The 112,500-nt window shown below is 42.5% G+C and overlaps 4 protein-coding genes across 6 annotated transcripts; 2 read left to right on the forward strand and 2 right to left on the reverse strand.

The window, feature by feature from the left end:
• Window positions 1–15,393: 15,393 nt before the first annotated feature.
• On the forward strand, window positions 15,394–34,296 carry dcbld2 (discoidin, CUB and LCCL domain containing 2). Of its 2 annotated transcripts, XR_013963247.1 has the most exons (16): window positions 15,394–15,764; window positions 17,370–17,594; window positions 19,575–19,712; window positions 23,899–23,950; window positions 24,045–24,117; window positions 26,366–26,499; window positions 26,693–26,733; window positions 26,841–27,038; window positions 27,260–27,384; window positions 27,905–28,049; window positions 28,204–28,338; window positions 28,882–28,975; window positions 29,073–29,122; window positions 30,814–30,948; window positions 31,035–31,899; window positions 32,110–32,123. XR_013963247.1 is itself a non-coding variant. In XM_080753186.1 (15 exons), exons 1-15 carry the CDS (start codon window positions 15,659–15,661, stop codon window positions 31,454–31,456), a joined length of 2,073 nt encoding a protein of 690 aa, XP_080609312.1. In that variant the 5' UTR covers window positions 15,394–15,658; the 3' UTR covers window positions 31,457–34,296. The 2 variants fall into 2 exon arrangements, 1 of the variants encoding a protein (XP_080609312.1); XM_080753186.1 differs by having other exon boundaries at window positions 31,035–34,296.
• Window positions 34,297–34,382: 86 nt separating this feature from the next.
• On the reverse strand, window positions 34,383–39,799 carry tmem30c (transmembrane protein 30C). Its single transcript, XM_080753683.1, has 7 exons — window positions 39,108–39,799; window positions 38,547–38,663; window positions 37,833–37,940; window positions 37,403–37,493; window positions 37,146–37,292; window positions 35,971–36,183; window positions 34,383–35,107 (listed from the first exon to the last, which is right to left on the reverse strand). Exons 1-7 carry the CDS (start codon window positions 39,303–39,305, stop codon window positions 34,920–34,922), a joined length of 1,062 nt encoding a protein of 353 aa, XP_080609809.1. The 5' UTR covers window positions 39,306–39,799; the 3' UTR covers window positions 34,383–34,919.
• Window positions 39,800–39,900: 101 nt separating this feature from the next.
• Window positions 39,901–94,803, reverse strand: cmss1 (cms1 ribosomal small subunit homolog). Of its 2 annotated transcripts, none has more exons than XM_080753685.1 (10): window positions 94,684–94,803; window positions 45,765–45,886; window positions 45,210–45,284; window positions 44,754–44,892; window positions 44,097–44,156; window positions 43,461–43,563; window positions 41,731–41,791; window positions 41,037–41,124; window positions 40,478–40,566; window positions 39,901–40,251 (listed from the first exon to the last, which is right to left on the reverse strand). In XM_080753685.1, exons 1-10 carry the CDS (start codon window positions 94,730–94,732, stop codon window positions 40,168–40,170), a joined length of 870 nt encoding a protein of 289 aa, XP_080609811.1. In that variant the 5' UTR covers window positions 94,733–94,803; the 3' UTR covers window positions 39,901–40,167. The 2 variants fall into 2 exon arrangements, with proteins under 2 accessions (XP_080609811.1, XP_080609810.1); XM_080753684.1 differs by having other exon boundaries at window positions 44,754–44,895.
• On the forward strand, window positions 65,001–88,411 carry LOC308308064 (filamin A-interacting protein 1-like; the record flags this gene model as incomplete). The annotated part of the gene is made up of 4 exons (XM_080753434.1): window positions 65,001–65,174; window positions 65,434–65,604; window positions 66,174–66,352; window positions 85,561–88,411. 4 exons carry the CDS (start codon window positions 65,001–65,003, stop codon window positions 88,409–88,411), a joined length of 3,375 nt encoding a protein of 1,124 aa, XP_080609560.1.
• Window positions 94,804–112,500: the final 17,697 nt, after the last annotated feature.

Below are 112,500 nucleotides of genomic sequence, written 5' to 3' on the forward strand. Positions count from 1 at the left end.
GCTGTGTTGACCCAAGAAATGGCAGCTCTTAGAACTACATTTGGCACACCCTATGTGGTGGCTCGAGGTGGGTGCATTTTATTTCATGACAAAAATAATGTATTTTACAGATTGGGTGGGGTGCTGAGAGGTTTTCCACCGCAGAGAATAGACTTTCAACAACGCAAAACTACCTTTGGTTAGGTGAGTAGCGAAGTGGTTGACTGAAGTTGAGCAGTCGTAGGGGCTGAGAAATCCTGGTCTAGTCTTTGAGTCACCCGCCTGTCAGAGCGACTCTCTGGACCAGAGCTACCCTGGACCTAGTCTGGTAGGATTCACCTTGAAACATGGGCTGCATATTGTTGTAGTGTTTTTGGTTGGTTTCTTTTCTGAATGTTTTGAAGGTTTGCACAGGGCTCTACTTCCTGTATTGTCTCAGCTCAGATTCTGAGCCTGGGACAACTTCCTGCCCAGGAATATCATAGTTTTGGCCCAGAGGTTCTTCTCGCCCCCCTAGTGGCGAAAAAAAGAACCTCTGGGAACTCAGATTGCCCTGGACCCAAACTGATTAAAATAGCAGATCTACAAGCTCACAACACGTCGCTTCGTGCCGTGTTGAGAGCTTATTGATCAGCTATTTTCAATACTTCTTAACATTTTCTTTTTTTCTTTTTAATTTATGGAATTTCTTGGATTTGTCTAAGATTTCTTTGTGGAATTACTGAAAATAATTATTGAATTTTGTTTTGAATTCATGAAAAAAAATATTTTTTAATATTTGAATAATAATAATTAAAAAACTAAATGTAAGACACAAAAAACAAAGGGACAAATTCTGTCTGCGACCCACAAATGGGTCCCGACCCAGTGTTTGGGAACCAGTGCTTTAAACAGCATTGATAGCAAACACAGCAAACTGCATCAGATGGACAGAAACACAGGGCCAACGGTACTTCTACTTCCAGGGTGTGTTAGTTAGGGGTTGACTACCAAACATAAAAAATTCAACCCGAGGCCATGGGGTTGACTAACCTGGAAACTCCTGACCTCCCCGGTCAGTGTCAGAACTGTGGCTGAATTCTTCAAAGGCCACTCTCTCCTTTACAGCTCTGTGTGTTGGAATGCCAATCATCTTTTCCTGGTCTTAGCTGACCTTCTAGAACTGACTGGTCAAAGACAGTTCCATCGCTAGTAAGACTTCTAACATTTGCTGGAAATTCCAGTAATTTCCTATGGAACAATGAGATATTTTTGTTGTCATTAACAACCCATATGTGTTTCAAAGGCTACCATTTTTTCGAGAAACCTTTCAACATCTATGAAGAGCGGAAAGTTGAGCACCTATCACGTCTAAACAATATACTGTCCCATTTAGCCCTGTCAGTGGATAACACTCTCAGACTACCTTGAGTATTTACTGTCCAAAGACTAATATGTACTACATTTAACACTGTCTTTATGCTGCCATATTTTAATCTCCTAATAATAACTTGAGCCTGTTGACCAGATGGTTTAGACAAAATCAAAGAACCATTCATCTCAACTTACGACGTCTTCAAAAGGGACGCTAGACAGTCTAAACTCAGACCTGAGAGTGTGTGGTGATGACAGATGCTTAATTCTCTCTGTAGCATCATTGAAAAAAGTGCTGGAGCACTCAATTCTGGGCTCTTTCCTTCATGGCCGCCCCTTTGAAGTGCATGAAGCCCAAGAGAAGCCTGGTTCTGTATGTCATTTCCCATATTGGTTCCTGTGTTGGTTCTTGTCTAGACATGGAGCAGCATGGCCAGGGTCAGCCACATAATGACTTAAGCTCTCTCATTCTTTTTTTTTCTCCGTCTGTCTGTATGTTTACCCACTTGGCTGACACAAACCCTTCTTGACTTGTCTGACTAAACACAACTATGTGTCTTATTACATTTAACGTACAGCACAATTCCAACTATACATTAAATGTTCAATTAAATGATTACAAAGTACCCCAATGGAAACATTGCTTTCTTGGGTTTAAATCCTCTTAGCAGACGTTGTATCAAACTATACTTTTCCTGTGCTTTCTTTCTGCAAACTGCTAATAAAGTATTCAATCAATCAATCAAAAAGGGTGCCCGCGGCGATGTACAGTACATGTTGGTAAAAGAAGAATCCTAAGATTAAATACTCTATAGAGGGCTGAATTCTATTGTACTATGTACATCCAAGTCCATAAATTAACACATTTCACTTTGTAATCGTTTGCATAACTGTATATCAAATGGTAAATTCAAATTAAGACTAGAAGCAGTGCTCTTCCGAGCACAGGCCTCCGCCAGTACTGTAGGCTATTCTGGCCTCCTGGTAGCACTATAATAGGCCAATGTGAAAGGGGTGCCATGTCTTCTTCTGCCTTTCACTGCAATCAGACACTGCATTCATGATTTGAGGCATTTTGTTCGAAAAATGTGTTTTGCAAATGGCAACCTGATGGTGGCGCTATATATTTCTTCCTCCGAGAATGTACGTGCAAAAATTCACGTTCAAAACGGAGCACCCCTGCAAACTTTGGAAGTCAGTCAGGATGGAATATGAAAAATCTGAATGAACCATTTCGTTTAATGACTACAGAGATACTGTGTACCGATTTTCGTGATTTTTGGACAAAATCTTTAGGACCACAGTCCAGAAATGTGTTTTGCACAAATCTGCCTCCTGGTGACGCTATAAGAGTCCCATGTGAACATTTTGGGGCAGAGGTTCTGTTCTGGCAGGAGGAGTCAGTTTACTAGGCTACTTTTCTCTGTGGCCGGCCTGACACTCAGAGAGTGTGCGTGCACAGTTTTGTGTCCCAACGGTGCCAGAGATTAGCTGTTAACAAACGGAAAGACGGACGGACACGCACACGGACAGGAGGACGGACAGACATACAGACAGGGTGCAAAACATAGCCTCGGCCATGCCTTTCAGACAATAGTAAAAGAACATGAGAGAAGTGCTGCTGGGTCCTTGGATCAAGGCTCTGATAGTTGTGAATGCATATGTATTGAATATTGTGTAGGATTGGTGTGTGTTCATACAGTATGCATAAACATTAATCAATCAGGCTGCCTGGAGAAAAATACAGCCAGAGTATCTCATTATAACATTTAAGGAATGGCCAGCTGAAGCCAATTTGACATACAGTACCTCCTTGTGTCCACTAAGTGGCACACTTTGGTCTAAGTGCTACAATATATGCACAGTCTACAAGCAGGGGTCATCAATGTGTCCACTGTCCATGTATACTGACACCTTGGCATAGCCTTGTCTTGTCCGTGGCAAATTTTTCATTGTCACTTTGTATATATATATATATATATATATATATATTTGAAGTACCGGTATTTATGTAGTGTCAAGTACATTTACACCGTTTTCAGATGTGTCATAACAGGGCAAACACAGCTACTGCTAATATACATTGAATAGAGGGTGCATTTGTAGTTGACTAGATTGTCAGTGCTTTCCCTATTACATATCTAAATCAAACAATAAATATAATTAATTGCAGGTGCTATGACATGTCTGTGAAGGGAGGGAGTGTTTGTCCTCTGTATTTAACCCATCTAATCATTAGGAGCAGAGGGGGAGTCATTTGTTTAAATTTGGTCAATGGCGCTGCAGGAGCATTAACATAGTATGTCTTTATGGATGTATTCAGCGTTGACGAGAAAAAGTGTTATCTACAGTAGTAGACTAAAGTCTGCCCTGGAGAAATTAAGCTCAAGCGGCGCGTTATCAGCTCGTCCAGGTTTCAGTACTACTTACATACAAAAAATCACACCCGTGTGAAGTGGAGCTGTGTGTGTGTGTGTGTGTGTGTGTGTGTGTGTGTGTGTGTGTGTGTGTGTGTGTGTGTGTGTGTGTGTGTGTGTGTGTGTGTGTGGATCATGTGTACCGATTTTTGTGACATTTGAAGAAAATATGTAGGAAAAGGAGCAAAAAGTGTGTTTTGGAGAAAATTCAAGATGGCGGAAAATCTATCATGGCGCAAATGGGCGTGGCCTATATGGGGAGATGCGTCATGACCCAAGGAATCCAGGGAAAAAATATTTTTAATTTTCCGACCTACGGTTCAAGAGTTACAGGCCAAAACGTAAAGTGGGGTGTTATGGCGCCACCATGCGGCCAAATGACACAATTATTTTTTATTTAATCCTTGAAATCATTATGAACCTCCTCTCCAAGTCTTGAAACTCTAGCCCCTATGGTTTGCGAGAGACAAATAATTGAATGTGAGTTTTTGCAATTCCCATTATAAGTCAATGGGGAAAATTAATTCACTAATAAATTAATATCAATTAAACTATAGAACCTTTCTCTTAGAAAAGTAATAGCCCACGATTCCCGAGTAAGCCGGTCGATTTGACATATGGCGCGAGTGTGTGGTGGCAAAACTGTGGGACTAGTGGCGTGCCGAAGTTTAGGAAGTCCAGGCTACATACACACAGACAGACAGACACACAGACAGACAGACAGACACACACACACACACACAGACCCACATGGCCACGTATAGGGAGCCTGTGTTTCACACAGCTCCAAAAATGCACTGGTATGGCCCGGACTGCTGGCATAGCAGTCAGGGCACCTAGGCTCAATGTATCCTGACAGTGTGTTGCGGGTTTGAGTCCCGATCCCGACAGCCTTTGCTGCCTGTCACTCCCATCTCAACTGTCCTATCAAAAAAGGCATAAAAAGCCCAAAAATAAATCTTGTATACACTATGCTTAGTCGCTTACACCCAAACTATGAAAGACCTGAGACTTGATACTGCAACTGGCACTAAACATTGCAAAGCCCACTTAAAGAAATGCAAATGAACAGCTTAAATTAAGGCAAAAAATCTGCTTCAATCAATTTTAGATGGATATACTCACTGAGAAGGCCAATAAATGTAAAGTCCTAGAAGAATCGGCTTGCTCACTCCCTCCATATGGTCAATGCCTGCGATGACAATGAGAAGAAAAAGGATGAGGACAGACAGACAGACAGACAGACAGACAGACAGACAGACAGACAGACAGACAGACAGGTTTCCTTATTTTATAGTAGGATAGTAGGATATAGTTTTCTTTAGAGCAGTGGTTCTCAACCTGTGGGTCGGGACCCCTCGAGGGGTTCCCAAATTATTTTTGGGGGGTCCCCAGATGATTAATGTGCAACATTGTTTTCTCACTCAACAGTAAACAAACCAACATAAAGTTTAAGTGTATAGAGGGTTTATGCACATTTCTTTTTAATATCTCTAAAATGACAAATTAAACACTGGCAAATATTAGAGGCAGAAACGCGAGGCATTGTGTGCATGTAGATCTGCTATTTTCACAACCGTGTTATACAAAATGTAATGCCTCAACTCTTAGTGCTCGTCAGGGTGGGGGGAGGGGGGTCCCCAGTTAAAATATGATTATTTTGGGGGTCGCGGCCTGAAAAGGTTGAGAACCACTGCTTTAGAAGACTCTTTTGAAGAATACGAAAATGGTGGAAAAGATAATCTGTCAAAAATGGCTAGGTGGGTGGTGTCCCAGCTGAAGTTAGCCACGCCCACAGTGTTGGGTGTATGGTAAAAGGGGAGGGGATGATGTCATTAAATCAGTGTTTTGCGATCGGGCCTTTTGACTCAGAGGCTTTCAGCTTTCAGGAAGTAATCAAAAATAGACATGTTTATATTGTGTATATACTGTAGTGTACAGTATATTGTATGTGCATACATCTGCATATTTTGCACACGTGTATACATGTACACTTACAGTAGTATTTTATGTTTTATCATTCTAATCCTACACCCTTATTTTAAAGATGCAGTGCCAATGATTTATTTCCCCCCTTACACAGGAGGAGTTTTTCCAAGAGTTTACAGAAAGAGTTAAAATTAGGTTTGTATATGGCCACACCCACCAGTTCATTGGGTACGTATGCCTGGTTGTCAGATGGGTGGTGACCCAGCTGAAGTTAGCCACACCCACAGTGTTGGTGAATGGTAACAGGAGAGGAGATGATTATATGATGACATTAAATCTGTGTTTTTGGATTGGCACTTCTGACCCACAAGGTGTCAGCCTCCAGGAAGAAATCCAAAATTGCTCATAACAACCACACCAGGGGGTCTAATGAAATACTGTCCAGAAAAAGAACAAAAATATGGCACCACCTCTTTAAGCTTTAGTTCTTGTTGTACTGTTATTCTATTCTGCATTTTACTGTTGCTGCTGTAAGACTTTAAATGTCCCTCTGCATTAATACGGTACCCACCTACAGTACTAACAGAAATACCTCAAAGAAGAGAGATGATCACCACAGTGTTGTCTGTACTTGTACTTTGGTGCACCTGTGTCTGGTTTTACTGGCTGCAGCTGTGTTGCTTGCATTGCTGTGTGCCAGTATCTGCCTGGCATTTCTTTTGCCCCTCTGTGGTTTGTAGCCTTTGGGGCAGATGACTCATGGAGTTGGGATGGTGTTAAGTTGCACTTGAACTAAAATGTCACAGAGATGCTTTATTGTTGGAATCTTCAGATGGTTATTGATACCAGATCACATGATCATTGTAACTTAAATGGCTTCAAATGTCACTGCTGTTACCCTCATTTCAATGAGGTCTGTCTCTCTGTCTGTCTGTCTGTGTGTGTGTGTGTGTGTGTGTGTGTGTGTGTGTGTGTGTGTGTGTGTGTGTGTGTGTGTGTGTGTGTGTGTGTGTTTGTCTCTGAGTAGTTAATCACCAGCACCATTGGATCAGAGTTTGCACACACACACTCCCAGTAGGCCACGGTAGAAAAACCTCTGCCCCACATTCTTTAAATCCGCCTCATGGTGGCACTATAATAGGCCACCTCATATCTTGGCCTGTAACTCTTGTACTCTATGCCAGTGTTTCTCAAATGGGGGTACGTGTACCCCTAGGGGTACGCGGAGGTACTGCAGGGGGTACTCAAGATGATGCCCCCCAAAAAGAAAAATAGAATCATGATACTATTATTCAAAGTTAAATAATTAACTACAATTGAATTAGAAGGAGAAACAACATTTACTGTTACCTTTAATGATGATACTTGGAGAGACTTGTTGTGAGCCTGATACAGTAGTTGACAACCCAAATGACATGGTACCAGGCAACTAGTATGTGTTTGAATGTTGTTTGAATGTAACTTATTGACATGAAAACTGGACTGAAATGTTATGGCCACAGTGTTGTGGCCAACTCTCGCTACCTTTTTTAATGTTTTGTGATGTTATATTCTTGAAAAGGGGGGTTATCATATACCGCTAGTATTGTTGGTTTTAATTGCAGTTGGGAAAATATTGTTGTTGGGTAAAGGGGGTACTTGGATTCAAAAATCATCGAAAGGGGGTACTCAAGCCAAAAAAGATTGAGAACCACTGCTATGCCGTGCAATCAATAGCTTTTGTTTAGATTCCTTGAATCACGTTCAATTCAAAACTCACTTCTTGCTAAGTACTACTGCCTAAACCTCACACAAGTTGGCACACATGATCCTATGGCTATGACTGACTTCCTAAGTTTGTGGACCGCTGGGTAGTCAACTTCAACTAAGGAGCACACTAGTTGTCATTATTGTCTCCGCCAGGCCAAAAGGCATGGCCGAAACTATGTTTTCACCCCTCTCCGTCAGTCCATGTGTCAGTCCGCGTGTGTGTCCTTCCGTCTGTGGACAGCTAATCTCCGTATGCACTCTCCCTGGGTGTTAGAGCAGAACCTCTACCCCCGATTTTTCACATGGGCCTGTTAGAGCGCCACCAGGAGGCGGATTTGTGCAAAAAAAAATTGGACAGTAATCCTACACATTTTGTCCAAAAATCACGCAAATCGTTACACATTATCTCTATAGATCAATTTCCTGGGCGACACCCTGTAGAAGGCGCGGCCGCCATTAGCTGCGTTGTAAACGGTAATGTAAAGTAACTTGTAGCCTACATTTACTTAAGTTTATTTGAGTATTTCCCATTTTTGATAATTTTACTTCTACTCCACCACTGGCTGCTATTTACACTACGGCAATGGCGGCGGCGCTCTCTACAGGGGAGAGCTCAGGAAAACGGTCTATAGTCATTAAACAAAACGGGTCTTTCAGATTTTTCATATTCCATCCTGATTGGCTAGCAATTTCCGTGAAATTTTGCACGCACATTCCCTCTAGGTTGAGAACAAATGCCATCCTTTTCACATTGCCCTGTTATAGCGCCAACAGCAGGTCGACTTTTGCAACATATTTTTGGAACAAAATGCCTCAAATCTTGAATGCAGCCTCAGATTACAATGAAAGGCAGAAGAAGACATTTCACATAGGACTATTATGGCACCACCAGGAGGCCACAATAACATACCTGACCTAGCGGAGACCTGTGCTCGGAAGTTGAATATGAATTCTCTATTGTGACAATGATGACGGTGGCAATGATCATTAATGACATTATGAGTAAATAAAGTTAAATAATTCTTAATCGCATTATACACATGTTTATTGTTAGACATTTATAACCTTTTAAATGAACTTGTCAACATTATGTAAAGATCTAATGCCAAAACTCTAATGCCACTTAGAACATACAGTACACCAGAGATGTTGTCATGTGATTAATGGCACCATCTGGTGGAACAGCAACAACATCTCTGGTTAACCTCAATCCTTGAATTATATTACACTATTTAGGCAAGAAGCATGATTCAAAGCCAAACGGGAAAAAAAGTGTTGCCACTGGTAGGTTACAATCGCTGGTAAGTCAAATGTGCCACTGTAGACACATATTTGCATGTACAATTCATACACTTTGAGCGGTGCTAACCGCTCCTACCTCTGGCTGTGTGTAGGTCCATATGAGCACGAGGCTAACGTCACACAAGACTAACGTCATAGAAAGTAGGCTACACAGAGACCAACAACACCACAGCTGATTTCACGGACAGAACGTCACATACAAGGAGATAAGCACGTGTGTCGTGTTTGATACCATGCAAAGTGAGCTTACTTCGCACCGGTGTGATATCCACACACAATATTACATCATACACTATATGCTCATTCCGATTCGCGATGTTGGTGTAGTGGTTAGTGCATATGCCCTTCATGCGGAAGGCGAGTGGTTCAAACCCTGTCTAGACCGACGTCAGCAAGGGGGAGAAGACAACAGCCAGCTCCATGGCCTCCCCCAAGTAACAAGAAATCTTGTGTCACCAACCAATCATCAAGGACAATGATACATGAAAGAAGTACCCTACCTAAGGAGAATCATCTCAGAAGCACCTAGGAACAAGGACTTAAAGCAGGCATTGACACTAAGGGTTGCCCACCTGCCCCCGGCAGGTAAATAAAACCTTCGGGCAGGTGGAGTTTGCTTTCAGGTTGCCCGACCGGGCAAGTGCTCATTTGAGAGGGGACGCAACCGTCTATAAACACAACACGATATATTCTGTCTAAACACCTAAACGTGGCCAGTGCGCTCTGTCTTCTGTTCTGTGGAATGTAACAAGTGTGAAACTAGACATATTCAATCATAGCTATGTAGGTATTTGGATTGGGAATATGATACCTACAGTATCATCTTATAATGGACAATTTACTTTTCGGGCAAGTGGGCATGACTTTCGGGCAAGTAGAACATGACCTGTACTTGCCCGACGGGCAAGTGCCTCTGAGACCTTAGTGTCTGTCAACCCCTGCTTAAAGGGATATTTAAAAAAAAAAGACCTTTGGTCATTTTATCGTCTAATCAGGCTTTTGTGACCACCCTGGAGAGATTTTAAGTTGATTGATTCAGTATTTAGATATTTGATATTCATTTTATCAGACATGCCCCCTTCCCATACAAACCCATTGTAATTTCAAACTCTATTTTAACCATGATAGAGTCATGGTGACTCATTAACTTTACTTACTTAATCCTCTTCGTCCCAAGTTATGTCCATAAGGCTTTAATGATCTGCCTCCGCTCCATCGGGTCCTTGTCTTTGTGCTGCATGTTGTCAGTTTCATCTCCTTCAGCTCAGCTGTTACAATTCGTCGCCAGGTTGTTTTGGGCCGGCCTTTCTTCCTTTTCCCTGTGGGAGTCCATCCTAGAGCGATCTTTGGGATACGATCCTGGGCCATCCTGAACATATGCCCTAGTAGTCAGGGGATATCATTAGAAATAGTGTCAAATCATGGAATAAATTCCTTGCCAAAAAATGTCTTAACCAATGAGTTTGTAAAGGTGTCTAGTAACACATTTCACAAAGACAGAAATTCGGTTTCCCTAGGAGAATCCTTGACAGCTGCTGAAAGTTGGGGTCCCATTAACTTAACTACCGGTATACAGGAAAAAACACACCAAAATAAATATGCTTTAAGTAGCATGTGAGGGGTCAAACTAGGGGTTTTTCATGATTCTGAATCCATTGCAAGCATTTGTTTTGCATGAAAAACATTCCTTGGGTTTAAAATGGCCCCAAAAAACTATGGTTTAGTGATGAGTCATCATTTCACAGTTTTGTGGGAGCCAACTTTACCCCAATAGTCGGGGGCGTTACGTTACACAACAAACATTCCTTGGGCTATAAATGGCCCCAGAAAAGGATGATTTAGTGATGAAAAGTGATGAGTCATCACTTTTCACAGTTTTTTGGGCGTTTTCTGGGGCCATTTATAGCCCAAGGAATTTTTTTTTTTGCAAAACAAATGCTTGCAATGGATTCAGTATCATGACAAACCCCTAGTTAGACCCCACACATCCTACTTAAAGCAGATTTTTTCTGGGTATTTTCCTCCTGTATAGAAAGTCGATGGGAGCCCAACTTGATTTGGCCGCCGTGGCGACCCTGAAGGTCGCCGACTCGGGCGCCCTAGCTAAATCATTAGCGCATGCCCTGGGCTACATCTGTGCAAAATGTGGCACTTTTAGACTAATTAGCATGAAATATCCCTAACGCCCCCGACTACAAGGAATGTTTTTCGTGCAAAACAAATGCTTGCTCGATTGTGGAATGCATCAATCTTCTTCATGTCACTTGTTGTGACTCGCCAGCATTCCGATCCATACAGCAGCACTGACTTCACATTGCTGTTGTAGAGTGGGATTTTGTTTTTTAGCGAGTACTGCTTTGACTTCCAGATGGATTGGAGCCTGTGAGCCTTCCCCAGCTGATGTCATTTTGTGTTGCATTCTCTTTACTAACAAGACTTCCCAGGTAAGTGAACTCTTCCACATAGTCGAGCGTGTGCCTGTTCACAGTGATTGGTGCACCTGGAATGGCATTAATGCACATGACTTGTGTTAAGGTGTTGATGTTCAAACTGTTAAAGTTTCCGTAACAAAGATGGTCGTTGGCCCCACACCCAACCCCAACCTGGAGGACTAGGTGCTGATTTGTGTCTGGACTCTACCCGGAATACCTGCCTGATAGTTGCTGGAGGCTAGGCCCCCGTCGGTATAGCTACGGAGACACACAAGCTTCCCCACCACAACATTAAGGTAACAGCACAGGGGAATTGGTGACTCATTGACCTCCTAATACGTGAGCTGGCTGTGTTTTTCTATATCTTTTTTCATGTATTTGTAACAATTTTTGGGGAAAATGAAAAAAATTTAATACAATAAAAAATGATTAAGAATAAATTTAAAAAGTTAAAAACACGGCCAGCTCAAGTATTAGGAGAGAGGTATGAATCACCAGAAAAAAGATGGGTCATCCGGGTGTTTTTGATGTTACGATGGGTTTGTTTAGGAAGGGGGCTTGTCTAATAAAATGAATATCAAATATCTAAATACTGAATCGAGCAACTCACAAAAGCCTGATTAGACAATAAAATGACCAATGTTTTTTTTAAAGTGAAATATCCCTTTAAAGTTGTATACTTTTTCTGTTTTGTCTGGGTCTATGCCATAGACCCATTCTTAACTCCCTGTGTATTTTTGGTTTCTTCCTGAAAGCTGAAAGCCTCTGAGTCAAAAGGCCCAAATGAAATACGCCGCTTTAATGAGATCATAAAATCATCCCTTCCCCTTTTTTACAATACGTGGCATACATGTGACTAACTTCAACTGGGTCACCAGAGTCACCACCCACCTGAAAACCAGGTAATATAGTATACTTCGAACAGGTGGTACCAGGTAATATAGTATACTTCGAACAGGTGGGTGTGGCTACATAAAAACATAATTTTAACACTTTTTGTACACTTTTTTGAAGAAAACAAATCTTCCTCCAAGTATAGCCTAATCATAATACCTGATGATCATGTTAGTTTTCAAAAAGTAAGATAGGCATTTTCATGCCCATATATGGAGATCCCTAACAGAAATCCTTTTATGCCCATATATGGAGATCCCTGCTCTGAGTATCCGACATCACTAATCCCTTTTATGCTCATATATGGATATCCCTAACATAATCCCTTTTATGCCCAAATATGGAGATCCCTGCTCAGTATCTGATATCACTGCCTATATATGGAGATGGCTGCTCTGATTATCTGACATCACTGCAATGTCATCTGTGATGTCACAGTGATGTGTCACTGTGACATCACACCCTAACCCTAACCCTAACCAGTGTCAGGTGTTACACATATAGTGTGTGCCAACGGTGACGCAATTGTAGTCCTTAGCGGCCATATTTTGGGTCAAAACACAGGTGTTTCAATTCAGGCTTTTGCAAATCCCGCCCCATTCTGCCCTGTTACTATGTAATGGTGGTACATTTGACCCTGGGCAGATTGTTTTTATAGTGGCAGTGAATGGGGGAGAGGGTATTTTCATTGCCTCGTTATTGCAATTTAAAGTACCAAAGGAAAAACATCTAGGTGATATTAATAAAAAGGGAAGACAAAGGTACAGTAGTTACATTGCAAAACAGGGGGTTTCCCCGAAAATATATGTTTTAATTTGTTTAATCCCAGTGGGACAGAATCACCATTGCAGATTCTTTTATAGTGGAAGTGGATGGGATTTTTTTTTTCATAGCCTCATTACAGCTATATAAAGTACCAAAAAAAACACATCTACGTGATATTAATAAAAAGGGAAGAAAAAGGTACAGTAATTACATAGCAAAACAGTAGTTTTCCCCCGAAAATATATGTTTTAATTAGTTTAATCCTCTGGATCAGAGAGAGAATAGAAAGAGAAAGAGAAAGCGCAGTGCATCTTGGGTAGGAAGATGACAGCCAGATTATAGTTCTCCTCACATAATAGGCTGGCTTTTCGTAATTCTGCCCATTTAAAATATATGTACCCAATCGTAACTCTTAGTTACATTGATAAGGTCCATGTGAACTAGAGATGTTACTGATCAATCGGCAATGGATCGGATCGGGCCGATCAAAGCGTGATCGGCGATAATCGGTGGTTTAGATCAAAAGGTAAATTCACCGATCCGATCCGATCGGTGCATCCGATCAACCAGCCGTTCAGTATGCCCACTTGAGGCCATTTGGGGTATTGATTTCCACAGTGCTGAAGGAATAATTAGTTACTGCTATGATAATAAATACATAGTAATGCTGGTAAATAACTATAAGGCAAATATATAAATGAATTCATGAGTGAATTAATTAATTAAAGTTAAAACATTAACATTTAGAAAATATAAATAATATATAAATAATAACTTGATCGGATCGGTGATTGATCGGTATCGGGTGATCAAACTTTTGTGATCGGTGCTCGGTTCCAAAAAACCTGATCGGACCATCCCTAATGTGAACTAGTTTGTTGAAGCTTATTCATTATGATGAGCGAGATCGCTATCACCTCCCACGGCCGTACTGGACGAACGCCGTGCTCCGCAGAGCGGACCGTTGTTGAAAGCCTGAAGCAAGGGAAGCAACATTCTCCACTGCACAAACTCCACCCTCGATAGCAAAAAGTGAATGGTTTTTTTCTGGTTGGCCAGTCAGGGAGTCTCAGGGACCAATCAGAAGGCTGACAAACGGTGAATTGTTTGATTGCATAGAACTAATGCTCTACTCCAATCAGAACACATGTGTAAGGCTGTGTTGACCCAAGAAATGGCCGCTCTAGAAATACATATTGGCACACCCTATACATATGGACAAGCTGTGACGGTTCTCATAGTAAACTTGCTCCCTACGGTCGCAATAATTATCTCAATGATTGAAAACTTCTTCCATCAATAGGCCTATAGGTTCAAGGGGAGTAGGCCTAGTGTACACAAAGTAGCCTACTTACACCAAATAAATTAGATGGGTTGTGATTTGTGAAATACAATTATTAATACTGACTGTCCCTGCATGCTCCTCTTTCTTTATAGCCTACTGTAGGTGTTTCCACGATAATATAAATAGGCCTACTCATGCAAATTCAGGGAATAGGCCTAGAGGGGTAATATAGATGTAAGGTGGATAGGAAAAAATAAATAAAAGCAGAAATAAAATAAAATTCCATCACCAAAATAAGGTCTGTCTGTCAGTCAGATTACTGACAAAAGGATACAAATATGATGTATGGAAATAGGCTAATATGGAATGTGTGGCAGCAGAAGATGAGTAAAGGCTGGGAATGAAATTAAGTGTAGCCATAGCCTACCCTGCTGTTCCTGGCAATATTCTTTGTTGCTCGGTTCACTTCAAAATCAATTCGACTCTTTATTGTTACTTACTGTACTGTATGTTGAGAGAGGGAAAGCAAAGCTTGCTGAACACCGGCGGGACCACTTGGGGGACTCGGGGATTCCAATTGCCAGTGGTGGAAAGTAGGCTAACTAAATACATTTACTCAAGTAGACTACTGTACTTTAAGTAGGCCTACAATTTTGTGTTTTTTGTACTCTTTCCAATTTCCAGTATAGGCCTACTTTTACTTCTACTCCACTACATCTCGGATAGAAGTATTGCTTGTCTTTTACTCGAATACTCCACTACATTTATTTTGTAGACTTTAGTTACTAGGCTATACTTTGTAGATTTGTATTATTTTTTTACAAAACATACATTAACCACTTCAACCCATACATTTTCGGCCATTTGAAAATAGCTACAAGATCACAATGCGTGATGCGACATATTATGAACTTGTAGTCAGATCTGCTATTTTCACATTTTAATTTTAATACATTGAAAACTTCAAATAGGGCATTCTGCGCGTGAGTACTTTCTACTTTTGGTACCGTACTTTAAGTTCATTTTGATTTCAATATTTTTGCACTTTTACTCAAGTCAATTTTGAATTCCGGACAATACTTCTACGAATCTCGGGACGAATCTACGCTGCAGCAGCATTGATACTTTTTTACTCAAGTAAAAAACGTGAGTACCTTTTCCACCACTGCCGAGTGGGAGGAGGAGCGGAAGTGGAGGAAGTCGTTCCACAGATTGGATGTGTGTGTGTTTGTGTGTGCGTTACGTTTTGTGTGTGTGCGTGTGTGTGTGTATGCGTGTGTGTGTGTGTATGTGTGTGTGTAACGCAGCCAGCAGTTGCTGCTTCTTCGATAGTGTGAAATGTGGGGAATAGAATAGAACGTAGCACAGAATAGTTCCGCAGCAACGATCAGGGAGAGGCGAACGGCCGGGGGGAGCCACGTAGAGAGGACTCGGAACTGTCGGGATAGTTTACGGTCCGTCCGTCGGTGTGTGTTTTTTCCCTGCTTTGTGAATAAACGCGGTGCAGCCGCCCGGTGTGGAGTTCGCAGTATGCATTCGGACTGCAGGCTGCTATGGGCAGAGCGGTAATGGTGGGCAGGGGACCGACAGGGGCCGGGGTTCTCCTCCTGTCTGTTCTCATCGTTCTGCAGCACACCAGAAGCGCTCGGACGCAGAAAGGTTGGTGGTTTACACTCAACAGTCAACAGTGTTGACATGCACTTTTAACTGCTTTTAACTGTTGGCAGTGGAGGAAAAATAAAAACTCACGTTCTTTAAGTAAAAAATATCAATACTACAAATGTAGAAATACTCTTGTTAAAAAGTAGAAGTCCTGTATTCAAAAATATACTTGAGTAAAAGTAGCCTACAAAAGCATTGGCATGAAGTACTCATTTATGTAGAATGTCCCATTTCATGTTTTCAAATGTATTACTAAGAATCTATTCGCGTGGTGACGCGTTGTGAGCTTGTAGATCTGCTATTTTCAAATGGCTAAAATGTATAGCCTATTAGGACAGGTTAATATAGCTATACACCGGGTAGGTTAGTATATAAGTAGTTAATGTATGTTTTGTAATAATAATCAAAATCTACAAAGTAACTATAGTAACTAAAGTTTTCAAATAATTGTAGTGGAGTAAAAGTACAATATTTGGATCCGAGATGTAGAGGAGTATAGAAGTAAAAGTAATGGAAATTGGAAATACTCAAGTAAAGTACAAATACCTCAATTGCACTTGAGTACAGTACTTAAGTAAATGTACTTAGTTACTTTACACCACTGTTGGTTTCCAATCAACAGTGTTGACATGTACTTTAACAGTCGGGGCGTGTTTGTAATGATCGAATACATTGTGTTGTTGTATTTTGTGTTATTATCACGCACAGTGGATCAAAGTTAACAGCCTACCTTACATGGCTCTGTTTGCACGTTCCAGCCGACCCCGAATCTGTGTGGAAGAAAGAAACACGGCGCTGCCTGTAATCCAGCTTTCTTTCTTAAACTGAGCAGTCATGTTTATTTATATTCTGTTGAGACCAAAGAGTGCTCGAATGTGTTTTAACAGCATATTCAGGTAGTTCAAAGATACGTGAGGGGGAGGTGTTGCGGCGGGAGTAGTATGACAATACACAAGAGGGTGTATTCATTGGTATTGTCATGATTATCAATAACATTGTTGTAACGTCCAGTACATGATGGCTATATGGATAAGGTTAAGCCTGCTTGTAAAATGTTTTGGGCAGGGTGATGTCTTCACAAAACCCCGTGGAATGCCATGCAGTTGTTCAGTAACAGTTGTGAGTCAGGGACAGGGAAGCAGCTTTTGTTTTTGTCCAGTTCATCTGGTTAACGTCCATGTAGAGACAGTTATGTAACAGCACACAGACCAAGGATCCACTTAGCACCATGACACCACTGTTGTGTTCACTGACACTGTCGTTGACAACAACAAATATAGACAGACTCACTCTCATGCAGTTTGTTTTATCGCTTGAATTGCATTGTGATTGACATTGTGATCGTTCTTCATATCACAACTTTAAAGTGAAACAACAGGTGAAGTAATTGGATTTGGGAGTGGGTTTAGTTTGTAACTTCTATCATAAATAGCCTCTGGGCTCTAGGACTGGACTCATTTATCATAGTGCACCTCTATTCTACAGTTGCATCTCCTCCATTGCCCCCAAGGAACCCATTATTCCACTGTGTGTGTGTGTGTGTGTGTGTGTGTGTGTGTGTGTGTGTGTGTGTGTGTGTGTACGTGTAAATGCATCTTCCAGGTGATGGCTGTGGCCCCACTGTACTGGGCCCCACCAGTGGGACTCTGTCCTCTCTGGGTTACCCAGGGACGTATCCCAACCATACGGTGTGTGAGTGGGAGATTACCGTGCCACAGGGTAGCAGGATCCATTTCCACTTCGCCGAGTTGGACATAGAGGACCACAACTGTCAGGTCAACTACCTCCGCCTTTACAATGGCATCGGACCCCAGCGCAGTGAGATTGGTGAGAAAGAGCGAGAGACAGTCAATGCAGAATGCAGTTGGACTAGTCACTCACAGGTGTCAAGGTGTATAGAGCAGCACCGAAGTCTGACGTCATTTACGCATCCTACCTAGGTCATCCTACCTAGGAATTCCCATAGACTTGTTTAACCCATTCAGGCCGGGAACACATTTTGCTGTTTGGGAGGGGCTTACAGTACATGTACAGTATGTAGCAACATATTTGTTTTGTAGGCTAATTTCTGATTTAGCCCTATTCTATAGGTTAGGCCTAATATCGCATCAAATAAGATACTGTGTTACAAACATAAACAAATTATCCCGGCAGTTTGACTCATATGGATATGAAGAATCAGCTGACGGTCAGAAAGCCGAATTAGTTACATTTTCTCCAGAAATATGAGTGACTGACTATCATAAACAATACAGAGCCACCTCCCTGACAATACCGCCGGGACAGATTGTTTATTTTTGGACCACAATTCTTATATGAGATAATTTTAAGATGACACAATGTTATTCTCCATAGAGGAATTACTTCCGCAAACCCAGGGAGTGGATGAACGAGTGATGTCAGGACTTTGGTACTTATACCAAGGGTTCCTTCCACTAAATGAAGAAACTAAACAAAAAAGTTAGAGATGTTTTCTTTTGGAAAATATGGTAGATTACAAAAAAACAAAAAACACACAAAAAAAGTACCGTAGTAAGGTGTTGGGCCAGGGCCAGCCTCAGTGTACCATGGCACATATCTGTAACTATACTGGAGAGATGAAAACACACATTTGTTTAGGTCTGACGTACACCACACATGTACTTGGCCACTTGTGGAGAATATGCTGAACTATGATTCATCTGGTTCAATATACAGTATTTGATATGATATGATATGATATGATATGATATAGTACTTTATTGTCAGTTCACACTGAAATTTGTCTTACGACACAGCAGTCATGTATTCGCATACGTGACACGCTGAGTCGCGGTGCAGCCCCTGTACCAGCGCACCAAAATATATGATAGACAGTACATATTCCAAAGATTCTTTTTACAGTCAACAGAAGTCCACATGCTGCTGCCTGCTGCTGCTTCTTTTTCTTTTCAAAATTTAAATTAAAACATAACCAACCCAGACTACAGTTAAATTGCATACAACCAAAGACATAGACTAAACAACATTATTCAATATTCATATCACACCTTTTTTCCACATCTCTGTAGACCAGTGGCTATGGTTTTTGCACCACTGTTTTTTGCACCACTTAACTCTCAAATGTGCATTCATCTTTGTAATGAGGGACTTGAGTCTGACAATGTGACTGACATTCACAGTCACCTGAGAAAGAGTTGCTTTTCTATTTTTCCTTGCATATCACACAAATGCACAAGCATCATGATCATGAAATGTGTGCTTTCCACCACTATGTCTGACCATAGTTACTGAAGTCTTTCCCATAGAGCAAAATGCAGATGTCATGTCACACTTCCTATTAAAACACAAACTAGTCGGGGCACCCACTGGCCTACTGGCCCAGGCGTTTACCGTTTGGGCATTGCCGCATGGGCGTGGCGGCGTCAACGGTTCGATTCCCGACCCGGACAGCCTTTGCCGTGTGTCACTCCCCGTCTCTCCCCCCATTTCCTGTCAGTCTGCTGTCCTGTCTGTAAAGGCATAAAAGCCCCTAAAAACAAATCTTTAAAACACAGACAGTCAGTTGAGCTTGGATGATGAATGCAGTACACCTGTATGGATGCACCTGTATTTGTTAGGTTTCTCCACTCTGATATATTCAGGTTGTTCCTTTAATTTCTTCACCCATTTGTATGTACACTATATTATGTATATATGTCAGTTACAAAATATTCAATACCAAGATTGACTTCTGGTATAACTTTCACACGTATATCCTCATCTAACTCTAACCAGAAACGCCTGTCTTTCTTATGTCATCCTCCTGTGGACGGATCTGTGGAGCAGTGAAGTACTGTGGTTTGGATCTAAATGTGGGCGTGCTGATCGAGTCCACAGGGAACCAGGTCACGGTTCAGTTCATGAGTGGAACCCATCGCACTGGACGAGGCTTCTACCTGTCCTACTCCACCACAGAGCACACAGGTACCAGACCCACCATGTCCTGTTCACTCTATGGCTATACTGTATGTCAGGGGTCTTCAACGTTTTCAGGCCAAGGACCCCTTAGTTGAGAGAGAGAGAGAGATGAAGCAGTGACCCCCACAACCTTTTCATAGTTTCATTTTTTTATAGCACGATCATCAGTGTATTTTGGATTCATATCCATTTGTGTTTTCAGATATTTAACCACTTGAGACGTCACTACCTAATAAACTTGAACTTTTACTATGTACTGGGTCTGCTCTTTTCCCCCTCTACATCAAACCTCTTTGCCGAACTGCTATTTTTGGCTAAAGTTCTCAGAATAAGGACACTAGGGTTCACATGGTTAATATACAAATGGAGAAAAACGTTTCTAGCACACAAAGATTTGGAGGCCCCCTATAGTAACTCTGAGGACCCCCTAGGGGTCCCGGACCCCCTGTTGAAGACCCCTGCTGTATGTCATTCGTTGACCATCTTACTATACTACTACATATTGGTCGACATTTGGCGAGTCATCTTGGGGTTGAATTTGGTCATATTTCTATTTTGGCCAGACTGTTAAGAGTTGCCTTGGCGTGTGTGTTGTGTGAAATGCAGTAAGCAGGAGTTTCATGTGAGTCTCATTACAGTTCTGTCTATACCTCCTCCCTTTGCCCATGGCTTTTTACTGTATGGAATAATAGTATTGTTGTGGACACCATACAATCTTGTGTTCATTATTAACTCTGCAAGTGTAAAAATGGACACAAATGGACCTGTAATGTGCTGTGTTGTGTGTGTCAAAATGTCTGAATGCCTACTTAGATTTCTCTGTCACAGCTCTGTGTCCATATTCAGAAATGTGTGAGTGTGGTGAGATGAGGTAATTGTGTGTGTGTGTGTGTGTGTGTGTGTGTGTGTGTGTGTGTGTGTGTGTGTGTGTGTGTGTGTGTGTGTGTGTGTGTGTGTGTGTGTGTGTGTGTGTGTGTGTGTGTTCATTCCTATGTGTCACATGTTGATAAAGCCATATATGTCCATGTGGTAGATTATTGGCAAAAGGATAGAAAACAAGGAGTCTTTTCCCCTGTTTGTCCATTAGACCAGGGGTCTTCAACAGGGGGCCCGGACCCTTAGGTGGTCCTCAGAGTTAATACAGGGGGTCCTCCAAATCTTTGTGTGATAGAAACCTTTTCTACTCCTTTTTTATATTAACCACTTGAACCCTAACGTCCATATTCTGAGAACTTTAGCCAAAAATAGCAGATCTACAAGCTCAGCGCGAGGCGTTGTGAGCTTGTAGATTGGCTATTTTTGGCAAAGAGGTTTAGAGGGGAAAAAATAGCACACTAAGTACAGAGTGATAGGTGAAGTCTATTAAGTATTGACTTGACGGTGGTTCAATATCTGAAAACACAAATTTACATGAATCCCAAAATACACTGATGATTGTGCTGTCAAACGATGAAACTATATGGAATCTACTAAAAGGTTGTGGGGGTCCCTGCTTCATCTCTCTATCAACTAAGGGGTCCTTGGACTGAAAATTAGACTGTCTGTGGTGCCGCCGCCTAGAGGGAGTGAGTAAATATAGTGATGGCCTCATTTGACACTTTAGCGGCAATGGCGCACAGCAACATCCTCTGTGTTAAACCCTACATCCAAGACCTGTTAGGCCCACTGTTTTGTACACCCAAGCGTTAAATGAACACTGAGGAGTTTACAGTGCTCTAAAAATGAAATTGTGGGGTTGAGGTTATTGTAACATTGTAGTGTTTGCTTACCTGGTTAGTTGTAATTGTACGCACGTGCACGCGCACACACACACACACACACACACACACACACACACACACACACACACACACACACACACACAGATAAGGAGGTACTCTGTAGTGAATGGTACATCCTGAACAGCCAAATGTCTGGCATTCCAACCGCAGTGCACAGGGTCATCATGTTAGTGTGGATCATACCGTTCACTGCTTGGAGAAAGTGAAAGAAAATAACATACTCCTGGACAGTGATGTGACTGAGAAGAAGAAAGTGTGAACCACAGGATGTACTTGTACTGTAGCTGTTCAGAAGCTGCCCTGGTCCCTGTTCACCAATGTTTCCGTTTCTGTGTTTCATCAGATTCACACTCTTAAAGTCTTTTGTGTATACATGACGAGTGACTCATATAAAAGTAGGGGTGTGTGTGTGTGTGTGTGTGTGTTCATGCGTGCGTGCATGTGTGTAATTTGAATCCAGCTCCCAATATGCACATCAGAGTTCTGTCTGTGCTGTGTGTGGTTATGGAGGGAGCGTCAGACAGACCAGAAAGGGATAAGATGAGCAGGAAGGAAGATGACAAAATGATAGAAGAGAGAGAGAGAGGGGGTAGATATTGATTGAGACGTGAGGGAAATAAGAAGACAGTTGGGGGGTGGTTTAGACAGTCCAGATGTCTTTCTCCCATGAGATTGGAGCTCATTGTGACACTGAAAGTGATTATATATGACAGTGTCTCTCTACCTGACAGTGTCTCTCTACCTTTTTACTTAGGACCACCAGTTTGATGTGCAAATTGATTTCTTTGAGCGGTGCTAACCGCTCCTACTTTTGGCTTTGTCTGTTTGTCCCACGTCTGTCTAACTGCGATTGGTCAATTGGTGTCTGTTTGTACACCCAGGGTCACATTGGCCAAGCTTCGCTGGACGCCTAATGAAATTAACTGATAAATAGCAGCACTCACTTTACACTGGGTGTTTTTCTTCTTCTTTATTTTCCTTGGACCGCAGTCTACACTGTAAAATGTTTACAAAGAGTGTGTTCAAATGGAGTCCCAGGGGTCTTATTTGTACACACTTGTACAATTACGACCTGCTAGGGTCCATTTGGTCTAACTATGAATCATTTTTAGTTGGGAACACGTTCAAGGAACACCTTCAAGGACCGCTGAGGGTACCCTGAACCCAATGTTGAGGACCACTGACATATGAGCCTAGATGGAAATGGATATGTGGTGTGCTATTTCCATGAACGTGTCCTGCACTTTACTCTGAGAGTGTACAAATGTAACGACTGGACCTTTAAGGGTTACACCCTGTTGACCTCAGAGTTAAGGGGAACACACACTGGACGCGGAGGCGGCGCGGAAGCGGCGCGTCAAAACATACGGCCCCATTATTTTCAATGAACTAACCCACACCGGTGGTGTCAGACGCGCGCAGCCGCGGGTCTGCCGCCTCGCCTGCCGTGCCGATACGCCGCTGTTCTATTTTTCCAGTGGGCACTCATTTCCCAAAATAGATGCAAATTCTGTACCTTAAAGAAAATATATTTTCTAACCACTTTGAACCAACAATATTTCCCTATAACGGTTTTTAATTTTAATGTAATTTTCTTTTTCACAAACAGAAAATAGCAGAGCTTATAGATCATCTATTCTTGCTAGTATTAAAACAGGTGAGCCTTGAGCTTTTGACTTGCCCATTGATGTGCCTTGGGCACAAAACGTTTGAAAACCACTCTGGCGTAGATCAATGAGTGGGAGTGATCCGTTTTTCTATCAGAGCTGGGAGGCGTACGTGTATTTTCTTGTTGTTGCCTTCGTGAACAAGGATGAGCGTGGGCTGACAGTTTGCACAGCTAAGTAAATCACTGCCGTTACCATGGTGACTTGTGGTTCCTTGGGGGGGAGTGGGGGGGGGGGGGGGGGTCACTCGCGGTTTTGACTCATCAGTTGGCTAGCCGGGTGAGTTGGCCTGATGATGATTGTTGTAGAGACACAACAAAGGGTGACGGCCACCGTTGGTTAGAGTTTCCAACAACCCACACCATCCCGTTCATCATTGAAGGAAGCACCCTTCTCAATAGCAAACCCTCACCAATTCAGTATGGTAAGAACTGCAAGTGTGTGGGGGGGAAATTACTCTCCTAAGAAGTTACTTATAAAATAACAATGTGGGAATACGTTATGGACAATCTTGATGACACATTCTAGAATGGTGGGTTTTGGTTTACTGCACTCTAATTCGGTCTGCACTTTCAGACATTCGGAAAAAATAGGGGGAAAAATGCAGTCAAATGTTATAAGCAGAACTAAAGAAGGTTGGACACAGGAGGAGATTTCTGGTAATTGGTCGTACAGAAGTTGATAAACCAAGGTAGAGGCGGACAAAAATACTTTGCTGACACAAACTTGTTTGCTTCTTTGCAGATCTGATCACCTGCCTAGATAAAGGCATTGATTTCACAGAGGCAGAGTTCAGGTAAATGGTTTTCTGTGTGTGCATCTGCACACAGTACGTTGATGTTATTGTCCTAATAATATAACATAATGTAATGTGTTTCGTTGTCTTTCAGTAAATACTGTCCGGCGGGCTGCTTGATGTCATTCGGGGAGATTTCCGGAACCATACCCAATGGTTATAGAGAAGTGAGTACATGAAAGACGTAATGTGGCGCAATAATGCATCATGCCTGTGGTTGTCCTTGTCTTCAGCGCCACATTCCCAGGTGAATCACGTTGCCCACAGTGCCCCTCCTTATCTCGGCTCATCATGCCCAAGCCAAGCACTCTTCCGTCTCCTTCTCATTTGTCATGGGGTTGTTCCACCCCCCTCCCGCCACCAACCCCATTTCCCTCCTTTGTACCTCCTTTGCTAAGGAAACCGGCCTATACAGCCAATGGTATCTGTACCTTATATTTAACACGGAGCCCTGTGTCTCTTTTCTCTCCTTCACTCATTAAGCTCTGTGTAAACATGGCCTCTTTCCGCGGTATGCATGTCCCGGACTGATGACCTAAGAGCGCCCCCGCTGTGTGTGAGGTCATGGGCGCCGAGTCTCTCGCTGATGACCTCATGCTCAGAGCTCTGGGTCTACAGAGGGTGGATGAGGGAGAGGGGATGTGGGAGTGTGATGGGAGGAGTGGAAGGGGGGGGGGGGGGGCGTGTTTTAGGGGAGAGGTGCCCCAGAGGCGCAGGGGAGGGGCAGGGTCAGGAGGTGTGGGGGAGGTGAGCTAATTGTTTGGCCGAAGAAATGGTCCTCTCTAATCCAGTCCAGCTGCAAGAGGGTGCTGAACGGAGCAGCATGCAAGTGTGTGATTTTGTGAGAGAGTGCAGAAAGCGCTGGGAATGTGACTTAAGATGAAAAATGCAGTGTGCGCGGGTGTGCACGTGCATCCTTGTGTGCATGTATGTTATTGTATGTGCTATTACTGAATAAATGGCAACAAAACATAACAAAAACAACAAAACAATGACTTGTCTTCCAATTTCTTCATCACACTGTGACCTAATGGCAACTGGAGGAACGATCGAGTGTACGCATGAGCCAATATAGCGGACAGAGGTCAGCGCGCACCCCACCCACGCCCTGCAGTTCAACGTTTCTGTTTCGATCTGCCCCGCTTGAGCTTTTCCTACTGTCATTCCCACATCCAGCTTATCATGCATGGCTTTGGATGTGTGTAAATCACGTTGTGTGTGTGTCTGGTGTCCTCTCATAGAGGCAGGGTGCGGTGGTTTGGAGCTGTGCTTGATGTTTGTGTTAGTGGTTTGGTACGGCACTCCTTTGGATGTGTGGTGTGGGTTTTCATGGGGAGAGAGGGAGGGAGGGGGGGGACGGGACGTTTTACAGTCACAAGGGTAAGCCTTCATTGCTTGTGGCAGCCTTGTCTGTGTGAGAGGGAGAGAGGGAATGCGTGCACATGTTTATGCATGCTCGCTACCATATACTGTAGGTCACCAGGTTTTTTTCCCACAATCTTGTCAGCTGTGAAAAACCCTGCGTGCATCTTTTCCAGTAAAGTCATCCCCACTTCCCTCCACCAGCTGTTCATGGGTAGGAGCTATAGCGCTCGGAATGGAACCAGGCTTTGTCCTTTTCTCGTTGATGGAGCGGAGGGTTTGACTTGGAATGCAGCCTGCAGTGAATCATTACCAATGCCACTCAGTATTCCCCCTGCAGGGGGGGTGACATCATTCTGACTCATCAGCCTTTATCTACCACAGTATGAAGGTTGAGGGTTTTGATCTCTGATCGTCGCATAAAATGGCACTTCCCATTAAAGTCCCACTCCGCTGGCAAAAATCCGCCCCCCTCGTCTCATCATAAAAATTATCGTGTTCTGTTTTGTTAAACATCTGTACGCCCATCTGTTAATATTTTAATAAAGCATTGTATAAAGGAAAGGGTTACATGGGGGTGCATATAACATGTGTGCCTAGGGCTGTCACGATTATGACATTTTACGTGACGATTAATTGTCACTCAAATAAGTGCCATTAACGACTTAATTGTGTTTTTGTCGTTGACAATTACAATTCTGTTTGGCGTTTAGGCTTTGAAGTTGCACATGGCAATTATGACACACTTAAATATACAAAGAAATTACTGACATATTTGACAACTTTATACTTAAACAAGAACATTGATAGTGGACATAGCTGATGCGACGCGTTGTGAGCTTGTAGATCTGCTTTTTCCACAAATGTTTTAAAGTGTTTGAAACTATATTAACATTTCTCAACATGGAAGCGATTATGACGATTATGCAAAATAATTGCGATTACCTCAAATAATTGTGACTAGACAATTATGTAATAATTGTGACAGCCCTACTATGTGTGGTGTGCCCATGTCTCTTATGCCCTTCCTCTTTCTGTCTGTCTGTTCTCTAGTCGTCTCCTGTGTGCTTGGCGGCCATCCATGCAGGTGTGGTGTCGAACACTGTGGGAGGGAGGATCAGTGTGGTCAGCAGTAAGGGCATCCCTCACTATGAGGGCACTCTTTCTAACAATGTCACCTCCGCTGGGTAAGACTCTAAAACCACTGCAGCAGATTATCCCTCTCCTCACTCCTTTCTTGGCTTTCACCCTAGCCTCATCCATCCTTTGGTGGATCAGTTGTTTTCACCTTGCCTCTCACCCCCATTCATTCTCTAGTGCCATCTTTGGTAGCTATGATTGCACATGAATCCTTCACGTCGTTCTGTTTTCTCTCCTCAGAGGCACCTTGTCAAACAGCCTTTTCACATTCAGGACGGACGGTGAGATTCTTTTGAATCCGTTGGACATCTCTTTTTAAATATTTACAGACTTGTTGGTTTAATGACGCTACAGTGGTGTTGATAGCATGAACCTTCTCTACTCTCAGGATGCATTGGAACACTGGGCTTAGAGTCTGGTGTCATTGCAGATGCTCAGATTTCTTCTAGCTCCGAGTGGGAATGGCGCAACACTTGGGCATCATCTGGGGCACGGCTTAAAAAGGCAGGACTGCCATGGGCCTCAGCTCAGGTCGACCAGCACCAATGGCTGCAGATAGACCTGAAAAGGGAGAAGAGGATCACAGGTACTACACACATGACGTGCACTTTGTGTTTTTGTGTTACTGTTGAACACTCACTATCCTTTTTTACTATATTAAAGTTGACTTGAAGATAATAAATGCAAAATGTGCCAAAGAAAATACATCTTAGAGTTTTGATAGCTTTTGAAAGTTACTAGAGCTGCACGTTCCACAGGTCCATTCAATCAGTTGTACATTGTCCAACTTCCTCTCCATGTGCTCAGGCATCAGCACCACTGGCTCCACCCTGAGAGAGCACCAATACTACGTGTCAGCATATCGTGTCCTCTCCAGTAACAATGGGCAGGAATGGCATCCTTACCGGGAGGTAGATTCTACACAAGACAAGGTAATACAACCGGACAAATCAATATTGTGCTGCTCTCTCGACAGTTACACCATTGGCTTGCTTTTTTTTTCTGTCTCCAAATTACTGCAAATGGACAAAAATGTCACTTTAGAGGGTTTGGGGGAGGGCTGCTCTTGGATTGTTTCCATAGTAACTGGTATCGACTAAGGGATGTTTATGGCAGGAAATGGGAGATGTCAGATGGCAGTGGTTTGAGTTAAGTGCTGTGGTAGACAAGTCTGGACGCTGGGGCATTAATAATGGATGGAGATGGACTTAGTGGCTGCCTTGTTAGGCTTCAGCTACCACTACATATAGCACTCTACAGCGATTCTTAGAGCATGTTATGGCAAACAAAGTAGTTATTAGCTTGCCTAGCTGAAAACTAATCCGCTTATGCCTCATATTGTATTTGCTCATGGTTTGAAACAGGACCCAGTCCACTGAGAACAATGTCTGGTGACCCCCACTCGCCCAACCTACCATGAGTTTAAAATGGTTTGTTCTCCTTCCTTGGTAGATTTTCCAAGGGAACACAAACTATCTGCACGAAGTCAGGAATAACTTTATTCCTCCGATTGAGGCCCGCTTTGTCAGGATAAATCCGACCCAATGGCACCAGAGAATTGCCCTGAAGCTGGAGCTGCTCGGCTGCCAGATTCCGGGTGAGCAAATATGGTTGTAACTGTATCTGACAAACAAAAACAGGGATTTCAAAATGTTCTCTTTTGTATCATAGCTGGCATTGTAGCCTAGGGTGCCCGGGCCCCCAAAATATTCTTTTACATGGATTGTTCTTCTGCTTACATTTCCTTGTAGGGATAATGCGGCCGAGGATGTCTCAACCCCGACCAACTCGCCCACCTGTGGTCACACACACCCCACCCCATTATGGAAGCACAACTCGCACCCCTGACATCAGGAACACCACCATGCCTCCCCACACCAGCAATGGTTAAGTCACTGCATTGGAGTTTACTATATACAATGCATGCTAAGCTTTTGTGGTTCTACAGCAATAATGCTGTAGTCTGGCTCCAGTCCCTGATTCTCGGTTGAAAATCTGTACGGCAAATCGGCATAGTTCAACTCGATGACGTCAAACAACATCGCCGGACTGGACATTCCCAAACAAAAACAAACATGGCGTTGCCCAACTCATCTCGCTATGAAACATCAGTAGCAGACATATTTTACCATGTTTGATTACTAGTTAGTAGCTCTCCTATTCTGACGATTTCTTTGGTTAGCAACATGTTAGCCAGCCACATAGCAACACGAATAAGGGTCGCTTAATGACGACGTCATCTGCTTTGCTACCTTTGTGATTGATTAGGGGGTGAACCAATTGCCGAAGACTGCCTCTTTGGCAACGCCCATTCCAGAAACGGCTGCAGTAGGAAGGGCTTTCAGACTGAATTACAGGCTGATAGTCAGGCTAATAATGAATAATAGTGATTCAGCACTCCTTTAACATGCTGTTCTCATTCTAATTAGATGTTGCACTGGCTGCGGTGCTTGTGCCAGTGTTGGTCATGGCTCTGACTGCTCTCATCTTGACCGTGGTCTGTGCCTGGCATTGGAGGAACAGGTGAGCTCTTGTCATTGTCCCCTGTGGAGCAGTGTTTTATTCCTATAGAGGAAAGACGAGACTTAAATGTTGTGTCTCTCCTATGGTCCCTGCACAGGAAGAAGAGTTCAGAGGGAACATATGACCTACCCCACTGGGATCGCACAGGTCTGTTTGAGTCATGCAAGGATGCTTTAGCACGAGTATAACCAGGGTTCCCACGGTCATGAAATTCCTGGAAATATTTTGAAATTAGAAGAATATTTTTCCAGTACTGGAAAAGTTTTGGAATTGATCAAGCAGTGTTTCTCAAATGGGGGTACGTGTACCCCTAGGGGTACGTGGAGGTACTGCAGGGGATACTCAAAAATGCCCCAAAAAATAAAAATAGAAGTTTAAATTATGCTAATATCGTTCATAGTTATGGAATTAACTCAAATTGAATTAGGAGGGGGAAAACCTGTACTGTTATGTTTAATGATGACACATGGAGAAACTTGAGTTGCCCAAATTACATGGTACCAAGAAACTGGGATGTGTTTTAAAGTTGTTTGAATATATTGAAGTTATTGACATGAAAACTTATTATTTATATCAAGCATCTATACTGGAGCAATTGGTGGCAAACCTAAACCAGAATGTTTAGCTACATATTCTCACAAACACCTCTCATAAACATAGCCACCACGTCGAACAAACGTGAAAATTTACAACTGTCCACATTTTAAAAATGCCACTCTTTGAACCGTATTTATTTCAATTTAACAACATCTCGCCTCACGCAGAGCAGCCAGTCCTGACATAGTATTCTGAACATTCTGGCCAGTGCTGAAACGTCAAAATGATCATCAGGGTATCAAGTTACAGAGGGAGGGGGAGGGAGGGGGGAGAGGAGCTGAGCAGAGTAGAGTATCGAATTACAACAGAGGGGTGTGTGTGTGTGTGTGTGTGTGTGTGTGTGTGCGTGCGTGCGTGCGCGCGCGTGTGTGTGTGCGTAAGCGTTTTTTTTCCCCAAAAATTTTTTTTTCCCCAAAAAAATTTTTTTTCAATTTTTTTTTTCAAAAAAAATTTTTTTTTCAAAAAACTTTTTTTTTCTCAAAAAACTTTTTTTTTCTCAAAAAACTTTTTTTTCTCAAAAAACTTTTTTCTCAAAAAAAGAATTACCCATATTTGGCCATTACACACACCCCACTGCCGCAACATGGCGGTGAAGGCCGCGCAGCGGCCTGAACTCTAGACTTTTGCGGCCCGAAGGGCCGCAAACTTCTAGTATTTTATATTCTTGAAATGGGGGTTATCACATCATCATTTATGTATATTTCAATTGCAGTTTTATAAGAAAATCTTTGATGTCGGGTTAAAGGGGGTACATGGATTCAGAAATCAGGGAAAGGGGGTACTCAAGCCAAAAAAGATTGAGAAACATTGGTCTTTGGTTATTGATTTTGTTAATACCTCTAAAATGACAAATTAAACATTGGCCAAATTGTCAAATATTAGAGGCAGAAATTTGCGAGGCGTTGTGAGCATGTAGATCGGCTATTTTCACAATAGAAACGTGTTATACAAAATTCCTCAACTCTTAGTGCTCGTCAGGGTGCCGTGTCCCCAGTTAAAATATGATTATTTCGGGGGTCACAGCCTGAAAAGGTTGAGAACCACTGGCATACACTACCTGTCTTTGGGCATTGCCCATAGGAGTAAGCGACTTGTTATTGAGCTGAATTATTGTTATATAGTCCTGGAAATTGGGTTAAATATTCTGGAAACGTTTTGGAAATTAATTGGTAAAAATGTGTGGGAACCCTGCTGGTGTGATTGCAAGCATCTCCTCTGCATTAACCTCGTTTCTGTTTTAGACTGGTGGAAGAGCATGAAGCAGCTGTTGCCTTCCAAGATGGGAGAGGGGGATGACTCTGTTCGATACAGCAGCAGTGAGGTGGGACGTCTCCGAGGGAGAGGGGTCACCCCTAGACTACATGCTGAACCTGCAGGTAGATCCTGTTAAAACAACCGCTCTGCCTCCACTGTGTGCCATGTGTTATTCATGATCTCACACTGCCCTTATCCGTGTCCTTAGAGTACGCCCAGCCCCTGGTGAGTGGAGGGGTGACATCCCTTGGTGCGAGGTCAACTTTCAAGCCGGAGGACACGTCCGACCCAGGATACACCGATCCTGACCTATACGATGCCCCCATCTCACCAGACATCTACCATGCATATGCGGAACCCCTTCCTGCCTCTGGAGCTGAATACGCCACGCCGATTGTGATTGACATTGGTGGCCACGTATCAGGGAACGGCTCCATGAGCCAGCCAACCATTGTATCTAATTTCATGGGCTGTGGCCCAGCTTCCCTGCTCACACGGACGGACAATGGCCAGCCAGGAAGGTCGGCATATGATACGCCGAAGAGTGCCACTGGACAGGCCACTCCCACCGAGGAGCTGACCTATCAGGTGCCTCAGAGTAGCACCGTGAAGCCAGTAGAACAGGGCTGAAGTACAACGCGTGGATGAATATGGATTAAATTCAATCCTCATTCATAATGGACAAAGGTAGGGGGTCGATGCACATGGGCGCGCGCGTGTGTGTACATGCATCTGTGAGCCCTGAATCCTGGGATTGAGTCTTGAAAGAATGCTACCTTTGCTTTAGTTTCCTCTGGAGATGTCTGTATGTGTATGTCTACCTGTCTGCGCATGGCCACAATGTGCTTGTGTAGTGCCATAACAGTCCTATCACTGAAACCACAACGATGAATGTGTATGTGTCAGATGTGAGATAAGGACATGGATAGAGGGACAGCAAAGAACTGACTACTAATTGATAGAAATGGGTCCCCTCTCTGTGATTAGTAGTTTTTATGTTTTGTCAAACTGTGATTGCCATATATTTTGTTTTACTGTCGCATACTGAACTCTTACTGGGTCCTTTTTGAGCGGTGGTCACAACGCTCCTATACGTGGCCGTGTGTGTGGGTCTGTCTGTCTCCGTGTCTGTCTGTCTGTAGCCTGCAGTAACCTTTTCTGACCACACATGTTAAGGGAGGGGCGCTGTTGCACACGCACACACACACACACACACACACACACACACACACACACACACACACACACCACCGCTCAGTTCACACGAGTGTGATTTTTTAAAGCTTAAATGACAAATGGCACATTCATCAAATCGAAATGGTTCTCTAAAAGAAGTTCTAATGATGTTTTGCATAGATTCCACCACATCCCCATGTAAACCATTACCATGAGGAACATTACTCCAAATTTAACGGTACATTTTTTTTTACATTTCGATTTCTCAAACCTTCAAAACTTGACCTCACCTATTGTATATTGTTTCGCCAAATTCCATCAACACAAACCTGTGTGAAAATTATGTTCAAAATTATTTACTGATATTTATTTTTCTTTGACATCCTGCTGAAAAGGAGAGGCTCGCTTATTAAGGGAAAAAAAGCTTATCTGCCCAACCACTACAATAGATTACAAATCAAAAAATATGGTTGCACTGTTGTCATGGTTACACTGTCATAGACCCCTAGCATTGTTGTGCCACACTTTGTTTTTTAACTTGACATTGTGATTGGTGGATCTGACCGACACATTGCCATATTATTTGATATTGATGTTGACTTGAAGAGGCAGGATTCCAAAGGGTCAAAACAAAGGAACTGCCCAAAGTAGAACATTTCTTCTTTTATAATATAGATGACCAAATGTTGCCTTTGACTATTCTGGTCTTATTCACACCAAATCCCGAGTTTCGGAACTCCAATGCCAGTGTAGAAATGGTCTGGCCAAACCTATGATGGAACAGTCTGAACGCAACACAAAAAAAAGAATACACCGACATTTAGGTGAAATTATTTAGCAGAGCTAGTTCTGTGAACACACAGCCTAGAAAATACGGTACAGGAGAACAGGTAGATGGGGAACACTATTAATTGATAACTTCACAGAAACCTCTCTGAAGACGAGCATTTCCGTGTTGTGCATATTTGTGGGTCCAGTCCAGAGCGTTTTGAGTTGCTGTTTGGTATTTCATGGGTGTATGTCTTTTAACTGTGGGATTAATCTGTATTCTCAGTGACTTGTGTATGTCCATATCTTTGTGTCTGTGAATGTGTGCATCAGCACCCAATGTCTAGCGGAGAGAGCCGTCATGTGTTTGGCTGTTTTCTTTGTAGCACAGTAGCAGTGCTTCTGTGTAGTGGTTTTGGACTAGTCTATAGCGTGGCTTGTAGTAAGACACCGGCACTGTCTGAATCAGCAGTGGTAACAGTAGTTGATCACCTGTTTCGAATGATATCAACGCACTTAATGCAAAATATTCACGTGCTTTCAGACTCTTCAATGCAGAAGGTATCCAGGATACTAGGATATCCAGTATCCAAATGCAGAGATATTAGTAGTAAAATGACGACATCTAGTGGTCAACCTCAGAGGAGCGCAAAAATAAAACCTGAGGTGAATCCCAGGCTCGAACCAGATGCCAAATATTCTCTGTTCCCCGGTGTAACGCTCCACGCCACAGAGGCGCGGTATTGGGCGCCGATGACCCCCGTGAGTCGCCACCGAGGCGAGCGCTAGCGAGCCGAGTTGCCGCGACGAGCGGTGGGAACGGCGCCCAATCCCACTCAGCCGCGTTACCGAGTTATGTGCCGTTATGGACAGAATAGTAAATATTCAGTCCCTCACTATCCACGCCTACCCCACTATCCACGTCAAAGATGAATGCACAAAAAAGGAGTCACATCATCCGTTCATTAGCTCAGTCAGTAGAGCACGGATGCAACAATCCCACAGTTTGGGTTCGATTCCCCTGAGGGGAATAATATTCAAGGCGAGAGATATCGGCGCATGCGTACTTCAAAGTGCACGGAGAACAGGATACCGTGGATACTCCTCCGTGGATACCCAGTGCATACTCTCTGCATTCAAACGTCTGAGAAATGGTGAAAAAGTCGGATTGAATGCGAAGAGAGCAGTCGAAGCGGGTGAGTTGATCATCCAATGTAGAACTGGCTCCAGATGGGAGTATTAGTAGAAAAGGCTGCTCTGAACTATTGACACACAATGTGCGTCCTGACAGAAGGGATTGCTTTGTTTTGACATTTAGAACGGTCGCAAATCTGAGGCTTTGGTTCGCTCAAGATCTATAAGCGAATGTATACTTTGTTGAATGATCACGGCGCTCTGTGAAAGTAAACTGAGTTAAACTTAATTCAGTTGAACGAGCTGGTCACATGATGAAAATCTGATTTTCAACTGAAAAAACAAATAAAGTATAGATTATGCTTAAGGCATGTCTGGTCATTCTAGATAAATTGTGTCTGTGTGATTCTCACTGATTGTATATAGAGAAATAAAATACTTTCTAAAAATAAATGGCTTTATTACAATGTCCCAGTTACTAAAAACAGGTATATATTTTCCACAAATGCCAACCAGTGATCTGAACATTATTATACTACAAAATATTTTTTTTTCTGCATCAGCAAATGGAGTGGTACTATCCTATAGTTTCTTTCTACTATAGCACTATTATTACACACAACAGTTTTTCACGGTTCATGTTATAAAATATTGACACCATCATTCATGATACAACATGTAAATGTCTACCGACTCTTGTTTCACTTGGGAAAACATATTCCCAAAATTGATAAACGGTTTAAAAATTTAAATTAATTGATTACGGTGGATAAATATATATTTTTTAACAAACAGTGGCATACAACAAACCTGAGTACAGTCAAATACAGCATTAACAAAGAACAGAAGTGGCATACAGTAAACCTGAACACGGTCAAATATAGCTATGGTCTTTGAAGAATGGATGATTCCATTCCATTTCCTCCTGACTTCTTCACACGACAGAGATACCTCGTTCTTGTGACATAGTTCACAACTGGTCATCTGCTTCCCTTTCCTTCATGCCTATTCCCCTTTATTCCTCCATGTTCTTTCCGTTCTTGCCAAACTTCCACCAGACCACAGTGAGGATGACGGCTAGGAGGAGGATCAGCCCACTGGTCACTAGGTAAGCAATGGGCAGGAAGCGGTTCTGACCTCCAAACCAGGTCACTGTGGACAGCACTACCTCCTTTCTGCCCCGGAAGTGCTGCACAGGGAAGTCTGGAGAGGAGAAGGTCAAGGCTAAAATAGCTGCCTGTGATGAAAACGCTCCTAAACATAGCTCACCAAGTGTTTAAAATAGTCACATTATTTTACATTTATTTAACCCATTTAGGCCTAGAATTAGAAGAATTCAAAAGACACTTATAGAATCGGGTCAAAATTCTAATGTTCACGACTTTTCAAAAATAGCAGATCTACGCACTCGGTGCCGCGCTGTGAGCTTGTATATCTGCTATTTTTCAATAGTTAAAGCACAAAATGTGTACCCGTTCTAAATGGGTTAATAACTAAAATAGAACATTTTAGTTCTATTTAGGAAATAAATAAGACTAAGATAACAACTTAATACTGCCAATTCCTACTAACAGCAAACAGAAGTTGATATTGACTGTGTGGATCTGCCTTGTTCCCATGTTTGAGTTTGAGGGGAGCTGTGTGTGTTTGTGTGTGGAGTATATAGAGTGCATAAAGGTTGTAGTCTTTAAACCCAGGTTAGCGTTTTTGCGTTTCCAATTCCCTCATATCAGTCTTTTGGATACCATTTTTGTATACTCACTGTCTCTCAGAGGAGGGCTGTGGACAGTTCAGAAACCTGCCAACCAGTGACATCATCGGTAGGGATTCCAAGCTCATACTACAGCCTCTCTGCCTGGAAAGTTAACAGGCTGAAATGGATGCAATTGTTCTTGCATTAATAACATCTACTCAGGATTGATGCAAATTGGGAATGCATGCCCGACCCTGTTATGCAATACCCATTGTACATGTCGAGTATCCGTTGTACCCGTCTGTCTATGTCCCTTTTATGGCCATATCTGGGGGATGGGGATTTCGGTATCTGTATTTTACTTAAAGGATACTGTAGGAGATCTCAACACTGTAGTTCCCTGCTGGCAGTCCGTCAATGAAGGGCTCTCTGGCACGGTTCACAATCCCATAGAGCTTCTTGAAGTTTGGGAAGGCCGCCTCCCGCATCCACACAATCAGGTCCTCGTTGATGAAGCCATTGTTACTGGGGTCATGGGGGGCCAGATCATAAACAGGTTTCCGCCAATATGGAGGCTGAACTGTGCCTGTGGAGTCAAGTGTTTACATTTCTAATGCAAGTGGAAATGTTACGTTCAAGTTACAAGTAGACCCACAGAGCTACCAGAAACTAGAATTACTTTGTAACTTTTGTTTGTTGAGCCACCATGATAATGGGAGAATATAACATTTGTCTATCTATCCGTACGTTTGAGTCAAATGTCCAGTCCGTTAGATTAGTGTGAACACTGTATACCACACCCAGGCATGGATCAACATCCATCCATGCCCGGTCCACTTGGAAAAGGTAGCCTGGAGTATGGTTCATTTGTTCTCCGGTACGATACGCATCAGGTGTCAAATTCGACCGTAACAAACAGGCCTGCTTGAAAGGTTCAAGGTTGTGCTTTATGGTTGCATCTTGTGTACACAGGTAGTAAAAACATATTTTTGTTCGGTTTCCTTGATACAATACACAACTATAAATGGATACTCAGGGGACAGAACAACATTTCTAATGTGAATGCGACATGTGACAAGGAGCACTTATGCACAGGCACAGTTTGAAGCAATCACACAGGTCTACTGTGAAAGCAGCCTATACCATAATGTAGTCTGTATTTATCTCACCGTCTGCAAATATGTCCACCAGAGGGTGCTGCGGCTCAAATATGCATAGTACCTCTAGGTAGCATTTGTGGGTCATGAACTTATTTTTATGGGTCACAATATATATATATATATATTTTCTTCTTTTTGCCATTCCAGCAAATAGTTTTTATTATATCAAAAGATTTATAAAAAGTAATCTGGAAAGAGACTCAGTGAAAATAACATATCTACAAGCTCGTAATGCAACATTGTGACGTTCGACTTTTCATTCATTTATTTTTTGGGTACCGGGAGACAGCAGATTTATAATTTGTATCATTTGCGTCTTGAGCTGACAACGTTTGGGAACCCCTGCTCTAGCTTGCCTTGTTTTTATATTGTTTTACCCCTCATTTACCTTCAAACACCTGTGCCAGAGTCTGGTTCTCTGCCGTTGGGTTACGGAACTTGATGTTCTCGTCTGTATACCAGGTGATGCCCTTCCTATGCAGAGGGACATGCGTTGTCGTTCCATCAGGGCTGTGATACATCAGAGTGAAGGAGTCTGAGAGAACAAAACACAAATCAACAGGTTGCTGAGGAGCTGTGTTTACAGGAAAGGCAGAGAGAGGGTGAAGTTTCTGAGAAGGTGTCGGAGGCGTGAATGCGAATTACCATTGAAAATACTGTTGGCCACCGCACCACACGGGGCAATGGGGACTTGAGCTGAATTCACTCTAAAAGGCGCGCAGTACGAGCTGGGATTCTATAGAGAGAAAGGTTATCCCTTTAATATTTGTTTCCTCCTAGTCCTACAATATGTTATTTCAAAAGATTTTAAAAAATGTCCCAAAGAAATTAAATTTTTCATAAATTAAAAACAAATTATAAATATTTTCATAAGAATTGCATTTCAAGACATTCCATAAATTAGAAAAAATAAAAAAACTTTAAAGTAGTGAAAATAGCAGATCTTCATGCTCACAACGATCCGTTACTTTCACTAGTTTTGGTCCTAGGGTCTCCATCTAAAATGTTTGGGAACCTCTGTTATAGATAGTCACAGACAGACAGAGGCAGGTTCTAGGTGGCAGAGCTACTGTACCTTTAGATTTGATTTCCTGCCGACCATCTGTGCATCGTCTCTGGAATCCATGTATCTACGGAGGTTCTGGTGGAAGTTTATCAGGCCATAGTAGAAGTACACATTACCCTGAGACAAGAAATGGAAATGTGTGATCAACATAGGCACGCAGAATATTGGTCACCCAAAATTGAGTCTTCAAATTTACAATCTACATTATATGCTACAGCAGTGGTTCTTAACCTGTGGGCCGGGACCCCCAGGGGGATCGCCAAATTATTTTGGGGGGTCCCCAGATAATTAACTTAATGTGCAACATTGTTTTCTCTCTCAACAGTAAACAAACCCAACAAAGTTTAAGTGTATAGAGGGTTTATGCACATTTCTAAAGAGACAATTTAAGGACTTTTTATACCTCTGAAATGACAAATTAAACATTGGCTTAATTGTCAAATATTAGAGGCAGAAATTGTGAAAATAGCCGATCTACACGCCTCACAGCGCGAGGCGTTGTGAGCATGTAGATCTGCTATTTTCACAATAGAACCGTGTTATACAAAATGTAATGCCTCAACTCATAGTGCTCCTCAGGGTGTGTGGGAGGGGGGTCCCCTGTTAAAATATGATTATTTTGGGTGTCGCGGCCTGAAAAGGTTGAGAACCACTGTGTTACAGGACAGCATGTATAGCAATGAAAATTAGGACACACAAATCTGAACTTTCAAGGTCCCTCACCTTAAAAGCTTTGTCAATGGAAATCACCACTGTGCAGTTGCAGGGCATGAATGTGTTGCTGACATTCTTTCGCTTCTCAAAGCATCTATCACATGTACCGGCTGACGTGTAATCAACCTGGGAAGGAGGAGAGACAGAACAAATAAACAGAGAGACTTCTATTTTCACATCAAACCTTGTGTATATCATGCTCAACAAAACCTTGATCTTTTCTCGACATGTCGCTCCCTTTTATGGCATCCGTTACTCTGCTTATCTTATCAGGGCAGAAATCACCAAAGCTTTCTCATACTGTTATTTATTTGCTGTGTGCATCACATAGTATCAGTATGTCTTCGTATACCGTTATATAGAAATGGGGTGTTTCTTTTTGTCGTTTTGAAATTTGTAACCTTAACTGACTGTCAGACCAAACAGTATTTCAGGAAATGCGCACGCACACGCACACACACACACACACACACACACACACACTCAAGTCTATGCTCTACAGTGAGAGTATTTTCAGATGACACGATACCAAGTACCAACCCATAAAGACAGAACAACACACTCACCCACCTTCAGTTCCTGTGTGCTTTGCACAGTAATGAGCAGCCACACTCCCAGCAGCATACACAGCACGGACATACAGTAGAAAAAGGGCAGGACAGTGCTAGCTGTTAGCATAGGAGACCAGGCCGGCAGCCTCTGCTGTTTGAAGGCCGAGTTGTCTGGCCTCCGAGCCAGCGGCCCGGATCTGGCCTTCACTTTGCCCATGAAGACAAACTCTAGCTGGAGGCAAGAGAGCTATTCGTGCAGGGTTCGATAGCCAGAGAACTGGCAGGGTGGACAGCAACACAGCGCTCTTCTCTTCCGTTTCTTTATTTCAGCAGCGTTATCGCTCTGTATACTCACTCGCTCACTCGCTGCTTCTTCCCCTGCCAAGAGATTTCCCCAGCAGGCCTTGCACAGGGTGGAGAGAACTTTGGAACTGGCTGTAAGCTGTTACTCATTAACCACAATCTTTTCCTTTACTTCCTCTTTCTGTCATCCTCGTCGATTTCCTGTCAATTCTCTCTTGGTTTCTTCTTTATTGCGTCCCACCGAAACATACCCACTGGGTTCAGCCTATTCTGGGATGGTTTAAAAAATGATAAAACTATATTTTCTTTAATTAATCTATAAAAAAATGTGCACTTGCCTAGTCATCGGCATTGGTTCTTGTCTTCTCACTGCTGGTTTAAAGAGGTTTCTCACAGGATGTTTTGATAAATGGGACTTCCTAGTGGATGAGCAAACCCATGACCTCACATTCTCAGTGGGAGGGACATCCCTTGGTCAGAGTAAACAAACAGAGGGATGCTGGTTTCATTCAGAGTCAGTTTATTCAACCCATCACGCTGGGAGATCATGTTGGACGACAATACTAAGTAAACAACATCACACAGTCGACATTGGTTCTCTGAAAATAGTAAAAGCACAACACAAGTTTCACACTGAGACAAAGGAAAAACAAACAGGATGGTGCGTGCGGGCCGGAGGTCACTCAACGACTTATGAAGAATGTTACAGTATAAATGGGCCCAGCTGTAAATCAGTGACCGTCTGGAATATCAACACCAGGGAGATTTATTTGTCCTCAGAAGAGACCAATTTTGACTTGGCCACCTCTACATCTGTTCACAAGACCCGTTTCCAGAAGCTTCAGTAAGTCCACTTTCACCTGGAGGAAACAAGAACACAGATTGTATGCACAACACAGAACCACCTTTAAAATCTATAGGGCAGAAAAATATTTGTATAACATTTATTTAAATTATAGATTCCCCCCTCAAAAAAAAAGAAAAAAAAACTAAAGTCCAACATTTATAATCTCACACACAGTGAATCAACTCAACAATCAGAAAATGTCCCTCTCCATTTAAACCCAGCAGGGGGCACTAACTCACCTCGGCAACATCCACCATCCTGCGGAGCTTCTGGTCCCTCCAGTTCCAGTCCAGAACCAGGTAGCGTAATGTCTGCAAGTTCAAACCCTCTGAGAGAGAGAGAGAGAGAGAGAGAGAGAGAGGGGTCAGAGTATACTACAAATTACATTTTGTAAATTCATTTATTTGTTATTTTCACAAAGTAATTGTGCATAAAGTGCATGTACAAAGAATTCACAGCTGCAGAGGTTATAACTATTATATTACTCTATTATACACTAATTTTGTTTCAGCGCCTTTAGCGATAAACCCATTAAAAACGGAAAAGCACATACACTCAGTACATTAGGGTTTAGAACAGAGGCGTTGACTGCGATGGGGGCTCCGGACAGCGGCCAAATATATATACTGTATCAATTCTATACACTTAAACTTTATGTTGGTTTGTTTACTGTTTAGTGTAGTTATAATTTGGGGACCCCTCTGGGGGTCCCGACCCCCAGGTTGAGAACCACTGATTTAGAAGGCATCTGTAGGTCTTATTGGGTTAAGATATTGGTATCTTGTCCACGACACGTACCTCTGTCGATGAGAGAGCAGAGCCTGGCGGGTGTCCCCACTCCGATGTGTGTGACGCCCTTCTGCAGAAGCTTCACTTGTTCATCTACCTGTAAATAGCAAGACACAAACAAGACAGTTCACTTTACTCAAGCAAAGACCAGGCGAGTGCAAAATTATGCAGTAGATGCTAGGGCATTCACGAATAGTGATTTTTAGTATTCAAATTATTCGACCTCAAAGTATTCGAATAGTCGAATATTCGACAGGACTGCGAACATTGTGAAAATAGCCGATCTACATGCTCGGCGTTGTGAGCATGTAGATCGGCTATTTTCACAATATTTATCTGCAGAACCGAGTCACATTAAATGTAATATCTACAATTCCAAGTGATTGTCAGGGTGGGGGTCCCCTGTTCAAATATGTTTATTTTGGGGGCCATGGCCTAAAAAGGTTTGAGAACCCCTGGCATAGAGCATTAACAAATTCATCCACCAGGGGCACTGACAACTCATTCTTATGACTTCCTATCTAGCCAAGCTTTATAAACTATATATTTTTTAAAGAGAAAATAAAAATAAGCGAATATTCGACTTCGGTGAACAACGTGGAATAGTGACTTTGATATTTGAATATTTGGTGAATGCCCTAGTAGATGCAGACACAGCATGCAGATAGTATTGATGACACAGGGTCTCCATCAGCTCTGCTACCTTGATGTGTTTCGCAAACAGCTTCAGAACTTTGGCATCACCCTTGAAGGTAGTCAGCTGCCTGGTGATTACACAAAATAAATTCAGAAATAATACACATTACTTGTATAGCACACCATTGCAACAAATGCCTAACTTTAGGCCTTTTTCATAGCAGGCATTTTAACGGTGTCAGGCATAATCGCCTATAACATTTTCGCCAGGTCTTTTCGCGGGGCACTTTTGCCTTGGAGGAGAGTCTTTTCACCTACCTGTCTGAGCCATTTCGCCTACCCTCAATTCTGCTGTCAGACTGTCCATGTTTTCATATTATCTCTTTGTCATTTAAATATTATAGTGACTGTGACAGTGGTGTTACATGTCAAACCTACACATGGCTATCCTATGCACTCCATAGTAATCACATAAATACAGAGCTATTGGAATCAGGTGCGCCCAAATAATTAATTAATCCATGTCCCGATACTACACATTCTTTGGTGCAGTATTGAACAGTATTGTAAAATGAACAGTATTGTAGGCCTATATTGTTTTAACATTAGGCTATACAAAATATATATGTAGGCTATTAGCCTATATAGGTCTATATAAGATATGCTACACCTAAATAGCCTATAGAATCAACCTTGTCTGTCAACAGGCATAAAAAACTATTTTGCCATTTTTTAGGAATAAAATGTGATGTAAATAATAAATGTCAAGTAAACTGTTAGATTCACTTGACACCACTGTCACAGTCACTATAATATTTAAATGACAAAGAGATAATTTGAAAACATGGACAGTCTGACAGCAGAATTGAGGGTAGGCGAAATGGCTCAGACAGGTAGGTGAAAAGACTCTCCTCCAAGGCAAAAATGCCAGGCGAAAGGACCAAATGCGTGTAGGCGAATATGTTATAGGCGAAAGTGCTGGTGACCCTGCTAACTGGTGAAGGTAATAACATTAACGTGGGTGCATTCCATGCAAGTGTTACTGTGCCAGCATAGAGAGCTGCTGTACAGTCAATTTAATGCTGGCATACAGAAACACCCACAATGAACATCATTCATTACTGTAGCTGCGTTTACATGTCAAAAGGTCAGCTGTGAATTGGATCAATTGCAGGGCAAAAATCCCTAGTCCCCTACTGGACAAAGCAGTGGTTGTGATCGAGCTTTTAAGGTCACAGTGACCTACTTTTGTTATGTGACACACCACCTTGATTAGATGTAACCTTGTACCTAAGTCTTCCTATACATCATGGTATAGGAGTTAGGAGATATGCTTCAGGCAAGATCTTGGAAAGACTCAATGAACGGTCTCCATGCCTTGAGGAAGCCTTCAGTGTTCCCTTTAAAGGGAGATTTTTTTTTTTCTTTTTTCTCCTAAGCTTAAAAAGTACATCACATCATTAAGCCAGATTGAGTGACAAGGTGATTTTGGAGATTTCCTGGATAATAGTAGTCTTCTTCTAGCTAAGACTGGTACATAGCCTTGCAGGACCTGTATAGACAGGAGGGATGATTGCACTGCAATTATTAATATTAGACATTTTTAAATATTCAGGAATTGATGGCCGTGTGCAAAATTAATATGACACTTGCAGTAGTTTGTGAGATTTGCTGCGGGCAGATACCCAAACATACAGGGCTAAATTCAATAGCTCCACCTGGCAGAGAATGCAAACATGATGAAGTAGGTTATGAAGCAGAGAACAATGCAACAGACATCACTGGCGTGTGACTCACTTGATGAGCTCAATAGTGCGGAGCGCAGAGCTGCAGACGATGAGCAGAACCACAGAACTCTTCTCTGTGTGCTGCTTTTGGACCTTCGCCCATTTGGGACAAACTGAGTACAAGACAGAAAAAGTGGGACAAGAGAATTAAACTCGAGACTCACTTCCTGGATTTGTCACGATAACAGACTGGAATTGCCATTGGAAGCATTTACCCATTTAGGCCTAGAATTATTTAATGCTTTAACTATTGAACTTTGTTTTTTTTTGCAAGTCTTTGAATATATCCTTTTAAAAGCGAATATTTGTAACTAAAATATTTGCTTCTGGGTGGTCCCTGGAACAACATATTTTGAGATGGGAGTCCGTGGCCAAATACATGTAATTTTGGGGGTCCTTGACATGAAAAAGTTTGAGAACCACTGATTTAGAAGATTATAGAATCGGGTCAAAAATATTCAAAGACTTGCACAAAATGTTCACGATTTAAAAAAAATAGCAGAGCTACAAGCTCGCAGCGCGGCACTCGGTGCCGCACTGTGAGCTTGTATATCTGCTATTTTTTTAATAGTTTAAGCATAAAATAATGGTTAAAGTGGTTCAAATCTATGCGTTCAGGCCTAAATGGCTTCTTAACGAAACTCACTTTCTTTCAGATAGGAAGACAGAGTGTGTGACAAGTCATTGCTGGTCAGGAAACTGGAGTCTGGAAGACAACAGGATAGACAGAGACATGGTGAGTCAGCAGGGCAGCATGCAGCGCTAAGCAGCTTCCAGGTCAACAGGGAGACCCTGGCCCTGACTCATGCAGTCAGGGGCGTCACAAGGGGGGGGGGGGGAGTGGGACTGAGTCACTAGGGTCCAAGGTGGAGGGGCCTTCATTATTTTATACTTTAGCTATTGAAAGATCTACAAGCTCACAGCGCGGCACCGAGTGCCGCGCTGCGAGCTTGTAGATCTGCTATTTTTGAAAAGTCTTGAAAATGTGTGAAAATCTTTGAAAAGCAAACATTTGTAACTCGAATTTTGCTTCTGGGGGGTCCCTGGAACTAAATATTTTGAGAAGGGGTCCGTGGCCAAATACATATCATTTTGGGGGTCCTAACTGCTTTTTTTTTTAAATAGTTAAGCACAAAATATTACATAATAATGCGTTCCCAGTCTAAATGGGTTAAAACCCCCTCCCCCTATGAAGAACATTCATGGGGGGCCCACAGTGAATCCTTGTACCCAGGGCCCAGAATTTGGTGTGACACCCCTGCATGCAGTCACTTCCAGGTCGACAGCGAGGCCCCTGACTCACCCGGCAGCGTGAGCTCTTCCTGTTCAATAACAGAGCGCTTGTCTGAGAAGTAATTCACAACAAGGTTCTGCAGGTCTGCCGGACTGCCGGGTTTGGGTTCAGAGGAGGCTAGGACATCTGTGATGGTCTTCTTCTTCTTCTTCTGAACAGAACAGAATAGAATATTCACAAGACCTTTAGACCAGTGTTGGTCAATGCAATTGAACGTTACCCACAATGGGACCATTTATTCCTGTGTTTAGGTGATAAAAGGTTTCTTGCACAGCTGAATAAAATCGTGCGTTGGTGGAGTATACACGTACACAAAGAATGAAACAAAACACCGACACACTTTCTTAACTTACTCAATAAAAGAAAACAATGTTTAATTGCATCGTTACAGTCAAGTACCTTCTTTAGAAATTTTTAAGTGAGCACGTTTTATTCTTTTAAACAGTGCAGGTTTTTCACTCTCACCTTCCTCTTTCTGGGTTTTTTCGTTGACTTCTCAACCTCATCTTCTTTCTTCTCTGGAGCAACCACACACTCTTTCTGTGACAACAGGTAAGAAAGAGGACATGTTTTAGGCTAAATGCGTTGCAACCAAATATTCACGAGTCAAAATATCAAGAACACCTGAAAATGATCCAGAAATAACCATATTTGATTCTACAGTTTTTATATAATTCCTGTAAAAACAGTAAATTAATCATGGACAGTGATTGGCCTTTACAGTAGCCAATGAGATGAGGTTATCGGCCATGTCAACGTTTGTGTCTGCTATCACAGTGTAGAAACAAGCTGTATGAAGGAGTACATTTTGAAAACAAAGATTTAAACTAGCAGCTGAAGATGTGATATTAATATTGAACAACTCCACGACCTATAGGCTAAAATGAATATGCTGTTCATAAAAAAACTGCCAGAGTAGTGCAACACGTTCGCCTCCATTTCTCCCCCGCACTGTCTGTCTGCTCTCAGCTGCCAGTTTTCAAATTCACTACAATGCAACATAACACTACCACACAGTACCTTCTTTTTCTTCCTGGCTTCTGGATTTTCTGTTACACTCTTCCTCTTCTTTGACGATTTTGTCTGGGGGTTTTCTGTGGATTGTTTCTGTTCATCTTTCTCCTCCTCTTTCTCAGACACGTCTGAAAAAAGAAGAACATTTTCATCACTCAACACTGGGGGTGCTAAGAAAATCTCAAAATGAACAGAACCTATAAATCAACTTTAATTTGGTTCCAAAACTGAACTAATACAACACACTGGACCAGCGAGACAATATTAAGACCAAGTCTACAGCTATATGAATACTTGTCAAATAGCGTGTTCCCTTTTATCAACCCTAGCCACCATACAGAAAGTATTAACACTAATAGTGCCCCCTTAATCTGAAGGTTGCTTGGTGCCTCGGTGCCACGCAGTTTCCTCCATAGGCCGCCGCTATTATTTTGAAGGGCTCGAAGGGGGTTGTTTTTGTTTTTTTGGATTATCACTTGACGGCAACGATTACGTCATCTAGTCACATGACAGTGTGGGACAAGAAGAGGAAGATGGCTGCGCCCTGCCTTGTGCCTACGTTTACATTTAGATCTGCTGCAAAATGTCTCAAAATGGCTATTTTTGAAGTTTCTTTATGGGCCTCTCCATTGACTTAACATTGAGGAGCTTCACTTCGCGTGCACGCCCAACGTGCGTTGTAAACAAATCGCCGACATTACCGATGCGGGCGGGACCGGAGCGACATTAAGTAAGTAATAATATCTTTACTGTATATACAGTAAGATTCACAGTCCTCACCGTCAACGGCGCCATGGTATTAACCCTTTCAATGACGGTGAGCGCCGTCTACAGCAGCAGAACAGTTAAGACAAGTCTATATTATCAATACTTGTCAAATGGTGTGGTCTGTTTCATCATCCCTTGCCACTATAAAGACAAAAAGCAATCATTCTTCATGGATAACATCATTAATTAAGAGGGCACACAAAGGACGTACAAAAGTTCAGTCCGTTTTACACAGGCCAATGAGCCAATACCTGGGAGTGATTAGCAACTCCTATCATGAGGTAGATTCCAATGCTGCACTATATGGACAAAGTAGGACAACACAACATTACCGTGGATACCAATAGCAGTCATAGAACACCAAAGTCCTGACCTCACTGCCGCTAGAGGGCGCTATTTCCCCGGTTCCCGTATATTTGTTTGTGTTGAAATCCCCATAGGGCAGGGGTCGGCAACCCAAAATGTTAAAAGAGCCATATCGGACCAAAAAACCCCAAAACAAATCTGTCTGGAGCCGCAAAAAAATATCGTCGTTGTCGGGTGGAAACCTTGTATGTCCAAAACTTCGTTTTGTATTTATCATTTAAAAAAATTACTAAACTAGCGAAAACAGCCGATCTACAAGCACACAACGCCTCGCGGTGCGAGGCGTTGTGTGCTTGTAGATCGGCTGTTTTCACTACTTTTGTGCGTCAGTCTTGTATGATGAAGCAGGGCTTTACTTTGCAAGAAAAAAAAAACATACAAATTTGAAACTTGGAGATACAATGTTTCTGCCCGACAGTGACGATAAAAGAATCGGTAAAACAAAACATACATTTTTTTCCCCCATCTTTTTCCATTTTCATACATTTTTGAATAAGCTCCAGGGAGCCACTTGGGTGGCGCTAAAGAGCCGCATGCGGCTCTAGAGCCACGGGTTGCTGACCCCTGCCATAGGGGAATATTAGCCTGGGATCAGTATCATTTTTGGGTTTCTGATCCGGTCAGGAGCGGAAACAACCTACGTCGTGTTGTAGTCATCAGACGGACTACAAAAAGATCAAAAGATCAAACCGGAAACCGTTTTAACCCAATAATAATTCCCTTGATAGTTTTGCTTATTTTTGGAATAGTTCGTTTGGCATATCCATCTTTTAGTCCAACTCGTAACGAATGGCAAGACTACACAACTCAGGCATTTAAATGGGGATTTGGGAAACAAACGGGAGGACCAAAAAGCGACGCCGTTTCTTCTGCCTGTTGCCGGTTTAGGCCACGCCTAGACCAGATCACACGGTCCGTTGTAAACTAATACCAGGCTTTCCTCCGAGGTGGAAAGTCTGGTGACACGAGTTTAGGGGAATCTTAGATCACCTCATATAAGAACTGTGTTCCAAAAATAAAAATAAAAACATCCAGGAATTTCTGTCAGGGAGGTGGCTCTGCCTCGTTTACGATATTCATTAATATTTGATTTAGCCTGTTTCTGGAGAAAATGGGACTTCATTGTTCGGAAACAACATTTCCGGGTGTGAAATCACTGTTCCTACTAGCTGTGTTCATGAGAAATGTAGTCATCGGGTTTTGTTTGACTCTTTCTAGCGTTCATTGTGTTACTCTTTGGGTAAACTTTACATTTCCACCTTCAGTCGATGCTTCATATCCATATGAGTAAAATGGTGGTGTGTTTATTTTTGGAACACAGTTCTTTTTTTTTAAAGATTTGTTTTTGGGCTTTTATGCCTTTATTGATAGGACAGTAGACTGACAGGAAATGGGGGAGAGAGATGGGGAGTGACACGCGGCAAAGGTCGTCCAGATCGGGAATCGAACCGGCGACGCTGCCAGGCATCCGTGCCTACAGTATGTGGCAATGCTTAAGTGGTAGGCGCCTGGACCAGACGACCAGTAGGCCAGCGGGCGCCCCTTGGAACACAGTTCTTATATGAGGTGATCTAAGATTCCCCTATGATGATTGCAAAACAAACGATAGCAATGGGAACCTGGGGGATAGCGCCCTCTAGCGGCAGTGACAGATTCCGGTGGTCTGTTAGTTCTCTCACCCTGCCTTTCACAAACGGCTCTCCTGCTCTTGCCCACTTTAACTACCGCTTCAATAGAGGGCATAGGAGACTGCCATCTCATAAATACCTTGGCTTTAATTAAAAGGGACAAATGCCAGTGAGAGAGGACTATAAATCTTTTAGTTTCATAACAGTGTCCTTACTGACCGTGCATGATATCCAAGTTAAATAGAAATAGATCGCAAAGGAATAGACAGGTGGAGAACGTCTGTCTAACCTTTTCAATGGCTGGGCCAGCACTCTGAGATTTGTTTCAAATGTATCAAGTAAATGATGAATAAAATGTATACTATTATTATCATTATTGAATACTGTTGTTGTACGAGCATATCACTCAATGAAAATGCCATCCATAAACCAGTTTAAAATCTGGTGAGTTTGAGTTACAAACCACACAACATCAGAGATCAAAAATACTTGCAAATATCTATAGGTAGGGTAAGTGATTTTTCATTTAAAGCTATACTGTGTAAGTTGCTAAACTAGTGGTCAGTAGCGGTATTGCTTTTTTCGGCCGTTTTTTGCCGGTGGGGGCCTTCCTCAAATCGAGTGGGGGCGGGCCTTGGTGTGCGTAAGGGTGTGTGAATGGTTGTTGTTTCGATACGCGAGGTAGACACACTCTCATGCAGCTCAAACAATTACTCAAAGGCTAACTAGTGGAGCGACCAACACAACCCACGTCCAGTACACCCCTGCTCGCATCGCATCATACTGTACTGTACATGCAGAGCTTGTAGCTGGGCTGTTTTCGAAATAGAAATAAATATTATTTTCACCAATAATGACATGACAAAAATAGGGACAGCAGGTTGACATTGGTCTACTCCTGCCTTGGCTTGTACCATATATATTAGCTTGGTCTGGTCATTACACTTTCATCTACACTGAAAATTATGCATTGCGTTTCCTGAGGAGGCTTATCCACTGCCCATTTAACTGAACATGGCTATTCGTAGTAAGCCATCTAGGAATCCGCTAATTCACTTCAAAGTAGGCTTAGTGCCTATTCTGCCTAATGCTGACAGATGCTGGCAGATTAAGACATTTTTTGGTGACTACACGCTTGAATAGTTGACCTTAAGCATGGAATTGACAGCCGAGTTATATGAAGCACCACAAGATTATATTTGGAGAAGGATTACATGAAGGCAGCATGGTGATGTTTTTAGCCACAGTAGCCTACATACATTCCCCCTGAGGACTGCCCAGGTGCTGCAGTCTATTTCATTGTCAGAATATTTGGCATCCCCAGCAGCTAAGTACATTGGAGATTCTGAGCACATTTCAGAATATTTCAATATTTCAATATAAAAAAATAAGCGAAAATAAAAACCTCATCTACAAGCACACGCCATGTCGTTTCGTATTGTATTATGAGCTCTTAGGTTGGCTATTTTCAAAACATTGTTCATGACAGCGACATTCTTTGACAAATCCTGAAAAATGTTGAATGTTACTTTTTAGGCAAAGTAGAAAATATGACATAAATGATGAAGCAGCCAAGCAGGTCATAATACGACCCAGTGTTGCAAAGTGATCACTGTGTTCTGCCAACTGGGTGCGTAGCGTTGTTCCGACACGCATCACTCCGACGTTGCGTTCGTCCGACTCTCCCAATTACTAACCCCATCTCTAATCCTAACCGCACACGTAGCCATGTAGTCGGAGTAATGAGAAGTCGACTGACGTATTCCTCCCCTGCCAACTGACCACTCAGCAGCACCCTGATGGGGTATGAAGTAAGTGCAAAAATGGCCACCGTGTGAATAAGGCCCACTTTGGCATTGCTGCATAGGCATGGATGCCTGGCGGTGATGCCGGTTGGATTCCTGATCCGGATTACCTTTGTATCACTCCCCATCTCTCCCCATCTCTCCCCCCATTTTCTGTCAGTCTACTGTCCTATCAATAAAGCCATAAAAAGCCAAAATAATAATAATAATTATCTTAAAAACATGTGTCTGTGACTGTGACATGATGTGAGCTTATAGATCTGCCATTTTTGGCACAAGACACTGTCATGTCAAAATAGAAATCTAGCTTAAGACAAATATGAGGGAAAGAGGAAGCCGTTTCAGGCGATTGGAGTTTTTTTTTTCTCACCGTCCCCCTGCTGTCCATCTTTCTAGCCACACCCATTTCTTCCACTTGCACCCCACCCCCCACTCCCCCTCAATCGCTCTCTCTCTCTCCCCTCAACCTTTATCCTTCTACACAGCTCCCCCCCTGCCCAACCACCTACCACCAAACCAGCCACTCTCTCAAACCCTTCCAATCTTTGGCACGCACAATCGCACATGCTTTCCTTGCCTTCAACCTGGAGCGTTCTGAGAGAATGTGAGAGAGAGAGAGTAGAAACACCTGCAGTGGACTAAAGGAATAAGGACTTGATTATTAGAGCTGCAGAGACAGTGGCATACAGCATACAGCAGAAACCCAGGCCTACTCCTGTCCTCCCTTGGTCCACCTGTCCGGCAGGTAAGACTTACTGTACTATAGCTGTCTGTCGGTGTGCTTTCAGCTCTTTGTCAGTTAAATGAGGTTCTGCATGAGTTGTGTGTTTAACCTGTATGTAATATGTATATTAGGAGGCTTTGGAATGTCCCCAGAGAGATGTCTGGCAAAGATTATGACAATCAACTCAATTTAATGGGGAGGTGTGACAAGAATAGATATTCAAATCAAAAACCATCCGCACATTTGTGCTTTAATGATAGATCAAGGTGACTTTATCCTTTCATAGGTTTATAATTAGCGTAGAGAAGTGACTGGTTTTGGGGCGAGCCCTGCAGAGCAATGATGAGCAGAATTTTAAATTAAACATCCCCATGTCACAGTATAAGTGACTGAAGTTAACATCAACCAGTGTGATTGCTCTAATTTCGTTCAACATGACATGAAATTGCTCCTGACAAATGACATTGACCCAGTTAAAGGTGCTGAGGCAGGGCAGACAGATGACAGTGGGCTTAAACCCAATTCTAATCTCTTTAACACCACAAAGACATGCCCTGACAAGCTGTTAAGGACTGAGACCCCACTGTACACCTCTGAGTGAGTGTGTGTGTGTGCGTGCGTGCGCGTGTGAGTGCGTGGTTGCGTGCGTGCATGCTGCTGATTCAGCAAGGGATTGATCCTAGGATTATACCTGGGGTGGGGTATACCCTGAGAGTTAATTAGTGTCCAGGGCAACCAGACTATAGTATATTTTCGACTTTCTTTCTTTCCATTTTTCAGGATAAACTTTATTTTGCCGCGCTAGTTTTGGTGGCACACGCGTATGTAAAATCGACCGGCTTCATCAGGACTCGTCTGCTTGCATTTTGCAAAGAGATATGTTATAGATAGTTTAATTTATATTAATTTATTTGTCAATTAATTTTCTCCATTGACTTGAATGGGAAAATGAAAAAAAAAAAAACTTTTCCCAAATATGGAGATGACTGACATAGACATAGATGTGGGGAAATCTCGCTTTTTCGAACGCACATCATTTCCACAACGGAGCGTCGGCAGGTATCGCTACTCACCCCACGGAGGTTAGGGTTAGGGTTGGTGGGTTGTCGAAAAGATGACTTGTAGAAATAGCGACACGCTCCCCATAGATGTCTGATGTCATAGACCACATGAGACTGACACAGTATGTCCATATATGGGCATTACTATTGATGACCGAGGGATCTCCATATATCAGCATAAAAGGGATAAGGAGTCGGGACGGAATTCATTTGCAAGTGTGACTTGTGTCACGGCAACCACACAATTTCCCAGAATTACATATTTCTAGTTACTAATAGAGTGGGTTCACTCAGTTACATGCAAGAGCATGTGTGATGGGTGCATGTGGCTACACTACGGTCACAGGGGGCATTGAGAGGTGGAGTGGTGGTTTTCCCCTGTGTGAGACAGTACAGGCATCACATTTCCATGTGTAATGGCCATGGATGCGGTTCTATGAAAAGCCCTCTATTAATAAAAACACACAGATGCATGGCTGCAGCGCCTATGAGCAGTGGACCTGAAAGCATGTGTCCCAAGAATGTGTTTCCAATCCACAGTTCCACACCACTTCATTGTACTGGTTTAAACTTCATTGTACTGGTCATTATACCCAACTACAGCCAAAGACAGGGTAAATCATTATTTATTTATTTCCTGCCAATCCTGTCAACAGTTGGCCTGCATTGCAGAGTTTACAGTCAAATTACTTTGACGTAGGAAGAGTAAAAAATACCCTTCAGTGATGTGTATCACAGAGGTAATTCTACACTGGGAAGAGGCAGTCTGGGGATGCATTACAGGTATATTACAGGGACTCCTGTGTGTATTCCATCCATGATCACAGAGTTTGGGGTACTATTTTAACCGTATGAGCCTTCCCTATTCTGGTGACAATAGCCTAGCACAGCTAAACAATCCACCCATGTTAAAACAAGGATATTGCAGTTAGCTAGCTGCATTAGTATATAGTCTGGCTATGCCAGGCTAGATCTACAAGCCCATAACACACAGTGTTGCGACACAGTGTTACTTGCGACACATTGTGAGTGTTGTGTAGATGGGATATTTTTGGTGAAGAGAAAAAAAGGAAGGGGACAAGTTTAAACAGCTGGAGGACACCAGTCTGTGAAAGTATATAGGGTTTAAGTGGTTATATAACATTCCTCAAAAGACCCAAAGAGACAGAAGCCCTCAAGTGACAGCCAGGCAGGCTAAAGACTAAATGTACTAAATATTAGCTGTGGTTTTCTCTGTCAACTGACATGGTGCAAAGACCAATGTGTTTATTAGCGTAAACCTAAATTGGCACAGGGGGTCTTAAGCCCCTTCCTTCTCCACTACAGGGCCGAACCAGAACTAGAACGAGAACTTTCCAGAACCAAGAACTTTCAAGAACCTGTGAAGTTTGCATAGGAAAAGTACAGTTTCATGACGGTAAACTAAAAGGACATCCTAGTAAGCTTTTCGAATTATTTACACAGGAACCACTTAATGTATCTCATATAACATTGAAAGACAGACTGATAGAACACATAGTTTAGAACTCAAGATTAGTACTAGCCTACATCAAGAGCAGGACCTAAAAAAGGTTCCCAGAACCTTGTCTGAACCTGGGCCGTTTGCTATGGAAACAAAACCAGAATTGGAATTCAATTCACCGATATTCAATATCACTTCTCTATGCTTAGTAAAACATACCTGATTTGCACTGTACCTTCCCCCCAGAATGGGGATGCTGGGGTTCAAGTGGTTAACAACATCAAGTGGAAATTATTTTCAGTCAGTTCTAATGGAAATGGATATTTCTCCAATATGACGTAAGATTAAAAGAATTAACAGTGTAATTCAGGGGTGCCTCGAGTCAAAAATGTTTGAAAACCCCTGCTGTAGCCAGGGGCGTCACACCAAACTCTGGGCCCTGGGTACAAGGATTCACTGCGGGGCCCCCCATGAATGTTAACTATTGAAAAATAGCAGATATACAAGCTCACAGCGCGGCACCGAGTGCCGCGCTGCGAGGTTGTAGATCTGCTATTTTTGAAAAAATCGTGAAAATGTGTGCAAGAAACGTATGTTTCTATGTCAGTGGTGCTCAAACATTTTCATGTGGAAAGGACCCCCAAGATGATATGCATTTGGCCACAGCTAGACCCCCATCTCAAAATATTTAGTTCCAGGGACCCCTCCCCGGAAGCAAAATTTGAGTTACAAATGTTCGCTTAAAAAATACATATTCAAAGATTTGCGCACATTTTTTACGACTTTTCAAAAATAGCAGATCTACAAGCTCGCAGCGCGGCACTCGGTGCCGCGCTGTGAGCTTGTATATCTGCTATTTTTCAATAGCTAAAGTTACTAGGGCCCCTCCACCTTGGGCCCTGGTAACTCAGTCCCACTTTCCTACCCCTTGTGACACCCCTGGCTGTAGCGTACCCTTAACCTTTGACCACACTATCCTCCGGGTCAGGGTCAGCACAGATGGTAGAGACTGGAGGAGGCAAGTCTGTGGGCTCAGATGAATACAGGTCACTTAATGTAAAGCTCAGATAACCAGAGATCAATAGAGGCGAATGGCTCTAGTCTGGCGGGGGCTTGTATGAGAAGAAATGGGGGCAGCTCAGTCCGCCTTTAATGGATGATCGATAAGAGTGACCGGTTTTAATGGATGGTCAATGGATCTGACTGGTTTTAATGGATGCTCAATGTCTCTGACTGGTTTTAATGGGAATCAATCAAAGTTGTTTCAGGAAAGAGCTGAATCGCCTCCAGACAGATGCAATGAAGGCTGATTGATTTTGGTTATGAGAGGGTTGCAGTGTCGCGTACACATGTGCTCGCATTCTAATATGACTTGTAAGGAGATCTTATGGCAGCAAATAGGCCCGAGTGCGCCTTGGTAAAGCTCTTAATCACCAACACAGTTCACTCCATTAGAGTGATTAAAGATACCACTCTCACACCTGTAGAGAGGTACAACACTAGACAAGACCATTACAAACTGATGCTAAAACCCAGACATATCCGATTACACTTTTAATACATGTACACCTAGAGGGCCAAACAACTCTCGTGTTGTGCACTAAGAGCTGATAGTGTGGGTTGTGATTCCGTTCATTCATAGTCACAATGTGATTTGTGTGTTTCTCTAAAAGCAATATAATACTGCTTTCTATTAAATCAATTCAGTTGGTTGTTTTCCAAAGATCGATAACTCCTCCGGGGACAAGTAGCAACTACCCAATTTGGAAAGGTTGGCTATTGGTTTGGAGGCCCACCGTTTTCCTCTCTCCAACGCTGCTATTGAGCATGTGCTATTGTTAAATCAATGGGAGAATTTAGGGCGCACGCAAGCAAAGTAGAAAGCTATAGTGGAATGAGGCACTGGACAAAAGCCAGAATTGATTACCAGTGTGTGGTTGGACATTCGGGAGCGACGCAGCATTCCTTGACTCATCCCATTCAGTCAATTGTCTTAGCATCTCACACTTGCTGTCACTTGCTGGTGTCTTCCCAGGGGTTTGGGAATGGAAGACAAAGCCTATGCCATGTCCCACATTAAAATGTTTTATGTTATCTACTAGGTCAAGGTAAAATAAAGTACAAAGAGCCAATACAGTGTCTCTTCAGATTTAAACGGTTGTCTAACAGGGTATACCGTTCCTAGTAGTTGTTTCTTAACTGCCTTGTGGCATTGGGATAATTAATTATTCACTCTCTGTTGGATAGATTGCCATTGTTGGCATTAATTGGATGTGTGCGCTTGTTAGGCTCAGAAATGACAGACAAGGAGTTGCGGTACAGCATGTACCCAGCAGGTGGCGCAGCAGTAGCATCATAGAAAACCTGACAGATCCTGATCTGCTCTGCAGAACGAATAAATAAATAAAAAAAGCCAAATTCGTGATTATAAATCCTTTGTGAAATGTTTTTGAGACTGCTGTCCAGAGGCCTGTATCCCAGCAATCATTGCACATGCATGCATTGTCCGTGCGTGCTTGTATGTGCAATGCACATACAAGCACGCACGGACAAACAGTGGTGTAAAGTAACTATTTACTTAGTAATGTACTTAAGTACAAGGTTGAGTTATTTGTACTTTACTTGAGTATTTCAGTACTTTTACTTCTACTCCACTACATCTCGATCTCGGATCCAAATATTGTACCTTTACTCCCACTACATTTATTTGAAAAGATTAGTTACTAGTTACTTTGCAGATATTATAAAACATACATTAATCCAATTTAGCCCTATTTTATACCTAGGAATCTAGGATATTTGAAATAAGCCGATCTACAAGCTCACAATGTGTCGCATCGCGACACATTGTGAGCTTGTAGATCTGCTATTTTCAAACCTTTTGGACTTTTACTTTTGCTAGCCTACTTTAAGTACATTTTGATGTCAATACTTTCATACTTTTACTCAAGTAGGCTACACTTTGAATTCCAGACTTTTACTTGTTACCGGAGTACATCTACGTTGCAGTATTGATACTTTTACTTAAGAGTGTGAGTACTTTTTTCCACCACCGCGGACAAAGACGCACGTAGCCTACAACAGAATAACAAGTGAAACAATGAGAGCATGTCATGTACTGTACAAGCACTGTTGAACTATGTCAAACCAGTCTACACTGACAGATACATAGTAGCATAATGGAAACAAGTCCCCATGACTGTTTTGTGTTATCCTTTTAGCCTTAATGTCTTACTGCACCACGTGCCGTTTACATTTCTGACTAATAAAAGTATTCAATCAATAAACAACAAAATAAATATTATTAGCCAAGCGTGGTCTTTAGTAGAAGCTATTTTTGAGCGGTGCAAAGCGCTCCTACGTAGGGGCGCCAGCTGGCCTACTGGTCCAGGCACATACCACTTAGGGCATAGCCACATAGGCATTGATGCCTGTCGGCGTCGCCGGTTCGATTCCCGATCTGGACGACCCTTGCCGCATGTCACTCCCCATCTCTCCCCCCATTTCCTGTCAGTCTAATAAAGCATAAAAGCCCAAAAACAAATCTTAAAAAGAAAAAAAAAGCGCTCCTATGTTTCACTCTGTGTGTCAGCCAAAAAAAATACGGATCTCCATGTATGGAGAATGGCGATCTGTGCTCATACACATAAAGTAACTGACGCCACGGACAGAACGGCCATACAAGGAAATATGCACGTGTCGTGTTTGCACCACTCACTTTGCACTGGTGTGATCTTTTTTATATTTTTTTTATGAAGTGGCATAGTCTTTTACATGGCCTGATGTAATCCAAATTGAAACCAAGGTGAATTCATGCCCCCCACCCACCCACCCACCCCACCCCTGCAAGCATGGCCATTTCCCAGCTGTTTCTCTTTTCTTTTATGGTTAAGCAACGCTCAGCAGGGCCGGGTTTATTGAATGCCACAGAGTGAAGCTACGACCCCTGACCTATGATGTCACAGCAGCTCCATATGAGGCCCATGTGTCTGCAAGGGATTCTTCTATTGGCCTCTAACTGTTGTTTATCTGTATGAGAACTCGCGAGGAATCGGGGAGCCCAGAATATTCTACTTCTAATCTAATGGGACAGGAACGTACCATGTAACATATAATATATGGGCATAAATGGGACACGGGTAGACTGACAGAAACAGACATCTCCATATACGGGCACAAAAGGGACACAGACAGACGGGTACAACTTATGACATTTCTTTTCTACTTTACGTGTGGACAAATAACTTTCAGTTTCTCTCCAAAACACCTAAAAATCTTTTTTTTTGTTTTGCTATTTTGTTTGTTCCAAAAGAAGAATCATTTTATCATTAATCATTCCATGACAATCATTTTGTTCAATGAGGTTTGACCTTATAGATGGAAATGGGGCTGTTTCTCTGTGTTTCCTTAATTTTTTAGACTAGTCATACTCATGTAGAGTGTTACAAAATCATTGTCTAAACGTCCAAAATAGGACCGTCATTTTTAGCCCTCGGCCCTTGGACTTTTGGTATTTTGCTGAGTGGCCCCTGAGCCATCTTAAGTTGAGTAGCCCTGTTGTAGATCGTCTATTTTTTCCTGTGTGACATGATCATAATACGGGCACTGACACTATACATTTGCACGTACGTTAAATTTGTCTTCTGCATTAGTTGGGAAGTGCCATTGACGTCAGAGTAACAGATACATAAGGTAGTGTACTGATGCATAATAAGTGCCATCAGTACAATTCTGTTTGTGTCAATCAAATGACATTACCATAAAGATCAAATGCTTTCTTGTTCTCAAACTTTATAGTTGTCTTGACATCGGACGCAAGTCCCAACCATCTGCCACCTTACTAACATTTATTGGCATACAATGAGGCCTACGTCCCATGACTCCAAAGATTCAAAGGGGAGGTTCTACATTTCTCAGGTTTGGACTCAAATAAAAACATGAAAACTAAGTTCCGTCATTCCGGAAAATAGGCCCGAGATAATATACGGTGACTCCTGCAACATCGAGCCACCCCCCCCCCCCTCCCCCTCCCCCTCCAGTACAGCTGCAACTTATTTTGAATGCCAACTTAGTTAAAACCAGGCTGTAGGCTTTTCAAGTCACTTTGCTCCATAATTCCTCTCTACAAACGAAATAAAACTGCAGACCACTCCAGCGTTTACCTATAGCCTTAACCATCCCCTCTACGTCAATCCTTTGCTTCCTCCCCGTCTCCCAGTGTGGCATGCATCATGTGGATGATATTTGTAACACTCCGTGCTCTCATCTTTCACTCCCTATCAATCACCGCTGCAGAACTCTGATGCAATTTGCCAAGAATCTAAGATCTGCTGCAAGTGAGGATAGGGGGTCAAACATGTGTTAGTGTGAAATACGCACACACACGCCAATACACACTCATGCCTGTATGGGCACGCACAGAAAATCATGGGGCAGTAGTAGAATTTCACATGTCTTCCCCATCCTGAGAGAAACGCTCTGTGAAGTAAGACTTACTGAGCGAGTCAAACTTCCACAAGAGGACACACAGGGCTTACATCAGAGCTAAACAATGTACTGTATACTGTATTTCATTACATCACTCTGGCAGCCAAATGGTCTCTGTTTTGCTTTCCACACCTAAAAAGGTTCAGGCAAAATCTTTTGATTAAGAGATTTGAATTACTAAATTATGGTACACAGCTCAGTCTGTCAAGACACTTTACTTGTGCAAGAAAATGTTGTAAGGATTTAGTAGCAGGATTAAAAAAACAGGGGGGTTGGTATATCTAATTTCTGCCAGCCAGGCATCATAAGTATAATAACACTTACGCCATACTAAAATTGCTGCATGAAAATGGTTTTAATATAATGTCAATGACGTCAACATGTGAGTGCTGGAAAGCACATTGTGACCCCTGCGTCAAACTCTTACAAAACCTTCAAGGTTTGACTCATTTTAATCCTTCGATTACCTTCTAGAAGCAATATGCCTATACGCATGATCTGGACTTCAAAGCCCACTTAAAATGACGGCCCCTGTGACGGCTCTCAGTTAACTGATGGCAACAGAGTGTGATTTTTATTCACACACATCTACAAAGTAAGAACAGATACAATCACAAGTTGAGCCAGAGGTTCGGTTCGCATCATAAATTCCTAGAATTTGTTGAAAGGAATTCATAATGGCACTGGTTTGTAGTCTCGTTAGTCAACTCCTGCCATCGCTGCACAGCAATCTTGAAAGGGTCCCTGAACCCATTTAGGCCTAGAATTATTGAATGCTTTAACCAGTGAAAAATAGCAGATATACAAGCTCACAGCGCGGCACCGAGTGCCGCGCTGCGAGCTTGTAGATCTGCTATTTTTGGAAAAAGTCGTGAAAATGTGTGCAAATCTGTAGTGCTTTCAGCAATATGGAGGACAGGAGCGCTGCAGCATCTGGCACTTTCTCTTATCAATGCCTGTGATGGGGCGAGAGGAAGCCAAGCTCAAATATTTAACACGTTCTGTCAGGCGCGTCAAACAAAATACCTCAGGGCTGGGGAGAGGGAAGGAAGTTCGGGAAAGAAAAAGAGGATGTTTGAAAGATTCCGCCTCTCCGAGTGCAATACATTCACAGATACAAAACATTTAATAGCCCTGGTCAATTCTCAACTATTTTAGAGAATGCTTTATTATTCCTCTGACTTTCGCTGCCACTGATGATAAAATACAATTGAAATCAGAAACAAATAATTCAGTCTTGTTAAAACTGGAATTATGTCTCCCTAGTTCCCTTGAATCACAAGACATGTTCTTTTATCATTTGAACAGAACACCTAATTTTCAAGCCTATTTAAAAGATTCAGTAAAAGAAAACAATGCACAGAACGACACCTGTGGAGTAGAGATGGACCGATTGCAAAATTCTTGGCCGATACCAATCCACCGGTTTTATGAAGGTTTGACGTGCCAAAACCGATTTTTCCGATACCGATTTCTTTAGCTACGAACTAGAAAATAGGGTTGCTCCAATACCCTTTTTTTCAGGCCAAGTAGGCCTACAAGACATACTTCAATTTGAGTACCAATAAGCTAGAAGAACACTAATGCCAAATCAAACACAATAGTACAATATCCAAAATCACAGACAATATCCAGTCTAACATGACCGTCTGGACTAGGCAGGAGGAAAGCAGGTGACGCATGCTTTTCCCCCCCTTCTTTTTGGAGACGACATTGACACAGGATTATAGAATATCTCCTTACATTGCAAAGGTAATCAGCACCATCTGTAGGCTGCCACTAAGTAGACTGGCTGCTACTTGCTAATGTTTACTTTAGTCACAGGACCAGAGCATCATGCTGTGCAGTGCCATAGACACAATTGGCATAAAACCGGTATTTATGTCAGTGACCTGCCGGTCACCGATTCGGCCGGTTGGATATCATACCTGCCGATTTTTTATATTGGCCGATTCCGATTTCCATCCCTACTGTGGAGAAACCTTTAAAAGTAAGTTACTGGACTTCAGTAGAACTGTGAAGATTTGACCAACTGGATTTCGAAGATTGTTTAGTTGTCTGGCTACACAAGACTAGTGTCAGCAAGAACAGTCTGTTGACAACAACATAGGATGTTAATAGTAGAGTTGCAGTGCATAAACCCCTCATTACAAAGACAAATGCATATTTAAGAGTTCAGTGGTGCAAAAGCCATAGGGTGTGGGGGAAAAATGATATGGTCATATGGCGAGTCACCCTCACCATATTCTTTTCAAGTGGGCAAGTGCTTGATCCCTACAGTCACAGTGATGGGGTCGGGTGACTTATTGTTATGTTCCGACGTCCCATTAGTCTGGCGGTACCTAACCCTAACCCCAACCTCAGTGAAACTATGCCTAAACCTAACCCTAACCCTAACCACCGTCTGAGTGATGAGATGTCGGACTTATGGGCAGTCGGGACTTATGGGCAGTCCCTGTCGGGGGCATTTTCCTGCCTGGCATGGTTTGGGTCCACTTTTCCCCTTTAGAGGGAAGGGTCGCTGTAAAATCAATAACGTAATTCTGAGTGATCGCCTTTATTCTTTGGGGGAACACTATCTTCTATCCTGAAGGGAGTGGCCTCTTCCAGGAAATCAATGCACACATCCGCAAAGGGTCACCTAATGGTTTGATGAGTACTATGAAGAATGGTGTTCCATCCTCAAACCAGAACTGAGGGGTGTTCCAGAACTCTTGGCTGCTTTTTGGGTGGTATCATATCTCCTTTACACTGACCTTAAGTGCCATGCCTGAGGTACGGCACTCCCGAAAGCACAAGAGTTCAGCCATAAAAGCCTCTGATTTAGTGCTGCAGTTTTGTACCGCAGTCAGTGTGCCAATTTGACCCTGGCACCAGCAGCCACTTCAGGGTCCAGAGGACAGACGGAGCCAGGGGTACACATGACAGGTGTATATAAAGTGAGTTCGAACAGGCCGAGGGGGAACGTCTACTAGCCAGTGACAGACTGGTAGAAGTGGAGACTCGCCCACTCAGGGTATTATTAATGCCTTCATACGCAGGTGATAAACCTCACCATGGTTTATTGCTGCTTACATAGCCAGGTTGAGAATGTCAGGGAACAGGTGACCATTCACTGGTCTCAGCTTATGACCAACGCCATATTCACCTTACTGTAACATACCAGCTGCATGTGGTGTGTGCACAAGAGCTGTGTGTGGGATGGAGGTGAATGGGCAAGGCTGAATGTTATTGTTTCTAAGTGTTAATGGTATATTCCCAGGGATGCTGGTGCCCTTCCGTGTAGACGGGGCATGCAGTCGGGACAGGCTGCCCTAGGTACTAGTTTAGATAAATAAACAGAGGCGGCCAGCCACATGTGTGGCTGCCAACCTGCCCGCCAAGGGACAGCCCTCAGCGGGGTAACCCTGGAATTAAAGTTGACCTTGGGTATGAGCCAGATTTAGTCAAGTCTGAGCATGCGCCTGGTATTGTGTGCACTTGGACATCGTTGTGCTCTTACTGGTTAAATAAAGGATAAATCAAATCAAATCAGTGCTGCATTTGCCTGTCTAGACACTGCGGCTGTACACAAAATTAAGACAATCTGACGCACATAAGGTTTGTGTGAGTGAACTCTAGAGGTGTTCAGACCTCATCAGCGTCAGTCATCAGGAGGCTGAGGGCAAGGAAACAGCAGCACGTGTCTTGGCTCGACAGCTAGCATTAATGGCACCACCGAAGGATAGGCAGAGGGGGAAAATATACACACTCCATTCCAAAGGAAACAGACCCAAGGCCCGCCACAGAAACCACGTGCCAAAGATCACCACCTCACATCAGTTTCTCTGGGTGCCCCGTTCCATCTTAATCCATCCCAATCTGAGGCTACACCTTTTCACGTTGGTTAACACAGGCTCAGCAATCCAACCATGTCAACCATTTCCTGTCAAACACATAGACTTGAACCTCTGGCCAGCGTACATAACAGAGGAAGTAGGCAAGAAAAAGTAGGTATACTGTTCTGGTGTACCTTGTGAATGAAGGTGGAAACAGATTTGTGTATCTAGCTTTGTTCAGGCTCCAGGCTGTTTCTGAAATACGATCCAATGCAAGTGATCAGAATGGGTTTGTGTATTCAGACATCGTTAACTTGACCCATCTGCACTGGTTGCTGTGCTGAGGACAGAAAGACATGACTCGACAATACCCGACAAATAGCAGATCTACAAGCTTACGGTGCATAACATCTTGGTGGTTTGTTAGCTTGTAGATTTGCCATTTTTCCAGGGGGCGACACTGTCACACTATGTTGTATGAATCAGGAATCAGTGTCCAGACTGAGACGCATCTTTAGAAATAGGATTTCAAACCACCTATCTGACTAGAGAGAGATTTCCATGTTGTTTTGTGTCCAGACTTTATAAAAACATTCTGATTCCAACCTGGATAGGCCAAAAATTGGATTTGGGCTGCCAGTCTGAACATACTGGAGCCTCTGATTCCTGGGTAGAAGTCCAAGCTGCTAGAAAGAAACCTTATAAAAAAAAAGGCCCGCTGTGCTCATGTTAAGAGCTTTATCATTCCTTCCATTGCCATAAATGAGAAGAGTGAAGGAACAGGGAGGAAGCACAGACAGCTCCATCTGTCTTAGTGATTGATACAGAGACGATAACAAGTCCGAAGGAGGGAGGTCGTGCATGTCACTCAAAGCAGATCTCTCTCACTCTTGTCCACGCAGAGGCAAAAAGAGAACGTCTTCTATGCACAAAGCATCAAGCTTACATTCTCTCACAAAGCATCGGTATCTGAAGGATCTTTTATTTTTATAGTCCAAGACAGGCTAAAGAGCTCCATTTTGTCTCTGTTTATCGTACATGATCAGTGTTTGTCCCTGATGCACCCGGGTTCACCTTGTTTAGATGGACTTGAAGCTGCGCTCGGGCCTTGGTGACTACAAACAGCTGTTGCTTGTGTGCTTGTGTCCACGAGACACAGATAAAGCTGTCATTCTTTACTGCTCAGAGTCTAAAAGAAATAGAAAACGTAAGACTATAAGATGAGGTAAATGCACATAAAAAGAATCTTTCCTTCACATTAAAAAAGTACAAAATAAAGCAAATAAATACTTTTTTGCCAGCACACTTGTGATTAATGTTTTCCAGAAAATACAGTGAGCCATGACTACTTATCTAAATATGCTTGACATGTAGCTAGCTAGGCGGAGAAGTCCTTCCAATCCACCACCATTTGATTAAGGTTTGATGACATCAGAGAGTATGAGAACAAAGAGATTAGCTCATGCTCTGCATTCTGGACATGCTCATTTTCTGGCTCTAAATATGGGATGAGGAGGTTAGAGAACGTAAACACTGTTTAGCCCTATTCGCGCTCGTGTACACACACACACACACACACACACACACACACACACACACACACACACACACACACACACACACACACACACACACACACACACACACACACACACACACACACACACACACACACACACACACACACACACACACACACCTCCTCAATTAAGGTACTACTTGCTGGCGCCCTCATCCTTTCATGTGTCAATCTGACCGTGATAGCTGTATGGCTGTGTAATCTGCTAAGGCTATGAGATGAGATGAGATGACATAAAACAAATGATAACAAGAGGCATGGGCCTATCTCCTGCACTAACACAGACTATTATGACACTGCCTTAGGAGTTTAGATTAGCTTATGACATCATAGCTCTAAGCAAGTCCCTTATTAAACCACTGTCCCCTGCATGTCCACTTATCCATGACAGAACTCTTACACTCCACTGCATATAATCTTTTTAACCCTTCATTCGTCCTGTGCTCACCCTTCATCTCATGCCTTTATGCTTCTTAATTTGTCCTTTCCTCAAAAGGTGCCTTGTAACTTGTGAGAGATGCATTCACTTAGCAACACAAGCAAGATGGCTTCCTGGACTCAAGGTGGTCCAAAGAGACGCAACTCCCACTTCATTCAGCCCCAGGGGGATGGCAAGAGGACAAACGGGATAGAGACAGAAGAGGGCAGAAGCATGGGAGAACAGCTGTGCCAGCATGAATTACTCTACCTTCTTAGTATACTGGAAGCTGAGCTCCAGGTGAGTCATTTGAACCATTCACACATGAGACACAATCACATCAGCGCTTCAGGTTCATGAGTGTCTGAGTCTCGTTGCATGAAACTTCAAATCCTATGATTAACTCTCTGGAACAGAGATCATGAGCAACAGCGCATCCAGATGCTTAGAAATAGTCATACAAACTAAGCCTGTGGGAAAGTTAAGTAGGTCTTTACTTAACCTGCTCATGCTACTGCAAGCAATCCAAGAGCTCACTCCATACTGTTCATCACACCAGGCCAGAGATGAGGTGATTACAGTTTTGAAAGCGGAGAAGATGGATTGGGCTCTGCTGGAGGCCCACTACGGCTTCAGGGGTCCCGAGAAGGTGCTGCGCGCCCTGCAGAGAGACTCGCTCCGGTCCCAGCAGGACCAACTGCAGGACGTCTATGAAAAACCCATGGCTGAGGTAATGTTAAACCCACGACACACTGTGCCAATGACAATAAACCTCAGGCTCGTTTTTCAAGTTCATAGAAACAACTTAGATGAAGAGGAGTTGGAAGCACCCTCCAGCATCCTCTGCACGGGGATGGGACGATATGAACATTTCACGTCACGATTATTGTGACCAAAGAAATCGTGATTTATCCCCAACAGCCATTATTCTGGGGTGGAACATTTGCCAAAAAAATAGACAATCTACAAGCTCACAACGCATTGCGTTGTGAGCTTGTATTTTTTGGCAAAGAGATTTGGTAGAGAGTGAAAAAAATAGACTATCAAATACGTATGTTATTTCCAGTCCATTGTACCATAGAGGGTTTAAATGGCACTGGATAGTGGATATGCAGCTCGGCAAATAAAAGGTGAATTGATCCCAGTGCATGACAGAGGATAATTTCGCGAAAAGTCTTTATCTCGACGATACGATTATCGCGAGTGTTTTTTATCACGATAAACCATAATAACGATTATCGTTCCTATCCCTACGTCTGCATGGCTAATATTCTCTCCTATTGCTGCCTGCCCCTTCAGCTGGATCGCCTTGTGGAGTCCCAGAGAGGCTCATCGAGACGGATGCTGCGGCAGCTGGTGGAGGTGGAGCGCTCGCACAGCGGCGCCCTCTGCAGGCTGGAGGAGCAAGAGAGGAACCACAGGGCCTTCATCCAGAAGAGCGACGACCTCACTGCCCTGCTGGAGCAGGACCGAGAGAGGTCAGTGGAGCAGACAGCCAGGGGCCCCAAGAAATGCCTTGGCAAAGCCAAAGAGACAACTAAAGAGTGGGCTTGTGAATAGCTCACATTTTTCCTCTCTCCAACCCGCGGGTTCCGTATTACAATCGTGACTTTACAAATAATCCAAGTCATTCAGTGTTCCTCGGCGTGGAAGAGAGACATGGGTTAGAATTAAGAGTAAAAATGGGAAAATGTTATTATTACAATTAGTCAGGGAATTTTAATAAAACCTTGGGAATAAATTCCTTACCAAACAATTTCTTCACCAAAGTGTTCGTAAAGGTGTCTAGTAACATATCTAACAAAGATTGAAATTCAACATCCCTAGCAAAATATTTGACAGCTAGGGTAATTCTGGGTCTCATTCACTTACTATACACTGTACTATAAGGGAAAAAAATCACTCCCAAAAATATGCTTTAAGTACCATGTTAGGGGTCTAACTAGGTTAGACCCCTAACATGGGCCAAAAACAGACGCAAGAAAACGATGGCTTAGTGATGAGTCATCACTTTTCACAAGGTGTATGGGGTCCATTTTTGGCCCAAGGAATATTTTTCGTGCAAAACAAATGCTTGCAATGGATTCAGAATAATTAAAAACACCTAGTTAGACCCCTCACATCCCACTTAAAGCTTATTTTTGGGAGTGATTTTTTTCCCTTCCCATAGTACAGTGTATAGTAAGTGAATGAGACCCAGCATTACCCTAGCTGTCAAACATTTTGCTAGGGATGTTGAATTTCAATCTTTGTTAGATAAGTTACTAGACACCTTTACGAACACATTGGTGAAGAAATTGTTTGGTAAGGAATTTATTCCCAGATTTGACAGATATTCTGCTAATTTTCCCTGACTAAATGGGGATTTTAAGTATTCAAGTGTATATCGTCCTTGTCGGGTGGGAACCTTGTATGTCCACAACCGTTGGTTTTGTATTCATCATTTTAAAAGTGATTTAAGATCGTGAAAATAGCCGATCTACAAGCACACAACGCCTTGCGGTGCGAGGCGTTGTGTGCTTGTAGATCGGCTATTTTCACTAGTCTTGTACGAAAGTCGTGTGTGATGAAGCAAGGCTTTGCTTTACGATAGAACGTACAAATTGAAACTTGGGAGATACGAGGTTTCTGCCCGACAGTGACGATATGTTGGAATGAGCCAAGCCTGTGCTCTGTGATGTGCAGGCTTAGATTCCTTTGGTGTGTGTTGGTCTGTAATGCTCTTCATGGCTGGTCTGTAATGCTCTTCATGGCTGAGTGAGAGAGCTGAGCTGCCGTTGCCGCTGTGTTTCTTCTACAGAGTGTCTTTGACCTCAAGCCTGTACTTAGGACCACTGCGCTGAGACACAGACCATTAGATCCTGGGCCTGGTTAGGCCTGTGGGCAGCCTGGCTTGGGTCACTCTCCCTTGTAAACACATAAACATACACTCACAGACGATTATATGTGAACCCTAAATTGGCACTCTCGCTCAACCTCCTGGCCGGCACAACGTCGAACAATGTAAGGCAATCTCAATCGTCAATATAAAGAGTGATGTGAAGATGTGAAGTGAATGAGTTAAGAGACCAGTTCCACTCGTTGAGTGAAACTCTGGGAGAGATGTTCGGGTGGCATATTCTGGTTCGAAATAACTAACAATCAAACGTGGCCTATGCCGATAACTGGGGCCCACTCCAAAAGGTGGTCACTGGTTCTGTAATTCCAGCTATTTGAGGCCCAGAACGTTACCGTTGTGTTGAGGTCTCCGGTCGTCTCGGCTCATGTAGCGCCAGAGTCCACTCTGTAATCTAGTCGTGTACGGACTGGACCCATACTGGGCTCTTTGCCTTGGGAGGAGACTACTAGTCTGCCTCATGGTGCCAAGCTCCAAGCGCTCCGACGATCTACTGCACCGAACATGTTCAATTAAAGAGCAAAAATAGCCACGCCAAGGCAAGGGATTTGAGTTGACCAGGACTTTTGACTTTCAAGTACAATGGGGAAACCTTAAACGTTGCACACGTGAAGACTCTGTGGTCCATCTCGGCCTAATGATGATTAATACATGGAGTAGACAGTATGTCTGTGGTGTGGTGTGAACCCGGCGTTGCTCATACATTCCTGGCTGATAGAACAGAGAGGGTTTTCATCCCCTGTCCTGCCCTTCTCTATACAGTTCATTAAGAACATGTGTCTCTCCACAATGCATTGTACTGCAACCTAGAAATGTAAACTCGAGTTGCGTGGAAAAATGTACATGTGCAGACTTTTCTGTGACCGACACAAAATCAGGTCAAGAGAAGGTAGAACAGCTGTGTGTAGGGCTGTCACGATTATGACATTTTACATGACGATTAATTGTCACTCAAATAATTTCCGATTAACAATTTAATTGTGTTTTTGTCATTGACAATTACATTTCTGTTTGGTTTGTAGGCTTTGAAGTTGCACATGGCAGATATGACACATAACATAAATATACAAAGAAATTAAGGACATATTTTTACACTTTAAAAAATAACATTGATAGTGGAAATAGCCGATCTACAAGCTCACAACGCGTCGCAGCGCAACATGTTGTGAGCGATTATGTAATAATTGTGACATCCCTAGCTGTGTGCTTTCCATGTGTGGCCCAAAGATGTTCACTACATTGTCAATACGGGAACAGGTTTCCATTTCGACCCCCCCCCCACTTCGAAACCCCCCCACTCCCCCCCCCCTCCCACTTCGACCCCCCCCCATTTCGACCTCGCCTCACCCCCCCACTTCGACCCCCTCCCACTTCGACCCCCCCCCCATTTCGACCGCGCCCCACCCCCCCACTTCGACCCCCCCCCATTTCGACCGCCCCCCCCCCCCCCCCCCCCCCCCACCTCCGACCTGGGGTGTGCAAGCGACCTCCACGGATCCCGCAGTCTCTCTCATTCTCTCTCTCCATCTCCATCTCTCTCTCCCTCTTCTCTCTCTCCAGACAATTAAAACATGATTTATATACATTGAATGAATACAGACACTTCACAGATATACAGTAGGCTACTTAAAATTAGAAAAATCCCTTGAGAATTGACCGAGCAATAAGGCTGTGTGCGTCCACCGAGGCGGCGCCAACACCCAGGCAGCATCGGAGCTTCCTCCGGGGGTCCCCGGGCCCCGCGGACCACCGCCTGTCACCCCGCCGTTCAGTGGGCACCTGGGCCAGCCTGCCAGGCCCACCGGAGCCCCGGGCAGCCCCCTACGCCCTACTGGAGCCACGGACAGCAACGACGCGCCATTCCCCGCATTAATGATTGAATAATATCCTACAGAACAGATGAAATCACGTAGCTGTAATGTAGGCTATATTGCTGGCTTAATTTGTTAATTATTAGGAGCAATACATATAGTCTATAAGCCTACTTGATTTAACAATAAATAGGCTCAAAAAAGTTGCCAAATTACAATTGGTCACTGTGACATGGCTTATTTATCAAATCTAATCAAAGCTTTATATAGGCTATGGCTTTGCGTCGCTCACCGAAAGATCTGCAAACTCGGCAGGCATGTTGTGTAGAGTCTGTATAGACATACACCTCGTTGTGTGCTTGTAGGCCTAAATCGTCTATTTTTCGCTGTTTGGCAACCAATCCCGACCCTCCGCGGGTTCTGGCTGCACGGGGTCTGTCTTGTTATCAATCTTCGGCCAAAAACTGAAGGACATGGAATATAGGCTACTGACAAGGCGCACCTTCGCACGACGCTAATAGGCTCTTATTAATCAGAGTTTCTGATTAATAAGAGGCTGTAGCGTCGTGCTCTATATCTCCTCTGATTCAGAGGAGATAGAGAAAGGTGTGTGCGTGTGGGGACTGAACTGGACCCTCCTGTCTATAGACGCACTTTCCTGTGCGTCTTTGACCTACTGTACCAACCACAGAAGCCTACCACACACACAGACACACTCCCTGGGTAGGTCTGTTATTGAGCTGGCCATATAACAGTAACGCATTGTACTTTTTCTTGGAGTAGGCTATTTGCTTTATTCAATCATACATGCATTTTGCACCAGTGCTTATTACTGCCTATTTTGCTTAGGCCTATTTAATATGCAATGAATTAATTAAACGGGTATAGGGATGGCATCAATGGACTGTTACTGTATACAGTAAGAAATGTGTCCTCCGCTTAAGGCTGTCCATATATATATGGACAGCCTTAAGCGGAGGACACATTTCTTTATGACTGCTTTTCAACCAGTGGTCCTTGAGGGGATCCCAGGTGGTCCCCAGCTAAAGAGTTGTGGACCACCTTATATCTGTAACTAAAATGAAACCAAATGGACCCACCCGTTAACTGTAAGCGTAAAATGAATTGACGGTATAGCTGGCACGGAGCGCGACGCGTCTGTCTGTCTGGAGCGCGACGCGTCTGTCTGTCTGTCTGTCTGTCTGTCTGTCTGTCTGTCTGTCTGTCCGTCCATCACAGCGGCGCTTGCACCCCCCCCCCCGGTATTTATCTATCCATCCAGAGCGCGCGCGACAGACAGAAAGGCAGGCATGCAGCGCGACAGACGGCCAGCGCTTGTCTGTCTCTCTCTCTCTCTCTCTCTCTCTCTCTCTCTCTCTCTCTCTCTCTCTCTCTCTCTCTCTCTCTCTCTCTCTCTCTCTCTCTCTCTCTCTCTCTCAAACGACAGTTAGGGGAGGGTGGGGCCCGTTGTGCAGTGGGGCCAGTTGATATTCTTCATTTAAACCAATAATATATCATATAAAATACTGCCAATCAGTTTTCTGACATCTTTGGACAGCCCCTTCCGGTTCATGACGATTGCAAACGTGTGCCAAGCTGATTTCACTTCATTTTGGGACCAGCTCTCAAGCAAGCAGGTCTTTTCACCAACAGCTTGTCGGCTAATTTTCGTCTAGCACTTTGAATTCAGTCGTCAAACAGTCACAATATACCTCATTTTAATCATCTGTCTGTCCTCTTTTATGTCATGTAAGTTTTAACCCTCGGTATCAAAAAGCAATATGTTATTTTAGGTCTTACAGTGAATTTAGTCAAAAGGGGTCCGTTGTGCAGCCCCTGCAAAGGTATACAACCGACCCCACCTGTTATGGTAACAAGCTGCTGCTAATGCTAAATGATTAGCATAGAGGCTGAAGAGACTTCTCTCATCAGCTGGGCAGAGTTTTTGGTGGAATTTGTCTTTTCTCATTTTAATTTGTGTCTAATGCCTGCAAAACACTTTACTGCCACTAGTTAGTCTATAGGCCTATGATATGATGAATTATACTATGCTTATTAGGCTACATGCAGTGTCTCATGTGACATTTCAAATCTCTTAACTATTTATTAAATCATTCTAAGAAAATGAGACAGATAATTAGGCTTTTTGCAAGTATAGGCCTACTTCTTATGAATGGTGAGACGACTGCACAGTGAAGATGGTAAGAGGAAATGAGTTTTGCCTGGAAGTTGCAACAATGGCCTACCTGACTTCATGGTTAAGATTAAGAGTAAAACACAAGTTAAAGAAAACATGTCTCTGACACATACTATGAGTTAAAAAATATAATAAATGGTTAACATAACTGTTTTATTTAATTTAGAATGAGCAGAACAATTGGCCCATACGGGTCACAATGGACCCCGCCAACGGTGTCCATTGTTCCGGTGCACATATTCTTTTTGAAGAGAAATTGTGGCTTATAGGTTTGAGATCGAATCAAATAAACACCACCAATAGTTGACAGACATCTCAAAGTTATTAACTTTGCATTTTTGTCTCAATTGAGCAAGTATTTGTTTAGTAATAGAGTAAAATGTAAAAAAGGTCACAACAGACCCCGCCCTCCCCTACCATACTACCAGACCAGTAACGACTCATCGAGAGAGGGAGAGGTTCATATATAGAGGATACAGCCAAAAGCGACCTGATCATTTAGTTGACAGCGCCATGCAGCCGTTAACTGCTGCTGCTTATTTATTTAGGAAAAGAAACAAATGACAGAAAGAGAGAGAGGGAGAGAGCGATCGATCCACTCCCAGCCAGTGTGCATAAAGTTCAAGTTCATTTAGGCCTATGTATATTCGTTTTTCCCGAGGGGCGATTTGGTTGCAGCAATAGGCCTACATAACTTAAGAGCGCAAATGTGTGCGTGTGCGTGTGTGTGCGTGTGTGTGTGTGTGTGTCCAGAAACGTTTTGGAAACGCCACCTTAATTGTCTTCTTGGCTTGCGATCATAAATAGCCTACGCTATATCCTTCATCAGATAAATTAAGGGGACTGGGGTAAAGGGATATAAGAAATTGTCCATTTTAGAAGTATTTAAGCATTTTTGTTCGTTAATGCACTTGTATATGGAGCGATTGGAGCCTATTAGGCTATCTTATAGGCCTATGGGCCGTCAGGCGCACAAATATGGATTGTTTATGTGATGATGATAATGATATAGGCCTAATGCAACAGCGCGACAATAGGTGCATTTACATGACCAATCTGATCTAAATAAAGACAGACAGACAGACAGACAGACAGACAGACAGACAGACAGACAGACAGACAGACAGACAGACAGACAGACAGCGTTGTGCACAACTGTGCGACTTGTCAGTAGCTATATATTCCATGTCCATCAGTTTTGGGCCGACGATATCATTTGATAACAAGACAGACCCCAGCCAAACTGCGAAAAATTGCCGATCTGAAACCTCACAAAGAGGTGTGTCTACAGACTACACAACATGCATGCTTGCGAGTTTGCAGATCTGGTGAGCTACCCAAAGGCATACTATAAAGCTTTGATTAGATTTGATTAAATAAGCCATGTCACAGTGACCCATTGTAATTTGGCAACTTTTTTGAGCCTATTTATTGTTAAATCAAGTAGGCTTATAGACTATATTTATTGCTCCTAATAATTAACAAATTAAGCCAGCAATATAGCCTACATTACAGCTACGTGATTTCATCTGTTCTGTAGGATATTATTCAATCATTAATGCGGGGAATGGCGCGTCGTTGCTGTCCGTGGCTCCAGTAGGGCGTAGGGGGCTGCCCGGGGCTCCGGTGGGCCTGGCAGGCTGGCCCAGGTGCCCACTGAACGGCGGGGTGACAGGCGGTGGTCCGCGGGGCCCGGGGACCCCCGGAGGAAGCTCCGATGCTGCCTGGGTGTTGGCGCCGCCTCGGTGGACGCACAAAGCCTTATTGCTCGGTCAATTCTCAAGGGATTTTTCTAATTTTAAGTAGGCTACTGTATATCTGTGAAGTGTCTGTATTCATTCAGTGTATATAAATGTTTTAATTGTCCCTCCATCAAACCATCAAGCTTGAAGTAGGCCTACAGAAATAATACTAGCCCGTTACAAGATTGCGTTGAGAGAGAGAGAGAGAGAGAGAGAGAGAGAGAGAGAAAGAGAGAAAGAGAAAGAGAGAGAAAGAGAGGGAGAGAGAGAAAGAAAGAAAGAAAGAAAGAGAGAGAGATGGGGAGATGCACATAAACTCATTCCTTTTTTTTTCTTCTTCCACCCCTATGAACTGCCGCTCTACGCACAGCTGAATCGTTCGCTTATAGAAGCAGCGGCCGCGCATTGCTTTTGCAAAAATAGAAGGGCTTTCCTAGGGTCGGAGTGGTGATGTCTATAGCAAAACGGGGACACCCTGCCTTTCCGACAGGTTTATTCGAAATGGCGTTGTTTCTAAATCGAGACGTTTAGGGTCGTAAAGGCGATGTGCATAGAAAAGAGGGAGCACCCCGCCATTTCGACCCATAGAAGTCAATGGTCGGAGTGGCAGGGCGTCGGTATGGCGGGGTGTAACCTGTCAATACAGGCCTCTTCCTGAAGCTTACTCCCCTCTCTCCTTCTGGCTGTCTTGTCTTCTGTCCCTCAGTCCAAATGACATCATGCAGGGAAGCAGGTGATAAAACACAGACGCAAACACACACAAAGGCATGCACACCATTTACAGACATGGCTGTTTCAGTTACCATGTTCATATTTGATATCAGACACACTTTTCCTCACCTTCCCAATAAACTCATGATAGTGCTGCTCAGCCGAGCTGAACACAAACCAGAAGGTTTGTCCTCAATTAATCAAATATTTCCAATTACGGTTTTGGCTTCCAAGAATGTGCCACATTCCGGTGCATAATAATGCTCTCACTCTGTCTTGTGTCATAAATAATAGAGCCAGACCGATATATCGGTTTGGCTGACATATCAGCAATTTACTTTTTTACGGTATCTGTAATTATGCAGCAGACGTGTGCTGAATCAGATTTTTAACTGCTTTCAACCTGGCATCCTTCTTTTGGGATATTACGAAATAAAATAAGCGATCTAAACTAATTCAGTTGTTTGTCTGCACCGCTAGGCAAGACCCATCACCTGATACTCAAATACAAAGTGGTATTATGAATATGACCACAAAATAAAAGGAGGAAAAAAACTGAAAAGTAAAAAGTTGTTCAAAGTGTAAATGATCTTAATATTGACCAAAACAAATGTGATTATGCCTCCTGCCATATTCAAGCAGCTCTAGGCGAGTCAACGATGTCTCTTTGAAAAGCATGTATTATCCACAGGGTACACAACATGAAATACGCGGCAATCCGTCTGACACATCCTTTTCATCTACCTCCCTCTCCACCCAGCTCCTCCCGCGTTACTATTATATCTAGGCTCAGTAGTATCCTAAATATTAAACATAAGTAATTTCCTCCTCCTTCTGAAGGCTGTTCTCAGCCTCTTACTCTTTTTCAAAGTGTGCTTCATGAGCCAAGTGTGTCACTTAACTTGGACAAATACTCTTCATTCACTCACCCACACAGGAAATAAAGAAAATATGCTCCAACTATAAAAATCGTGAATGTTAATTTAAGAGGCACGCACTAGAGCATATAGTCAATGATAATAGCAGTGTGGCCGTGGTACGATCCCTGTTGCGTGTCTAAGAGTGATTACATCGACCCATCACAATGCAGCCCAACAGTCCGTTCCAACCTCAGCTATCGGGGGGCATGCTTTAAGCCTGTGTGTGTGTGTGTGTGTGTGTGTGTGTGTGTGTGTGTGTGTGTGTGTGTGTGTGTGTGTGTGTGTGTGTGTGTGTGTGTGTGTGTGTGTGTGTGTGTGTGTGCACACATGTGTCTATGATCTGTCATTGAGCTAACTGGTTCTCAATGTTAACCGTGCACACATGTTCACCGCACAGGCATTAAACATGCATGTTCTCTCATCTGTCCACTGGAGCTGTGAATCACCAACACTTTACAAACTACAAGCAGCACCCACAAACCACTTCCAACTCTTTCATATTTTCACCCCTAAACGATTATGGCCCTGACTCATCAGCTTCAATATAGTTACCAAAAATCTAAATCTAAATCGAGAGATAAGCGACCGCCAGATCACATACACAAACTTTAGAAGGCAATGGTAGCTTACAAAAATCTGTAGGAGCAGTATCCAAAAATATTGCAAAAATCGGCCTGATAAAAAAATGGGCTTTAAAAATACCTTCTTCTCCTCATATAAAAATGGTAAAAAGAGAGGTGTTGCCATTTTGATTTCTAACGCAATTCGATTTGAATTCATATCCAAAATAATTGATAAGGAGGGTAGATATGTCTTATTAAAGGGGAAAATTGATCATAAAGAGGTGACACTATTTAATGTCTATGCCCCACCAGGGAGTGATATGTCTTTCTTTAGGAAAATATTTAATTTGGTTGCTTCAGAGACATATGGTACCTTGATTTTGGCAGGGGATTTAAATATCTTACGTCATTCTCAGGACTCCAGTAACAAGCAGAGACGTAGAACTCCTATAGAGAAACGTATTAATAAATCTTTAATGGACCTGGGACTGATGGATGTGTGGCGCGCTATGCATGGATCGGCCCCAGGATACACTTTCTTTAGCGCAAGACATTCAGTACATTCAAGGTTAGATTATATCTTTACATATAGTGGGGATCTACACAGATTGAAGGAATGTAAAGTGGGTCAAAGAGATCTATCTGATCATTCGGGGGTCTACCTGACCTTTCATTTAGATAGTAGAATAAGGAAAACATTATGGAGAATGAATACTAGCCTTTTGAATAGCACTGCTTTTAAGGAAGAAATGGAATCGGAGTTGACCGCCTATATACAAGTTAATGATAATGGAGATGTCAACCCTGGTATATTATGGGATGCGGCCAAAGCAGTTATCAGAGGAAAGATTATAGCCCGAACAGCCATGATAAAAAAGATTAAAGCACAACAACTATTAAAACTACAAGAACAGCTAAGGGAATTGGAACAAACACACATAAAAAACAAAGAACCTGCTATAATACAGCAAATCAGAAATACTAAACAAGAAATTGATAAAATAATGAGCGAAGAAGTGGAGAAAAACCTAAGATTTATGAAACAAAAATATTATGAAGCTGGACCCAAAGCAGCAAGGTTATTAGCCTGGAGGCTCAGAAAACAACAGGCCGAAAACACTATATATAAAATCAGGGATCCAACCACGAAAGAGATTGTTAGTAATATGGATGCCATACAGAAGGCATTTGAAACACATTTTAAATCACTGTACTCCCAACCTGATCTAGCAGACAAGCAAACAATTGTAACATTTCTGGAATCATTAGATCTCCCCTCGATTGGCACAATAATGAACAAAAAACTAATTGCCCCAATAACACAAGAGGAAATAGATGAAGCCATCTCTAGTTTGAATTCTAATAAGTCTCCAGGGACCGATGGCTTCGGCAGCGAATGGTACAAAGCTATGAGAGAGCAACTACTCCCCCTGTTGGGGAAATGCTTCAACTACGTATTGAAAAATGATTTCATTCCTCCTTCATGGAATGAGGCCTTTATATCTGTTATTCATAAAGAGGGAAGAGATAGGATGGAGTGTGGGAATTATAGGCCCATAAGTGTTCTAAACACAGACTATAAGCTATATACATCCATCTTAACAAAAAGGTTGGGAGAGACAATGGATTTTCTCATAGACGAGGACCAGAGTGGATTTTTGAAAAATCGTCAGACTCAAGATAATATAAGGAGGACCTTGCACGTCATAGAGCAGATTAATAAGGACAAGACTAGTGCTATTGCCATCAGCCTGGACGCCCGTTGTGCCTTTGATTGTCTATCTTGGGAATTTCTATATTTAGTGATGCATAGATTTGGTTTCTGTGAGAGTTTTATAAAACGTATCCAATCAATCTACTCTGCTCCCACGGCAAGAATTAAGATAAACGGTAGTCTTTCGGACGCTATAGCGCTTGAACGTGGGTCCAGACAGGGCTGCCCAGCTTCACCCTATCTCTTCAATTTATTCATCGAACCTTTGGCCCAAGCAATTAGACAGGAGACACAATTAAAGGGGATACATATAGGAGGAGAGGAGTATAAGGTCGGCATGTTTGCGGACGATGTGATTGTCACAATTATGGACCCAGGATCAGGACTACCCATATTGATGGAAATGTTGGAAACATATGGGTCCTACTCTGGATATGTTCTCAATGTAAACAAAACTCAGGTCTTGACATTCAACTACAACCCTACACAAGAATTCATTACAAAATATAAATTTAATTGGTATTTACCCCATATTAAATACCTAGGTGTTAACCTACCCAAAGATCTATCTCAACTGTATGATGTTAACTACAAGGGTGCAACTAGAAAAATGTATGATGACTTAGACAGATGGAACATGCTTCCTCTGGATTTAGGGGATAGAATAAGATCAGTTAAAATGGTAATCCTACCCAGACTGTTATACCTCTTTTTGTCATTACCAGTAGAAATACCCATGAAACAATTCAGAGAATGGAACAAACACATTTCGCGTTTTATTTGGGACAAAAAAAGACCTCGGGTTAGATTTTCTACCTTACAACTGCCCCGGGAGAAGGGGGGCATGTCTCTTCCATCTTTAAGGGACTATTATTTATCAGCACAGTTGAGACCCCTTGTATACTGGTGTAACCCATCATATGTTGCCAAATGGAAACGTATAGAACTATCTTTAATGGATAAGCCAATACAGTCATTATTGGGTTGCATTGACGGAGGGAAGGGAATGCCTTTAACATCAAGTCAATGGGTAAATCTATCACTTAAAATTTGGTTTGAGGTGATAAGATGTTTCCAACTTCAGAGGGAAGCTAAGCTTCTAAGCTGGCCGGCATATGATCCTGACTATATGCCATCACTGCTAGACAGTAGATATAGACAATGGGTCCGCCTTGGTATCACTTCCATATGCACAATAATGAAAAAAGGGGATATTGACAGCTTTGAAAAACTAAGTCAGAAATATGGACTGGTCAAACAAGATTTTTATAGATACTTGCAGTTGAGGGATTTTTTCGGCAAAGAAATAAAAAGGTCTAAAGAAGAGATTACACCAACTATAATTAAGGTATTCATTGAAGCCTATGACTCAAAGAGTATGAGGGGTCTTGTAAGCAAATTGTATAATGGTATAATGTCATTGAAAAAAGATTCTACAATGTATGTAAAACAACGATGGGAAAAAGAAATGGACATTGTGATAAGTGATGATGTATGGTTGGAAACATGGACAATACAATCAACAACAACCAACTCTTTATCTTGGAGAGACTTCAGTTGGAAAAATCAAATCCGCTTCTTTATAACGCCTAAGCAGAAGTCCAAGCAAACAGGCAACCAATTGGACTGCTGGAGGGACTGTGGAGAAACAGCTGTAGATCATGCGCACATCTTTTGGTCTTGCCCTGTGATACAACCCTTCTGGACAGAAATAACAACATTGGTTTCGAAAATAATGGGCTTCAATATCAGCGATACATTTGAGTTCTTGTATCTTGGACAATTTCCAGATGAACTGAGTCAGGACGATTCATACTTACTCAAGATACTACTTGTGGCAAGTAAAAAAGCCATAACTAAGAATTGGTTACAGAAAAAATGCCCTACTATAGACCTATATGTTAACATTGTGAAACAATTGCATCTTATGGAACAAATGACCTACTCTCTGAGACTCCAAAAGGAGGCAGGAGAAAGGAAATGGGAGAAATGGTTAAGACATTTGGGTGAAGCAACTGATTCTTTATGAAGGTTGATGATATCCTACATGTTACTAATCCTATAAATATAACTACATGACAACTGTGCCGGGCGTCCCATGACCTCTTATATAATATATTTTATTATTGTTTTCTTTTATTGTATTTTATTGTATTTTTATTTATGTATCTTATTTTTGATCTACTTTTATATCTGTCTTGCTTATTGTCTTATTGTTTATATTGTTGAAAAATGTAAAATTATTGAGAAATAAAGAGTTTAAAAAAAAAAAAAATCGGCCTGATGGTGGCGCTAGATGGGACAGCATGTTGATGACATGACTCTAGAGATACTTTGTACCGCTTTGCGTGATTTTAGGGCAAAATGTGTAGAAGCAGTGTCCAAAAATGTGTTTGAAAAAATGGACCTGATGGTGGCGCTAAAAGGGACAGATCCATGTTGATGACATGAGTCTAGACATACGGTGTACCGCTTTGCGTGATTTTAGGGCAACGTTTGTAGGAGCAGTGTCCAAAAATGTGTTTTGCAAGAATCTGCCTCATGGTGGTGCTAGAAGAGGGCCATGTGAGAAATGAGTGGGGTGGAGGTTGTGGTTTGGCAGGCAAGGAGTGTGTGTGCAAAGTTTGGCATGGATAGAGGCAACGGTGGCAGAGATGTGAGTAGGGCAAAAGTGTGACGTGACGTGACGGACAGACAGACGGACTGACTGACAGCCGGTGGAGGTTTTGATAGTAACTGCGATCTGACGGTCGCAATAAAAAAATAAATAAAAAAAAAATAGTCCGAAATCAAGGCAGGCAAACAGACAAAGATGCGGGCACAAGAAGAATGAAGATGACGAGACTAGCCATTATTGTCCCCCAGGCACAGGTATCACTGTACAGAGAGAGGTGACTGCAACAAAGCAGAAAGCCCGCAACACTCCAAATTAATTAAAGTCTTTAAGGTGCATGGCTCAATAATATCATGAAACAATGAAGAATTGCCAGCACACAAGGAATCTCCTTTTCACATGGTTTATTTACCTCTCTGGACAGAGGACAACGAACGTTTCGACCAGTGTTGGGTCTTCCTCAGCGTTGTCAACGCTGACAACACCTACAGTACAATAGCACACAATAACAGCAGCAATATTGCTTATAAGAACAATAATAACATCATCATATGACTAAATCACTCTGGCCTGTTGTTTAAGGCGGCTATGAATGTGGGTCTGTCTTTTCCCAAAGCGAGCCCTTCTACACCTGCGGCTTGAAAGGTTTGGGAACCCTTAGGCTATAAAGGTGGTGCCTGAACGTGTGCGTGAAGACCAGAGATTTCAATTCATGCAATGGCTTAGTTCAACTCAGTGAAGGAAGTGTTGCGTAGGCTCTGCCCTAAAAGGAACAGGACAAAGTAAACTTGGCCATACCCCTGCCCTGCGGAAACCCACAGCTGTTCTGTCCATCCCACACACTCACACACATCTACCGCCAGCCTGCCCAGCCAGTAATGTGTCAGTGGGGAGAGACACGCATAAATTATCAATGAAGTCTGCAAGTGGCGACGCCTGCCAGAAGAGAACCACTCTTGGATCTCAAACTGTCTGGATCCATTCATTACCTCCTCTGCTGGGTACAGGAGAGGTCAGGGTTGGGCTGCACAGCTCCATTTAATTTCCTCAACCTGCTGATAATCGTCTGAGAAAAGGTCTTGCCTTGGGATATCCTCCCGAACCACGCTGCTTTTTTCCTCAGAGCATCCTTGATGTCTTCTCAAAGACCTGTTCTGTTGCCACAGTGCAAAGGCCAACTGTTAACACTCATCACAATGGTTCAATATGGTTGCGATATGACACGTTGTGAGCTTGTAGATCTGCTGTTTTCCCCTACAGTGTGATACCCTTCAATGATGAAGTAGGGAATTCATTTATGGAAAAACAAAAAGTAAAAATATGGAGACCCGACAGCAACAATATGTAATATATATATATATATAGTGTACACACACACACACACACACACACACACACACACACACACACACACACACACACACACACACACACACACACACACACACACACACACACACAGTATATAGACATTCTTTCAACTAAGTAATAATACCCCTAGAAAACAGTGAAAGCGATGAGAATCGAGGCAAGACTCCAGTCTCGCACAACTGGCCATGTTTGAGGGATTTCATGGAAATGCCTTTGAGGGATCCAATCATCGTGCATGTAATTGAGGACAAGCAATGAAGCGGCCAGTCCCTCCTTGAGAGGAAACAGGACCTCATGAACCCTGGTTTAAGTTGGTCTGTGGACAGAAATTGTTTGCAATGTGGAGGATTGCTTTCTCACATTCCATAACTTCAGAGAATTAACTTGCCTAACTGCCTGACTTTTCTACCGTCTATCTATACTATAGTGGCCATCACAGAACAACAAGGCATTCAGTCCCCAAATCGCATACCACATATAGGCTCTGATGCAGCCTGACAGGTTCGAATCCCGTCCCCGACATCCCGACAGACTTTGCTGCATGTCACTTCCCGTCTATTTCTCTCGGTTTCCTGTCATTCTCTAGTTTGACATAATGTACTGTAATTGTCGCACACAAGTATTGAAAGTAGTAAAAGTAACACAAGTTGTTATGCGACGCATTGTGACCTTGTAGATTGGCCATTTTCACTATTTAAATGTTTTTTTAAATAATTATAAAAAAGCAAAGGTTTTGGACATATGCGTTTTCCACCCGACGGCGACAAGTTAATATGGTGTGTATAATAGCAAATATATTACATTGATAAGGGTGCCAGTCATAGACTGGCTGACACGTTCGCCAACAGCCACGTCTATAAATAGAAGTTTCCAGCAGGTCTTTGGGCTGTTTTGCAAATAGTTGCCTGATGACGACAAGTCACAGGGGAAATATTTCACCCTTAATTGGGGAGTGGACTTGAGAGTTTTGCACAAAAAAAGACGCGTATTTCCTCCTGTAAAGCAAGAACGACCAGCCATAATAACCATTCCCAGTGGGGAATGCGTGCTAGAGTCAGACTGAGTGACATTTGTATTCCTCCTGCAGCACTTGGCTGTAGGATTGGTGTGATCTCGCAGGCGTAAAGGTGAAGGGCCATTTTTCCCCCACGATCATTTTTGTCATTCTTATCATGACAGGTATGACTAGTAGTGAGAGCAATGGGGGTATCATCTGTCATTCTTCCCTGCTTTCCACCGAGCACCTTGCATTGATTAGAATAATCCATCAGAAGAGCAGAGATCAGAGTGGTGTCAAGAAGGGGCTGGAGTAGAAATGTGATGAATACAGGTTCAGTAAGGGAAGAGAAGAATCAAAGAAAAAGATATGAGTAGCGAGGATTAAAAAAACAAAACTTTGAGGTGGAATGGAGGGTGAAGCAGAGCTGAAGAGTGAGAGAGCTAGAGTCAGACTGTGAGAGAGAGAGACATATGGATGTAATTGTGTGGCGATGAGATGATGATGTCATCTCTCACTCAGGTTATCGGGCCCCAGGCGCAGGAGCTACAACACAAAACATGTCCTTCTCTTTAAGCGCACACACGCTCCACACGCACAAGACACACGCAAGCTCTTTTATTAGGAGGCGGCATGCTGGACCTAGCTCGCAGTCATGTCGCCTGGCTCCATTGTTAACAAGTTTACTCAGGCTAATCCAGCAAATTGAAAGTGTTAGCCTCTTTGGTTTGAAACTTTGTGAATTCTGATTGAGGGTTAGGCTTCCCTTTGCACACACACATCCTCTGTCCTTCCCATCAGCCTATCTGGCATGGCTGCACCATGAGCTCATCTGGATTGGGCTGCACACACACACACACACACACACACACACACACACACACACACACACACACACACACACACACACACACACACACACACACACACACACACACACACACACACACACACACACACACACACACACACACACACACACACACACACACACACACAGTTGAGGAGACTGTACAGTCCCATATAAGGTCTTGCTGATGATGTAATGGGCGCCTTGGGCTGCCAGTGGGGCTCAGTGTGCAGAGCACTTCTCATAATGTTTGGTTTTCCGGATGGAATGTCCACATTGCTGGGAACGCCGGGACAGGGAGAGAGAGAGAGAGAGAGGTGGGAGAACATAGGAAATAGAATCTATTCTCTGAGGATTTTGAGCACAGAGCCCAACAACACAGGTAGGAACAACCACAGGACTGGTGAACAAGAGCATAACATAGCTCTTTGGCAGCATTTAGATGCATGGCAAAAACTTTAGAACTCAGTGTAACAGCCAAGCCATCTGCTGTGGCAGTTTCTTTGTATCTTACAAAACCTAGTTCGTGCCAAAGAAACGATACACTTAACTACACTTAACTTCAGTGTGTCTAAAATATGTTAAAGAACAACTCTTGGGGAGTTTAAGTAAATACTGTGATTTTCTGTGAAACTAACCTATACCTTTTAGTCATATATATTTACATTTCCTACAGGCCTGCATTTTGTGTTCATTAAAAACATTAAGAAAAATGTGACTGTGATTGTGAAACTATGAGTGCAGCCTACTAGTCAGTCTGCAGTCTTAACTTTAACTTAGCACCACAGTCCAAAAATGTTCATTAAAACCTTGCTTATCTGCAAGTATTTGAAAGGAAGAACCTGGACAAAACTAATAAAATATCAGAAACATACAATCCAAATGCCTTTAATAAAACACATTTTTGAAATGAACATTTCTGGTATAGCTTACTATACCAGAAATGTTCATTTCCGTTAGTGTTAAGGGTGTTTTTAAGGTGTGAACAAACAAATAGAGGCTATATCGTAGTTAGGGGATTGTATTTAGTTTCTAAACATGATAAAGTGAGTGTATGCCTTTGGTAGAAACGTTTTTTTTTTTTTTGCTTTTTTTGTCTCTTCATCAAGCCAGCCAGCTACTTCCTCTGAATTGTGAATATGTAGTACACAAAATAAATTACATTACAACAACAACACCTAATATATGCTTTCAACTGTATTGTAAATACAAGCAGACCGAAATTACATTTAAGTAGTCAGTCTGTTTCTTGTATGATGTTTAAAAACAAGGCTCATATACAGTCAGTAAGCATGCAAATCAATTGCAGAGAAACGATGCTGACATTTCTCAGGGTCCCTGCACATACAACATTGTTCTAACACTCCATAGACTTAGACTAATACCTTATAAAGTATTTTTTCTGAAGTAAAAAGATAGCTGATAGGGGCTCTGGCACACAAAATAATAAAGGCTATCCATCCTGCAGCTGGCCGGGTTCAAATCTAACCCGAGGCTGTGTGCCATCCCCTCTCAATCTCATGGACACCATGAATGACAAGTATAAAGCAGAAAAAAGAAACAAGAGGAGAATAAAGGATAAGCACGTGGCATAGAACATGGATAAGTGTGTAATAACTACAGTATACTGTATGTGTATGTGTCTGGAGAAATGTAAGTAGTGACAAGAGTAAGAAGACGTAGCCAGTCTGTAATTACGGTACCTAGGGAACAGGGGGAATTCCTGCCTATGCTGAGCACAAGAGAGGGTAGATAGATATAAAGGGGCACAGAGGGAGGGTGATGGGGTGCAGTCGGGAGGGTAGTCAAGGGTTGAGGAACTTCTTAATTAACAAATGCTCCCTGCCATGGGGCCATCTGTCGTGCCAGTCAAAACATTGTACAGAGCACACACACACACACCCGAGAGCGGACTACGGGGAGCAACAAGAAAACACAGTACCTATACATGTTCCTAAACACAGAGAGACATGTACACACACTTTGATAAAATGTGTAAAGTGAAAGTGTGCACCACTCTACAGAGCTGGGAATAAATCATGCAATTGCTATTATTATTTCCAGGAAAGAAAGCTCAGCATTTAAAGCAGTTTGTAATGTAAGAAGCATTTACAGTGGAAAAGAGAAAAAGGAATAGGTAATTGTTCCATAACAGTTTGTCCAAGAGGTGAATTGTAAACAGAAGAACTTTGCCTTAATATCTACTATAAATAAATCAAATTATACAATAAACTAGGCAAAATAAACCAGCATTTAACTTTTTTTAATAACAATTATTGATTTGTCCCTTATCTCCACAGACTCAAATTGCTGATTGTAAAGGAGAAAGAATACCAGGAGAGAAAGGAGGAGGAGAGTACAAGAGAGGTCTCAGCCCTGCAAGAGGAACTGACTGAGCTCAAAGCTTTTGCGCTGCTGGTCGTTAACGAGCAGCAGAGTCTGACAGAGCAGCTTGAAGAGCAGCGCCGTCACGTCCAAGAGCTCACCACCGTCGCTGACCACGCCAAGCAGGAGCTCGCCGCCACACATTCCCGTGCGAAGGAGGGCGAGCTTAGAGCCCTGCAACTGCAGGCGGAGCTGCGTAGTCAGGCCTCCATCTTACACCGAACCCAAGAAGCCATGACGGCGAAACTGGCCACTGAGGATGCCCAGAACCAGCAGCTTCGACAGCGGCTGGCGGCCCTCAGCCGTCAGCTGGATGAACTGGAGGGGACGAGGGACGCCTTAAGAAGAGCTGGGGAGGAGCTCCAAGAGCTGAGGGACAGGGTGAGACGTGGGGAGGAGGCAAGTGAGAGAGTGGCAGCGCCGACGACAGCACCACCGCTGGGCCTTCTTTCAGAGGTGGAGGCACTGAGGAGGAGGGTGGTGCAGATGGAGGGGAAGGATGAGGAGCTGATCCGCATGGGAGACCAGTGCAGAGATCTGGACCGCAGGTTAGGAAGGGAGAGCAGTCAGTGCCGCAGCCTGAAGGCAGAGGTGGATAAGCTCAACGGCAGAATCAGTGAACTGGACAGGATAGAGGAGGCTTTAGGTAAGAGCAGACAGGAATGCAGCACACTGAAGAGTAGCTTGGAGAAAGAGAGAGGAATCACCAAGCAGCTATCCGGTGAGATAGACACTATGAAGGTCAGGGTGAGAGAGATGGAGGCTGTGGAGGCACAGCTGGAAAAGACTGAGGGGGCACTGAGGCAAGATCTAGCCAAACTCCGAACACTGACCATGGCTCTTGTAGAAGACAGGAAGGCTGTGACAGAGAGGCTCCGTCAGGCAGAGGAGAAACTTAGCAGGAGGGAGTGTGAACCAAAAGAGCAAAATGCTCCAAAAGTGTCCATGGCAGAGAGAATGAGAGAGGAGAGGCAGCAGGTGTTGAGGTCTAAGGCAGGTCTGGAGGAGAGGATAAAGAGCTTAGCAAAGGAAAATGATGAGCTGCTTGCCAGGCTAAAAGCAGAGGAGGAGAGAAACGGAGATCTTCAGAGCAAAGTCAACATCTTGAGGAAAAGGGCACAGGTCCTGGAAAGTAGAAGGGAAAAGGGGGAAACAGATGAGAAAGAGATGGACATCAATGACCCTCTGTCAAATAACACAAACCATGGCTGCCAAGAAGAGAATAATAAAATCAAAGAGTTGAGCCAGGAGGTGGACATGCTGCGGAAAAGACTCCAGGAGAAGGAAGTGGTTGAGGGGGAGCTGATAAGGGTACAGGAGGACTTTGAGTCTCTCGAACTGAGCTTTGGGGAGCAGCTGGAGAGGTCCAAAGCCTTGACAGAAGAGGTGGAGGAGGCCAAAAAGGAGCTTTCCAAGTACCAGCTGGCAGAGAAGCAGGAGGTCAACCAGGAGCACCACCTCCTTCGTCGTCTCCAGCAGGAGCAGGTCAAGTCCAGACTCCTGACCAGGGAGGTGGACACACTGAAAGAGAAGCTACACAGGCTGATGGGGACCGATGAGTCCATCTCCAGGGTCCAGGTGGACCACTCCACCCTGCATAAGAAACTGTTGCAGCAGGAGGCCAGGAACAGAGATCTTGCTAGAGAGATGGAGGAACTCTCTGGTGAGCTGGAGAGGTACCGACGATTCAGCAAGACTCTGAGACCTGGTGTGAATGGGCGTCGTTTTTCAGACCTCTACCAGTCCAACAAGGAGGTACAGACTGAGCAAACAGAGAGCCTACCTCCACAGTACAGTAACCTGTCTCCTCTAGAGTTCGATGGAAGTGACGAGGAGGACTCCAACCACAATGAGGACCTAGCCACAAAGAGACGAAATTCAACTCCTGTGAAAGACTTCAAAAGGCTAAACCACACAAATAACAATGTGAGGCGATACAGCAGCCAATCAGCCAATGGCACAGATATGCACCTAACTGCTAACGGAGAGGTGATAAATGGTAACCTTGTCAAGAAAGGGGACGTGGTGCTAACACACACACCAGGGCAGCCCTTGCACATCAAAGTAACACCAGACCACGGACTCAACACAGCCACTTTAGAGTTCAGCAGCCCCACTGCAGATGCCGCAACCTCCTATACCAGCACAGCCGTCATCCCAACAAGCGGGGCCCCACCCAAACAGAGAATTACCATCATACAAAATTCTAACTTGTCTGCGGTCAAAACTAGGAGCTCCCCTTCCAGCCCCGAAAGAGCTCTGTCGCCACTCACCCTAACACCCACGTCTCAAGTCACAAGTCCTGATTCCTCACGCTCCGTGACACCCGATCACACCAACCCCCCTGTGCAGATTGTGACGGTCAGCACCTGCTCTCCAGAGCCCACAGACGTTGTGGGTCAGACTGTCTTCAGGATGAGTCCAGAGCGGCAAAACAGCTGGCATGTCCAGAGGTCCAGCGGTACCAACGTTAGTCCCAGCGTCTTCACCTCAGAGGACAACAAGATCCACATTCACCTAGGAAGCCCCTACGTACAAGGAGTGAATGGTATAGCCAATGGCAGTCCCCATCCCAGTGGTGGGAGTTACTACTCTCTTCGTCAAGAGCAAAGGACTCAAATATTGACAAATGGCTGTCACGTCAAAGGTGGTGGCAAGATCACCAGTAGCATCACTATAACTCCTACTACCTCCCCAGTCTCACACCCCTCAAATATTACAGTAAGTGGCCTTTATGATTATGAAGTCCAAACCCATTCCAATTAAAGGGATATTTCACTTAAAAAAAAAGTTTAGATATTTAGATATTTGATATTTAATTTATAAGAGACCCCCCCTTCCTGTACAAACACACTGTAACTTCCATTTTAACCATGATAGATTCAATTAAAACACCCACAGTTTTTTTCTGGTGACTCCTGATGCCCTCCTAATACGTGAGCTGACCACATTTTTAATTTATTTGTAATCATTTTTGGGGAAAATTAGAAAATTAAATACAATAAAAAATATTAAAAGAAAATAGTTATTGAAAAGAACACGGCCTGCTCACATATTAGGAGGGCGTCAGGAGGAGTCACCAGAAAAAAGGACGGGTGTTCTCATTGAATCTATCATGGTTAAAATGGAGTTTGAAGTTACAATGGGTTTGTATAGGAAGGGAGCGTGTCTGATACAATTAAAATGAAATATCTAAATACTGAATCAAGCAACTCAAAAGCGGTCATGGGTGTTCTCAAAAGCATGATTAGACGATAAAATGACCAAAAGCTTTTTTGAAAGTGAAATATCCCTTTAAATCAATCACCCATCCCCCAGCCATCCTCCTTACTAGCATAGTGCTATACGAGTGACAACACACCCAGGTTTCTGGCCAAAAAGATATTAACCAATAAAAGATTTTGGCATTTGTTCCACAGCTACATCTGTAAAGAACTGTTAACCTATGAAGTGGGCATGTACAGTATACGGTATAGCCTTGAATTACTCACTTACACAACCCTGTGTGCAGTATATGAAATGTTTACCTAATGCCTATGAGTGTGAACTCCGCAGCCTAACCACCAAGTGTGTGCTCACTGTGCTGTGTGCCTTTTATCATTTTGTTATGTTCATTATATTTTCCTCCCTGTTCATTAAAAGTGCTTTATCTTGATTTCATTTATTTCATTCTTTCAATATAATTATTGCTCAGTTTTGGCATGTGTTTGTTTAAACGTGTATCAGTAAATGCCACAATATCACCAACAAGTGTGTACAAAGACAATACTATTGTGCTGAAAGAATATCAATTAATTATAAAACAAAATAATAAGTGACTGTGCAATTTTATAAATTACACTTGACCATATTTGACCTCAAGAAAGTTAGTTAACACATCAATACTACTACCACTCCATGTTTAGTTAGTTTTCCCTCTACCAACTCATAATCTGAGTGCAAGTCTATACAAAACATATACTGTAGTACTGTAGATCAATTAGGTGGACAGAGTGACAATTGTTCGTATAAGACCAAGCACTTAAAAATTACAGTCAATCATTGCAACATGTCATTTTGTGCCATTGTGCTGATTACACAGTACAACAGCCTTTCTAACGTCTTCAAGTAGATATTTAGATAAACAGCAGTCATTTCACCCTTTGAGACAGCTACAGTCAAGCCAGGAATTGTATGCGACTCAGAAAATATATAGCCCATTTGAGCCATTTTTGAAATTCACATGCCAAATTAAATTCTCATCAAAGACACGTCTGTAGTAGGGGTGTAACGATAAAGTTACTGAATCGAAAAATCAAGATTATTTGCAAGTATTTGTGCCTTGTATTTAGCAATTTTAAGAGGGAAAATGAAAAAGAGGGGTCTAATTACCTTTCCATTCCATATAGCTACTCTTGGTCTATTGATAAAAGTGTGTAATCTCTGTGTTCATGTCGAGGTGGATTTGTTCATATGTGTTGAAATATAATGTCGATTTTTTTACACATTTTACACAGATTTAATTCCTTTGCTAAATAGTTACTATATCAATTTTAAATCATTGAATTGTATCGCATCGCCATGAATTAACCAATATCATCCATGTATCGTATCGTTAACCATGTATCGTATCGCGTATCGTATCGCTGTTAAAATGTATCGTTTACACCCAGTCTGTAGTGTAACTGGAGGAACACATTGAAGACAAATGACACAGACACAGCTAATTACAACATGTGTTTGCTAGGCTCAGATATGATTAATTTATACATCATCATACAATGGTGTTGAGTGGAGTAAATAGCCGATGTACAAAATCACGACGTGTTGGGAGCTATTTTCTGCGTGTGACACCGGCACACAACAAAGTATAAATCAGCCTATCAGATTCACAGGCTGATGTCACCACCCATCTCTCTTCTTAACCACACTAAAACTCCCTGCAATTTTGTGCATGTGAGTGTGTGCGTGTGCGTGTGCGTGTGTGTGTGTGTGTGTGTGTGTGTGCGTGTGCGCGCATGACAGTACTCATAGGGGAACATGTACTACACAGCACATGTGTGAAGGCTGAAGTCTTATCCCATGATACACTGGAAAAGTCAGCCAACATCAAACGCTCCCTGTTGGGTACATAAGCAATCATGTCTGTGAGGAACTGACTAGAAGGGAGAGGTCTTACGCAGGGGCGTCACAAGGGGGGGGGGGGGGGGGGGGGGGGGGGGACTGAGTTACAAGGGCCCAAGATGGAGGGGCGGGGGGCCCTAATTATTTTAAAATAGCAGATATACAAGCTCACAGTGCAGTACCGAGTGCAGCGCTGAGAGCTTGTAGATGTGCTATTTTTTTTAAAGTTGTGAAAATGTGTGGATCTTTTAATATATTCTTTTAATATATTATATGTATTTTTTTAAGCAAACATTTGTAACTCAAATTCTGCTTCTGGGGGGTCCCTGGAACTAAATATTTTGAGATGGGGGTCTGTGACCAAATACATATCATTTTGGGGGTCCTTCACAATTCACATATAAAGGTTTGAGCACCACTGACATAGAAACATAGGTTTTTCAAAAAAAACCTTAGAAGGATTTGAAATATTCAAAGACTACAAGCTTCTACAAGCTTGCAGCGCGGCACTTAGTGCCGTGCTGTGAGCTTGTATATCTGCTATTTTTCAATGGTTAAAGCACAAAATAATGTGTTCCCAGTCTAAATGGGTTAAACCCCCTCCCCCTATGAAGAACATTCATGGGGGGCCCGCAGTGAATCCTTGTACCCAGGGCCCAGAATTTGGTGCGACACCCCTGGTCTTACGTTAACTCATTGAATGCCCTTTTCAAGATGGCCGCCAAGTACCAGGATGCCACGTTTCTAAATTTCTAGTGCACGGATCAATTTTTAGTGCACGGATCGTGCACGCCCATGCACCATATATGCACCATATGTGTAGTACTTTTTAACAGCTTTCAAACAAAAAAATCCGCTTGGAAATCCGTTCAGGCATTCATGAGATAGAAGCCTTCAAAGTCAGACAAAACAAACACTGCCACCTTCCTAAATTTCTAGTGCACGGATACATTTTTAGTGCACGGATCGTGCACGCCCATGCCTAGATCATGCACCATATGTGTAGTACTTTTTAACAGCTTTCAAACAAAAAATCCGCTTGGAAATCCGTTCAGGCATTCATCAGATACAAGCCTTCAAAGTCAGACAAAACAGCCATTTTTGACATTTTGAAAGATGTGTTCGTTATGGGGCTAAACATGCAATTTCGCAATTGCGATCATGCCTAATACATTTGAGGCATTTTTAGAATTTTTTTTATAAAAAAAAATTTTGATTTTTTTTTTTTTTTTTTATTTTTTTTCAAAACTGCTTCCAACTCGGGAAACTCGGGCTGTGGCAGCCTGGGAGTACTGTAATAACTCGTGAAACTCGTGCCTTGGCAGTCAATGAGTTAATTGATATCTTAAGTTCTGGCATTTCTCTTTATTTTGTCAGTCTCAGAAAAAGGGGTGTTGTGCTATATTTTCATTCAACAGTGAGCACAACACTAACAAATCGGCCATCAACTTTTCCATTGTAACAGACCAAACCCAGCAAGTATATGGCAAGAACAACTTAACACAAGGCCTGAGTCATACCTAATAAATTGGCTAATTCAGCAGAATAACGTGGAATCAGGTTTCCTCATAGCTTATTATGTGCACTTTAAAGTTGCCCCTGTTGCTTGACTGAGTCACATCATGATAACAGACACCATAGGGCTATATAAGGGGCTATTAAAAGTCCTCCCCAAGGGAGGGACCCCTGCCAGAGAGTGAGCCATCCTCCCTAACAGATAGATGATGACAAATGTGAAGGAGCGTTTACCACCCTGACATCACCGGCTGGCGAGGCTGAAGCCAGATGAGGCATTTGACAACAGTTTGGGCTGATTATAGCGTGACAGAAGGCTCATGGGAGACTGCGTTAGAGTGTGACATTGGCACATTTAGCCACAAGACACATCAGCATGAAAGTCTGACTGCTCTCATGAGCCCAAAAATCTGTTCTCTATGTGCTCTTAAAGACATCAAAGTTTATTCCATCCTAAAGCTTAGAGTTCAGTTATTCTCATGTCCCATGTCCTCAAACTATTATCCATTCACTTCATCTGTGCCATTCATCCTTACCTTTTCTGACTTATAAACATGGGAGGAAGAATAAAATGTCATCAATCATGGTAAATCTAAACAAATGCACACTACGTTCATCTGTGTGTGTGTGTGTGTGTGTGTGTGTGTGTGTGTGTGTGTGTGTGTGTGTGTGCGTGTGTGTGTGTGTAGACTGCACACGGACACGCATTCCAGGATCCACTTTACATCACTCCTCAAGCAGCATTTATAAACACAGTCGGGAATAATTAAAACAGTATTTTTTAGGAATATTTCCAGAGAATACTGCCTAATAGGTTGCCATGTTTCTGTTTCCTCTGTTCAGATCCCTGTGGCTATGGAGTCACTCCAGAAACCTGGCCCAACAAGGATTCCCAAGCCTAAAGGATGCAGCTTCAACAGAGGGACCAACAGAGCTATGAATACTGGACAGAATAATCCCACCATGTACACAGGGAAAAACACTGGTCTGAGAATGCCAAAAAGGCCTACGGCTACAATGACACAATAAACACAATGCATGCTTTTTTCAGCCTATAGAAAATGGGCAGGTATTACCTTAATAGCCATTCAATAATTGCCATATATAATGAGCATCTTTCAATATTCAAAGAGCCTGTACAAAAACATGATTCAATTCAAAACTCTCAGTCAAAAAGGGGCTAGCCTCTTTTCGACTGCAGCTTTAGCACCACACTACACAACACTACACCGCACCACACCACACCACACCTCACCACATAAAGATATCTACATTTTCCATTACACTAAAGTACCCCTATAAGTAAGAAACAAATTGACCCTTTTAACTGTGATTATAATACAATTTACATTTGTATTACAACTCTCCTAATTATAATACACTATAATTGATTATAACTGTGATTATAACACACTATAAAGTATATCCTGGTGGTCTAAATGAGAAGTCAGTGAGTGATCAGTCATTATGAAATGTTTGGCCCTGTTTGGCCTAGCTCAGACCTACTCTGGATTGGATACTTTTTAGTGCCACGTTTAGTACCACTTTCACCCCGCTCTACCCAGGTCCTTGTAGTGGGAAAAACCTTGCACAAGTGGGCGGTGTGGAGTGGTGTGGTGTTGGGCCATGTCAGTGGAAAAGGGGCTAATAAGAAGAACCAACCCTATGCCTAGTCAACAGAATGTGATCATTATGTTGCCTCGATATTAATTATATGACCATAGAAAACAATTGTAGATGCCAATCCAAATAAATGCTTTTAATGTAAATACATGACTGAAATGTGATTTTATCATCTTCTGCAACACAGTGCAAACCCTGACTTGCAGTGCTGCTGTGGAGTTAGGCTAAATAAATCAATCATAATAATAACAGTGCAGGGCTGCCCTCTATTGGTATGCACCACGTAGTGAACTGTGCAAGGGCGCTTTACAAAATAGCTGAGGAAGAACATATATTCATAATAATGAACGCATTAAGTTGCTGTACTGCTGTATTATGCGAAGTTTGTATTGGGTTCAAAATAAAAGGCGAGGCAGACGAATAATAATGTACCACAATCCTTTTCGTGATCGAACCCACGTGTTTACATGAGAGGATCTGAGTGAAGACTTCACTAGTGTGTGGACGGCACGCCGCCGCCACGCTGCACGCGAAAGAAGTCGAGTCGAAATTCGTGAATGGGAGTTGATTGTAATTTCCAACCTTTCATTACTACTACTCATACTTGTTTGACAGCTGCTGTAAACATTAGCATTTGAACAGCTAACTAGCCATAGCTATCATGACGACGCGGCGAAACACAGGCTGGCAACTGCTTTTGCTCTGTTAATATGAGCGGAGCATGTACAGTATGAGGACCTCACGCTCACAGCTTCATGGAACATAAAGGTAACGGAGTTCATCATAGTAAATAATACCTGAGTTGCCCTCGTGTTGCCACCACTCATCGCCCAAGTCGTCTCCCATCTTCCAGTAGTTCTGACCGAGTATATGATCCAATCAAAAACTTCAACTGAGTGGAATCAGAGCGAACTGGCGCTGACTAGGATCAATTTGCTTTTCATGTTGTAGATCCGGTCTAGAGCGGATATCAAACGTTTTTGTGTGGTTTCACGTAGTCTCGCGTAGCCAGACAACTATTCCACAAGTCAACAGTCTGGCAACGCGAGACTAGTTCCACGTGGAAACTACCGGATACAGTAGGTGGGCTTTAGACCGGATCTGAGCACCGAGCAGAAACTATAGGCTTTCCAACAAGCGAAACAGTGAAAAGCCGAGTGGCATGAGAGAGGGCGGATACAGGATAGGTGGGCACTATTAGGGCAACTGGGCACCTCGATGTAAAATTAGCTATTTTGTCCAAAATGTAAAAATGATTGGTAAATATAATAATGGCCTTATAGTAGCCTAATGTAAAGTATAAATGATATGAACATGCACGGAACATCATCCTATCAGACTTCAGTGGTTAGCGCTTCGCCTCACAGCTAGAAGGTACTGGGTTCGATACTTCGATTCCCGCCGGGGGACGCTGTGGGCGCTGGGGGCGTGTTCCCTCCTCCGCGTCATCAGCGCCCACACCCTAGGTGGGGTTGGTGATAGGGCCTTTCTGTGTGGAGTTTGCATGCTCTCCCCGTATCTCCTAGGGTAGGTACCCTCACAAAAACTTGCAGTAATCCTGGTCTCTATAATGCCTCCCCCTGGCCAGCCAGGGGGGGGGAAGGAACTGGTTGGAATAAAGTGTTCCTTCCACGCGTCACGTGCAAACCGGGGAAATCCCCCCCTTCAGGTGAAAAGAAGCAACTTGGACTCCTCATGCATAGAAGGAAGCATGAGGTCAGTCCGTTGTCTCCCCAGGTGCAGCAGAGGGACAGCAGAGCCCAGGATTACATAGGCAATTGGCACTGGGTGAAAATGGGTTACAAAATCGTGGGATACATTTTTTATTTATTTTTTATTACAAAATAGCCAATTTTACTTCGAGGTGCCTAGATGTTTCTAGTGCCCACCTGTCCTATTACAGACTAGGGCGTCAGGGGGTGGTGTTGGTGGTTCATACATTTGAACTGGACAAGAGTATGACATCCAGATGCAAGTCTCGTTTCTTCTCTTTGTTAACCCCAGGATAAGCTATGCAATTTAAACACTGCATTACATGACATGAATTTTTCTGATACAACATGTGGCCTTTGAGTACACAACTGAACATTGTTCGAGACGTGAAAAAATAAGCCAAGATAAATGAAACAATTTTTAGTAAGTAAGTAAGTCTTGTCGAGACATGTGGCCCATAGGGGCAACTTGCGTGAGGCAACTTGATGTACAAGTAGGCCTATACCCCCTGGACATGACGCTAGTTTGTCTCAGGGACTTATCCCCAATCCTACCTTTGAGTTTGATGCTGACATTGGGTCCCAGTTTTTTTCTTTGGTATGACCCGGCCAGGGCCAGGGATAGAACCTCAACCTCCAGATTACGAAGCCCAAGGCCAAATGTTATAAAGGGGGATTTGTTTCAAATGGAATATTATTGAAATGGATGCATAATTTGATGGAAGTATATTCAAGTGCTTAAATGTAGTTGTGCGAAATGGTAAATGCTAATCCAGTTCTCATGCCAGGGGAAGAAGACTGCATGAGGCAGAGGTGCCCAGAGAACGAGAGAACACATAGAAGAGCAGGTAGGCTACATAGTGAAATCCTCAATGTTCTTATAACTGTGTGTGGAGGCTAAAAATGGAAACACATGGACCTGCAAGGGTCCACATGTTTCCATGTGTTAAAAATAGATCAATTATTACTGTGGATTCTGAGTCTTGTCATCTGGGAAATTTAAATTGGGTGAAAACACTGTTGTACACACAATTTAGAGCCAATATGATATAGGCCTAACTTATAACGAGGCTGTCATGAGACTTATTTTTGCTATGGTACTGTTAGTATGGTCTATGGTTGTTACAAACTAATAACAGAGATAAATGTATAGCTTTTACTGTGTATGTTATCATCATCATAACCTTTATTTAAACTCAGAGTACAATCTGCCTCATAACATTGCCATATCAAATGTGTCTTGTCTCAGATATTGTCAGCAATAATAGTAATACTACTGTACTATACCACGTTTCATTATCAATGTTTACAATTATTGTCAAGATAATGAATGTGATCTGCTTAAAATGTTTATTCCAAATTCCAAATACTACAGATGCTTTTTTCCCAGATAAACTAATGATTTTGCCCATTTGGGGGTATTTTCTATGCACAGGACACATTTAACAGCTGTTACTAATTTGTTCTGAAAATTAGCTTCTAATTGGTGGTGGTAGCTTTCACTGAATCTGTAGTGCCTGAGTAGCTGAGCTATAAAGTTGGGAGATCCTAAATGTGCCCGCTGGGCTTGCATGAAGGCCCTTCCCGAAACCTTACCACACCAGACCCAATGCACCTATACGGTTAGGTGAAGTAAGCAATGTTTTTTCTTTTTCTTTTTTTGGTTTGTAATCATTGCTAGCGAGTGTTTGTTCGGTAAGAGGTGTCTCCCTGTTTCTCCAACTTACTTAGGCCTTAGGAACATAGGCCATTGATGAAATGCCTCCATCCTCTCTGGTCTTGTGCCCAAGACTTTGAGGTTTGAAGTTTTGATATCGCTTAATGCATTAAAAGTGTGATTATAATGCATTATAGAGGCGACCTTTAAGTAAAGTGTTACACTCAAACCTTACCTGGAGAGATCCTCTTTGCAGTGCATGCGTGTTGCTCATAGCATTACATGACGGTATAGGCTACAATAACTGGAGATTTTGGTTCATAATCATTGAAGACACTCAAGGTGATGTACATTTTGATTAATTGTAATTTGTGAGCCATACAAATGGAAAGCTGTGTGGCATGGTCACGTGTAATGTGGTGAGTCCAGTTCCACATTGATTGACAAAGTAAAACCAGAATCTTTAGGCCATGTACAGTATAATTGCATGATAGCCTAAATAGTTCTCTGCAGGCTGCGATGTAGTCACTGTAGGTTAATAATTAAGACATATTTAATCAGTTATCTCATTCAAGAACTAGTTTATTTCATTTAAATAAATACACCCTTTGACCAGGCTCCAAGCTGGTCAAACGTCTTTGACGTCAAATTACTTTTGATATACAGTATGTCTCTGCAGCACTTAGTTCCTCTAGCAACCTCTCAGTATAAATATTTCTACCAGTTTAACCATACTAATCATGCCTAATCTTAAATTAAATCTATTCATTAAACCACACCAAGTCCATGCCTCAAGGTTAGTGATAGGTAGTTGTCACTGTTCCCATATCAAGTTGGGACCCAATGAGTATTTTGCTGGCCTGTCACTCACAATGGATCTTTCTCTTTAAAAAAATAATAATCCTGCCAGTGGATGTCTATCTTGCTATTTATGAGTCGAAAGAAAGCTAAGAAAGTTGATTAATTTAAATATCTTGGACTTCAGAGCTCACCTTTGCTTTAAAACACATATAGATTTTATATATAGAAAAAAACATAATTCACTTTATACCATTCAATTAATTGTTTTTCATTTGAAGTTAGGACAAATAATTAAGTGTTATTGTCAGACTTCCTATTGTAGATTGCACTGCTATTGTGTATCAGAACACAACTTAATATTATAACTTCATAGAGAGAGGGTGAGCAAGCTATCTGCGTAGGAATGTATCTGTGTTGTACCTGACCCACATGCAGAGAAAACTCAAGTTTTATTTCCATTTTATGTTGGCTGTATCCAGCCACAGGACCTGTTACTAATACTATAAAACTTGCTTTGCTAAATGTCAGATCTTTAACAAACACATGCATTTTTAATAAAGGGTGAGAGACCACTGACCACTGAGATACAGCATGATGTTACCAACATTTATAGTTGTATAAGGCCTTACAGAAGCTATATGCATGAGAACCAAACATTAGTCAATTTAAGTCACAACATGTTAATGTAATGCAATATTAGAGGATTGATGTCCAAACAAAAACATATCTATGCTCCCCTCAGGTCTGCACCCCCAAAAAAAACTATCAAGACAGCTCCAGCTCATTTAGTATGCAGCTGCTAGAGCTCTAACTAGAACTAAGAAAGCTTAACACATTACACCAATTACCAGATCCCTTAACTGGCCTCCATTGAGTCATTGCTATATTGACGTTGTCTTTAAATTATTCTGTGGTTTAAAGACAAATGCATCTTTGACTTGCTTTTTCATTATGAATCTCAGGTCATATGGGGCAGGTATATTAGCCCTTCCCAAAGTTAAAACAAAACATGGTGTAGCAGCATTTTAGTTTAGTCAGGCACACATAGTACAGAACAAACATCCAGAGGATTTGTGGGTAGTAAACTCTGACTACATGCTAACAGCCTAAAACACTGATGTTCTCCACTACCTTCAATTAGAAAATTACGCCTACGCCAGTTTCTTTGTCATGCATAATAGTGACTTTTAAGGTGTGTTGTTGTGGCTTTTGATGGAGTATTGTATGTAGGCATAAAGTAAACACAAACTACAAACATAGTTTTTCAGTGGCGCAAGAATGGCGGGTTATATCCATGAAGCCATAGTCATGGCAGGAAGGCAGGTTATACCCCGGGAGCCATAGTCGTGGCACGATGTTGGGTTAAAACACATGTAGCCAATCTAGCCATCGATTGATTGACTGATTGAATACTTTATTAGACAGAAATGTAACAGCATGAGGTCAGTCAGACATTTGAGCTCAGCTAAAGGGATAACACAAAAATGGTTAACTTTTGTGTTATCAAGTTATTAACTTGCTATAATTAACTTAATAGCAAAATGGCCGCCATGTGTATGTATGGTCACTTCATCAACATAACATAAAAATAACTAGAAGCAGTGCTCTTCCGAGCACAGGTCTCCACCAGGCCACACAAATCGGCCTGTTATAGCGCCACCATGAGGCTGATTTAAAAAATGTGGGGCAGAGGTTCTGAATTAGCATCCAGGGAGTGTGTGTGCTCAGTTTGGCAGCGATCGGGCCAACGGCCCTGGAGATTAGCTGGTAACAACCAGGCCACACAAATCGGCCTGTTATAGCGCCACCATGAGGCTGATTTAAAAAATGTGGGGCAGAGGTTCTAGATTGGCATCCAGGGAGTGTGTGTGCTCAGTTTGGCAGCGATCGGGCCAACGGTGACTGAGATTAGCTGCTCACAAACTGCGAGGACGCACGGACGCACGCACGCACGCACGGACGGACGGACGGACGGAGGGGAAAACATACTCTCCCTCAGCCTTCGGCTGGTGGAGACAATAACACCAAAGAAGCAATATTATCAACAAATATAAAACACCATAGTCTATATCAGGGGTCAGCAACCTTTTGAAATGAAGTGCCATGTTTTTATTTTCTAGATAGTCAGTGTGCCATGTCAACATATATTTTAATGACACTGCTTCAAAATTCTGACCTATTTTGATTGTCAGGACATTGTTATAATGATCATTAGACTCAGAGCGACTCAGACCTATCTCCCTGACTCCCTCCCCAGTCAAAGTTCAGAATTTTAATGAATGTAGAATTATGTTCAGGGTGTAATTTGATGCAAATTATTTGACTTAATTTAATTGACTTTAAAATAAAAATCCTCTCTCTCATACTTCTGCCAGTGTGCCAGTGATCACCCTCCCCTGTGCCAATGTTGGCACCCGTGCCTAATGTTGCCTACCCCTGGTCTATATGATTTTATCTATCTATCTATCTCTCTGTCTGTCCGTCCGTCCGTCCGTCTAATCTATCTAATTACGTATACCGGTATTTATGCTATTAAATACCTATTCATGCCTTACGGGAAGCGATTTGAATTGCCATTGCGTATGAAACTCACACACGCTCGCGCACACACATGCACACATGCACGTTCACACACACGCACACACACCAAGTACTATTTCATAGGAGAAAAAAGCTATAAAGTAGTTATCATCTACGGTGGCATATCATCCAAATATAAATGGTGACTTTTGTTCTTTCCTGCTGACATTTAATTAAGTGTCAAATAAAAAAAATAGTATGATGTGTTATATTTGGTCCATAAAACTCAGATTTTGACCTTTTTACAAACGACAGATGCAATTATACTAGTGTAAAGCCTCATTATTCATCATAATCATCAGGTGATGCTTCCAAGGGAGGAGAGACACGCAGCCTACTCATCCCCTGAGTGTCTATGTACATTGTACATTACAGAGAACTCGCATAACCCTTCTTTGGCATTCACTGTCATTATGGCAGGACTGGGCCGTTCTCATTAGTCTGGCGCACAGAGAAGAAGGGAAACGGAAAAGAAAGAAGGAGGAGGACGACGTGATTGGAATGGTGCCCTCGTTCCTGCAGCTGTAGTGTAGAGGAGGGGAGGAGGGACAGGTCCTCTGAGAGTAATTGCATGCTTTTTTGTGTTTTCTGTCGCATTTCTGGCTAGCACAGGCTGTGAGACGCTTGATTAAAGCTTTGCCACCAAGAGAGAGAACAGCCTGATTACTGAGGAAATTATACAGGGTCAAAATGATTATGCTGTGTAACCCTCAAAATGTATGGAGAGAAAGAAGCAAATCAAGACAGAGTGAGAACGGAAGGATAAAATGAACACATTGCACTGGGATCTGCCAACATTCAGGCAAGACAATGAACTTTAAATGGAAGCCTTGTATGTAATTAAGCATCATCCCTAGGAAAGACGGGCATCTGCAAAGTCTTCTGTCCAGTGTTTGGCTGTATATCCTCTTGCAGCAATATTCTTGTGAACAAAACAGCAAGCCTTTTCTTCAATCAATTCCCTGCACTTCTGGGGAAACTATTGCATTTGCTTCTGTCTGGGTTAATTAACCAAATAATTAGCAAAAATAGTAAATCACATATTTACAGATTTAAAACAATAGGGGTTGAGCGGTTATAGCAATATTCCGGAAAGCAAAAAATAAATAAATAAAACAAATAGCCCTAACTTTTTACAGTTTAATTGAGGGGTTGAACAAAAGAGGCAAATCTGTCAAGATTTTGCTCACCATCCTCAGAAAGCATTTCTTTGCAGGCTTAATTGCAGTCAGAACTGAAGACTTTTTTGCCACAGTCTGAAGACTCACCTTTTCAGACTCACACCTAGCAACCTCTGTCACCCTTCTTGTCACCTTTTTTGGGCATTTCTTTCTATGCCCATTATATTTTGGTCAAATGTTTCTGTTATTTTAGATTTGTTCTATCTTGACTACAAATGTTAAGATTATTTCATAAACTTTTTCATGTAAAGGATCCCCAAATTGACACTTATTAGCCCGCGGACACCCATTTGAAAAGATATGCCAGGAACCCCCATAAGAAAAGATTTTAAAGGCTCTGGCAGTGATTCTTACCCTCAGCTTGACATGCATTAGGCTAGACACACATTTCATGGCATTTCTATCTCTGGGACCCCAATTTATATTGTAAAATCAATGTTAATTTAACTCGGAGAGTATACAAATGGACCTGTCCATGGCAGGCTCTGTCTAACAGGCAGCTTCACGTTTTGGCTTATATTGAACTGTATTATTTTCTAACTCAGAAAAAAGGAAAAAAATAATACAAGTGAAAATATCAATCATCAATACAAACAAACATCTTTACTTTGTTTAAGTTTATTTAACACTGTTGTCTGACGTGTATCGTTCCTGAGTTGGCTGGTGCCCGTTAATAACTGTGGTAACGGGTAACGCACTGGGTACTCTGGTTGCAGAAAGTACTCTAACAGGTAGCCTACAACATGTGTTGCATAACTGGGTGGGGCATTAATTCCCAACTTGTCATTCCCGACTTAATCATTCCTGACTTAATGGACCATAAGTGTGTTTAATCTTCTTGAAAGCTTATTGTTCCATCCTATATTCAAATTGGCATAAAGGAGTGGTTCACCCCTAAAATGCCTTTTTTTTCTATTGATTACTAACGCCATGAGACTTGAGTTCAATAATATTTTTTAGTTTTTTGTCGCATTCCTAAGACACAAATTTGATTATAGTAACCTTACCCTGACGGTTTCCCCATCCCAGGACCATGCATTTGGGTCCCCATCCAGGGCCTTGTATTCAGGTCCCCATCCGGAATCAATGGGGGTAAATTAACTATAATCACATTTTTGTCTTAGGAATGCGACAAATACAAAAATATTATAGAACTCAAGTCTCCATGGCATGAGTAATCAATAGACAAAAAGTCATTTTGGGGGTGAACTACTCCTTTATGGTAGAACTGACAGATGGGCTGGGGTACCATGTCTGTCGTCACGCTAATGTCACCATGACTCAGCCACAACCATATAAAGACTTCCCAATGCAGCTGTACACCCAAATATGGAGTGTCTTGTCTAACCTCAATTTGTTGTCATGGCGTCAGGCGCAAACAAATCAGTCAGCTCCATATATGGGCATGTACTGATGACATCATGGATCTCCATATTTAAAAGGGACAAGGACAGATACAGAGATCTCCATATGGGCATATCAGTCTTATCAGTGTTGTGTCACTTAAGTGAGGGCCGCATAGTGGCCCGAACCTCTAGTGCTAATATACGTAATGACATATTGCATCAGTAATTTGAAGTGAACCTTAAAGTAATCGGTGGAAAAGACAGGAACACTGAATGGGAGGATAGTGTTTGCTTTCACCGCTACAGGTCACGTATTTACAGAAGGTGGTAAAAAAGAGAATGACTTAAATGAAGACCAGCCAAAGTGTATTAGCTGTCACGTTGGAGTGGGGCAAGGGTTCAGCTAGATAGTCAGCGGTTGGACAGCTGCACAAGGAAGAACAGATAAACTGGAAGTGACCTTGAGCTTTCCAAAACTTCACAGCAAATAACTTCCTATGTCTCTGAATTACGACTGTATTCATGAGCATCTGGCTGTGGCTGACCTATGCAGGTCAGGAGGCGTGCTGCATTCTAAATACTTGGCAGAGGTATTATTTTGTTGTTGTTTTGTTTTGCCTTTGTCTATCTTTTGGTAAGGAAACTTAATGTGCTCCGTTGGTAATTTGTATGTATTGCTACCCATGGAGAAAGATTGATTGCACATGTATTTGTTAGCTACTTAAACCCTATATATACAGTAATTGTAGACTGTAGTAGAAAAGTGCGCTCCTTGGAGCACAGGTCTCCACCAGGCCAGTTTGCCTAGCCAGTGCCTGCAAACTATATCCTTCATATGAATGATATAGGATCTGATCACCCCATATATTATACGCACTGATTTGTGTGAGTTTTGGACAAACTCTGTAGAAGTAGTGGCAAAAAGTGTGGAAGAAAATGTAATCTGGCTCAAACAGGGCCTATAGGTTGCGTCAAAGGAATACAGGGGGGAAATAAAGCATTAATTTGCCTTGTATAGCGCCACCATGAGGCTGATTTGAAAAATGGATGGATGTTATTTCTTCCTCTGCCTAGTGGTGGTGTGTGTGTGCAAAGTTTCACAGCAATCGGATGCTGATTTGAGGCATTTTGTTCAAAATGGACCAATCCTGCAGACTTGGAAGCCAATTTTAACCAATCAGGATGGAATATGAAAAATCCAACAGAAAAATGTCTTAATCACATGACTATAGAGATGATGTGTATCGATTTGCGTGATGTTTGGACAATATATAGTAATATCAAAAATCGCACTGTTGCTTCACATGGTATAAAAACAACGTTCTGTCCGTGACATCAGCTGTGGTGATGTCGGTTTCTGCGTACTTTCAATGACGTTAGTCTCGTGTGACGTCCGTCTCGTACTACGTACATAGGGACACACAATTTTGTACTACGGACATATGGACACACAAAGCCAGACGTAGGAGCGGTTTGCGTTAGTACCGCTCAAAAAAATTGTTTTTCACAAATTGGTCTCCCTGGTAGTGCTATAACAGGCCAATGTGAAAGATTTGGGTCAGAGGTTCTACTCTGGCCTCAGGGAGTATTGGGGTAATATATTCTTGTTAACATAAAACATGCTTGTATTACCAATACCAATTTTATCCAATCAGAATAGAGAACTCAGACAGATTAAACAAGTGAAATTGGAAGTGATGACACAAAGAAATGAGCAGACAGAATTGCACAAACAATCACTTACCCTACCTTTAAAGCAAAGGTGGATCAGTGTTTTGTTAGCATGTGCATGTCTGCATGTCTACATTGCCACAGATGGGGCGAGCAAGTTAGAGCCTTCCTGTGGATGTGTCAGGGGGTTAGAAGTGAGACAGAAGGCATCCCAGTGCAGGTATCCTAATGGCATAGGTCCCAGTTACTGTCAACCTGCACCAAATGTCTAACCACATGGGTCAGGCTAGCTCAGCTGTCAACACTGGAGCTCCCAAGTCAACACTCAAGGTTCAATGGCCTTTGAGCTGCAATCTGCTCCCTGCACCTGATGGGAGATTTAAGACTAAACGCAGTGAAATGTTTTAGAGAGGTAGCGAGAGCTTTGAGGTTAGAGCAGCTTGTCAGAACAAATCCCCAGGTTTTGTCCTGACATTTCAATATACACTGGTTCCAAGATCATTTAGATGAAATGCTACTCCATTCAAAAACATGTTAAGCCACCACTGTTGAGATGCCAAGTCATAACAGAGATGACATTCTGCAATATTTGTCAGACTGTTTCCATGCTGATGTGCCTGCTACAGCATAACCGTAAAGTGACTAGCTGACTTGGTGTTCTACTCATAAGCTTTCTCATTTCAACATCCTTTAAGAGTTTTTAATCACTAAATGGAAATGCACCGCCTATCTATTGTATCTGTGATTCTTTGTAGGTTTGTGCACTACAGGACCCTTGGATCCTCTGACACTGGTCTGGTACCTGTTCCAGAGGATAATAGGCGAGTACATTAGAAGCAGCTTTTAGTTTTTACAGTCCTAGCCTTTGAAACAGCTTGCAGGAGGATCTACAGGTCTTTAAGATTCAGGTGCAGAGGACAGTACAGCAGTTAAGAACAGGTTATAGGACATGGAGAAACAAAAGTACAGTAGATACAAAAATAAATATTTATCATAAAAAAAGGAGGAAAAGAATTGCAATTGCATTCCAAGTGAAGGGGATTATAGTCGGGGGCCTTAGGTTTTTTTTGGGCTAATCAGTCTAAAAGCGCCAGATTTTGCACAGATGTAGCCCAGGGCATGCTCTAATGATTTAGCTCGGGCGCCCGAGTCGGCGACCTTCGGGGTCGCCACATCGGCCAAATCAAGTTGGGCTCCCATTGACTTTCTATACACTATACTACAAGTGGAAAAAATAATCTGCTTTAAAGGACCTACACCATGAATTTTCACTTTTTCTATTTTAAAACCTTTTTTTGGGGTCCCACTGGCACCTTCTATCCTCACAAAGTCCTATTTCTGACCGTTGTGTCTTTCTCTGGTTTTGGGCAGACAGAGATGAAAAGCTTTCCACGGGTTCTCAGAACAGTGCTGTTCTGAGAGTTGACGAGAGTAACGTCACTCTCGTTTCCCGTTTTTTTTTTTTCAGTTTTTTTCAAAACCTTTTTTTTTTCAAAACTTTTAAACTTTTTTTTTTCAAAAACTTTTTTTTTCAAAAAACTTTTTTCAAAAAACTTTTTTTTCAAAAACTTTTTTTCAAAAAACTTTTTTCAAAAAACTTTTTTTTTTTCAAAAAACTTTTTCTTTTTCAAAAAACTTCTTCTTTTTCAAAAAACTTCTTTTTTTTCTGGAAAAAACCCACTAGATGCGCCCCTGAGCAAACAGAGGCCGTTTTGGTATTGCAGCTGGAGAGCCTCATTATAGTAGAGCTAGAACAAACAAAAAGAATGGTCAGAGTGTTTGTTGAGGGTTAAAACCTGTCTAAGACTCAATTTTGAGCATATATTTATACAAAAAATATAGTTTTAAAAGCATGGTGTAGGCCCTTTAAGTAGCATGAATCTAGCCTGACTGCAAGCGTCAGACTCTATCACACACTTCGTTTTGGGATTGAGTCTGAGCCTGGGGACGGAGATTCTACTTTAGCGGGGGCGGGGTAAAGCCTATTGACGTCACACACACACACACACACACACACACACACACACACACACACACATACACACACAGACACAGCCCCGTGTGTCGCCGACGGCGACGTGGCGTGACATTGCAAAAATACGTTATTTCTCATAACATATTATATGACTGCATGTTTACGTTAGTGCAAAATGGTATTAAAACGTAATGAAACGGCACTATTGTATAGTTTATTAAAAGAATTTGAGTCGAGTCTGACTCCGCCATGACAGTTTTCACGGACCAATCAGAGTCCACTAGCGGCTCACGTGGGCAGAAGAGCACCAATCAGAGTCCACTACGGACTCTCACGTGGGCAGAACAGCTCCGAAGGGAGGGGGCTGGGACCGGACCAGCCTACCACGTGCCTCAAGTCTACAGCCCTGATTGGCCCATTCAATTCGCCCGCTCTTTAGGCGAGCTTGAAATAAAATAAAATATCTCCGGGTTCAGTCCACACTACACACCACCCACCAATAGGGGGTGGTGATGTGCGGACTGATTTATCAGGCTAGCATGAATCGGCCTGAATCGGCCTGTTATAGCGCTACCATGAGGCTGATTTGAACATTTTGAAGTGGCATTTCTTTCTCTGCCTATTGGGAACATGCATGCACAATTTCACCAAACTCGCATGCTGGCGTTCATGATTTGAGTCATTTTATTCAAAACTGACCAATCCTGCAAACTGTAGATGCCAATCTTAGCCAATCGGGATGGACTATGAAAAATCGTCAGGTCCGTCTTGATCACATGACTATAGACATCATGTGTATCAATTTGTGTGATGGTTGGACAAAATTTGCTTGAGTATTACAAAAATGTACCTCCTGTTGCCATAATAGGCCAAAGGGAAAAGGATGGCATTTCTTCCTTGGCCTAGTGGCTGTTCATGATTTGAGGCATTTTGTTCAAAACGGACTACTCCTAGCCAATCAGGATGGAATATGAAAAATCGGACCGGCCCGTCTTGATCACATGACTTTAGAGAGACTGTAGTGTGTACTGACTTGCATTACATTATGTTTGGACAAAATATGTCTGAAAAATTGGGGGCAGAGGTTTTGCTCTGGCTTTGGAGAAGTGTGTGTGCACAGTTTCACATCGATTGGGCCAACGGTGCTGGAGATCCACTGTCCACTGAAGGACACACACACACATGCACGCACGCACGCACGCACGCACGCACGCACGCACGCACGCACGCACGCACGCACGCACGCACGCACGCACACACACACACACACACACACACACACACACACACACGGATGGATGGGGTGCAAAACGTAGTCTCTGTCACTCAGGCGGAGACATGGCATCACAGTTGTCAGTCCAGTATATAGTTGTTGTTAGTCCAGTCTCTGAATCTGTGTTTTTTTTTAATAAATCTTAAGACTCACATTTGAATATTGCTTTTACTTACTGTAGGTTTATGCTTCACTCTCATTGTTGATTTGTATCTTCCTCTCTTTGAAATGCTCCTTTCTTTTTAATCGTTCTTTTCTATTGGGTGCATGGAGTTGCACATGATGTATTAAACATGCTATACAAACACAGTTTGATTAATTGATTGTGTATGTGAGGCATTGTGGCAACAAAGGTAAAATGACATCATCCCCAAAACAAAGCTAATATCCATTCAGAAGAAATGAGTGGGCATTCAATTTACTTGAATTAATCATAATTTGGAAAGTGTTTTTCTTTCCCTCAGGGATCATAGATGATAAAATATTCTTGTTTTTGTTACGAGATATGTGACATATCTGAATACACAGATGCTACTTGCAGGCATTCAGAGGGCGAAGCCACGATAGACTTCATATCCTGGGTTGAATGTCATTAATATATTTGCCCCCTCCTAATTAGAAGAGTAAGTGACAGAGGTTATAGTTGTTAATTCAAGAAGAGACAGTGCTAAAGACCGGAGGGCCAGCTGGAAACTTGGTGACACATTCGTCACCATAGCAACACTCCAGACACCTGCGTCAGAGGCCCTCTGTCAGGTGAGAGGGCATACTGAAAAAACAAGGCGAGAAGGGACTTGCACTTTTCAAATGAGACATCACATAGCTATCTCTGTGGTGTTCACTGTCCAATGACCCCACAGGATCAGGCCAGGGCAAAAAGGATATGGACGCATGCTGGCTGTATAATTACAGATCTCATGCATAATTTACTCTTAACCAACTAGCTATTGCTCGTGGAAGGAAACTATGGATTAAGTTAATCACATGTAAATTCCCCAAAAAACTTCTAGCAGCACTAGCAGCAGGGTTCTAAAGATTGCTTTGTCAGTTGATCCGTCTGTGCAATACTTTAATTAGACCCACACAAGAAGACATCTTGATAATTATTGGCTGGATTGTCATGGAATTAGGTGTGCACCTTAATGTTCCTCGGAGGATGAAACGTACTTGGCCTTTCTTCGAATATGCCTCCCTTTTTGGCTAAAGTTTTAATTTGTCCTCAAGATAATTTCAAACTCTAATGAGAGGAATCAAGCAGTGCTTTAATGGCTTGATTTTACTAACATAATTTTGCAATGATGAAATATAAGATGAATTGGTCGGCTTGGTGCAGTATGGATTTATAAAAAACAACTAGTAACAACATCTAATCACTTCATCTGAAGTTGAATCTACTCACTGGGTTGCTGACTGTTGATAGTTAACTTGCTAATTGATTTCTCATAACGATGTTAGTGTAAAAGATCTCCACTAGGCCGGACGGCCGAAAGTGTTGGTGTGTCTGTGTGCCCGCCTGTCAACAGCTTATCTCTAGGACTGTTGGTCTAATTGGTGCAAAACCACTCCCAGTAGGCCAAGGAAGAACCTCCATCCCAAATTATTCACATTTATCCTCATGGTGGCATTATAACTTAAATATGTGTCGCTCCCATTGAAAACAATTCAAAACATTCACAGTGCTCAGGAAAAATGCCATGATGGCAGTAGTCTTGGGTGGTCCTATATAGATGTATTCTCTTTGTACTGCCGCCATGACACATCCCTAACCACGTACACCCTATATACTTTATTGTACATCCAATTATGAGCTTGTACTTTTTTATTTTAATTTTTGTGTTTATTTATTTTTGCAGAATGTTTGCATGTTACGACATGCTCAGAATTGGGACACTAGAGTTCATGTGGTTAATTCTGAAAACCCACATACTGTAGACCTTCTGTTCAGATCCCTGCTGCCAGTGCAATAAGATCCTGAATGACACATGCAAATGAGGTCAGTAATACAATCCGACAAGGACAGCACAGAAAATCATTAAAATAGGCCTAACCTATAGTTTGGGCTAAATCAGAAATTAGCCTACAAAAACAAATATTTGCTACATACTGTACATGTACAGAAGGCCCCTCCCAAACAGCAAAATGTGTTCCCGGCCTGAATGGGTTAATCACCATTTGTGAAAAAGAAAATATCCCCTAGCATTCATAAAATTGGAGGGGTCATAGGTATTTGCACTGTTTGCTCAAAAGAGATTTCGGTGTCTTCTTTCACTTGAAACATATTTCAAATCTTTCAGAGAAGTAGATGACCCCTATTTGTGTTTTTGGCTGACTTTTAGGATTGATGCACACACACATGACATGAAAAGAAACATACACAGATGACTCACTCATAATAGAGCTGACTTGTCAGAACAACCCGGAATACTCAGCAAGCTATTTGATTCACTTCAGAGACAACAAACCGTAGACGTGTAGAATTGTAGAAGCGCCTGTGAAAGCTCATTGTCAAATTATCAATACCAATTGTCCAGAAACTCAATGAGAATATTGAGTTAAACCTGGGCCAAGAAAAGAGAATGAGTCAAATGTCTGCTTCTATCGACCATGCGTCTACAATACAGATATGACATTTACCAACATATGATTCACTTTCTATTGTTACAGACCTCTGCATGGGTGTTCTCTGTTGTGCAACTGTCGTATTCATTCATGCGTTTCAACAGGATAGAGCACAAATGTATTTATGATTGCAACACGGTAAAGGTTGCCATGTGGAGAGCTCACAAATTAGCCTTTCCCAAAACTGGGGGTGAATACTGAAAAGCTCTCAAACTAATATCTGATCCTTTGTAAGCACTTACAGTATTTGTCCATAGTTTGGTATGCCATTATACTACCATGATAAAGAACCAGGGATTTATGAGATACATGGATGACATCAGATCCCTGCTGAATTATTGGCATACACTACTTAATAAAATTACCTTAAAAGCATCTAAAACATTTCAATTATGGGCAGTATTGTATTTTTTACATTTTTTGTTCTTGAAACTTGTGAACTGTCTGGATCATCAGACATCAAATATAGCTGGAGTCCTCTATCAAGTATTTTTCCCAATTAAATAAATCTTCAGATTGTAATGCTTTATGCTCTGGTGTATTGTGACATTGTGAGCTAATAGAGTGCAATATTTTGAAACATATGCTAATTTACTCGCAATTCTCTCACCCCTGTCACTACTTTTAAGATGCCGGTTCAGGTAGGATAAGTTAAATAGGGTTTTACTTGTTAATTTCCCCAAGAGGTCAAAATGGAGAGTGCACAGTGATAGTAATTAGTAGATTGTAAATAATAGGTTTTTCACTGTGAACCTGAATTCACTGTTGTTTTTCTAGATGACAGAAAGAGACAGTCTAAGTCTACTTGTTTTCTGTAATGTTGTAGTACCACCAGCTCATGTCAGTTATACATTCTTATTTCTTAAAATAAATTATTTGTTAAAGAAGAAATTATTCCATGCCTCTATCTTTAAACAATAAACACAATGGGCCAGATTCATCAAGAACTTTACGCCCATATTTTGACCGTAACGGCATTTCCGACAATTCCTACGTTAGTGGTCAGATTCATTAATGTTTTATTGTCGGTGGTTTATGCGAGAGATCCATCGGGAGGTACTTCAGCTCCCAGGCTGACTTACCAGGGCTCAAAGCTGTGTATGTCATTTGAATGCTTTATTGCAAAATCAATTTCAATAGTGCCAAACATCAAATAAAATATGTATGTGCCCATTCTGCCCAAAATTTGCCAACACATAGCATATTTTTTTAAATGTAAAAATATGTCAAACGATGCGCAGCCTATGTAGAATAGACAATCATGTTGCAAATTCTATCGACTGTATTTATAGGCCATCACCAATCAGTTGCATTTAGAGCTGAATTATTAGGTCCCTCAGCCTTTAAAAGTGTCGGACGACTCTGCCAAACTTTCACGTAATGAACGTTTTAGCTCGGTAAAGGTGAGCAATGTTCTGTTGAAAATGCTTATATAATATATATTATAATATTAATATACATTTATTAGCCTATTATTTGGTGGTGGGTTAACGTTGTGAACGTCTTTATTCTCATTACACATGGGAGCATTACGTTCATCTGATTCACAATCAAAGGACTCGCTTCCAGACGGAACAGATGTAATAGCCTACACGTTGTCAAGGCGATGCAATGCCGGTCTGTATTTTTTTGACAACGGACAAAGTTGAACTTCAGCAGCATGGCCACTGTGAAGTTGAAGTTGGATGTTTCATTTCATACAGTATATAAGGTGTGAAATGGGGCGTGCTGCCACATTCGAGCAGATTACAAAGTTTTGCTTACAGAATATACTGTACACCGGATTTAGTCACTTTATT

This window comes from Nannobrachium achirus, assembly GCF_963921795.1.
Source record: "Nannobrachium achirus genome assembly, chromosome: 22".
Classification (NCBI taxonomy): domain Eukaryota; kingdom Metazoa; phylum Chordata; class Actinopteri; order Myctophiformes; family Myctophidae; genus Nannobrachium; species Nannobrachium achirus.

Excerpts from the sequence above, each read along its gene's own strand:
- dcbld2 (XM_080753186.1), top strand. The coding sequence starts at position 15,659 with ATGGGCAGAGCGGTAATGGTGGGCAGGGGACCGACAGGGGCCGGGGTT. Across the intron at positions 19,713-23,898 it reads CTCCACCACAGAGCACACAG|ATCTGATCACCTGCCTAGAT; the intron begins GTACCAGACCCA and ends GCTTCTTTGCAG. Across the intron at positions 30,949-31,034 it reads ACTACATGCTGAACCTGCAG|AGTACGCCCAGCCCCTGGTG; the intron begins GTAGATCCTGTT and ends CCGTGTCCTTAG.
- tmem30c (XM_080753683.1), bottom strand. The coding sequence starts at position 39,305 with ATGGGCAAAGTGAAGGCCAGATCCGGGCCGCTGGCTCGGAGGCCAGAC. Across the intron at positions 38,664-39,107 it reads AAAGCACACAGGAACTGAAG|GTTGATTACACGTCAGCCGG; the intron begins GTGGGTGAGTGT and ends CCTCCTTCCCAG. Across the intron at positions 36,184-37,145 it reads TCTGGCACAGGTGTTTGAAG|GCACAGTTCAGCCTCCATAT; the intron begins GTAAATGAGGGG and ends TTGACTCCACAG.
- cmss1 (XM_080753684.1), bottom strand. The coding sequence starts at position 94,732 with ATGGGAGACGACTTGGGCGATGAGTGGTGGCAACACGAGGGCAACTCA. Across the intron at positions 41,792-43,460 it reads CGCACTATTGAGCTCATCAA|GCAGCTGACTACCTTCAAGG; the intron begins GTGAGTCACACG and ends TGTAATCACCAG. Across the intron at positions 40,567-41,036 it reads CTGCTCTCTCATCGACAGAG|AGGGTTTGAACTTGCAGACA; the intron begins GTACGTGTCGTG and ends TCTCTCTCTCAG.